The 142,517-nt window shown below is 40.8% G+C and overlaps 3 protein-coding genes across 8 annotated transcripts; 1 reads left to right on the top strand and 2 right to left on the bottom strand.

Moving 5' to 3' along the window:
* Positions 1 to 26,280: 26,280 nt before the first annotated feature.
* ZNF518B (zinc finger protein 518B) lies at positions 26,281 to 78,514 on the top strand. 6 transcript variants are annotated; one of them, XM_014576096.3, is made up of 4 exons: positions 26,281 to 26,476; positions 31,979 to 34,996; positions 36,750 to 36,792; positions 78,213 to 78,514. In XM_014576096.3, the coding sequence occupies exons 2-4, from the start codon at positions 32,192 to 32,194 to the stop codon at positions 78,218 to 78,220; spliced, it is 2,856 nt and encodes a 951-aa protein (XP_014431582.1). In that variant the 5' UTR covers positions 26,281 to 26,476; positions 31,979 to 32,191; the 3' UTR covers positions 78,221 to 78,514. The 6 variants fall into 6 exon arrangements, with proteins under 6 accessions (XP_014431582.1, XP_006128241.1, XP_075786846.1 ...); XM_006128179.4 differs by lacking the exon at positions 78,213 to 78,514 and adding an exon at positions 39,965 to 40,087; XM_075930730.1 differs by having other exon boundaries at positions 26,283 to 26,476; positions 31,979 to 35,358.
* LOC142829499 (cytokine-dependent hematopoietic cell linker-like) lies at positions 39,440 to 60,577 on the bottom strand. Its single transcript, XM_075929178.1, has 7 exons — positions 60,532 to 60,577; positions 56,650 to 56,725; positions 54,232 to 54,272; positions 51,179 to 51,312; positions 46,877 to 46,954; positions 43,403 to 43,558; positions 39,440 to 40,122 (listed from the first exon to the last, which is right to left on the bottom strand). The coding sequence occupies exons 1-7, from the start codon at positions 60,575 to 60,577 to the stop codon at positions 39,988 to 39,990; spliced, it is 666 nt and encodes a 221-aa protein (XP_075785293.1). The 3' UTR covers positions 39,440 to 39,987.
* Positions 63,974 to 132,158, bottom strand: LOC102453085 (cytokine-dependent hematopoietic cell linker). The gene is made up of 11 exons (XM_006128176.3): positions 132,105 to 132,158; positions 88,800 to 88,871; positions 88,095 to 88,144; positions 83,066 to 83,106; positions 81,461 to 81,623; positions 72,212 to 72,315; positions 71,907 to 71,946; positions 69,446 to 69,499; positions 65,923 to 65,951; positions 65,392 to 65,411; positions 63,974 to 64,302 (listed from the first exon to the last, which is right to left on the bottom strand). Exons 1-11 carry the CDS (start codon positions 132,113 to 132,115, stop codon positions 64,170 to 64,172), a joined length of 717 nt encoding a protein of 238 aa, XP_006128238.3. The 5' UTR covers positions 132,116 to 132,158; the 3' UTR covers positions 63,974 to 64,169.
* Positions 132,159 to 142,517: the final 10,359 nt, after the last annotated feature.

Below are 142,517 nucleotides of genomic sequence, written 5' to 3'. Positions count from 1 at the left end.
CGAGAAGCACCAGAGTGCCCAGGGGCAGCTATAGCTCCATGTTGCAGAGTGCTGTGGTGTCCCGAGTGAGGGAACCAGGGTATGCAGAGAGAAAATGCTTTGCTGTCCCTCATTGAGGTAGGCAAGCAAGCAGGGAAACCTGAGAACCGGCTGTCTAGGGGGCGTCCCTTTAAGCACAGGCCTCAGATAGCCTCAGGCAGCAGCCACACAAAGTAACTCCTGACCTGATGCCCTGCCGGACCTGGTTCCGGCCAGTCTTATATGCGATTCAGCATCCACTTAGTATGGACGCGCTATTTCAAAATAGCCAAATGCTATTTTGAAATGCATTTTGTGTGTAGATGCGTTATTTTGAAATAATACTGTAGTGTAGACGTACCCTTAGAGTTTTTTTCTCTCAGACCTCAAAGCTTATAACAATCTCTGACCCTTCTTGTCATAGCTCTCTGGTAATGGTGCCTGGAGATCTTCACAATTTTATCCCTGCTTGAGCAGGGTTTCTTCCCAACTTCTTTAATGAAGGAATCTCTTAGCCTTCCTAGTCCCAGTCAGCAACTGCTCTATCCAGCTTCTGAAGCTTCCTCAACCAGCCAGGCACACAGTACTTCCTCCTCTAGCTCCAGACAGCATCTGAGCTGTCCAAGCCCTGCAATTATTTTACATGAGCCTACTAGGCTCTGATCAATGGCCTCCCTTGCAGCCTTTCTAAGCAGTTGTGAAGACCTAGCTGTACTGCCCTTTTTCTGGGACAGGAGGCCTCAAAGGGCCACCCCATCACAATCTCCATGTTCCTTTTTGATCCAAGAAGTATCTGGAGTAGAGCCCTTGACCTACATAAGAAAGAATCCATAGCTCCCAGTTATAGGGGAGATTCCACTTCTTTTCCAGATCCAGTCCATTGCTTAATTTCATCTGGCCTATGGCAAGTATTACCAAAAATATAGACCTACAGCAGTGGCACCTGTAACTTTTGTAATTGCATTTTTAGTGCATGCAATCTATCATCGTTATTTATTCAAACATGTTGATGGTGCAGTAGGCAGTAGGGTAATGTTTGCATTGGCATAGTAACCAGCAACTAATTTTCAAATCTTATGCATATGGTACAATTGTTATTTCCTCCAAACCGGGCAGCATGTTTGTTCATCTCAATGTTCATTCTTCAGCTACTATACATTGTTACTGTGGGCTGTTTGAAGATAAAAGCAGTGTTCCATTCCTGTATACTTACTTTAAAAATGGCTATTGAAAAAAAAAGGAGTAATGTGTTTTTAATGAAAAATTGACATTTTTGTGGCGGTGGAATGCAAGGCCCTTTTGCCTTTTTGTGCAAAAGCAATTTCTATCATGAAAAAAAATCCAACTTAGAAACACTACCATACAAATCATATAAAATATGAAGAATTTGAAGAACAGATACACGCAGACAAAATTAAAACACTTAAAAAGAATCAGCAAGCAATTTTGCAAGACCAGGAACGGAGATGGCCAATGTTATGCAAGCCGGTTATGTGGCTGCAATTTGCTTTGGAGGGAAGTGGCTGGACTAAGAAGTGCAGAGTGTCACTGAGACCAGGTGGGATCAGGGGAATAGTCAGTTCACTGAAGATCAAACCCTGCCCAGAGTGAGCACTTCCAGAGTGCAATACCCGGGGAAAGAAGTGCTGTAGTCTGGGAGGGACAAGGCTGGAGTACAATGCCCAGCACCTCCCCTCCCACCATGGCTGTTGGGAGAGGCATGTCCTGCCCTGCCTCTTAGCCAACCAGCGCCTGGCAGAAGCAGGGTCTCCTCCCGGACATGAAAGAGTGGTTTGCTGTGCAGGGGGAGGGCCACGTGGAACGTGGCACGACAGCCTTAGAGCAACTGTGACCTGGGCAGCAGTACTCAGGCCAAGCGGGTCCTGGCATTGGAGGAAATGGAAAGGGCAGGTAACACTGGAGGAAGGTGCTCAGAAGCTGGCAAAAGCTAATTCCCTTGGGGTATGTCTACACTAGCTAGTTAGTTCGAGCTAGGTAGGCAAATGAGGGCAACCAGAGTTGCAAATGAAGCCCGGGATTTAAATATCCCAGGCTTCATTTGCATGTTCCCAGGTGCCGCCATTTTAAAATCCCCCATAGTCCGAACTAACTGCCCATGGCTAGACGTGACAGTTTAACGTTAATTCGAACTAACTCCTTAGTTCGAATTAACTGTTACTCCTCATGGAATGAGGAGTAACAATTAATTCGAACTAAGGAGTTAGTTCGTGGAATGAGGAGTAACATTTAATTCTAAGTAAGGAGTTAGTTCGAATTAATGTTTAACTGCCGCGTGTAGCCGCGGGCAGTTAGTTCGGACTAAGGGGGATTTTAAAATGGTGGTGCCCGGGAACATGCAAATGAAGCCCAGGAAATATAAATCCCAGGCTTCAATTGCTACTCCGGTTGCCCTCATTTGCCTACCTCGCTCGAACTAACGAGCTAGTGTAGACATACCCTTGGAGACAAGAAGGAGGTGCCAACACAGTGAGTCCACCTGTTATAGAGATGAAGGAAAAACCTGTGGCTGAGCAACCTCAAGCAGCTGTGTGATTTGGCATTCATGATCAATATTACTCAGTACTCTTCAGAGCTCCATGTCAAATTGCAAGGGCCTAACCAGCTTCTTTCTTCCTTTCTTTCACATGTAAAAACATTCAAAGCTAAGTTAAAGCTGTGGCAAATGCAACTGAAAAAGCGCAACACGATGTATTCTCTAACACTCCAGGGACAAAAATCTGAATTAACAGTAGAATACGCCAGGGAGTGTGTAAATATACTACAGATACATTGCAAGCTATTTCAAGACCTAAAAGTGAAGGAACTGGAATTAAGTATCTTTGCCACATTGTTCAATGTTGAAGTAATCAATGTACCTAAAAACTTTCAACAGGAATTCATAGAACTGCAAAGGAACAGTGAACTTATGGCTAAATACAACCACCTGCTTCTGCTGGAATTCTGCAGATCCTGTAGGTGACAATAAGTTTCCAAATTTGAGGAGACATGCACTGCAGTGAGCAGTTCTTTTCAAAGCTTTCTCTTGCAAAGAACCATTGGTGTGCCAGATTAACGGACATGATTTTGGAAAACCAGCTGTAAGTGGCAACATCTTCAGTGGCAGCAGATTAAACAAGGCTCACCAAGGAAAAGCAGCCTCAGCCATCACACTAAAAAAGTGGGTGAGTTGAACATTGTATCTCTCTCTCAAAAATACCCCCCAAATTAAGTTGCTTTTTACTTGTGTGTGCCCACGATTGATTTTTTTCTGTGAGTCAGTGGCCCATGATAGGAAAAAGGTTCCCTATCTCTGTCATAAGAGATCTTTGTGAAATGAGTCCCTGTAAAGAAATGAGGGACAGAGAGAAATGGAATTGAAGTGAATGGTGTGGTCTGATGTGTTGACTTCTAACATTTGTCCATCTATAGCTATCATTCCTAATATAACACTTCTCCATTTGTAAGCTTTTGTATATACAATGCAGCTTCTAGTCTGCATTTTAATTTGTAATTGACAATGCATGCAGTACTAGCCTTTGAAATATTCTGGAAAACTAGCTTTTTAATTTAGTGACACTTACACACAGACCACATTTGTCACAGAGATTAGTTATATGCAATTTCATATTGAACTTCAAAGTGAAACAAATGTGGCAATTTTGATGCTAACATATACTGTAATTTATAATCTGATTTAGCACATATCTGAATGAAAAATAATGGTAACTGTAGTGGTAAAGCTAACAATATACATTGGGAATTTTACCTCTTTAACTGAGATGCAACCCTAACACAGTGGTTTCCAACCTTTTTAAGCATGAGATCACTTTTTGAATTTAAGTGCAGTCCAGGATCTACCTCAAACCCAAATACCCCTACCTCGCCTCCTTCCCGCCCCTGCTCACCCTATCCTCCCTTCCCCTGCTCACTCACTTTTATCAGGCTGGGATCAGGAATTTGGGATGCAGGAGGGGTTCAGGACTGGGGCCAGATTTCAGAATGCAGGCTCCAGCTGGGCACTGCTTACCACGGGTGGCTTCTGAGTGGTGGTGCAGGGGGCTAAACCAGGCTCACCCCTACCTGGCCCTGCACCACTCCCAAAAGCAGCCAGCAAACTCTCTCCATCCCAGCCCCTCTCTGCTCTGTGGAGATGGGGTACAGGGTGGAGGGAGGGGCACCCTGAGATCAGTACCCCCCTTTCCTCTTCTTCCTATGCCCTGCACAGCAAGCAGGAGGCTCCTACAGGTGGGGTGGGGGGGCAGCTCCAAGGCAGAGGGAAGGAGCAGCACGGCAGTGCTGAGAGAGGCAGCTGAAGTGCCAGCACTTAATAGTCTTCTGGCCAAACCTCTGAGGATCACCTATCAAAGTCTCCAAGATCTACCAGTAGATCCCGCTCTATTGGTTGGTGACCATTGCCCTAACAATATCCAAATGCAAGAAAACACTGTACTTATTGGTATCTGACTGTGAGTTTAAGCAGGGCTGACCAGTTCAGTGTCAGCTTATTGATGTTATAACCTATATGTACAAGGTGTCATGTAAAATACCCACAGAAAGCTAATAACATACTGATCATTAATATTATTATATGATGCACATATGAAGGACAAATTCAAAATGATAAACATGCTGAAAATTATTTTATCAAAGTGTGTTTGCCAGGCAGAGTTAATTACTCCACCCTAGAAAAGGAATATGGTTCAGCCATGAGGCATTTCTAAGGTTTATTCAGAGTTAATGAGAATGCAAATTATGTAGAAGGTAAACAGGTCCATTAATATAGCAGGAAAAAGATCAACACGCATTGTAGCACACACCAACATGTGGGTTCCTTTACCACCAGACACCATGCTGCCTTCCTCATAGTTTGAATGAACCTTATTTTGGGGGATAATCATTAGAAGAATCCATTTCAAAGGTGTACTGAACTATAAAGAGGGGCAGAGAACACAAAAAAAGTCTTTGTTTCTTCACTGAAGAGGGATTAAAAGCAAGTTACAGTTCTTACTGACCATGGCGTCAACAATAAGACAAGTCCATTTGACTCTGAATTATAGTCAGAGTTGTGTATCAACTTATTTACTGGAATATTTGCAACAACAGACCTACAAGATCCTCTATGGAAAGTAGCCGATATTGGTGACAAACAAATGGAGAGATTTTTTTAGAGTTGCACTTGATTCTTATGCAACATCTTCTTTAGTTCAGTGGAAAAATCTGGTATCAAAACTTTTCCTGGCATGGCCAAGACCACCAAATTTAAGTTTAGCAAGGGAGGGGCAATAACGTTATATGATTGTATGCTCAGAACACCTATATGATTTCTTAGCAGTGATGATTGCATAAGAGTGATGGGGTCAGAGAACAGAAACAATGACAGCAAAACAAATGCCTGAAGTAACAGATCATGGAAATGGTTGTCATCTTGAATGTTTTCTTGGTGGACTCTATAGACAAAATGTGGGAGAGGCTGCTGGCTAGTATTATATAAGCACTTGTCTGGTTTTTGCTAGAGCAGTCCATCTAGCAAGATCCAAAGCCAAAGACTATGGCTATGTCTACACTCGCGGCTTCTTGCACGGGTAATATGCAAATGAGGCTAAGCGTGGAATATCGCCGAGCCCCATTTGCATACCTAATGAGCCACCATTTTTTTCAGAAGAGGCTCTTGTGCAAGAAGGAGCATCTACACTGCCCCTTCTTGCACGAGAAAAACCCTCTTGCGCAATGCCGTTACACCTATTACTTTTCAGGAAGAACGGCATTGCGCAAGAGGGTTTTTCTTGTGCAAGAAGGGGCAGTGTAGATGCTCCTTCTTGCGCAAGAGCCTCTTCTGAAAAAAAATGGTGGCTCATTAGGTATGCAAATGGGGATCGGCGATATTCCACCCTTAGCCTCATTTGCATATTACCTGCGCAAGAAGCTGTGAGTGTAGACATAGCCAATAAGTTTTATATAGAGCAGATTAGTAAACTCTGATTATTAAGTAACCAAATATACTCAAATTTGTGTGAAATAGGATTTCTATTTTTCATTGTTATTCCTGTGATGTTCCTCTTGATGATAATTGATTACTAGTTACTATAATTGCTGGCTGTATTTGAGGCAATTGAGCATGCTATATTGAATACTTTATTACCTTTTGTGGAGATGTGGTGACTGTACTATTGGTATTGGTGAGACTTCTGTACTGTGGTCTGTCTACTTCACAGTCAAACTACTGTGGAGCGTTTAATTCATGTGTAGGAAATAATGATTTCTCCTTACCGATGTCACATAATCCCTTGAAAACACTACTGTGCATAGGATGAAATATGCTACTCTATACAATCAAATGCTTTTTTTCTATAGTAATAAAGACTATAATATTAATCTATTTTGATTAAAAAGATTTGATTCTATTAAACAATCTCTAGTTCTGAGTTTTGTTAATTACAGTAGAAAATAAACGTTTGAATCCACTTGTCCAACTCTCAGTATTTTTTATTTTACATTATTTAAAAAAAATTGCTGTCACAGGTTTGCTATCACCAAATGTGTCCTCTTGACTGCAAATGTTCTGGATCATAATTCCCAATCTTGTAACCTGTCTCCCACACCAAGTAGAATGGATACTACTTCTTAAGTCCTATTGGATGACTTTTCCTCAGACTGTCACTTTATTGTCTAATGGCAAAACAAAGCAAGTTCAGCTACATCAAGTAGTTCTTCATCCACTTTTCACACCAAAGTTCCCTTCTTCATTCAAGCCTTGTGCTATAATCAGTCTTCTAAGACTCCCTTGGTCTGTAGCTGCTTCTTTCATCCACCATTCAGGGCTTTTCCCCAAGCATATCAAGTCACTTTCATTCACATTTCACTCATAGACACAGGTGCCCATTCAGGAGTCGATAGCCTTCTTCTCCAGCCCATTCTGTGCATATGATGAAAAATGCCCCACGCTACACAGTCCAGCCCTGCTTACGCTCCCAGAACCAGGGCTTGCAGAGAGATTTCCCCCTTTTCCCACCTTGACTAGCGTCCTTTCCTTCCTTTCATTAGTATCAGGTGTCCCTCATTAAGCCTAACTGGGAGGGCCCTACTCCGTCACAGGGTTTCATTTCCCTTAAAGGAGTTGGTCTCCCTGTGACAACAGGTATTGATAAAGAACATAGTTGTGAATGTGTCTCTGGATTTGGTGTCCTTATCATTCTATATTCATTTTAAGGAAAAGGGTAATTTTAAAACATTTAACATTTAATACATAAGTTCCTTCATAACTTCTTGGTCTAGCCATCTAGTCTAAGGGCATTTCCTTCATTTGCTATTTAATAACGTTTTCTATTTCATGTTCCATACCTTTCTAATAGAATTTCCTTAACCCCCTCCCTCATTTCTTTTATAATTTTAAGTAATTTGGGTGATTGACTAATCAGATTGTGGGTCACTTTAATCTATTTTTACTAGTAAAAAGTTCTTCATAATGTTTTGAATTTTCTTCTATGTCTATATGTTTCATAATTAGTTGACTGCCATGAATAGCTTTTAGTATGATATAGATTTTGATCTTTTTAAATAATATAGCCAACATTTTGTTTAGTTTATTTCCCCACTCAAAACATGTTGATTATTTTTTCAAATAACATTTTCTGCTTCTCATGTGTACAAAATATCAAAATCAGTTTGTTTTGATCTTTTTTCTTCTCATATGCTGAATAGGAAACTACATATCTCTGAATGATTAATTTCATGGTCTTCCAAAGCTGTGACGGATTGAATTTCTGTATGTAGTTTCTAAACATACATTTAATGTTTCCTTTTAATATGAGTTACATTTTTTTATGATGGCAATACACATTATGAAATCTCTGTTGGCTGGTTTGAAGACACGCATTTCTAGCTATACTACCTAATGATGTGGATATCTTTTTAGTAAGTCATACAATTATTTTTTAGATACTTAGTCATACAACTACTGCAAACCTGGTTATGGAGCTCTGTGACTTTGTCCTTACCCACAACTACTTCTTATTCGGAGACAATTTGTATCGTCAAGTCAGTGGCACAGTCATGGGCAACCACATGGCACCACAATATGCCAACGTCTTTATGGCTGACCTTGAACAACATTTCCTCAGCTCTTGCCTCCTAACACCCCTACTTTACTTACGCCACATCAATGACATCTTAATCATATGGTCCCATGGGAAAGAGACCCTTGAAGAATTTCTCAGGGATTTCAACAACTTCCACCCCACCATCAACCTCAGTCTGGACCAGTCCACAAAGGAGATCCACTTCCTTGACACTAGAGTACAATTACATGACAGCCACATTTCCACCACCTTATACTGGAAACCTACCAACCGTTACACTTACCTATATGCCTCCAGCTTCCACCCAAGACACATTTCTGAGGGAGGAGTGGGACATTGGGTTAAAGCAGGGAGGCTGGGGGTGCATGGTTCTGGGGGAGGGGAGAGCCATTGGGTTGGAGTGAGGGAGGACTGGGGTGTCTGGCTCTGGGGAAGGGGTGGGTACATTGGATCCTGGGGGGGTACCTGGCTCTGGGGGGGCATTGGGTTGGGAGTGGGAAGGCTGGGATGTCTGGATCTGGGGGAGGGGTGGGTGCATTGGGTTAGAGCAGAGGAACTGGGTATTAAAATGTCTGGCTTCTTTCCTTTCCTGTAGGTGGTCAGTGAATCTGTTGATTAGATTTGGGGGTTCCAGTCTCTGCTCTGTGAAGACTGTGGGAGCTGGTGCTTGGTGGGGCAGACAAGGGAAAGGAAGGGATTCTGGGAAGCAGGATTCCTGGGTTCCTTTTCTAGCCATGCCACTTCTGCCTTTGGTGTCTTTAACTTCACATCGATTGTACTTGTAGTTCAGTAAATATTGTATTGCCAGTTTTTGTTTGATTTGTTAAAATTGTGATTCCAGAACAAAAAAGTAGTTAATATAATGTTGATATGTGTTTTAGTAGTTAAATTCCTGGACTGTCATTGCTCATTAAAAGTGCTGTCATGTAGATGGAAATTGAGTAAATATTGCATTTTATTAATAACAGCAGAACTGACTTAAATGGGGCCTACGTATTGTGTAGTTTTGCCTTAATTTTTGTATTCATGCCCATCAGTGTGAAAGAAGCTATTTTCATATATTTACATAAATATTTGCACATATATTTGCCTATTTATGCAACCACACTTAAGTTGTGGCCCTCGGCATGTGCTATGGGTATCACTGTGGCCCCCAGGGCTTCCAAAGTTGAGTAGCCCTGGTCTAGATCATCCCTGATAGATGTCTATCCAACCGCTATTAAATATTTCCAGTGATGGAGATTCTACAATCTCCCTAGGCAATTTATTCCAGGGTTTAACCACTCTGACAGTTAGGAAGTTTTTCCTAAGGTCCAACCTAAACTTCCCTTGCTGCAGTTTAAGGCCATTGCTTCTTGTCCTATCATCAGAGTCCAAGGAGAACAATTTTTCTCCCTCCTCCTTGGAACACCCTCTTAGATATTTGAAAACTGCTATCATATCCCCTCTCCATCTTCTTTTCTCTGAACTGAACAAGCCCAATTTTTTTCAATCCCTCATGTTTTCTAGGTCTTTAATCATTTTTAATATAGTCTTTGGTATAATGCTTCTTTTCTAAGCATGTTGCTTAAGGCAGTATGATTAAATCAAGATTTAACAGTTTCCACACTTCCAGGCAATGACATAGTAACTTCTGTAACCAAAAAAAGCCCATAACTAGGCTAGTTGAAAGCTACTTGCCAGTGAATGAAAAGCATTGTGGCTATATATTGAATGGAAGACCATTATACAAATCTAATGCTTCCAGTTTGTAGCAGATATTTTCTTAATTCAGAGACTATAGAAATGGAGCAATTAAACAAGCTCTGTGCTGCTGGCTAGTGTTTCTAGCTTGTCTCTTAAAGATGTCTTTACTGGTTTGCCTCTGCATCAGTAATATATCCAGTATAAGGATGAGATTAAATGAGTTCTTTGAGCTGCAGCTGCATGTGTCTCACAAGCAGCTTCCATAAATAACTCAGCATGCTGATGAAGATAATTATATAGGTCAGTTTTAAATGATTGCTTCTCTGATCATTTGGGGAATGATCCAAAGCCTATTGAGAATCAATGGAAAGACTATGAGCTTTAGTGGGTTTTGAGTCACGTGTTTGGAGCTCTGAATGAAGATTTCATATGAGGGAACTCTCTTATATAAGAAGAGTTTAGTCACAAATCCAATAGCTTATGTTTGATCATCTGACAGTTATACTCAGAACTCTGTGCCTCTATAGATACTGGGTTGAATTTAGTCCTTATAATTTTTGTAGTATAAGGAAATTAAGTATAAGGAAATATATCAATTATAAATAAAATAAACTGTAACAAAAGCGAAGTACACCTGCTGGAGTAGCCAGTAAGGCAAAATGTAGAAATGCATAGCACACAAGTTAGCTATTCTCACTGAGCATGAGGTTTACTACTTGTTGGTGATTTTAAAAAGTACTTTGAAATTCAGTCAGAGGCTGCTTGTAAACAATTTAACAGGCAGTGTTTTCAAACAAATAACAGTGATATATCCTGAGGGTCAAAACTGTATGAGTATTTAGATGCCTAAAATGGAGATAGGTGCTTAGTGAAATTTTTGAAAGTTCTGTTTTCAGCTGGGAATTAGATGGCTAAATGTTTTGAAAATCCCAATGGGTGTCTGAGTCTCTAAATACCTTTACAAATCTAGTCTGGAGAGCTTAGTAGGCAAAACTGATTATAGAGAAAATGCTGTTACAGAGCTCTGATACATGAATCTTTTTTTTCAGGGCAGTCTCTCTGATTTAAAATGATAAAGGCTACAAGGTTTGTGCCTTATCTCTACGTGAAGACCAAACTATGCCCACTGCAGCCTTAAAATTAAGCTTCTAAATCCATATTTGTGAAATACATGAATATGAACTGATTTTCAGAGTTGTTTATCACTGGACATTCTCATTAGAGTCAATTCATGATTTTAATTGAGGGCAAGATTTTTGCAAGAGCATGGTACAGAAGAATGTCGGATTAAAGTAAAGATTGTATCTAAGGTATTTGCTTTAAAAATGAATCTCTTTTTTGCAATGAGTTGTTAGTGTAAGAGTTAATAAGTTGGAAAATAACCAAAAAAACATAATACAGGAAAAATTCAAACAATGAGAGAATTGGAAGGCGGTTTCCTTCATAAAATGGGAGCAGCCAATAAAATTTACAAATAGCTGAAGCAAGGGAAAGTAATTGTTTATGCTGGTCGATGAAATTAAGCAGTTGAAGGAAAAGTGAAATGAACCAATGCTAATTGGGAACATTAATGAAAGGGAAGGGAAATTCAATGGAGAACACTATCAAACAGTGGCATAATTTCAGATGATAGAGTGGAAGCCTCATTGCTACTATCATTTATAGTAGAGTAGTAAATATATGGGACAATATTGTACTGGTAGTAAAAGTATTATTCATGTATCCCAGATGGCCCTGATCCTGCAAAAAAAGAGTCATGCATATGTTAAATTTTATGCATGTTGATTTCAGTGAAACTACACAGTATATAAAATTAAGTGTTTGATCCAGGTCTAAGACTTTCTCAACTCTAATTTCTTTGTTCTTGAACTCTGATTATTAATCAATTTCTCTTTATTATCAGACGGATAATTATAAACTGAATATGGAATACTGTTTTTAACTTGAAAAAAATACTCTCTTGCAACTGACAGGAAACATGTTCTAATCTTGGAATTGCATGATTTGACTAGCAATTTTCCCTATTAGTAGCCTCATTTAAAAAAAATTACTTACTACAACTAAAAATATATCTAAATATGCCTATTGAGACTTGAGATTGCCTTCAAAAAGCCAAATAAGATCACTAGGCATAATTCAAAAGATTAACTGCATCTAAGGTTGCCAGATGGTTTAACCAAAAATACTGAACACTCCTTCCCAAAAGAAACCCACCGGGGAAAAAATTCTGTTTGAAAAAAAAAAAAAGGGGGGGGGGGAGAGTAGTTGTTAAGGGAAAAAAAAAGGGGACCCCAAGAGTTATTAAGCAAAAAAACAAAACAACAACAACAACAACAAAAATGTGGCCCCTTTATTTTGAGTTTTTTTGTCCCTAACAGCCTGCCCATGACCGTCCACCATCTTGTCTTCCTGCTCCGGGCCAGACAGCCCCCCTGCGGAACCAGGTAAGCAATTGGTATTTTCGCCTGCTGTCTCGGAAAACAATCAGAAAATACCGGACATTTTAGGTGTCCGGTAAGTTCTGAAATATTTTACCGGGCAGGAGGTGAAAATACCGGACTGTCCGGGCCAAACACCTGGCAACCCTAACTGTATCCATTATCATCTAGAAACCAGTAAATATTTTGGTTAAACCTAAAAATCCTTTCTATAATTTTATATTCAACATAATCAATCAGGCCTAGGCTCCTCACTTCCATTGAAATCACTGAAGACCAGAGCCTAAATACTTCTGTGGATCTGGGCCCAAGGCTGCCTCTGCTTCTACAACAACTTGAACACATGATTAACTTTGAAATCAGTGGGTTACTCATGTGCACAAAGTTAAGCAAATGTGTGTTTTCAGGAGGAAGGCCTAACAGTTTAGGGTGTCACAAGGAGAAGGAAGAAAACTTGTTCTTCCTGGCCTCTGAGGATAGAACAAGAGCAATAGGCTTAAACTACAGGAAGGGAGGTTTAGGTTTGACATTAGGAAAAAGTTCCTAACTGCCAGGGTAGTCAAACACTGGAATAAATTGCCCAGGGAGGTTGTGGAATCTCCATCTCTGGAGATATTTAAGAGTAGGTTAGATAAATGTCTATCAGGGATGGTCTAGACAGTACTGGGTCCTGCCATGAGGGCAGGGGACTGGACTCAATGATCTCTCAAGGTACCTTCCAGTCCTAGTATTCTATGATTCTATTTAAGGCAGGGGTGGGGAACCTCTGGCCCCAGGGGCTGGATGGGGCTTGCCTGGATCCAGCCCTACCCAGAGACTCAGAATTGGGGAGCCCACGTGGTGCTCCAGCCACCCACCTGCAGAGCTGATGTATACAAAATCTACTAGCCTGCCCCCAGGCCGTGGTCTATGAGGGGAATTTGGGGAGTATCTTTCTCTCAGTCAGGAGTTTTTCATTTTGCTTCTCACTTGTGTGCAGGCCTCCAACTGATTTTCCTGTAGGTCAGAGGCCCCTGACCCAGAAAACGTTCCCCGATTTAAGGTAATGTTAGGAATCTCACCTACCCACATATGCCAATGTCACTATTGCACTACACACATACGCATACACAATCACAACCTTTTCCAGTACAAACCTGTCATCTGGTCCATGCTCCCTATTTTTTCAAAACCAGCATAGACAACTTTGGTTATCACCATCATATACTTTTTCTAAGTATAGATATTCTGACAATGTAGGATTTCCCAGTCTCTGAAATATATTCATATGCTTTAAACATCTATATAGTTTAATAACCTTTTTTGCATCATTTCACACATTCTCAAGGAACAAATTCTACTTTTGCTTAAAAAAAACACCCAAACATATTTGTGGCCTCTTCAAAACACCATTTACTCTTATCTGTATTTTTTAAAAAACTTGCATTTCTCAAAATCAGATTTACATGCTTCAAGAGCTGAATACTTCAGGTCTGAATTAAGGATGCACATTTAATGTACTTTTAAAAAATCACTGCAAACTGTGCAGAACATACGCTGGAAAATACTGGTTTTATTAAGAAGGCTCTCTTACATTAGCTTTCCTTGACATACATAATTCAAAGTAAAGCTGGGTTAAAAAAAATCAGATATATAGTTTGTTTCCTGAAAAATACAATTTTTACTGACCCAAATTTATTTGTAAATTTGATATGAATTTACCAAATAATTTTGGCAAAACAAGCAAAAAAATTAAAAATACAGCTAGGACTTAAGCACAATTCACAAAATGAGAAGGAGGAGCCTCCCTAATAATCTTTACCCCATTGTTTAGGGAACTCACACGAGATGTGGGAGACCCAGGATCCGTTCTGCCTTGTGTCTGCTGTGAAGCAGGGCTTTTAATGGGGAACCTCACACATTGCAAAGAGTACTGTATCCATTACAGTATGGGATACTTGGACATGTACATTGAGGGATGGGAGGAAGGAGGTCTCAATCTTTTCTTGTGAAGATGTTCCACTATGTATACACTGTTATTGACAAAGGGATTTGAACTTGAATCACCTATATTGCCAGAGACCCCTAATCCCTGGGATATTGTTCTCCTCCTCCCTGCTTTCTCTTGTTGAAGCTGTTCCACTTTATACAAAGGTTCTTAAATAGTCATTGGGCCCGAGTGAGCCTCACCATGACACTATAGCCTAGTGGTTAAGCCACTCAGTAGAGAAGGGCAAGTTTCAAGTTCATGTCTTTATTCCAAGATTTATTTAATTATGTACACACGGTGGAATTGCTTCAGCTGGAGATATGGAGAGAGCCACAGCACATTATCTCAGCACCTATTTAACTCTGTTCAGACGTAGTTTTAAACTTATGCATGGCCTGGCTAACTTTTAAAAGAAGTCTGCAGAGAAAAGACTGACAAATAAAAAATAACTGCAGTGTAGAGTCACGGGCACAACTGCAAAGTGAGTGATTTTCATTGACTTAGTTATATAAACTGTGTGTGGCTACTGGCACTGTACCAATAACATCACCAGAAAAGAAAGCATTTTACTTCTGAATTATAGATAAGATACAAATGAACAGCTCCCATTTACTCTCCTTGCTTGTTTCTGTTTCTTTGATTAATAACTTCTAAAAATTGTCTTCTACTCCTGGAATAGGTTTCATGGGGCTGTATTGGTTGGAATACCTATATTTGCATGAATGCTCAGGATACAGATGCTTCAGGGGGTAGCCAAGTTAGTCTGTTACAGAAAAAAAAACAGCAAGCAAATGGTCTGGTAGCACTTTATAGACTAATAAAACATGTAGATGGTATCATGAGCTTTCGTGGGAACAGCCCACTTCTTCAGATGATCGGAGTTATGTCTAGAGGATAAGAAAACTCAAAATAAATAGGAGAAGGGAGGGGGAGGTGAGAGAAAGATTCTTTGTCTCCCACCCCCCTACCTCTATACATAAAGTATCAGGAGAAAGGGTGCTAAACCTGAGTAGATAAAGATTCAAGTCAGTGGATGGATTGCTAAGGCAGGAAGGAACATGACAAGAGAGAGGACTATGACACACACACAGCATTATACATAAACCAATGCCTTATACTTTTACTATCAAGGGGCATAGATCAGTGTTTAAGTCATGCTCCCCATGAGTACCTGGCCTAGGCCAGGAAAGCTAATGATCCAATCAGTGGACCATATTTGGTGAGGAATCCTGGTTGCATGCCACCTGAGGCACATTGCACATATTCTGAGAAGACTAACTATCACTTTCCCATGTATACTCTGCTGGCTCTAAGGGAGCACTACAGAAGTAATATATTGGAATTTTAGTAAAGCAATGGATACTGTGTGTTTCAAGCACTCCCTTGATATATTAAGACATTTGACTTACATAAGCCCACTCTTGGGGTACAGGAAATTGTTAAATAACCATAAACTAGTGGGCAGGTATCAAGTATGGGAATGGCTAGGGTTAAATTTCATTTCAATTAAGGGTGACTGGCAAAGTAGGAAAAAAAATTCTGCACTTTTTTTGCCATCTCTATAACCAATAGAAAAGGTATGAAAGAATTATCAGTCTTTTTAACCTTAAAAAAAAAATCAAGCAATCATGAAGTCTTCTGAAATGTATAAGAATCTGAATGAATTTCAGTCTTATTAAAAATAATTAAATACATTGTTAAAGGGAATATGCAAATATAAGAAAAAAACCCCCCAATTTGTGGCCCTTTTTCTTTGATGAATACAGGATGCTTCCATTGTTTTTTTTCAAAACAATAAAAGTTCACATTACTGAACTGTATTGTTACAACATCCCAAATACCAAGAAAGATAAACATGATCAAGAGAGAAACTATTTTATACACTCTCGACAAGGAGTCCTGTAGCACCTTATAGACTAACAGATGTATTAGAGCATAAGTTTTCGTGGGCAAAGACCCACTTCGTCTCATGCATCTGACGAAGTGGATCTTTGCCCACGAAAGCTTATGCTCCAATACATTTGTTAGTCTAGAAGGTGCTACAGAACTCTTTGTCGCTTTTGCAGATCCAGACTAACCCAGCTACCCCTCTGATACTTTATACAATCTGTTAAAGCTCTGAAGTGTTAGATTTTGTGTTATTTAATTAAAATGTTTCATAGACAGTTGAGAAAAAACATTTGTTAAAGATTCCACAACAATACTCCACTGCTGTGGAACCCTGCCTCTAGCACTGAGCAATTCTGAGCAGCAAATGCATGTAGTAGATAGATGGAATGAGCCAAAGCTATTCCAGACTTTGCAGTATGGGTTGCAGAAGGGAACCAAAACCACAAATCATATCCAGCAGCTATCTTCATCATTTCTTCCTTTCATAAAGTACTTGATCTTGTCAACAATTATTGAAACAAATGGACCTATTGGTTTTCTTCAGGGCTACGTCTACACTGGCCCCTTTTCCGGAAGGGGCATGTAAATTTCACGAGTCGTCGTAGGGAAATCCGCGGGGGATTTAAATATCCCCCGCGGCATTTAAATAAAAATGTCCGCCGCTTTTTTCCGGCTTTTAAAAAAGCCGGAAAAGAGCGTCTAGACTGGCCCCGATCCTCCGGAAAAAGTGCCCTTTTCCGGAAGCTCTTATTCTTACTTTGAAGTAAGAATAAGAGCCTCCGGAAAAGGGCACTTTTTCCGGAGGATCGGGGCCAGTCTAGACGCTCTTTTCCGGCTTTTTTAAAAGCCGGAAAAAAGCGGCGGAAATTTTTATTTAAATGCCGCGGGGGATATTTAAATCCCCCGCGGATTTCCCTACGACGACTCGTGAAATTTACATGCCCCTTCCGGAAAAGGGGCCAGTGTAGACGTAGCCCAGATGTATAAGGTTACTGGCAGATAATAAAGTTTCTGATGTGCAGGACCAATCCCATTAGTAGCAGAAGTAGTAATAGTAGCAGCAGTTAATGTTTACTTAGGTGTTGTTTCAGTAACAAGGTGACTGGAGTAAGTTTTACAACCAGTATTACACTCCGCTTTCCTGAACCTCAGCTTAATTCTTGTAGGGTTTTGAATACAAAACCCTAAATGCAAGTATTAGTAATGGCTTCAAAGAAAGAACATGACGTAATTGTTTAATTTCCAAATGTTGAATACAAAAATAAAAATTGTAAACTTTATTTAAATGCTTTTGAATAACTTTAAACAAAAGCTGTTAAATAGTTTCTCATGTAAACCTCTACCTCTTTGCTGCTGTTACATATGTTTCATTGTAACATTTCAGTATAACATTTAAACATTGGTAATTTAGCACACATCTTCTTTCTCTTTCACTTTCAGAGATTATTTCTCAGTCTCTAGGAGGCTGTCCTTAAAATGAGAGTTTGCCACTTACACGTCTTCAGATCTTGAGAAGAAATGGATCACGTTTTTCTCTTCCAGACACTTCAGTCTTGTCAGAAAAAATAGTTTTTTTCCCCCATTTAGCAGCATCTTGGGTTAATAGCTTATTGGTCTATTGGTGAGATAGGATAGTTGTAGCCCATATCCACAGTGCTACAGGTATTGAACTCAGCATCTAAAAATATCTATTCCCTAGATCTCTGTAAGTCTGTCACTCTCCCAGGCACCATTCTTCCCCCATGAATCCAGATAGTTTTGAAGATTTTCTAATTTATCACCTCATTGAGCTCTGCTGATATTCTGTACTCAAATCTAAAAAAAAAATCTAATTAATAGCTAGGTGTAAATTGTGTATCCAAAGAATGACAAATACATGCTTCTCCTTTAGCTCCAGAAAATAGATCACAGTGGCCTATGTGGACTAAAGTCTACTCTGAAGGTTTCCCTAAAAAGTAAATGCTGATTTGATACCCACCTGTAACTAACATAGTACAGATACTGGGATAAACACTGAAAGATGCAGGTTGAAGAAATATGTCTGCTATCTGCCAGTGAGTTCACTAGGACCATGTCTATACTAGAGACTTTCCACCACTGAAAGATCTCTTGTGTAGCCACTCTATGCCAACAGGAGAGATCTCTTCCGTCAACATAATTAAACGATCCCTAACAAGCAGCAGTAGCAATTTCAGCAGGAGAAGCTCTATCACTGACATAACCCTATGCGCACAACCATTTATGCTGGCAAAAATTAGTTGCTCAAAATGTAAGTTTTGCCAACATAGGTGATACTGTATACATGACATAAAAACCCTCCTATGTAAAAGCACTCTCTTGCTCTGATTGGAATATGCAAGACAGCTTGCTTTTAACAAACATTTTCTGTGTAGCATCAGAATTGTTTCTGAGAATGCTTAGTAATTGCCACAACCTGCTTTTGGACAGTTGAATGATTCTAGTTGGGTTGCACTCTTCTACTCTTTTCTAGTGTGCATAAACACAAAAGATACAAATACAAATTCACTGATCTTTTCTACTACTACTTTTCCTGTCTTTGGACCTAAAAAAATCACATGCTGCAGTACAAAGCATGCAAGTTACATTAACTATTCTGGAAAGAAACCACGGGCGAATTCCTAGCCCCACTGAAGTAAATTGCAAAAATCCCATTTCCTCCACTGGTATGGGTGGGGCAGGATGTCTACTTCTCTTTTGGTAACGTTCCAAGCATAACTTTGATGTTATCAATAAATAAATACAATAAGAGGGAACAAGGAAGAGTTCAAAAGAAAATATAAGTAGTTCAGTTTTCAGTATATTTAATTTTAGAACAACAGTACATCCATGGAAGATATGTAAAAATCAGATAGATTGATGACAGATTTATTTTCCTAAAACAAATCAACTCAGTTTTCATTTTTTAAACAACATTCAGATGTTAGTTAATATAGATGCTAAATTGTTCTAAAAGTGCACGATAATAAACAATTTGTTTCATCATCAGGAATTCCACATATTTAATAAATTAAAAAGGGGAAATATCTGTTATAACTAAACAGTATTCAACACGGATAGCAACAGGAAACTAAACCTTTTAGGACCCTATCAAGCTATTCTACACTGATCAAAGGAAACAATTTGCACGGAATGATTAAAGCTGCTCTCAAAGGACAAGTATCTTCTAACAGAAGTGCCTCAGTCTTAGATCAATGTATAGAGGAGCTTTTTCTGTTTCTCCTTCTTGTTTAATATTCATGTTACAGTATCACACAGAGCCCCCCCAATCAGGGATCAGGCTCCCACTGTATTAGTCTATAACAGAAGTGGGCAATCATTTTTTGCCAGGGGCCACTTCAAAAAATGTCGTAAGTGGCCCCAGGCCACACCAGAAGGGGTAGGTCTGGGATACTTCCAGGTTCTCCACCCCTAGACCATGATCAGGCGAAGCCTTCTCCCACCCTGCCAGGAGCTTGTGGTGCTTTTAAGTGCCGTGCGCTGCTCGCAGAGTAGGGACAAAGCAGAGGAAACTTCACGTAATCCACAGGCCCTTATTAGCCTGGGGGTGGGGGAGCGCGCAAAGCCTTGTCCAGCCCTGTCAGGGGCATCTGGCACTCCAAGCGCTGAGTGCTCCTGGCAGGGTGGAGGAAACTTTGCGTGCTCTCCCCTCCCCCAGGTCCTAAATTGGCCTTAGGGTGGGGGAGCGGCAGGGCCTCCACGGGCCAGATCCACCTGCTTGGTGGGCTGGATTTGGCCTGCGGAGGCCCTTTTGCCGACCCCTGGTCTATAAACTAGGGATGTAATAGTGTAGTTGATTAACCGATAAGCAAAAGCTTATAGGTTAATGCTATAGACTACATGCATTCCTCCTGCCACTTGCCAGTAAACTTTTTAGCAGGCTGGCCAGCAGTCCGGCTCAGTCTTGGCTTGAAACGGGTCTGGGATCTACCCCTGCTGCACCTCTGCATTTAAAGTGTATTAGGCAGCCTGGCTCAGTTCCAGATCGCACTGGTATTATTATTATTATATTATATGTAAGGTTTTTTTTAAATATACATATAATCCAATAAACTGATGGATGACAAAGATTTCTAACAATGCAAATTAAATAGTCGATACAAATTTATGTTTGCACCTAAATACTCATAAAAACTAACTGAAGTATGTTATAATTCCATAATCTAGGCATTTAGGCTATGTCTACACTGGCGGGTTCTTGTGCCAGAAATATGCAAATGAGGCTCAGCGTGGAATATCGCTGAGCTTCATTTGCATACCTAATGAACCACTGTTTTTTGCAGAAGAGGCTCTTGCACCAGAAGGAGCATCTACACTGCCCCTTCTTGTGCAAGAAAAACCTTCTTGCGCAATGCCGTTATTCCTGAAAATAATCAGCATAGCGGCATTGCTCAAGAGGGTTTTTCTTGTGCAAGAAGGGGCAGTGCAGACACTCCTTCTGGTGCAAGAACCTCTTCTGCAAAAAATGGTGGCTCATAGGTATGCAAATGAGGCTCAGCGATATTCCACACAGCCTCATTTGCATATTTCTGGCACAAGAACCCGCCAGTGTAGACATAGCCTTAGTGTCCTTGGAGTAGGACAGCAGATTAAAAAGGATCAAAATCAGAAAAAAATGCTTCTGTTCTGTTTTTAAATAAATTAGTGAGATCCTGGCTATAGGAAGGAAAAGGATTATTTATGCAGAGATACAGTGGTAGTGAATGCTTATCAAGGATTAGAGACACAAGAAAAGGGAAATAAGATTGCTGAATCATGGCCATAGCATAGCTGAAGAAAGAGGACAAACTTAAATAGAAGGAAGGTAGCAATGTCACTGGACTTCTTTCATAGGAGCTCAGGAAAGGGTGAGAGGGGAAATCGGGAGTGCAGATAACAAAGGTGAGGAAAACACTATGTCTAGAATGTGTTGCACAGAAAAGCAACAATAGACTAATAAAGCAATAGGTGAAAGCAAGAAAATGGCTAAGTGTGAAAAGGGCAAGAGACTTATTATGGTGGTGACCCTAGAGACAAGAGTGAAGGGGGACCAGGGAAGGAACAAAGGAGCTGACTGCATCAGACTGATCAATGCAAGTCTTGGAAGGAGCATAGACAATGATGAAGGAGATAGAGGAGAATCACTGTACAAAATCATGGAAATTACTGAAAAGACTATTTTTCTCTCTGGTGGTCAAAATAGGTCCACAGCTGGAGGCCAAAATGGAATTGAGAAACAGGCACTGGGACTGTTTCTACAATACAAGGAAAAGTTGGAAAAAGATACGCAAATTGCAAACTGCAATTTGCGTATCTTTTTCTGCTTTTCTTTCAAAAGAAGCTTTCCCAACATTTGGCTTGTCTACACGGGGCCAAATGTCAGAAAAACACCCTCGTTCAGAACATCCCTTCTCCCCCTCCATCCTTACAGGATCCCAAAGAAATGCATCTGCTTTTCCAAAATTTGTTTTTGGAAAAGCAGACATGTTTCTTGGATGTGGCAGAGCTTTTCCGGTATCCCAGAAAAGCTCTGTAGTCTAGACGTATCCTAGGAGAAAACTGAACGTGATTCCTTCATCTGAAATTTGAAGTCATATAGAGGAATGAGAGAATTAGAGAAAACAAGGCACCACAACCTTACAGGAAAGTGGAACAGAGCTGGATTGGATGCATCTGGAAGGCAGCAAGAAAGACGCAAAATAACCTCCAAATTAGAGTTGGGTGAATAACTGAATATCATTGGGGTAGAGAAAAGAGTGAGACTGATGATAGAGCCTACAAATCAGGGAATACATCCAGTGTGTCATAGAGTTTAAAACCAGAAGGGACCATCAGATCACCTAGTTTGATCTCCGGTGCAATTTCCTACTGCAAAAGCTATTTAATTATTTATACAGCAAACTAAAAGAGTGGCACACCAGAATATCCAAAAGTGCAGTGACTTTTCCATAATACAGGAGACACACATTGACATTTGTTCTCCACAGCTGATAAAGGGGGAGTCTGAACCTGTTTCACATCATGGCAGAATGTCCTTAACCATTGGTCTCTAAAATTTACAAACAGGGCTCCACTTGCAGCTGTTTTGTAATCCCTGCTATTCCACCCCCCAGTAAACATCTTTCAGCAATGCCAAAATGAACTGTTTTATTTTGACATTACTAAAACATTTCAGTTTTCCAGTTCAATCAAAATGAATTGGCAAACGTAGCATGAATTTGTGTATTGTTTGGGGTTGACAAACTGCTTTTTCAGTGAATAAACTGAAAAAAACCCCAACAAACTAAACCAAATAAAAAACAAACACCCAGCTCTACTCCAAACCTTCCATTATAGTGGCCATTTTGATCCCAACATTTCTGAGTTTAGTACTGTTTTGCCTTTGATACAAGCAATTGTCTCGTTAGTTCCACTGTGAGTTAGATGTGCATATCCAGGCAAGAATAGAGCCCAGGGTGAAGATACATGTTTAATAATGGTTTCAGTATCAGATAAGTGACATAAATTATTCCCTTCCTGATGTATGAAATGTTATTTTTTCCATTTGCATGATATCAGATTTATCTAGATTAATTTAATATTTTCATCATTGTTATAACAAAGAGGCTTTAATTAAGTGAACTACTGCTAGCTTGTGCGCCAGACTCTCAACATTTGTTTAAAAACATGTTTAACTCTTCTGGCTGTGAAAAATACCTTGAAATTGTCAACCCAAGTATAAATGCAGTGATGTTTGCAGAGAATTGAAACAATACCCCGACAGGTGTGAACTGCCCCTGCTGACCTGCTTTATGGGCATATCTACACTGACAAACACATACCGCCCCCGTCCTCTCCCCCAAACCATGTCAGCAAATGCCAGAGCCTGGGATCAACTGACTCGTGCTTGGAGGGCTAACGCTACAGTACTAAATATAGCAGTGTTGACTTCCCTGCTCCAGCTGGAGCCTAGGCTCTGAGATACACTTCTGCCATGTCTCAAAGCTCAAGTTCCAAGCCACGTCAAAACATCTATACTATAAGCTCTGTAGCATAAGCCCCACAGTCCTGAGTCAGTTAATCCAGGCTATGAGGCTCACACTGCAAAAGACACAAAGAAAAACTACAAAGACAGAAAAGGAACAAACAAAAAATACAACAGCATCTGTATTCTATGATATAAGCAATGGCAATTCTCATGATGATTATTTATCAACATTATTAACTATTTCACATCAAAGTGATACCAGTGAAACTCCACTTTGAAGTCCCCAGACTCCATTTTGTATCCCTGGTTTCCATTTTGAATCAGCAGGAGTCATTCATTAGATGGAAGCTGCAGGTCACTAATTATATAACTAACAGGAAAACCAAATTGGTGAGGAAAAAATGGTAATCAACGAGTCAGCATGTCAAATAACAACAAGCCTAAACAGAATTGACCATTAGAAGGAGCAGGTAAACAAGTTGAATGATGCCATGCATCTAAAGTTCTGCAGAAGGGTATGAAAGTCAGCTGGTAGTTGAGAGATGGACAGTTCTCATAGAGGGCAGAGACAATGTAGCGAGAAAGAGATGGCTGAGAGTAGAGACCCAAAGAGAGAAATAGGAACATGAGAAGCTGAGAAGAGAGAGAAGACTGAAAGTGTGAAGAGTAGAGAGAGTGTACATTCAGTGCAGTGTAGTCAATGGAATAAGTCTATGATACTCATTTATAGTACTAGCTATAGTATATAAAAATGTTAGTGTACATGTGTATGTTAATATATATGTGCATGTGTGTTAACTGTGAAAAAGAAGTTATATATGAAAGACCTAAACAACATTTAAGAACTGCTGTCAGTGACCTGTGAAGAACTGGCCATCTGACACAGGGCAAAGCCACTTAGCATCATTTCAAGTTATGAGACAATATGGTTTGGGGTGCTCTTTGACTCTTGCAAGGGATTAGTGTTTTAAATTGTTATTGTGCTCAGGATTTATTTGCACCAATAAAGGGGGCCTTGTTTTGGAATACTGCCCGTGTCCAGTCATTAATTGGAGGGCCGTCTATGTCCACTGGGGATAATAGGTCTGAGCTGTTCTATGGGGTTTCTGAAATTGGAACTCTTGGTAAGCCCAAGATATTCCTTAACCAACCTGGAGAGCCATACCTTAGGAGAGCAGATCGGTGAACAGGTGGACTGTTTTGAGGGAAGTCTTGATAAGCCTGGTAGGGGAAAATGGGTAAACTATTCTGGTGGTACCTAAATTATGTTTTGGGGAGTAACAAAAGGAAGTAAGAAAAGTCAACGTGACTCCTCATTTTGGTACCTCCAGTATGTAGCAAGTGGGAAGGCAACACCATTCTCTTCTCTCCTCTCTCTCCTACCTGTACAGTCAAAAAGCCCAGCAAACATCTGAGCCAAAGGGAACTCAGCAGACTCAATGGCTATGTCTACACTTGCAGCTTCTTGCGCGAGTAATATGCAAATGAGGCTAAGCATGGAATATCCCCGAGCCTCATTTGCATACCTAATGAGCCACCATTTTTTCAGAAGAGGCTCTTGCGCAAGAAGGGGCAGTGTAGACGCTCCTTCTTGCACAAGAGCCTCTTCTGAAAAAAATGGTGGCTCATTAGGTATGCAAATGAAGCTCAGCAATATTCCACACTTAGTCTCATTTGTATATTACTCACGCAAGAAGCTGCGAGTGTAGACATAGCCAATGTGTGTATCTCAATCCTGCTGAGGGTAAGCTAAGATCTTTGTTCCCAAGGAAATCAATGGGACCTGAAGGACACGTTGTCCCTCACAAGATACAACTCCTTATGAATTCTAGGCATCATATGGGACTCATTGAACCAAAACAGATATTTGCTAAATTAAATATAACCTAGATCAGGGCATGTGAGCATATATAGTGTCAGAGTGTATTTAAAGGTGAAAATTCTGGAAAAGGACAATAGAACCCAAGCAAAAATTGGCCTAGTTATAAAATAGAGTAAGGAATATACAATTTCATGCATTATCAGAGTTATGTTTTTGCATGAGAAAATGTGTTGCAGTTTTGTAAAAAACCCCATGGTTTTGTATCAGATTTGATTGGGTCCCTTCATATGACATTTATATTTAGTGGAAAATGCCTGAGACTGACATAAGAATAGCTACAAAGAGGTAGCCCTGTTAGTCTGATAGTGGTAAAACAAACAAAAAAAAGCAGTCATGTAGCACTTTAAAGACTAACAAGATGGTTTATTAGGTGATGAGCTTTCATGGGGCAGATCCACTTGATCTGAAGAAGTGGGTCTGCCCTACAAAAGCTCATCACCTAATAAACCATCTTGTTAGTCTTTAAAGTGCTACATGACCTTTTTTTGTTTTGTAAGAATAGCTGTTTTGATATTTTCCAATACTAATGAAAACTGAAAACATTACATCCTGTTATTGAACCGTAATTAAAGGGCAAATCTTTCTCACCCTTTTTACTTAATTGCTGATTCAGCTGTCCATTTTTGCATGTATTCATGGTGCATAACATTGTGCTTTAATACTGCAGAAAATGTCTGTATAGTGTACCATGCTCCCTACATCTTTACCTCCTAAGATGAAGATTTTAAATGCTTATTTTAGAAATAAAGAACAATAAGGAACCTGATGTTTTACAATGATAGTGAAGAACCCAGTACTTTGCAAATGTGTTTTTAATCAACAAAGGGCACATCCAAAGAATCACAGGAAAAATAATCAAACTGGCCCAATACAAGACTGGGCAAGGGGTTGGACTCCGCAACCTCCTGAGGTGTCTTCCAACCCTATAATTCTAATACTGAACTTTCATTTATGAATTTGTACGAGCAATTAACATCCCTCTGATTTTACAGTTGCTGTATTTTGCCAGTTCATACTGTTACTCAAACCCAGTTTTCTGCTACAACGTTCCTTTGTTTAAAGAATTACTTTTACTCCCTGTGGCAGCTAGCGCGAAGCATCTTTTGCAACAGATTTTCCTCCCTGTTGTGCTCCTCAGTATCCAGTAGGCACCTCAGCCTCAAATGCTACCATGTTACGAGGCCATGGGAAAGCAACACTGTAGACTCCCTGCCACAGACTGTTACCAAGCCCACCGCCCGGGCGCAGCGCAGCCGGTAAAACAGCAGACTCGTGAATTGCATCAGACCTCTCCACAGCTCCACGTGGCAGGCTGCGCCTTAGGCTTGGCGAGCGCTCCCAGCCGCCCCTCCCGCCTGGCGGGCGGCTGAGTAGAGCTCTACTCCGGCGCGGGCGGGGCGGCGGCGCTGGCCAATGGGGCGGCGCGGCTGCCGCGGGGAGCTGAGGTCAGTTCCGCCGAGCGCTCGCTGGCTGGCGGCTGCCGCTGCTGCACTCGGCGCAGCCGCCGGGCGTGGAGCCGAGCAGGCGCGCGGGGCGCGAGCGCACCCGCGGAGGGTAAGTACCTGGCAGCGGGGATCGCTGCTGGCAGCCCCGCGGCAGGGAGGCGGCGTGTGAGCTGCTGGCCCAGCTGTGCGTGTTCAGGGTCCGCAACGGCCCCCCCCATTGTAACCCGGGGCCGCCCCTTGACAAGGCCCCACGGGGCCCCCTCTTTGCCCGCCACGTGGGGGAGGCCCTCTCCATCTCGCCCAGCAGCGGGAGCTGGCGCTGCAGCCCCTTGTCCTGCTCTTCCCGCTCCCCCGCTTCCCGGAGCGGTGGGATGGGAGTCCCCCCTCACTGCGCTCCGGGCGGGGGCTGCAGTCTTCTCCCGGGTGGGGAGCGGTAGGGTTTGCAGTGGCCGCACGCCGTGCTGCCCTCCTTAGGTTGGTCGAGGCATTGCCGGGATTTGCCGGTAAAACCTATTCCTCCTACGCTCTTCCTTTTGCAGTTACAGACCGAGAGAAATGTCTCCTTTTCCGGAGGGAGGGATCAGAGACCCTGCTGTGAGCCTGGCAAAGTGCAGGGAGGGAGGAGGCTGTCTGCTGTAGGCCGGCGCAGTAACATTGTTACTGGGCTGCATTTCCTTGGGCGCACGGTCCACTTAACTGCAACTTCTGGCTGTTCAGCTGTTTTGTACGGGGATAGGCTTTTACATGGCACGTCAGCCTTTCCATCCACACTTAACTTTGTTGCCCCAACTGGGTCTTTAGTCCTGGTGTCGAGTAGGAACTTTGGATAGTGGTTTTGCTACTGAATACAGGTTAGCACAAGGTATTAATATACAAACCACCATTAAAATATTGTAGGGGAAGATCTGGAATAGGAAATACTTCATTTAGATAATCTATCTGTAATTTGTTTCAAAAGAAACTTCCCTAAAAATCAGTAAAATAAATATATTTATTCAAAGGATTTAAATACAAATAGTGATGTTTGTTTAATATGCTTTAGAGAATAATTTTGCATTATCTGAAATTTGGATAAACGACTTGCAGTATATTTTCAGTATCCCATGCTGTTACTATCAGTGGGACTACTCATGATAGTCAGATTAGGCACATGCAATTTTCCAAGATCTGGGTCTAAGAAATATATGCTTTTAAAATTGGATACACTTTGTCATTTGGTGCTATGTTTTCTTCAGTGCTGTGCCTTATTACTGTATTCTTATTAGCCCTAAAATTGTAGAATAGTGTAATACTAAACCCTGCTTAACCAAGTTTAGAATATTGAGGGATTATTTTTAATGGATCTAAGCGTATGCAACAGAAAATTATCTAATTTTAAAGGTTAGCAATTGTCCATCTAAGGATAAGTAAGTGTACTTGAGTACTGTTTACAAACATAACTAAAGATGCAGTAATTACGCAATAGGTCTTTTCTGTAGGTTTTCTGTTTTAGTTTGACAGCAGCATTTTATATATAAATAGAGGGCCCCAGTCCTTCACTGAGATATGTGGATAGTTGTCTGTAGTTCTCAGTGCAGATCAGGGCCCTAGAATACCATGTAGTGCATTGCTAATACATACTTGGTTTTCATGGGACAAAATAAATTTGAGTTGTGTGTTAATTTACAGTTTGTTTTTTAACCTAATATTTTGTATAATTCACATTATACGAGATGGCAAATTGTTCTAGATATAATTCAAATGGAGATTTTTTTCTAATATGAGGGCCGGATGTGAAATAATATAATTGTATATGTTCTAATAAAGGCAAGCTTTAAAAATCGGTGCATGGTTTTTGCTTTTTAAAAATATGGTGTATTGATATTTCTACTTATTTTTAAAGAGAGAAGAACTTTGAACTCCACAGACTGTAAGTGTTTCATCTACATGACTAGAAGTTCATTTGGAAACAGAATATCTTTCTGAGAAGAAATAATGGTGTAGAAAGTTCCATTGGTATAATTTGGTGTCTCACTTGGTTTTTAATACCGTATAGGGCTTTTTTTCTTCAATTTATAAATACTTTTTTGACATCTATCGAAGATAGCAGTTAGAACTAAAAACAGTATTCCAGGAGATTTATATTATAACATAACATTTTCAGTATTTTCTTCTATTGCATTTTTATACATTTAAATATTTTGTTTGCTATATTGGCTGTGGCACAGATCCAAAATGATACTTTTGGATTTTATAGTGATACATAGTTTTTTCTGTGCTTGTTTGAGTTGTGCTGCACATTAAAGAAACAGTTTTTGTTACCCTTCCTTAGGGTATCTTTGTTAACAGTTTAAAGAATGTAAGTTACAGTGTGTCCAGTTTTTCTACATATTTTGTCATGCTGGTGCAGAGTAACTTGGCAGTGTGTTGCCTCATGAGCCTGTGTGGGTTTGCACAATTCATAGTCACTGTGTTCTGGAATATTCTCACATCTTAGTAAAACATCTATATTTGTTTTTTTTTCTCACCTATGCTATCCCATGTAATGATAAAATGGAACCCTTCATAGCATAAAAAAAATCTTCTAGCTCAGACATTCAGCACTTGAGCAACCAGTGGTGAAGAAAATAGGGCATGGCATTAAGTCATCAGATTGTTGTTTAATGTCTCCCCCTCCTCCCAATCTGAATGATTAAATTTCTATTCATTCTCTGGATTCTGATACAAATTTAATTTGATCATTGGATTTTTTCATATGTTGCTGTGCAGTACGCCAGTGGGCGTCAAAGATGATGATTTTTTATATGCTTAAATATAGGATTTCTTCTAAATATACGGCCTGATCAGTTAGCAGAGTTCAATAAGGGACTACTATCATGCAAAATATCCCAGTATAGGTTCTGCTGTTTCAAACTTTCTGTTTTTAATCTGGATATCCCAGTTGCATGTTTGATAGCTTAACACTTTCTTAAAATAAGAAACTTGCAAACTTCAAAATCTTTCTTGTGCTCTGCTAAGGCCTGCCTCTTTGATATACATTTGTTCATTATTTCCACGTTTTTTGAAATTTGCCTTACTGATTTTTAATGCATAAGAAGAACATTTGAGTTCTTATTTCTCATTTTTTTGTGATAAAATTATTGGCATCGGAAGCCTTTTGTGTTTTGTATTTGGATGGGTGCAGTTATATTGTGTATGGATGACTGTACACACTTTTAAAAAAAGTTTAGGATTATCAACGAGAACACTTATGTTCATTTCATCCTTCCTTCTGAGATGCAGTTTCCTTAATATCTCAGTTCTTCAACATCAAAACAATTGTGGGAATGAAACACTTAAGTTTTAAGAAAATGTGTTTTAGCTTAATAAAAAGAGCATTATAAACAAGCAAATAAAACTCGGTATCATCATCTTGACCTAAAACACAGCAGTAGGTCTGCCCAAAGGAAATAAAGGATGGAAAGTGGATTGCTCATCTTCAACCTGATGAGACAGAGGTGATACTAGTATGCAAAGAGAAGAACCTGGGTGTGATGAATAGGAATTTTCACTTAGTTCTCTGAGAGCATATACATGCCAATTGTCAGGATGGTCAAAGCATTGTAATCATAAAAATTATGCATAGACGTCCCAATGGCTTAACAATAACCTGACTTTGGCTGCATAGAAGTCTGCCATTACTTCCAGATGTGGATTTAGCTACAGTTATTACCACACGAGACTGGGATTATTACAGTTTGGCTGCATCCATAAATCTGTCAGCAAACTACAGCACATACCAGCTCATCTAAGTGGTATGAACAAATAGAATTACATAACGCAGTCCTAACAATGGCTGCCATTTGATTTTGATAAAAATTGAGATACATCTCCAAACCTTGAATGGACTCAGAACCAAGACATTTTTGAGAATCAATCTCTTTCCATGGCAGTGTTTCCTAAGAACACTAATTGACGGAAGAAGATTCAAGACCATATGAGCTCTCAGCAGTGCATTCACAGGGAAGGTTTCTGGAACCGATTCCTACCAAAGTTCAGACTGACATAAAGACCTACTGTGTAAAAGTGTCCTCTTTCACATGGACATTGCCGTCATGTCACTAAGTAATTCTAGCATTGTGTACTTACCTACCTTTAAGTAAGCAAGGGGGTGGGGGCTGAGAGGGTTGTTCCTGGTGTACATGTTGCTATGCAAAATCATCTAGAAATGTCAGTTCTAGATATGGATTACATAGTGAAATCTACATATATAGAAATGCTTGCACAGGGAAGATGAGAATGGATTTTATATATCACTGCTTGGATAATCATTATACAGAAGGGAGATCTGTATCACTAATCTCTAACTTTTGTGTATGTTTTGAGGACAAAACTTACTATTTGATAACGTCAGTATTTTCACAATCTAGGCAACAGCTGTTGAGGATCAGATTCTGTTTACATGAAACCACAGGAAAATTCCATTGTTCTTTGTTCAAAGAATTTTGAAACTATCAGGCTGTGAAATACATTATGAATAGACTAATAGCTATACACAATGTATTTCACAGAATGATAGTCCCAAAATTCTTTGTTGTCCATCTTCTGTCCCACTCTTTGTTTTTGTGTTTTTTTTCTTACTTGTTTCATCTTGTATATTCAAATTAGCCTGTAATCTTTTTCAAGGCAGGTATCATATGCCTATGAAGTAACGAGCACAGTGAGGATTTGGTCCTAACTGGGGGTCTTTGTGCACCACTGCAGTACAAATAATAAACATTTTTGTGCTTCACATAAATTGGTTTGTCCTGATCAATAATAGGATTGAAAAACTGTAAGCTACATGCTTTTTATGATTATCCAAATTTATTTTGTTCAGAACCATTGGCAATGTCTATAAGAGAACCTTGCTTTAGTGAGTTTGTATATTTCCAAATAGCTTAAAAATGCTCTTGGCATAGATGATCACATGGTAATAGGAATGTGACCGTAATGAACAACAAATACAAAAACTACTGAGAGAGATTTGAATGAGTAAGGGTAGAGAACTTTAGACCTATATCTCCCAGAATGAACAAGACACAGAGGTATATTCTAGTTTACCTGTGATAATTTGGCATTTGCCCTCAAATGACAGATTTCTCTTCTGCTTCAGTAACCTGTACAATTTCATTCATTTTTAAGTTTTTAAAAAAATACCTAAGGAAAAGAAAATATGACAGAATGCTAATTGTGTGAATTTTACATTCTGCAGCTCACAACTGCTGGATGTATGTGTAACCACCACCAGGTGGATTTGAACCTGGGATCTCTGGAGCTGAGTGTAGGAGCCTCTACCCTCTGAGCTAAAAGCCAGCTGGCTCCTAGCCCATGCTATAGAGGTCTCTTGACCTAAACTGTTGCTGTGGTCTAGGTACCACTTGCATTGCTCGGTAACCACACTAGGTGTGTGGGTTATATATGCATCTATGAAATAATAAATTGAGTACACAAAAATGGTTATATATATACAATATAAAAATAATTCAGAAAACAGATTTGCAAGCTGTATTTAAACAATCATCTATTTGTATTATGTCAAATATTTGATTACCGAGTTCCAACAATTTTTTTTCAGTAACTGACCTAGTCTTTCACTTTCATTTTTTTTTAGTGCTGCAAGTTGAGAGAATCCAGTAGAGACCTGAAAATAGAGTTTTATGGATTCAGAAATTGAAGCAACACCTATTAGAAAGATAAAACACTTATTCTCCAGAGAAGTTGCCTGAATGATAGCTAAGCAACATATTTGAGAGACTTTCATTAAGAAAATTTTGTCCATTGCTGATATAGTTGACTAAACAGGCAAAAAGCCACTTGTTTTGAAATGCAGCTAAAGAAAATGAGGGACATCTTACCAAAACTGTATACAAGCCAACTTAATGACATAAATAATTCTTTGACTACATCTCCAAAGCAAACCAATGAGGATAAAGGAAATCAACCAAAAAGGATTGAAGACCAGAATTGTGTCTATCAAGGGACTGAAGGTGAGGATAAGCTGTCATTGGTCCATTGTATAAAGTGCAGAAGTGTGCAAAAACTTCCAGTTCATGCTATACAAAAGGATAGCACGCCCAGGAAGACTGAAGACACAAACTTCATTTGTAGCAGCTGCAATCAAAGTATACTACCGACTTTCCATTTTGTAGCAGACAGTGCCACTTCCATAGATTTAGAAAATCAAGAAAAAACATCTCTAAGTAAAACTCAGAAAACATTTAAGGTAAAAAACTTTCAACCAGACAAATATTACTGTGATAAATGTCGATTTTCAACGAAGGATCCTTTGCAGTATAAAAAGCATGTAGTTCAACATGAGGAGATTAAATTTGTTTGCTCACACTGTAATTATGTATCCTACACCAAAGGAGAATTCCAACGGCATTTGGTGAAACACACTGGAATTTTTCCATATCAGTGTGAATACTGTGATTATGGTGCTGTTAGACATGATTATATAGTAAAGCATACTAGAAGAGTACATGAAACTGTTACTGAGAAGGGACTGTTGAATATGGCTACAAAACAAGAGCAAAATAGATCTTGCATGCGTAAGCAAAGCACTTTGTTTTCCAAAAAGCAGAAGTGTGATCAAAAAGTTCCTCCTCAGAATGAGCCTTCAGATTTATCAAGTACAGCTTGTAGCAGAATCGAAGATGAAATGAGCAAAACAGTTTGCTTGTCAGACAATGTAGAAGGTAGCCTAAGCACAGTATCAGTACAAGATAAAACTCTGGTGGAACCGGATGAAGAAAATATATATGAGAACCGAAATGTTGAAGTTGAAGTTTATTCTCCAGAAAAAGAGCCTGTGCAGCCTGGAATGCCACTAACAGTGATCGCCCCTTCAGAACTTGTAGTTCCTTCTAACTGTTTAGCTCAGTTATTGGAGATCAAAATTGTGAATGGCACGCAACAGTTGGTTCTTAAACTTATTCCTCTGAAAGAAAAAAGTAATAAACCTCTAAACAGTGAGGAAGAGGAACTCAGGAATCAAAGTACAGAACAGACAGACAAAGGGAAAGGAATAACTTCTGTTGCTCAAAGTGAATTAACCACAAAAGCAACTGTAGATAAATTATCAAGTGTTAGTAATATGTTTGCTTCCGATCATATATATGACAAGAACTCTGAATGTCTTAATTCTTCTAGTTCTCATACTTCAGACAGTAACTCAAATGTACCAAGTCAGGATAAGTCAAGAATAAATTGTCCTAAATCCTCAAATAAGGAAAAATACACAAACAATGATTTATGCTATTCTGAAGAGACTCTGGACATGTCCACATGTACATATGCTGCTTCCTCTGAAGATAATAGATCCCAGACTGTTTTGTTGCAGGTGACTCAGGAGAGCAACAGTTCCTCTTCATCTTACCTTGGAGAAAAGGATATAGTGTCTTTAAATGGTGATGACAAAGAAACCCGGAGCCAGATTTCTCTAGAAACACATTTATTTGATACCTGTTTGGTTAAAGAATCTTTTAAAACTTCTCTAGGAGTGCAAGAGTTCTCTTTAAATAAAAGTGGATCTTTAGAGGAAGCAAGCATTGGCTTAAATAAATTAAACAGAGAAAACTCTGATTGTCAAAATAATCATTTAGAAATTTTAGAATTGCAGAATGTAGAAAATAAGGACAGCCTTCCTGAGGGGCCTGTCATTTCATCTGTATTTTCCCTTAGCTCTGGTGCTGAAAACATTCCGGAGGGCATCAAGTGGGATAATACTGCACGCAATAAGAAGTCAACAGCAATGTTATGTAGAAAGATTGCTCAGTTGATGTCCATTGCTGAGTGTAATGTGAAATCTACATTGGCAGGTTCATCTATGCCTGCTAGATGCTGTGCTTCTAGTAAGATGCCTTTGCCTCAGGGAACTTTAGCAAACTATGAAACAAATGTTCCTGCTACTGAATTGGAACAATCTGCATCTTCTCTTCAAACACCGCACAATGGTGGGATTAGTAATGAACTGTGTAATAAACAACAACCAGAATCACTGTCAGCTACAACAAAAACTAAAAGTAGAATGAGTAAAAACACTCACATGGCTACTCCAGTGTTTATTCCAAAAGGGACAGTGTTGAGAGTCTTGAATGTCACTAAGAGTGAGATCCCAAAAGAAACTGGAGATAAGAATGAAATATCAGGTGCTTCAACCTGTTGCAATGAAATGTTTCTACCGCGACCAGTTCCTTTCAGTATTTCTGAGAAACTAAGTGATAATTTACCTATGCCAAATGAGAGTGAACTTTTTGAACAGCCTAAATATCAAAATATATCACTTAGGCAGAGACCAAAAAGAGAAGCTAATGCAAAAAGTAATAGCAAACAAAATTGTGTGCTGCTGCATCAAACAAGTGATGAGCCAAGTAAGCAGAGCAAACTTTCTTCAAAGGATCAACTTGTACCTAAAAATAAGATAAAACAATCAAGTTCTAGGGATTGTTTATTATCTAAGAAGAGAACAAAAATTCACTCAGATACCATTGGCGTTTCCGAGGCGACATCTCTTTTGAAAGCAAGACGTCTTAGGCTTGTACCTTTTAGAACACATCAATTGATAAAATGTCCTCGTCGTAACCAGCCTGTAGTTGTATTAAATCATCCTGATGTTGATTCAGCAGAGGTAATTAATGTAATGAAAATTATCAATAAGTATAAAGGCAATGTTGTGAAAGTAGTTTTATCAGAAAGAACAAGTAGTTTTCTTGGTGTGAAACGGCATAATAAACGGCTTACATTTCAAAACTCGGAAACAAGGCAAACGAAAAAGCAGAATTTGTTAAAAATGAAGCTAAAAAAGACCAATAAAAACAACTACCAAGTAGTGGAAACTTCACCAGCTAAAACATTGCAGTGTATGTTTAAGTGTTGGTTTTGTGGAAGGATATACGTAGACCAGGAAGAATGGATAAGTCATGGACAGAGACATTTGATAGAGGCAACCAAGGGCTGGGATGTTCTCTCTCTTCCTCTAGAGAGCCACAAGTGAGAAACTCTTCAGTTTACTGCTGTTAATGTAAAATGAGTGCTATTCATTTGTTTGGAAAAGGAGATCATAGTAAATATTTTACTGGAGAGTTTTTATTTTTAGCAGGCAGGAGAGTGATAATAGAGATTATAGACTGTATGAGAAGCCAATCTTGAGTGCTCAACAGTACATAGCACTCCAATGCCTGAATTAAGTGTTATGACCACCCCTTGTTTTTTTTGAGGAAAAACTTGGAAATGACTTGCTATGAAAATATTCTAGTATAGTTCTCTTCACTAGGACATTATATGCAGTAATGCAACTTTGCTAGGTCAGTAGGGATTAAAATGTCAAACTATATGACCTGCATGAAATTAATTGAATTCAGTCTGATTATACCGCTACAGTTTAGTTAAAGTTCAGGCATAAGTCTAATGGAGTGTATCTTTGACTCCTCCGTGAACAAAATAATGTGCATCTTAAGTTAGTAGTAATTTAAAAATGCTATATTGGGGGGAGGGAGGCAACCCTAGTACTGAAATATTAAATTCCTATTTTTTGGAACAGAAGTAACTCCATTGACTTCAGTGAGCTACACTAGTGTAAATGAGGAATTGGTGAAATTAGACCCACTATGAGGATTGACAGTGAAAGGTTAATTCTGTGTAGTACATATCAAAGGCTAAGTTGTGTCTTGTGCCACACAGATGTGAGAGGGGGAAGAAGACACAAGTGACTACATACATCTCCTTTATGCTGTGCGAGCAAGCAGGAGCTCGGCTTAGAATTTAGAGTTCGGGGGGTGAGGCCTGGTTCCTTTGCTCCTGGCATGACATGATTCTGATGGATTGTACTCTAATTGAACGAGTTAGGACCTGACCACAGCAATGACTTCTGTAGAGTGCAATGATCAGTGCTGTGTGTAATCTCATTAGAATTGTACACTTTCAGGAGAGAGCCTTTGACCAGGACCTCAGCCAATCTGACACTGTAGTGCTTAGCTAGGAAGAACTAGCTGGAGAAGCAAATTGCTGTTTTGAAAGAGAGAGATTATGCTGTAGACCTCTATGTTGCCAGTACTATCCACATTTTGAGTATAATCTTTTTTTTGACATCCTAAAGTGGAAGAATTTGCATGCTAGAATCTGCATGTGAATACCTCAATTCAGCAAGCTACTTAACAATAATAAGCACAAGCTTAAGCATGTGCATACTTTCATTGATGGATTCCATTTAGTTTAGTAAGATGATTCATGTGCTAAGTGCCTTGCTGAATGAAGGTGACTTTTTAGGGGTAAGGAGGATGGATGACAATGAAGTTTAATAATTGGCCACTGTTTATGTATAGAATTTTCTTGGTTATTTTGTCACAAATTGTAAGCCATTTTTTTTTAAATTTCATTTACAGCAAGTGATGAATGAAGCACATATTTGCAGTCACATTTCTACAGGTAAAAAAAATCAATAATTGGATGCTGGAGATAGTATACCTTTGAACTTTGTATAAATGCCTGTAGATCCTAATTGTTTTTCACTGTTAACACATTTTGTTAAAAAAACAAAACAAAACCAACCCCCCCCCCCCCCCCCCCGAAACCACAAAGAACAAAAACCTACTAGTTTGGAAGTATTTTTTGTTCTTTCTATATGTTAGAAAATTAAATATGGTTTTGATAATGTATGCACTATATCTGAATTGAAATATAAATACTTTGAAACTATAAAGCACATTTTATGACTTAGATCTAATGTACAAAAACAGTTATGTGAAACTTTTCTGTCAGATCATTTTGCAATACAATATTAAAATCTTTGAGGTATTTGGTGCTTTCAGAAATGAGATTCTATATTACTTTGCAATTTTTTTGTATTGTAGTGAAAGGCTAAATTGTTCTACAGAGTAAATTTTGTATTATCTCTGTTTTTTCAGTAATTAAATTACAGTTCTTATTTTATATTGAAACAAGAATTTATATTTTTTTAAATAAGTACAGTAGAGATTTTTTCACTTTGTTCTTTGAAGCCAAACATCATAATCTTGTCTCAGTTTTAAATTGTGAAAATAGGTTTCATTTCTAAATTCTGGCATATCAGATTAAAATAAATACCCTGAAACTAACAACATATGAAAAACCACATCTGGCCAAATTTTCTTCTCATGCACATCAACCCAGCTAGATGTTTGTCCACTTTAGTTCTGCAGAAGCTGTTAAGAAAATACTTTTGAATCTTCTACTTGTCTAAGGTATATATCATTGACAAAATGAATATCTTTAATCAACCTTGTAATGTTAAAAATAGTGCTGCACACAGGGTTATAAACAAATTGTAGATGGGTTTTCTAATGTTTTTGTCTCTGCCTATTTTAGTAAACAAGGAAAAGTCTTTGTATCTAAATTGTTTATCTGTGTGTAATTGTTCTCCCTGCATTAAATTTACAAAATAGAAGTGTTCTTTTAACATGATTCTTTTTTAGTGAATTGAATTGTGTGGTGGCTATAAAAATGTGAAGTAAGATTTCATGCCTTTTTCTCTTGCCAAGGACATCCAAACTCTGTCCAGAAGGGTGTATATCTAATTTTTTTTTGATGTATGTGGTTAGGTTTCCTTCTGGAACTTCAATAGTGTGGCTTGAGTTACTGAGTGTGACCCAGAATCACTCCCCTGCTGAGCTTCGTTTAACAGAGTATGCTCAAGTATGCTTATGGGAATTGAACTGTCTGATAGCTGGTTATGTCTTTCTGATTCTCAGAGTAGAGCTCCACCTTGATGAACCCAGTAGAAATTAGTTATTTGGTCTCTCTAACAATTTTTCCCTGCGTCCTGCCAGACACGATACTGTTTTTTGTTCCTGATTTCTTAAAGGACCCATGACTGATTCTCTTTTCTCGTATATTTTAATCATTTAACCAATCTAGTGGGAAACATGCTTGAGAGAAACACTGATGGTCTGAGGAATAGAAGCAACGTTTGCTCAATACAGTAGAGCTAAATGTAAACTACAGAAACTTTATAAATCTCTAGCAATATTGTTATCTTTCTCTCTTTTTGTGTGTGTGTGTGTGTGTGTGTGTGTGTGTGTGTGTGTGTGTGTGTGTGTGTGTGTGTGAGAATCTGTTCAAAAACTTCCACTAAATGGTTAGAGGTAGGGTCACCAAGTTTGGTATGCAGCTTTATCTTCTAACTTAAAGCAAGGTCAGGGTTTGGTTGTCCCAAGACAACTGGAAGCCCTGGGAAAATGACAGTTTTCCATAACATGCAAAGGGAGGGGCTGCTGTTTGGAGGGATCTGATATGAGAGTGGCCACTGGGGACAGAGAGCCCACAGGTGAGAGCTATCCTGCAGTGTGTCCACTGGGGGCAGCCAGAACACCAAGGGAATGGCCAGCAGGGCTGGTGTTTCTCTATCTTGACTGCCAGCACGCCAGGTAAGTAGCCCCTTACTCCAAACCATTTCCCCTCTCCTGGGTCTTGGCCACAGCGCTGGACAGGGAGGAGAAAAAGGGCCCCGGTGGCTGGGGGAGGGGAGATTTGTGGGAGAGAAAAGAGGCCCCTGGCAGGAGGAGGAGCTTGGGGAGGGGACAGGAGAAAACATCCCTGGAGGCCGGGAGAGGACTGAGGGGGGAGAAAAGGCCCATGCTAGATGGGACACCCGTCCTGAGCCCCTCTTCAATGCCCTACCTCGCCCTCAGCCTCCTGCACACCCTACACCACCAGCCCCCTGCCTTGAAAGACCCCGAGCAGCGCTGGGTAAGTCTGCTAGAATACTATGTACTACATTGTACAAACAGGTTTTTTTTAAAAATGTTTGTGCGTATCTGAAAGGAGCCAGAACATTCTCTATTGCCTCTAATAACTATAAAATCTTCTCAGTACCATTGAATTAATATCTCATGCAAACTTAATTGCATGAGTAATCTTGCCTGCATAAAGGAGTGAAGAATTGGGAATGAAATGCAAGACTGTTTTCAAAGAATGATTGCTGTTAATCATTACTAATAGTAGGACTACTGTCATGGAGACCTAAGGTGTGATCCCAGTGATAGTTGAAATGTTTTGAAAGATTCTAAGTGATTTAATGATGTTTGTTTACCCCCCCTTCCCCCCCCCCCCCCCCCCGGATAGTCTGCACCAATAGTGAAGCTCTTAAATAATAAGTGCCAAGTTAGGTGCAACTTTTCTAATTTAAAATGCAGGATATTTTGTAATGCAATTCTAATATATTACATTGCTTTTGTTTCATGATTTTATTTTGTGTTCCTAGAGATTTTTCAAGAATGAAGAAGTTTTTGTAATAAAAAAAATCACTTCTGAGCAAAACAGGGAAAATATTGCTGAGAAGTTAGCTGCTGTTCATACCTTTTAGTGTAGCTGTACTATGACATTTATTTGCACTTGCAAGAATACCCTTGATTTGAAGTTTTATATTTAGAGGTTACGATTAAATTGTTCTCTTCTGAGCATGATTTAAATTATGTATTTCATAGATGAGAAATCACATTTTATACAAGTTTCCCTAGAATTAGAATTCTTCATTGTGTTCATATTGTACTCAGTCATATTGTACTCAAATGTCTGTACAGATTTTAAATATTAAAGTGTTCTTATTTTCATGTTTATACAGATTGAAATCATTCAGGGTAAGAATCATCTTCTGTTCCATTTGAAAGGATGTCTTAGGTAGCATTTTTCTCTCTGGATTCCAGACTTATCCTTTCCATCAATAAGTGTAATGGGAGCACGTGTATAGAAGTCAATAATTTCTTGCACAGAATCAAACTTCTGTAAAACATTAAACAATTGAACATGTAAATTCTGAAAGTTCTTAATTTCTGAAATGAAGAATCAAAGCAGTGACCCACATATAAGAAATAACTCCCCTCCCTAGCTCTACTCCACATACTACCATCCATTTCATCCCGTTTGTGCTTCCTGTGGACTGTAGTTTTCTATGCTTCATATTATATTGAGACAAAGTATTTTTTGGGGGGGGGGGGAAGAGGAGCAGAGGATTTTAAACTCTTGAAATCAAGCTAAAATCCAGCAAACAGCTGTCTGTGTCTGTGTGTGTGTGTATGTATTTTAAAGTGTGGCATTGCCCATAAGGGATTAAAATAACTTTTAAATGCTGATGTCTCTTAATCTAAAACCTAAAAAAAACAAAACATTCAGGGCAGGCTGCTTGAACTGTTATATAATATGCTTCCTAGTCTTTACTGAAATTCACTTCTTCCAGTGAATATATTGAGCTCCTGGCTTTTTAACAGCATTTTCCTACCAGGTGTTTTGAGGAAAGTAAGATTAAAACATACCTTAAAAAAAAAAAACCTAACCAGTTGGGAATATATTTGTGCGGTCATCTCCCACCCTCATTAACTTTAATGAGATTTGAGAGTGCTTAGTAGCTCCCAGAAGATGCTTAGCTCGTTGTATGATCGGGTCCTCAGGGAGTTCAATTTAATATATAAAATATGCATGTAAACCTGTACAGCTGTGCCTTAATTGCCAGCAAAATGTAGCAACATTTATTTTAAATTTGGTGTATTTTTCTCTTACATGTGTTCATTAAGTTATGGCTTTGTACCAGTCTAAATGTCTGAGGTTTTAGACTAATGCTGTTGGTCACCATGCTGCAGATAGAGAGGTAACTATTTTTTAGGATTAATTCAGACTTCAGTTACTACAGTTTTTCTTTTTCATAAAGAGAGTAAGACCTAAATTTGTCCTTGGCTAGATACTTAAGTCAAGCAGTTAATTTTCAGAAAGCTTCCCAAAGAAAAGTATGGAAAAAAAAGATGATAAAATCTACAATCATTAGCAATCTGTATAGGAAAAATAAAAAAACAGAAAAAAGTAGCTGGATTAAACAAATTAAGTTTAAAAAATAGGAAAAAATTAATCCAGAAGTGGAAGTATGCTGCAGAAAATATTTCCATCTTTAAGTAAGTGAAGATAATACATTGGAGAGAGAGTGGCAAAGTACAGGTCTTGAATACATGGACTGTAGCTATATTTTTCTTTGTCTCCTACATGCAAAGATGAAATTCACCTAATTTTTAAGTGTATTAATCGTTGCTAAATACCTCCTATACTTTTGAAAAGCATTTAAGCAGATAGGGAAATTGCAAACTGCCATTTTACTCTAATTGTTGAAGCCTCATCAATTGTTTACCCTTTGAGACAACCTGAGAAGAGAATAACCGAGAGAGCAGATTTATTCCATCTAACATGCAGAGGCAGCTCTGATGAATGGTACATGGTGCCTGTGATCCTTCACTGTACCTACACCCCTACCCTGTTCAGTGAATCCGTTCTCTAGGTGCTGGTGTGAAAGAAATAAATGCTTCTCTTGGAATTGTCTCTTCTCTGGAGTTTCCCAACACTGCACAGAAACTCTGTTCAGCAGGAGACATTAGCTAATCTCTATTGTTTGATTTCTGTGAAAGTTATTTTCTTACACACACACACACACACACACACACACACACACACACACACACACACACACACACACACACTCACTCATACCGTCAATATTAAAATAATGGAGGATTTAAGCCAGTTCTCGTAGTTGTAGATTTTTCTCAGCTGAAACCAACCAGTATTACAATAAGAACTGAGAGATACAATTAAGATGCTTATTTTTGAAAATAAAACAGCATTGTAATCTGAGTACTTTTGGTGCAGATCTGATGTCTAGGGTGTGAATGTGTCCTTTGGACAAATTAGAACCTACTTACAAATTCTGACTTTTGGGTCCTTCCCATCTGCTGAGATGCAAAGTTGGTGTATCTGCCCTTCTACTATTATCGCATCATTGTAAGACACTTTTCCCCCCTCAAAGTTATTTGCATTTATAAGACCATAAAGATCTCCCCTCATCTCTTCCCCCTCTCCCCCCAAGTGTGAAATGTCTGAAACTTGGCAGCATTCTGTGCCATTGTATGTGTCCTGAACTGTCAGTTTCATTCCATTTATGAGAGAGTTCTGTCTTCTGTTTTGGAGCCTTTTTTATTTTGACTGACTCCATTAAAACAATCTCAGCTGTGCATCTTGTGAATGGCAAGATGTCATTCACCAGCCTCCACTTCGGTGGTGTTGCTTGGAAGAGAGTCATCCAAAAATGTGATGCTCAGTTTATTGATTTCACTTAAATATTCACAAGGAGTGACTGTGCATGGTTTTTTTAAATAAAAGGTTTGGAAACTTAGGCAAAGTCTGGTCACAATGTCAAGTGAAGACCAGTCCCTTCTCCCTTGTGAGAGAGCAGAGGTAATATGCAAGGAGCCCTTCGTGGCAAGAAGTTCCAAGAAGCCGCAACACTTGAAGAGTCAGACAAGCTTGAATGTATCTCCCTCTCTTAGTGAGATGGAAACAGCATCTCTATTTCTCGATCTTACTGTGATTCCAGGAAAAGGTCTAGCAGGCTCAGAGCTGACAAACAGTATTTCAGAGCATGTCACAGTCAATATTAGTAGACTCCAGCAACAACTTGTGGATGAGCCCTTTGAATCTAAGGGATAGAACATCTGTATTCTTGGTGTAGATGGCCCCTTTAACAGCTGAAGTTAACAGCTGGAATCTACACTGTGATTATTAAATTATTCTAACCACCTACTTCCAAATCTAACTCATTGTACCTGAGCTGGGGACCCTCCCTCATTGCTAAACCTGCCTTCACTGAAGGGAATCTGCCTTCAGAACTTAGGAGTGCTGTCAGGGGCATAAATTAAAAAATGGAAAAAATATTCAAAGAAAATTGTGTGTGTCATTTCAAATCTGTATAGGCCAGAACTGTTCTTACTCAGGCAAAATTCCTGCTAGCTTTAAATGGGAATTTGAGCATGTAAAATGAGGCCTTATATTATTCCTGTGACTTAGCAATTGCTTGAAATGCTGACATATTTGAAATTAAGATTTTGAAGTGAAACTTTTAATGAAACACCTAACAAGTTAGTCTTTTTTATTCTAGGTGTTTTATAATTAATTCCCTATAGTATTTAGAGCTGTTAAGGGCAACAGGTAAACAATAAAGTAGAATATCAGATGGTATTTCACTCACATTGTCTCCTCTGAGCCCTGTTCCCAATGCATACTGCTGGCTGTCTTCCAGAAAACGTATTTTAATATTGTATATCTTGTTTCCATAATATATGACTAAAACATATGGTTCATCACTTGAATTTGTTGAACAATCTCTGACCAAGAATGTCTCATCCTGCATGACAAATGTATAACATTAGTTATACCTGTACATTCTAGTAATGTATTCACATAAACAGCCCAGAGGTTTTGAGTAAATTTCACAGGATTATTTAACGTGTGAACTATACAATGAATTACTATAATCAAAATATATTTTGTAACATGCTGTATTTGTTAAAGGGTGTCTTCTGACACTTTAACAGACTTATTAATGAAGTTAAGAGATTTAAGTAATGAATTTCATTTAAATATAATTGTATATACAAAATAGTGAGAAATATAAGGCAATGTATATTGTCCAATAGAATGTTTTAACATGGAAGTACCTTTTTCAGATTATGATGTTGAAAAAATTGATGCTAAAAAGAAAATATTGAATGTGAAGAAAGAAGAGTAAGAAGATAGGAGGTGGTAGGAGTATGATATCAAAGGTATTGTATCTAATAATAAAGTTTTGGTTCATGCACCTCAGCTGCACCTGAATGTACAGTATAGGAAAGGAATGACATGGACTATCTATAATAGAATCCATGACACAGCCACATATTCTGTATGTTATATATAGAACCTCTTAATTTATTTGTAGAAAGATGTACATTTCAAAATTTGAATTTTCACATTGAATTACTGTAGCTGCATTTGTAATATCTTTTAAATGTGCAAATATCTACCAGACTTAATTCTAAAAATAGAATTGCGCAGAAAATTATGTAGGCTCCATTTCTACGTACACAAACTTAACACTGCACACTTGTGTTGCCCTTTTTTGTCAAAAGGACTTCATGTGCATAAATGTGAACAAGTGCTTCAGGGACATTAACAGTTCCAGTGAAGTCAAGAAGGTTGTTCACATACATAAAGTGAATCATAAGCCTAAGCGTTTGCAAAATAATGGCCTCAGATTCTTGGGTTTTCAGGGCAGGAGCACTTCCTTTAGTGATTGATTGGAAAGTGCCTGTAACATTTTGTGTTATACTGTCATATAAATAATAGTAGCACTCTATTAAGAATTCACTCAGTTTTGCATTTAATTAGCCATGGGATTACTCACCCTCACAATAAAAGTGGTCTAGCAGGGAAAATAAAGTGCGTCCTTATTGACAATTACCATTTCACATATTTTATTTCTGGAATAGAGCATTAGTCCTGAGTGTGGATTATTTGCAACTTATTTTATGTGTGCAATATTTTTATACTTCACCAAGTGTAGTGACCACACTGAAAGTATGGTAAGAAAAAATATAAATGTATGTTGCTAAGTAGGTACTTATAGTAAGCCTAGATATCACACAATTTGTTTTGAGATACTGCTTGCTTGATCAATTAAGCTAATACCTTTAATAAAATACTTCAGCAATGCCTTAGTATTTATTAGTCAGACTACATAACAATTATGTGTACCAGGTAACCTGAACTTCATTTTTCCTATTTAAGAAAGGTTATTAATCTTTATGGGTCTTAACCTGCACTTATTGAGGTCAACAGCAAAACTCTCCATGTCCTCTATGGTGCAAGATAAAATGCTTTTTTGGTGTCAAAATTAACCCGAGAGAGAATAAAGAAGTGAAGAAAGAGGGCTCTTTTATTATTGGAGGACATACACTGAAATGGATTTTGAAAATATATCTCTATATTAATGGAAGCTTTCTTTAGCCCTCACCACGAGAACATTAAAAGACAAAACAGGACTCTCTTTTTGTGCTGGAGTCTTAATGTCTTAGGATGAGTATGAGGTGGGATATTTGCAGGTGGCTAAGGGAGTTAGGTGCCCAACCCCTATTTGACTTTCCACTAATAGAAAATCGTGTGTACCTTTCCCTCTCACGACAGCAGGAATAAATACTTTGAATAATGTACTTTTTATATCGAAGACTGAAATATTCCGATAAGTACAATCCACAAATGTAGCTCTTCTTTGCTGAAGTTATCCTTCCCAACAGAAAGAGTAGTTTTGGCTGTGATCCAATTTACAATACTGGAAAGCCATGTTCTGGTGAGATCTCCTGCAGTCTGGTTGTGACTAATGACATGCTTTTGTTATCTGCTTTTCTTTTTCTACCACTCTGCTGTACTCAAACAAAAATCTCTCTTTTTTTGTTTTGTTTTGTTTTGTTTTTGTTTTCCAAGCCTACCATTGTGAGGATGGCCAGTAAGGTTCAGTGCTGTCAAATATACCAGTGTAAAAGCCTTCAGCTCTTCTAGGCTGCTTCATGCTGATTGAAAGTTCTTTGGGGAAAATTGAGCCCTCTGGGGAAACGAGAATGTCTCCCACTTACCTTGGTTTAAAAATGTGAAAAAAATGACCTGAACAATGTTGTAAATTCCTTAATTTGCTTATTTAACAAGAAACCAATCTGCAATATTTAACTATAAATGAGGCTGATTTTAGGATGTTATTTATTTAGCAAGCAATAGCACAGTATTGATTCTGCTGTGATCTAGCATGGTTGGAGAAAGAAAATGTGAAAGAGGATCTTTTATTTGACCAACTTCTGTTGGTGAGAGACAAATTTTAAATATCCTGGGCTTCATTTGCATATTCCCGGGTGCCGCCATTTTTAAATCCCCTTTAGTCCAAACTCCATGCCCACGGCTACACGCAGCACGGAGTAGGTAGTTCAAATTAAAGATCCTAATTCTTGTGGAATGAGGAGTAATGGTAGTTCGAATTAGGATCTTTAATTCGAACTACCTACTCCATGCCGTGGGTACGGAGTTTGGACTAGGGGATTTTAAAATGGCAGCGCCTGGGAACATGCAAATGAAGCCTGGGATATTTAAATCCCGGGTTTCATTTGCAACTCCGCTTGCCCTAATTACCCTACCTAGCTTGAACTAACAAGCTAGTGTAGACGTACCCTCAGAATTAAACCCATTGGCTATATACACTACAAGGTTTTTGTGCAAAAACCCAGGGAGCGTCCACACCTCAAATGCGCTTTTGTGCAAGGAAATCAAGAGTAAAATGGCAGTACAGAGGTGTGTTTTCCTTTTTTCCCCCCTCCTTTTATGAGGCATAACTCCCTTTTGTGCAAGAGTTCTTGCGCAAAAGGGCAAGTGTGGATGCTCCAGAGAGATTTCTTGAACAAGAAACCCCTATGGGAAAAAGCACAGTTGATCTGATGGCATTCTGTGAATGGCCAGCAGAGCTTTCTTGTGCAAGAGTGTCCATGCAGAGTGGATGCTTTTGTGTAAAAGCACATCGCTTTTGCAATGTGGACGTGCTCTTGCGCAAGAAGTTTTTGCACAAAAACTCTTGTGCACAATGCTTCTTGTGCAAGAAGCATGTAGTGTAGACATAGCCATTGCTTTAAAGATTAGTGATACTTACAGTGCTCTTCTGTAGCAAAGCCTCTTCTGCTTTCTGACGATCAAATTCTCTGATATACCAGTCATATTTATTTAAATCCTGAAATGTGAGATGTTATGCTTAGTATATAGAAATGAAGTCATTTGCAGAAGCAAAAGCTAATGAAATAGATACAATTTGCATTTGAAGGACAATTGTATTCACACAAGTGATGATGATAATAATTACCTACTAGTATAATTATATTCAAATAAACCTTTTGTAAAAATCTGTGCTTAAGCAAGGTATGATAAATCCACAATTGGTCTGATTTTCAGAGTTACTGATTGTGACACTGACAAGTCAGATGCCAAAGTCTGCTGTCACAGTTGAGTGCTGACAAATATGTGTCTGGAATTGTTTGGCTCATCTCTGTATTAGTATTGTTAAAATCAGTAGTAAGAATATGTTTAGATCAGTAGTCTCCAACCTTTTAAACCACAAGATCACTTTTTCAATGTAATTGCAATATAAGATCTACCTCAAACCCAAATACCCATTTCCCACTTGCTTCCCTCCCCTTCTTCGAGGGCTTGCACCACCCCTTCTCTGAGGTCTCCCGCTTCTCCCTGCATTCCCCTTCATCCTTCCATCCTCACTCACTTTCAGTAGGCTGAGGTAGGTGGTTAGGGTGCAGGCTCTGGTCTTGGGCCAAGGGGGTCAGGGTGGGGGATTGGGGTCCAGGAGAGGTTTCAGGGTGCAAGCTCTAGGAAGGAGTTAGGGTGCAGGGGGACTCATGTCTGGAGCAGGAGATTGAGTACAGGAGCAGGTTCAGGGATGGGACGGGTACAGGGTACACCATTTAATGGAGATGGCTTCTGGGTGGTGGAGCAGTGGAGTTAAGGCAGGCCTACTACTGCCCTGGTCCTTCACTACTCCTCAGAGCAGCTGGCATGTACAGCAATGGCACCATGTGGTGCCCCTCATCTACAGGCACGGAACCCACAGCTTCTACTGACCATGGTTCCCCATTATCAATCAATGGGAGCTGCAGGAGTGGTGTCTGCAGGCAAGGACAGCATATACAGATCCCCTGCTCTGCCTTTTTCAGTGGCTGCAGGGACATACCAGCCATTTCCAGGAGCAGCAGTTACCACAGGGATAATTACTCCAGCCATGACTGGTTAGGCATTTTAGAACTCACTACTCAAAGAATTACATTTAAGCGTAAGAGAGAAATGAAAATTATGAAATGAAAATTACACAGACCAGTCAAAACCCAAAACTAATACAATTTGAAAGCAGTAAAAGAAGCAAAAACAAGAACCCACATTTGTGGGTTGGGTTGGGTTGGGAGATGAGAGTGAAGGACAGTGTGTGTTTGTGAGTGACAGGAACACACACGTGTGTGTGTGTGTGTGTGTGTGTGTGTGTGTGTGAGAAAGAGAGAGAGAGATTTGCATTGCCAAACTCCATTCCCTTCTCTCTGTATGGAGATATGTGGTACAGGAGTGGGGCCAGGGGAAACACCCTGACATCAGTGCCCCCCCGTTTCCCTCCCACGCCCTGCACAGCAAGCAGGAGGCTCCTGGAGGGTAGGGAGGGGTCAGCTCCAAGGCAGAAAGCAGAAGCAGCAGGACAGTGGGAGGAGTGCAACTGAAGTGCTAACGCTTGATAGTTTCCTGGCCAAACCAGTCAAGATCACCTGTCATAGGCTCCAAGATCTACCGGTAGATCCTGATCTACTGGTTGGTGATCACTGGTTTAGATTATTAAATGCTTGTGAGTTGCTCCATGAATTAATCTCACTTCTTCAATCTGTAACCTATTTTGTAAGGTAATATTTAAGTGGTTGTATTGTGAACCTCTGTTACTATGTAGATCACCAGGCAGAAGAGAAACCAAAGCAAGCGTGAAGTGCTGATCTTCAACAAAAGGGCTATGTCTACATTGGCATGATCTTGCGGAAGAGTTCTTGTGCAAAAACTCTTCCAGAAGAGAGCATTTACACTGGCATGTGCTTTTGCGCAAGAGCATCCATGCCAGTGTGGATGCTCTCTTGCGCAAGAAAGCTCTGATGGCCATTTTAACCATAGGGCTTTCTTGCTCAAGAAATTCATGTTGCCTGTCTACACTGGCCTCTTGTGCAAGAACAGTTGTGCAAGAGGGCTTATTCCTGAGCGGGAGCACCAGAGTTCTTGTGCAAGAAGCACTAATTTCATACATTAGAACTTCAGTGTACTTGTGCAAGAACTCATGGCCAGTGTAGACAGGCAGGAAGTTTTTGCGCAAAGCAGCTGCTTTTGTGCAAGATCGCGTAAATGTAGACACAGCCAAGGTGTTATATCTTGCACAACAGGAAAAATCCATCAACACTTGATGGTCTATTTTGGAATGTTAAAGAGCACAAAGGACTTGCTGTGCCCTCTCCTTCCCTGTGAAGATCTCATGCAAATGGTTTCCTCTCGTCAACTGAGTTTGCAACTCATGAAAAAAAGAGAAAAGGCGATAAAACCCCCTAAGCAGTAACTGTAGCTTTGCACTGCTTAGACTCTGAGGAGAGGGGGCAAGGTTTTTTAGGCATAAGCAAGAGATCCCCAGCTGCTTATCCTGGGTTAGCCCTAAATGACAACACAGAATTGTGGTTCTCAATGGGGCTCTGTGTGCCCTCAACAAGTTTCAGGGGATCTGGGAAACAGGTCTGCCCAGAACCAAAGTCTGAGTCTTGCTGCGCAGGGCCAAAGTTGTAGGCCAAGCTCTGCTGGGCTTACACTGAGGACATGTCTACACTAGTGAGAAGATCAACGCTCTAGAGGTCACTCTTTTAGCATTCAGTTTAGGGAATGATGAGAGCAGCCCCTGCTGGCATCCAGTACTCCTCGTTCTGTGAGGAGTAGGGGAAACTGTGTGCTCCTGTTGGCCTCCTGCTGTGTGGATGCTGCCACAGCTCGGCTTAAGATTCCCTGGAATTGCATACCTTATGTTGACCTGCCTGCTCTAGTGTTGACTAGGCTTGCATAAGTTAAAAAAAATTAGTTTTGAATGTACCTTTCTTTTAGTTTTTTAAATTATACATCTTTGTGTGTTTAACTGTATAGCTATCAAATTAATACAACTTTTAATCTACAAAATATACTGAAAAATCAGTTGTGGCATGGGTGGATCTTGGAATTTTCATAGAATGTTCTGATGACCTCAGAAGGAAAAAGGTTGAAAACTCCTGAAATAGAGCTTGCTTATTATAGAAGTTTCAATTGCCTTTGGAAACTTAGCTATGCAATAAGTTAGTCTTTTATGTTTTCCTGCTGTAATGTTGTAAAAATAACTTATTTTCTTCTGCTATTTAATTGATTTTGATATAGTTTATTATAGGGATGTGAAAGTGTGAACGGTTAACTGAAAAGTCTGGGTTTATTGGTTAACGTTCATGGTTACACGCTAGCTCCTGTCTCATTCCTTGGGAGCCAATGGTAGCAGCACAGGGTGGCATTTATATCAAAGCTAGCTCCCCAGGAGTTGGTGTGTGTCAGGAGCTGGCTTAATAGCCTTCTCCCAGCGTGCACGGGCTCCTGGTAAGCTGGCTGCTGCCCCTCGTTGCTGTATCAGAGGCAGCAGCAGCGGAAACCGGTATGCGCTGGGAGCTGGCTCCCGACATGCACCAGCTGCCACCCTGGGCTGCATGTGTGGTGTGGGTAATCATGTACCCATGATATTTTCAGTAATTAAATGTTTAGCCAATTACCTGCTTTTTAACATCCATAATTTATTATAGGATTGGCTACAAACATTGTTTTTAGTGTGGGTTTGTTACTGGTCTGGGGTAAATGACTCATTCTTTGGGACTGAGAGTAACCTGAATATTGCTGCGATTCTTGGTATAAGCCATCTGTTACAAACGCATTTTTAGTACCTGAGAAGATGCTCTGTGACTCTATATTTAGGCTGTTATAACACTTGAGTTTATACTTGATTATTGCTTGGTGAAATCTAAATATAGAATTCACAATCTATTTGTGGTGTATTCCCCGATTCTTAGCAGTCTGCCCTGAGGTTAATAATCATGCTTGAGTCACTATAAGCAGCATTGCCCTAATCACCCACAGTTTCTTGGGTGCCTAAATATATAGAGTTAGTATACAACTGTTGTGGATACACCAGTGTGTTCACATTCAGAATATACAATGATAATATATTAATGATAATATATTTTTGTGTGTTTGTTACAACCATCAGAAGTGCCACTGTCCATAACTGGGATCCATGGTAATACAAATAATATGTACTATTTCTACTACATATCTTCAGTAAGAAATTGATTCTTTAATGTATCTGAGGGTTGTTTACCTTTTCAAAAGGTTTTGTAGGATGTTGTGTTTGCAGATTTACATATATATGTTGTGATCTACATTCAGAAGGATTCTGCTTTTGTGGAGAGGATGATCCTTCAGTTGATCCATTTTTTATGTTTAGTCTGGATCCTATGAACATAAATTAATGAGAGAGAAACCATGTTATTCTGTACTTTGACAATCAACTAATTTTGCCAGTATATGTGCCTTATTGAAAATACCTTTTAAGCGTACTGTTTATTATTTGCAATGGTTACAACTAAAAATAAAGGGGCCCAATTCTAATCTGTGTTATATGGAAATAACTCCACTGATTTCAGACTCAGGCATTTAATTAATTACTGATTTTTTCCAATGATGCTTTTTTTTTCATTCAAGGTTGATGCACAATAAATATCACTTGCAAATATTAAATGTATATGGCTTGTTTACAGTTTATTTACAACAGAGTCTCTAAGAACTCCATGGTAAAAATATTCAGCAGAAAATATTTATGGTTAGCTCTGTGCTATAAGGGAAACAAAACCTTTCACTGTATTTTATACCATTTAATTTCCATGGATCTATGTTTGTAGGCTTAGCAGTGCCTGGTCTGGGGTACATTAGAGCCACTCACAATCCCACCATTTGGGGATGCCACATATGTCCACCCATTCAGAGGAATCTCTAATTGTTCAAAAGCTCTGTTGCTCTACTAAATGTGGGTCTGCTCAATGAAGTCGATGGACTTTGGCTCAGGCCCTGTAGTCAGAGTTCAGAGAAGTGATATCCACTATTCATCGCTCGGCTGGAGGTGTGGAAAGCAATCATACATATCTACTTTTCTCTACTCAGTCAGCAGCTAATGTGTATATATAATATCAGAGTAAAAGAGGATTATTGGAACTATTTAAAATGTGCCATAAGCATGTCACTTATGTAACAAGATTTTGTTTGTTTTAGAAAAGGTTACAAAAATGGTAATAAGACAGGATATGCAAAATGTGAGTATCTAAATCGTCTATCTTTTCTGTCTGTCACACGGGCCTGCTCTTTTTAGGTAATTGTATTTCATTGTTTTATCTATATGTCTATCTTTTTTTATTGTTCTAACCATATTGCAGGGTATAATAATGAAGATACCCAATCTTGAAAATAAGCTATTTAAAAGAAAAGTAATAGTTTTCAAGTGCTTAGTATTAATGCATCTTTCTGGCACGTATGTACCACATTTCTAGTTTCTAACAGTATTAAATTTATTTTTAAAGACCTTAAACAATGCCCATTGAAATCAGTCAGAAATCTTCTATTGTCTTCACTGGGCGTTGGATCAGTTTCTAAATGAAGGCTCTGAGCCAAATGCTTTAAAGGTCTGGAACTAAGCTTCTAATTTTGTATCTGCAATCAATTTTGTATGTCAAATTCTGGTTATGTCTACACATCTACTTTGTAGCTGCAAATAAAATGCCAAAACTCTGTCATTTGCATCCACAGTTAATTGTAGGTGCAGAAGTAATTGCTGCTTTCTGGGGGAGGAGGGAAAGGCAGCCTTCTAAGCAAGATTTCATATGCTCTACGACAAGTCGGGCATAAAATCAGTGTAAAGTCCGCCGCTTTGTGTGGCACTGTGGTGCAACAGCCTGGAAATGCTGTTGCAGTCATGAGTAATATTTTTTAAAATTGAGATTCTGATTGATTTAAATATAACAATAGAACTAGTATTAAAATATTATTTTCTGAAAACTTTTAGTTTCATTTATTATTTCCCACAAGAAAATTTTGGTTTTTGACCAAAAAATACCTCCCAAAATCCTTGAAAAAAAGTTCTGTGTGACTATGAAGAGACTGCTCTTCACTGATGCAAAATGTGAGTATCTAAATCGTCTGCATTCAGTGCTGGTCATCAGAACCAGAAAGATGCAGACAAAATGAATAGAACTAAACAAACTCTCCTGGGTTTTGGGCCAGCCACACTCTAGACCACTATCCTTCTCATGAATACCCCTCAGGTGACACACCTGACTTTGTGCTACTCATTCAAATGATGCGGCCTCTCTGTTCCCAAGCCATGCTAGCTTGACAGGCACAAATGAGTTTGACCTTTTCCTTTAGAAGCTGGAGAGAGTAGCTGATTAATGACTCAAAACCAGCTTCAAAACAAAACATGATTTGTACTTGGATCCCACAGGTTACAATAAATAAGTTCTGTGTGCACATTTCTCCTTACCTATACTTTAATCTTTCAAATATCTAAAAGGGTGTCACAAGGAGGAAGGAGAAAATTTGTTCCTCTTGGTTTCTGAGGACAGGACAAGGAGTAATGGGCTTAAAGTGCAGCAAGGGAGGTTTAGATTGGACATTAGGAAAAAATTCCTAACTGTCAGGGTGGTCAAATATTGGAATAAATTGCCAAGGGAGGTGGTGGAATCTCCCTCTCTGGAGATATTTAAGAACAGGTTAGATAGACATCTGTCAGGGATGGTGTAGATGGAGCTTGGTCCTGCCTTGAGGGCGGGGGGCTGGACTCGATGACCTCTCAAGGTCCCTTCCAGTCCTATGATTCTATGATTCCCTAAAAGTATCTGTAAATTCCTCTCAGCCCAGCTAATCCATTTGTGACTAGGAGAAGTGGACTGTATTGTTGTCAACAAGCTCTCTCTATCTTTGAGTGTTGCCTTGTATGACTGTCATCTCACTGATGGTCCCTGGACAGCCTCAGTAAGTTTATCTGCATGGCTTCCTTTTGGTAGGCCTGAGCCTAGCCTGGGAAAGAATAAATTATTTTTAACCTACACAGAACTGTGTAAGGGGTATTCCCAAACAAACAGCTTTCCTAATGTTTCCCCAAGGATTCGTATGTCAGTTTTTCCTCTAATAACCCCTTTTGATCTAACTGCATAGCAAGTAACTCATCATAAACAGACACATAGGCACATATTGATCAAAATTAATGCAACTATTTTCCAGTTCATCATAGAAGTGTTTGTGCAGATACATATTGTGACACTAGGACTTATCCATTCCAGTTTTACAGGGAGTTGGTTTTGTGTGGAATCTTAGGATTCTTACCTGAGCCTTGAAAACTTTTAGTACTTGAAATACAAGGAGGGCTAGAAGAAAGTGGTAAATAATGTTAAGTATAAATGCTGAATCTGCTATTAATTATGATAAATGCAAAGAGAAAAATATGAAAAGTGTAAACTCCTTTGAGTTTCATCAGGGATGAATTTGGATCAGAATAACGAAGAGAAGGAAAACGTGGGATGAACGTAGCATGAAAAAAATTCTAGCTTAAGCTCTAATGACCACAGAGGGAAATAGTGTTAAGGGTTGGCTTTTTCCATATCTTTTCTGCACTGTGGCATTCAGAACTGGGGTCGAAGAGGGGATTAAGGGATCAGAAGAGGCAGTGGGGCCAGGGGCAATTGGGAAAGGTGGAGGTCAGGAGAGACCTCAGGAGAGAAGGCAGCAGGGGCCAATGTACCCAAATACAAGTTTGTCCAGGCTGCCATTTTTCCTAAGGTTGACCCTGGCAGGAATGGCCTTAGGAGAGGGTGAAGAGTGTGACCGCTCCTTCTCAGCGTCAAGTAGAGCAGAAGAATTAAGTTTTGTGTCTTGCTTACAACACTCTTGGTGATACATCCCAGAATGATGTTTGCTTTTTTGGTTAAAGTGTTACAGTGTTGACTCATACGTAACTTATGATCCACTTTCTGCAGAACTCTTTTAGGCAGTCATTTCCCATTTTGTATGTGTGCAATTGACTGTTTCTTTCTAAGCGAGTACTTTGCATTTTTTTTTATATTGAATTTCCTCCTATTTACTTCAGACCATTTCTCTAGTTTGTCCCAATCATTTTTAATTTTGATCGTATCCTCCAAAAACCTGGTAACCCCTCCTAGCTTGATATCCTTAAACTTTGCAAGTGTGCTCTCTCTGCCGTTTATTTAAATCACATTTATCTAGACATTGCACAGAACAGGATCCGGGACAATTTCTATGGACTGTCATTCTGTATCTGGTTGACTCAACCACTGAGGATTACCCTCTAGGAATGTTTTTTTAACCAGTTATGTACCCACTTTATATCAGCTCCGTCTAGGTTACATTTCCCTAGTCAGTTTATGAAATGGGGTAAAAAATGTTATTAAAATCAAGATATCATATCTATTACTTGCCTCCCATCAACAAGTCTTGCTACTATGGCAATTAAAGCTATTGCACTGGTTTGACATGATTTGTTTATGACAATTATTGTATGCTATGTAGTAGGGTATGTCTACTCTGCACGGTTATTTTGGGATACACAAGCTGCCCGTTATTTCAAAATATTTTCGAACTAACGGGCTTGCTATTTCGCCATTCCAATAAACCTTACTGCACAAGGGATAAAGGATGGCTCAAAATAGTGTGTTATTTTGAAATTTGGTGCCAAATTTCAAAATAAGCTATTTTGAAAGTACGTATCTTATTTCAAGTTTAGGGTGCTGTATAGATGCACCCTGAGAGACAGAGACAGACTGCTCAAAAATAAATGCCAAAAATAAATTCTGAAGCTTCAGAATTATTTAATAAAAAACAAATTAACCAAAGCAATAAAAATTATACTGTAGGGAACAATCCTGCAGTATAATTGGTAGGCAACAGGGCCTCATGCAAAGTCTGTTTAATTGGATCCTTTCCATTGGGTTTGTATCATATTTTAAATTTTGTAATAATATAGCATCATAGAAATGTAGGACTGGAAGGATTTTGATAGGTCATCTAGATCTGTTCCCTGCACTAAGGCAGAACTAAGTGTTATCTGATCAATGGTTCACTACCTATTTACCATTGTGACCTGCTTTCTATGTGCTATGTGGGCTATATTCACACAAAATATACACTACCTATATGGTCCCAAGGATGTTACATAGGCCTGAGCTGGGTGCTGATTCCATAATCAACTTCGGTAACTTGTTCCAGTGATTAACTATCCTTACAGTAAGGAAGTTTTCTCCCATGTCTAGCCTAAATCTTGCTGGCTACAGTTTAAACCACTTATTAATTGTTTTGTCTTCAGTAGGTAAGAACAGTTTATCATCCTCTTTTCAAAATTTTATGTACTTAAAGACTGTTACCATGTACCACATCACTCTTCTCTTTTCCAGACTAAACAAACCCATATTTTAATCTTTCCTCATAGGCCATGTTTTCAAGTCCTTTAGTCATTTTTGTTGTTTATGAGATTTAGAATGGTGAAAAATTATCACTGACCTCAGGGAGGCAGTGGGGAAACTAGAGGCTATTGGGGAGTAACAGTGAGTGATCTAGAGAAGGCCAATAAAGTGTCTGTTCTTATTATTAAAAATAACAAGGGTACAATTACTAAATGATAGTAGAAAATGAGCACTATCATGGCATTGAACTGTGCAGTCTTCCAGGTGCAGGAGTTTTGACTTCTTCTGAAGCACCCAGTATAAGCCCATGCAATTCCTATATTCCTACCTGGATGCAGGATTATATTTTGATTTTTGCTGCCGTGCTTGGAAAGATGATTCCAATTCCTTCCTGAAATCTGGAACTTAATAAATAAGAACATATTATTCCTTTTTACATGTAAATTGCACAGCACTACAGGCAATCCCCGAGTTACGCGGATCCGACTGATGTCGGATCCGCAGTTACGAACGGGGATTTCTTGCCCCGGAGAACTAGAGCAGCGGGATGCCTGGTCCCGCTGCCCGCCTTCTCCGGGGTGAGAAAAGCTGCTCCCCATCTCCCTGGTCTGCTGGCGGAGCCAGCAGACCAGGGAGACTGGAGCAAAGCGGCGGAGCACCGGGGGCCAGACCCGCGGCAGCTTCCAGATCAGCTGGAAGCAGCGCGGGTCCGGCCGGGTGCTCCGCTGCTCTGCTCAGCGTCTCCCTGGTCTGCAGACCAGGGAGACGCTGAACAAAGCGGCAGAGCACCGGGGGCCGGACCCGCGGCCGCTTCCAGATCAGCTGGAAGCAGCGCGGGTCCGGCCGGGTGCTCCGCTGCTCTGCTCAGCGTCTCCCTGGTCTGCAGATCAGGGAGACGCTGAACAAAGCGGCGGAGCACCCGGGGCCGGACCCGCGCTGCTTTCAGCTGATCTGGAAGCGCCACGGTTCGGCCCGGGTCCTCCGCAGCTTTGCTCCACGTCTCCCTGGTCTGCTGGGGGGGGGGGGGGGGGGGGAAGCAGCTAGTGCCCCCCCAGCAGACCAGGGAGATGTGGAGCAAAGCCGGGGGCCTGTGGTAGAGCAGGTGGGGCACTGCCGGTTGGTCCCGCAGCACTGCTCCTTGGCGCTACTGGACCAACCCGGCAGCACCCCAGCTGCTCTGCCCCAGGCGTCCTGATTCAGCTGCTGATCAGTTTCATCAGGACGCCTGGGGCAGAGCAGATGGGGTGCTGCTGGGTTGGTCCAGTAGCTCCGAGGAGCGGCCGCGCTACTGGACCAAGCCAGCAGCACCCGAGCTGCTCTGCCCCAGGCGTCCCAAAGTCAGCCACTGCTGAAACTGACCAGCGGCTGACTACAGGAAGCCCGAGGCAGAGTTGCTCTGCCCTCGGCTTCCTGGAATCAGCTGCTGATCAGTTTCAGCAGCAGCTGACTTGGAGACGCCTGGTGTTCTTACCTTGAATCTGTATGTAAGTGGAACTGGTGTCCAGATTCAGCGGCTGTTGAAACTGATCAGTTTCAGCAGCGGCTGATGCCAGTTCCGACTTACATACAGTTTCAACTTAAGAACAAACCTGCAGTCCCTATCTTGTACGTAACCCGGGGACTGCCTATAAATGCAAATAAGAATGTACCTAATCACAGTAATAGAAAGCAGGAAATTAATCTATATTCATGTATATTGCAAAGTGATTCTGTAAAAAAGCTAATGGGCCAAAATCAGACATGACATAAATGGGCTAAACTATCGATGTCAGTGGGAATAATTTATGCCAGATTGAATGTCATGTGGTGTATATTCTACAAGATAACATTTGGCCTCACAAGCTTTCCTGATACTGAACATGGAATAATATAAAACTAAAGCAGAATGCTTTCTAGAAGAATGCAAAAGATCCTTCTTTTCCTTTAATAGATGGGTAGAATTAGTCCTCATGTTAATGGGACCAATATTGTTTTCTATTGTAGTCAATGAGAATTAAGCCATTGACCAAAGTGAACACAATCAGGCCCTCAGAAGTCTGGAGCTTGGTCATATCATGGCGAAAATGGCAGGAAATTAATAATGTTACTTTGTTACTTTGACATATTTATGCTTTTTAGGAAGGAATTTCAAAGCATCCTAAATGAGAGGGAATCCAGATAAGTTTTACAGGCAGTCCCCGGGTTACGTACAAGATAGGGACTGTAGGTTTGTTCTTAAGTTGAATCTGTATGTAAGTCGGAACTGGCGTCCAGATTCAGCCGCTGCTGAAACTGACCGCCAGTTCTGACTTACATACAGAATCAACTTAAGAACCCCAAGCGTCCCCAAGTCAGCTGCTGCTGAAACTGATCAGCAGCTGATTCCAGGAAGCCCGGGGCAGAGCAACTCTGCCTGGGGCTTCCTGTAGTCAGCGCTGGTCAGTTTCAGCAGTGGCTAAATCAGGACGCTTGGGGCAGAGCAGCTGGGGTGCTGCTGGGTTGCTCCAGTAGCGCCGCTCCTCGGCACTACTGGACCAACCCAGCAGCACCCCATCTGCTCTGCCCCAGGCGTCCTGATTCAGCCGCTGCTGAAACTGACCAGCAGCGGCAGAATCAGGACCAGAGCAGCTGGGGTGCTCCTGGGTTGGACCAGTAGCGCCCAGAGCGGCGCTGCGGGACCAACCGGCAGCACCCCAGATACTCTGCCACAGGCGTCCGGAGAAAAGCCCAGTCTGCTGGGGGGGGGAGTGCTTAATAGCTGCGCCCCCCCCACCCCAGCAGACCAGGAAGACACGGGCGGCGGACCGAGACGCACCGCGGTCCCGCCGCCTGGGTCCTCCGCGGCTTTGCTCCTAGTCTCCCTGGTCTGCTGGAGACCAGCAGACCAGGGAGACTGGGAGCAAAGCCTCTGAGGACGCCGGCAGCGGGACAGCCGCGGGGCGTCTGGGCTGTCCTGCTGCCGGCTTCCCCCGTGGCTTTGCAAAGTCTCGGGGAAGCTGGCAGTGGAGCAGCCCAGGCGCGCCTGGGGTGCCCCGCTGCCCGAGCCCCCCCGCAGCTTTGCAAAGCCGCGGGGGGGGGGGGGCGGCTCGGGCAGCGAGGCAGCCCAGGTGCGCCGGGACTGCTCCACTGCCGGCTTCCCCGCGGCTTTGCAAAGCCGCGGGGGGGGGGGGGGGGGGGGGCTCGGGCAGCCCAGGTGCCCCTGGGCTGCCCGAGCCCCTCCGCGGCTTTGCTCTGCGTCTTCCTGGTCTGCAGACCAGGGAGACGCAGAGAAAGCCCCAGAGTACACGGGCGGCAGGACCGTGAGGTCCCGCAGTCCGTGTACTCTGGGGCAGCCCTGTTCGTATCTGCGGATCCGATGTGAGTCGGATCCGCGTAAGTCGGGGACTGCCTGTAGTTGCCTAGGCACATCTGCAAATCCTATTATGTACCCTTCTGCATCTTTAGGCATCTAAGGTCATGTCTACACTAGGAAATTATTTAGAAATAACTAAATTCAAAATAATAATTCCGCAAATAACTATTTCAAAATACGCTTATTCCCCTAGGAAAGCAGGAGTACACATTTTGAAATAACCAGCCTGTTATACTGAAATAATGGGCTTGGAAGTGTGGACACTTAGCTTTTTATTTTGAAATAACTCCTTAATGTAGACAAAAGCTAAATGTCTTTGAAAATCTGACCTTTGGCTCCTTCAGAAATCCAAGCCTTACATTTGATTTACATGAGAAATAAGTGTGATACTGGTTTTTATACAGATTTAGCCAGTTCTAGTTTAAATTCCTTGTAAAGATAAGCTTTCCATTGCTTAGTAGGTATTCTAAACATCTCTCTTTTCAGCTGTTGCATACATAAAGACTGGAGTTTAATAGTATACTTCTTTTATGTCTCGTCCCCTCTGAAATTTTGGTCATCATTATTCTAAAAGAAGTAATCAGAATATAAGACCAGACCTTTTTCTTCTGGAGCCCAATACTGAATTAAAAAAAGTGATACCAGTTATATTATCTGAAAATTTGGCCCAAAATACTTTGCTCTTATAGTAAGAATATAAAAACAGGGAATCTGCAATGTACTAAGTACTAACCTCCTCCTTTTCCAGGAGCCTGCATAGAATGAGGAAAACAATAGATAGTGAATATTGAAAGCTTTCAATGAGAATAATATACTATTTTTATATTTGTTTGCTTGTTACCACAGGATAGATATGATTTAGCAAAAGTGATTTAATACCTTGACTTGGGCCAAATATAATACTTGACGAGTCAGATACATGCATGGTGCAACTGCATTGGAGCCACATCAACCATGAATTTGATCCAATGATCCTCTATTAAATGAAGTGATTGTAGGATTTTGCCATTTCTTCAATGAGAGCAAGATCTGGAGCAATATTTCAAATTGACTTAGGTAGGCAGTGATCCAAAGCCCATTGAAATAATGGAAGTCTTCTCACTGACTTCAACAGAGCTGGATTAGACTACACAACCTGAATTTATCCATGTGATGAACTTCGTACTTAGAGATTCATTGATTATAAGGCCATAAAGGACAATTGCAATCATGTAGTGAGTCTGGCCTTTTGCATAACAGAGGCCACAGAACTTCCTGGATTCTTGTTTGAACTAGAGCAGATCTTTTAGAAAAACATATGATCTTGATTTAAACATTGGCAGTGATGGATGTGTGTTTGTGTGTAAACCTGTGTTTATTTTATTTGCTCACCTTCCTGTTGTATATCAGTAGTAGAGGATCGAATAGCAAAATTCTAGACAGGATATTCTCAAGGAATTTTTGTCTTGATTGGAAGTTGAAAATTTCAGCTCTCATACTGAAATTTATATTCATGATTATTTCTAGCCAAATTTCTATATTTAAACATTATAAAAAGTTGATGATTGAACAATCAAGCATTGAAATGACATCATTCTTATCTGATAAGGTTAATAAGGAAGTTTATTTTGCAAATTGGGATAATGGGGAATTCCAAGACTCTGTGGGAGGGGGCAATTTTAGAGTAGAAGTCTGCAAATGCTTCCAGGGCAGTATGAGCTGCAATTGTATCTCATTTTCCCCATGTTAAAAAAGATCATTATTAGACAGGTGTCTAGTTAGTTAGTCATAGGACAACTGAATGTTCTGAAAATGAACAACAAATTATATTTAAAATGTATTTTCTTTATGGAAAAACCATATAAATTGTAAGTTCATAGAAATGTAGCAGCATAATGTAGAAATTACTAAATTTTATAGTTTTTACAGTAAAGAATAATAACTTTTCTATATGGATTTGAACCATCCATAGAATTTTATAGAACTGTAGGTATTATATTTTCTATAAGGTAGTTACAAAAACCTTCCCAACTATAGAAAAGTTTTCATTTGCTATTTATTTTTATAACATGTATTAATGCAATTTTCTATTATTTTCAGTTTTATTAGCCCTGTCTTTTCAGACTTTTGAAATATATGTTGGAAAAAAAGATAAGTTATATATTTTTTTGAAATGTACTGTCAAACCTTCATTGACATTTACAGCAGTTTGCATGTATGAGATGTATTCTTATCTAAGTGCTTGGGAAAGTAGATTATGTGTACAGATCTCATTTAAGTAAGTAACTTTACATTGATGTGTCATTGACAAAGTGGTATGTTGATAATGTATACAAAAATTACTTACTTCATGTAACTCCTTAACAGAGAGGTGTCTAAAAAGAAAGAAATAGATGCAAAACATTTCATTATTGTAATATAACTAAGGGATTGTGCCCCCTGCTCACAATACTTGCCAACCCCCCTGTCTGGGGATAGGCAGCTCCGGCTCTCCTCCCAGCCTTTGAGGAGGGCTGGGGCTGCACCAGGACCAGTCTTTTGCCTCCACCCAGCTGCCAGGGAGGGCTGGGGCCTTGGTCGCATCAGCCTTGGTCTCTCCGCATCCCCAAGCTGCTGGAGAGGGTTGGGGTGGAGGCTGCAGCAGCTACAATTCTCCCCCCAGCCACTGGAGAGGAGAGGGCTGGAACGGGGCTACAGTGTGGCAGCCCCCCTTCTCCACATGGATCCTAGGGAGGGCCAGGGTGGAAGTGGGTGGGCCTTGACTCCTATGGACACAGAGTGACATGATGACTCACTCTATTGTCCTGCAGGGAATTTTTTGTATATATATATATAGAGAGAGAGAGAGAGAGAGAGAAAATTCTGACTATTTGAATAGTTTTATGACATTATCAATCCTCAATTAATAGACCATGGTATAGTGAGTTTATCACTACTTTATAAATTCAGAGGCTGAATTTATAAAGACATACATTTGTTGGAGAAAAAAGTTATGGTTTTCCATAAAACTGTAGCATAACTGGAATTAATCCTGGTAAATGAGAAATGTACATATGAGATGTTTAAATTTTGGAAATATGTATGTGTGTGTGGTGGTGGAAATTTGTATAATTATGAGATTTCTTCTCAATTTTTGTAGTATGTAAAAAAAAAAATCTCAAACTTTGATTACAACTCTAAATGTACGTTCTCTAAAGAATAAAAATCATTTTAAAAATGAAATGCTCAAAGTGGGTGGAATGAACAGTGTAAGGAGGAGAGATACAGAAAATACAAACAGGTATAGCGACGTGGATAATAATCAAGGAGGCCCCAATACAGCAGTGCAGTTAAACCTGATCTTAATTCCCCTTGGCAATGTCCTAGGGAAGTGCTTTGCTGAATAGCGATGGATTTATGCATGAGCTTGTAGTTCAGCCTTTTTGGATCATTGTTCCAGAACTTTAACTGGTGCAAACTGGAATAACTTCAGTGAATGATGTACCAGCTGAAGAGCTGACCTATCATGTAGAGTTGGGAGGAGGAGTGAGTATACAAGATTTCTCATTTGAAGTGCATAAAAATTAATGTCATAGTTGGACTAGGTACAAAAACTGAATTGGTTTCCTGCTCTTCTGCTACTGACGAGTTTGTCTGCTTTTGATTACAAATACATTTTTATAAAAGTAAATTTTACAAAAATACCAAAGTAACTTGGCAGCCTAATCCCATTTTAAAAACAGATTTATAGCCATATTTGTAGAGGTACTTATGGACCTAAATATGCAGATAAGAGCCTTGTAAGATTTTCCAAAGCACCTGGTTCTTAATTCCCATTGCAATCACCTAGACATCTAGGCACCATTTACAAAAAGAGGTAAACATGTTCTTAAGCCCATTTTTGTGAAGTAATGCATTTCAGTATGGTCTTAACTTTAGGCACATGATTAAATTCCATTAATTGTAAGATCAAGTACTATGCTGATGATGGACTATTGGATTGGGGCTGTAGTGACTTTTGTAAAATGAAGTGGCATTCTATGTCGCCTCTAAACTACACTAAAATTGGAAACTTCAGCAAGGATACCAAGAACTAACCGGAACTAGTCTATACACAGTAGGATCCTTAAGGCAAGGACTGTGTCTTTCTTTCTCTGTATTTGCATGCCACTGGGTTCCCAAGTACAATTATTTTTATTTAGAGATGGTTGGAACATTTCCAAATTTCAATGAAAAAATTGGGTCAAATTTTATTAAAAAATCCATCTTTTTTAAGGGCTCTATTTTTAGTGTTAGTATTAGATTAAACTAAACACAAAAAACACAAGCTACTCTTTGGTGTGTGTATGTGTGTGAATGTGTGTGTGTGTGTGTGTGTGTGTGTGTGTGTGTGTGAAAGAGAGAGAGGGGCCGCATTTTCTGTAATACAGTCAGGGTGCCATGTTTCATATTTTGGTCCATTTCAAACTTTCAGAGCTTTCTTACACAATATATCTGAGAGTCAACATTTTTAATTTGGCAAGGTGAACAGAAAATGAAACAAACATACTTGGTAACCATTACCTGATGTTCTTTGCTGACATTGGAAAGGTGTGAGTCTGACTAAATGTATTCCTTGTGTGTGAGAGCTGGCTGCTTACTTCTGGTTCTGGTGGAAGTGGCTGATATTTCTTTGGAAGTGTCTGAAGAGGCCTAAAGTAAAAAAAAATTGAATTTAAAGAAATATTAGGATGTATACAGGGCACAAAGTAGTCTTGTAATTGCAGGTTTCACACTGAGATTTTATTAGGACTAACTCCTCTTATATATTTGGATACCGCTTTGCTCAGTACGGCTCTGATCTTAGTAATGTCCTATAGATGCAACACTACCATTACATGCACAGGACACAATACAGGGCCTAGGACAGTGAGGTCCCACTCCATGATGGATTCTCAACACTACCACAGCACACACAGTAATAAATATACTCACCTTTAAACAGTTTTGAATGATGAAATCACTACCTTTCTACAACTTTAACTTTGAGAGTATATAAATTTGTTGTAGTATTTATTGTATTCCCTTTAATTAAGGAAGATTATGAATACTGCAGAAATACAAATTGTTTGCAAACCTATTTTAATGACATTCACTATATGTGTAGTAAAATTAATTGGGTAGTCCTTGTAAAAGTATATTTTATTTATGAGAGTTGTTAATCTTAGATAAAGATAAAAGGATCAACAAGGGAAAGTAACAAGAGAACAAATTGTTTTATATTAGTGGAGTTCTTATGAAAGTAGGTGACAAAATTCCCACTGAAGTTTCACGAGAGCAGGATTCAGGTTGGTAGTGGGTAAAGCAAATTAATATAAGGAAAATGTTAATCGTCATTAAAACATGATATTGTTACTAGGGGCATCATCCAGCAATTATGGAAGTCAACAGGAATCTTTCTATTGACTTAAGCTGGAGCTGGATCAGATCCCAGGTTTCCTGAGTAGGGGCCTTATACTGCTCATGCTGAAGTCAATGGCAAACATCCCATCAATTTCAATGATGCAGTACTGGGCTCTAGATACAAAGCTTCTATGCTTAATCCTTTGTCTGGCCTGGCACCCAATTTAGGTTTAGAATGTAGGACTGGTCAATGGTACCTGTAAATTCACTTCCAAACATCTTATTGACATGATTAATCAGGGTGGACTTGTAGACTGGTTTATTTATCATGCCTTTATTTAACCAACCCCAAATAAGCTATTTAGGAAATGCATGCAAGTTCTCTTAGAGTACACTTACCTTGGAGGGGGCAAAGGGTGCTGAAAGAGATGAAACATAAAACACATGACTTTTTCTTTATAGGAGGAGGAGGATAAATGAATTATGTTTAGGCTTCATAAGCACCAAACTTCACATTCAGTTCTTTAAGTCTTTATTTCTGCATAACACACGGAAAATATCTAGATACTACAAAAAGCCTGATTTTTTTAAAAAGGTTTTGAAGACAGCTTCTATTTTTTGGAATGCAAATATGTAAACCTGCTGTTAATTACTATGATGTCAGACAGTTCAAGCACATGACTAAATGTTTGCAGGTGTGATTTGCAGATGTAGTTGGATTGACAAAGGCATAATCTACAGGTGCAGCAATCATACTTACAGGTGCAGACATCAAAAAAGCAACATTTTTAGATATAATTATTTGTGGTGCACAAAGTGGTGCCTGCAAAAATTGACTCTACTTTTCAAAATCAAGCACCTAATACTGTGAATGTTTTTTCAATGAAAAATAAAGACTTGAAATAAAATTATTATTGAAATTATCCTTACCTGAGATTCAATTACTTTTTCTTTTTCTCCTAAATATAGAGATGATTAAAATAAATGTCAATGGAGTGCTGCCTATGTACTTAAGAAGCAAGCCTGTAGTTTGTTTGTTCAACACTACAAGCAAGAGAGAGAGGCTAGCCTTGGTCTTTGGACACAGTCCTGAAGTTGTAAAATGAGTTACTTCAGGAACAGCCTTGAAGGCATTTAGAACCTCAAGTATAGTTCCTATGCTTGCTTCAGGAGCTTAATGCTGTTGATGCTACAATATTCCTACTCTTATCAATGGATTGCAAGTTTGAGGCAGTAACGGGGAGGCACAGCACCCAAATGCAAGCTGCAGGTAGTACACAAAGGTTTAAGGGGTGGTTCTTATGCCCTGTCTGGACATAAAGGCAAATTCATAATCTACACAGAAGGCTAGACTGTTCAGTATCCTCTCAGGGTATGTCTACACTTGCTCCCTAGTTCGAGCTAGGGATGCAAATGTAGGCAACCGAAATTGCTAATGAAGCGGGGATTTAAATAATCCCCAGGGAGCCAAATCCTGCCCAATCTCAGTCCTGAAGCCCAATTGACAGCTGGGGTGTCTGGCTGCTGTGCTGTGGCCCTAGCCATCCCAGGTAGCCAGAGTACATAGTTTCTGGAAGGCACTGGCTTCCCTTGCCTCCATTACCCACCACCCATGCTTTCACCTTTGCATTGCACTTTGGGGCCAGAAAAGGATCATAGTGCACACTACTATATGGATTTCAAGCGCACCCTATATTTCCATTCTCAATCCTTAATGCTTATCTCCATATAAGAGACCAGCTATATAGAAGCAAATATAGTCAGGGAATTGCCATGCCAATAATTAGAACTGGGACATCATTTCTTTTTGCTGTGGTCTATGCTAGGGAGTTATTTTGAAATAACCTCCCTTATTTCAAAATAATAAATGGAGTGTCCAAACTTCCAAGCCTGTTATTTCAAAATAGTGAATTGGTTATTTCAAAATCTGTATTCCTGCTTTCCTCGAGGAATAAAGCTTATTTAAAAATAGTTATTTCAAAATAGCATTAGTGTGGATGCTCTGCTGCTGCTATTATTTCAAAATAACTAATTCGAAATAAGAGCTCCTCAGTGTTTCCTGGGGCTCTAACTCGAGGTAGCACGTCCACATTAATGGAGCCTGCCTCGGACTAATTTCAAGGCTTCCCCATAGTGGGGACATACTATTTCGATTTTGTTATTTCTGGAGTTATTACATTGATTTTTAGTTATTTCAAAATAGTTTCCTTGTATAGACATGCCCTTTTTGATTGGGTCCAGACCAATTCTCTTTAGCAACACTCACAAACAGCAGTTTATTACATGTACTAACTAAGGAAAAAACATAGTTAAGAAGAGGAAAAACTTTATTTTTTTGTCATCTCACAATTGTTTCATGAAAGTTGGTGTGACATTGGAACTAAAATTTGATTTAACTACACAAGCATTATATAAAATATTTTTTTCACAAAAAATTGGTGTGAGATTGGGACTAAAATGTGATTTAACTACACAGCTTTTATTTAAAATATTTAGCATTAATATTAGCATTTCGAAACCAGTTCATAGATTATATTTTGGTTATAGTCATGAAGTTGTCTGGCATTCATTTTGTGTGAAGTCAAATCCTGACTTCATTATTACAATGTTTTGCCTGTAATACGGTTTTTGCATTTTCTTCATTCTTTAATCAAGTTTTCTTCAAACATTTAAATAACTGTATTTAAATCAATGTTGCAGTTTTATCTCCTTTTAAAAATAAACATAGCATTGTTCCCCATAAAGCTCCATGAACCAAAATAAGTAAACAAAAATGAAACATAATAGATGTTAACTTATCTTGCAAGCAGTGAACCATAAGTTATTCTGAACTAAAGTAATTATAGGTTAAATATTTAACAGTTGTACAATGAAATTGACAAAATAATGGTGCAAGATTTGTGCAGATAAATCCCTTATGCCATCTTGTGGGCCACTGGTTTAATTGCATCAAGCAGAAATATGAATATCGAGAAGACAGTTTCTATAATTGTGCAGATACTATTGTTAATTAAAAATCATAATGTAGTCCTATATATGTGCCATACGTTTAGAAAGTGCTTTACAAATATGTTTTAAGACACCTGCTCTAATCCTAGTCTGTCCACACTAAGGGTACGTCTACACTAGCCCCCTAGATTGATCTAGGGAGGCTAATGAGGGCGACTGAAATTACAAATCAAGCCTGAGATTTAAATATTCTGCACTTGATTTGCATGTTCCTGGCCAGTCGCCATTTTAGAAACTGACTAGCCTGAAGTAACTGCCCACGTCTACACGTGGCAGTGAAACGGGATTCCGATTTAAAGCCCTAAATCGAATTAGCTCGTAAATCTCTTTGCAGGAGGAATACCAGCTAATTTGAATTAAGGCTTTAAATCGGAATCCCATTTCACTGCCGTGTGTAGATGCAGGCAGTTACTTCAGGCTAGTCAATTTCTAAAAATGGCGACCAGATGGGAACATGCAAATCAAGTGTGGGATATTTAAATCCCAGGCTTGATTTGTAATTTCGGTCGCCCTCATTAGCCTCCCTAGATCGATCTAGGGGGCTAGTGTAGACGTACCCTTTCTTATTTTATGTCATCATCACATATCTCATGGAAGCATTAGCTAAATACTTTTCTTGGCAAATGTGGGTTAACATTTTCAAAATACCTAGGAGACTTAGGAGCCTAAACATAATGGAATTTAGAAGGGATATATTTTCGACACTGTTTAGGTTTCTAAAGATGCAGGTAGGCACTCAGAGATCTTTAAAAAATATTTGCACCCACAAAGCCTGGGCTAGGCTCCTAGTTTCCCTATACAAGGAATACAGAGAACTAGGTGCCTTAGAATGTGATTCACAAAAGCCATCATACTAGGTGGGGAGCTGCCCAAGATAGCCAATGGAGATAATGTCAATAAGAGGGGTATATGCTAAGCCTCCCCTCCCCGAGATATGCATCCAAGTCCAGGTTGTAGGAAGGTGTCTCTCTCTGCTAGAGATCCACAACCGAGAATCCCCCCATTTCAGAGTCAGGAGGTGTAGGTGTTTATCTCCACACAAAATGGGCAGAGGAGAAATCCATCTTATATCTTTCCCATCCATATATGAAATATACTTTTTATGTGCACCAAGGCATATGTGAATGTGCACCACCAGTAGAAACAAAAAACTAGTTGTGGGTGCTCTGCTAATCAGCTGGTTGGCATTTGAATCTCAGTGAGTGGCTGCACAAGCGCCCAGCTTATGGGAAACACTGATGGGGAGTCTGTTCCAAAGCTGAGTGAAGTCAATGGGAGTTTCTCTCTCAACTTCAGTAAGTTTTGGATCAGGTCAATAGACAAGTTCCCTGACATAGCATTCATTTGATTTTCATTTGAGCTACATCAGTATTTGCTCTTAAAGGGTAGTTGATTTGTTTATTTTTCTCTTTTGTAAATTTTATTTTGTACACCTCTGGCTTACTTGTGACTTCAGCAGAAAGTACTTTTGGCTTAGTGCTCCGTTTTATAGCAGGACCTAAAAGAGAGAGAATACATTTTGTTTCAGCATTGATGATTTTTTTTCATTGTGTCTCCACTATTGTCTTAAGCTCAGTCTTTATACTTGTCAAGGCTGTTCCACCAGTGCAACAGATGGGGACCCACAAGAGAGCTTAAAAATACCTTGCCTCTATAGAATTCTGCTTAAAAGTTCCCCAAGGTCACAGATTCCCTCGCCTTAGGAGGTAGCTGCCACCACCAAATGAAAAAACCCTTTCTTTTTGAATCCAGGAAGAGGAGAAAAACTGCAATCTCTGATAGCTGACCTCTCAGTCTTAGGCATACATACACAGATCTTCTATTACCTTCCAGGACTTAAGAAATCAAATCATCATTTTGAAAAAGGTGATTTTATTAACAACAAAAAGATATACTTGGTTGCTAGGTGTTTTAAAGCAACTGAGCCAGGTGTTTTTAAATAATTTAAAAACACAGAGAAAATTACATCCCTAGGGGTATGTCTACACTACCCCGCTAGTTCGAACTAGCAGGGTAATGTATGCATACCGAATGTGCAAATGAAGCCCGGGATTTGAATTTCCCGGGCTTCATTTGCATAAGCCGGCCGGCGCCATTTTTAAATGCCGGCTTGTTCGAACCCCGTGCCGCGCGGCTACACGCGGCACGGGCTAGATAGTTCGGAATGGCTTGCTAGTTCGAACTATCTGTTCGGAACGAGACGTACAGATAGTTCGGAATGGCTTGCTAGTTCGAACTATCTAGCCCGTGCCGCGTGTAGCCGCGCGGCACGGGGTTCGAACAAGCCGGCATTTAAAAATGGCGCCGGCCGGCTTATGCAAATGAAGCCCGGGAAATTCAAATCCTGGGCTTCATTTGCACGTTCGGTATGCATACATTACCCCACTAGTTCGAACTAGCGGGGTACTGTAGACATACCCTGGGATACATCTTAAAGTACAGTGTGTGGTGTGGGGGGAGTACATGGACTTAATATGGATAAGTTTAACCAAACAGCAAAACAAAGAAAATAACCTGATCACATCTAAATAAACATTTCCCTATCTACTCACGATCTGTGCTTTAAGGTCCAGTCCATTTCCATTCCCAGTATTCTTTGTAGGCATTGTAATTCTGCCTGGTTAAATTAATCTCCCCCCCCCAACTTCTGGCTTAAAACTCACACAAAAAACAACAGTAGGCAGGTATATCTTCCAATTCAAATCTCAATACCTTCTCCCATTGGCTCTCCTGGCTCCCTGCCAACATTTCCTAGCTACCTAAGTTTAACCCTTTAGTCACTGAATACTGGGATGTTCAGAAAAGGCCAGCACCCCCCTATTTATCACAATACTTAACAGAGAAAATGATCAAACTAGACTTTATTTTTAGTTCTGAAAGAGCATATTGTAGATAGTGTTTGTGTAATTATCAGCATTTACACAGTTAACAGATTTGTACTTTTAAAAAAAATTAAGGATGATTTAGCTAGAAATATCATTTCATCCTTGAAGAGCTTCAATAAGGTCACAATACTTCATTTGGAAATATTTTTTATTTTAAACAAATTAAATACAAATTTAATACTGTGACAGAGTAAAATTGCAAATTAAAGGCTCTAAGAGCTGGCCATTTCCTTAAATATATGTAAAATGATATAAGTGTCTGGTGATAATTACCTCTTAGGAAAGAAATCATCAGAGGATGCATTTACAAGTGTCTCAGAATTATGAAAATTTGCAATAAGATACAGAAAGTGTTAGTGTTAAACTGAAAGCCATTGAAATTTGTCAAGGATTGCCAGACCATTAGAACCGCTATTATATTCTAAACTGTGGAGATACTCTGATATCATCAGGCAGTAGTGCATGGTAAATATTGACAAATACTTAGTCTTTAATAGCAGCCTCTTCTGGTGACATTACACTTAAAGATCTGTGTATCTAGTAAAATGGATGTTGTTAGCTAGGTAGCCACACAAAGAACCAGATTCTGATCCCACTTGCTCTAGCTGAAATTGGGAGTGACTCCAGTGCACCTGTAATTGCTCAACAGCAGCCCTGCCACTTCTCTCTGTCTCTGAATCACTCTATCTCTCTATAAAATGATATAACAATTCCCCCTTACATTTCTTCTTCATAATTGAAGAGAGAGAATCTGATTTTTACAAAGGGTGGCCTATTCCTGAGGAATGTAGAGCTAAAAGGCATACCATATCCCCTCATGAAAATGATTACTTCAGCATTACTGAGTTGAAGTTGGATTCTCGGTTGTAATAAGGTGAATTTTAAAGTGACTTGATATTTTGAAAAAATATAGTTCTTTTATTTGTTCTTCCTTGATTTATTTTATTCTTTCCCATATTTTCAGAAAGTAAGAAATGGTATTTTTCATAATCTAATTGCAAAACAAGTTTTTTATTGTACCTTTAACATTAGGGACTCTGCTCTCCTCATATCTGCTTTCCTGTAAATAATATAAAATATTTAGCTGTGATATTGGTCAGTAATAATGAATATACAACTGATTAAAGTCTGCTGTTCCTGACACAACAAGATCGCATCTGGCAAGGTGAAGGAAAACCCAGACTAAAATATGGGACTTAACATTGAATCACACTGATTTAAAAATGATGCCCAAGGCTTTAGCTATGCAACTTCCATGGCTTTGTATAGCACTTAGTGGTACAGGAAAAGAGAAGGAAGTATATTTGTGAATGCTCTTTACTTACACCTAAGTCTCGAGGGGAGTGAGAGGACTTTTGCTGGATGGTAACAGAGGATTTAGTGTTTCTAGATATCTGAGTAGTCGCTGAATCTCCTAAATAACGTACATCTGTGAAAAAGGAAAAATACAGAGTACATAAGAGCTGCCATACTGAAATAAACCGTGGACCATGTTGTCCAGTATCCTCTGTCTAAGGGCATGTTTACACTGCACGCTTATTCCGAAATAAGCTATTTTGAAATGTTTATTTTGAAACAGCACATTTACACAACAAATGCCAATCAAAATAGCACTGAGCTATTTTGAAATAGAGCGTCTACACTCATTGGATGCTGATTAGTATTTAAGGCCTCCCAGAAGCACTTCAGGCAGGGCATCAGGACAGCAGTTACTTCCTGGAACTGCTGCCTGAGGCTTGTGCTTAAAGGCACCCCCCCGTACAGTCTTGTCTCAGGCTTTTCTTCTTTGCCTACTTCCTCAAGGGACAGCAAAGCCTTTTCTCTGCCTGCTGTGGATGCCCGTGCAGATACCTCACCTCTCTGGAGCTGGACCTGCTTCCTAACAGTCAACGGCTCTTATTTGTCTTGGTGCACCTCCTGCTGTAGTTTCTGTGGACTGCCTTCCTGGCCCTGCAGGAACAGGACCCCTGCTCCTTGTGGGGCAATTCCTTATCTCTCTCCACAAATTGCTCATACAGATCAACCCTACGTGCCCTCCCCTGCACATCGTGCACTGCCACTTCTAACTGCACACCAGCTCCGACTGGTAGGATTGGATTGTCCTAGAACGGTAGGACAACCAGCAGTGGCTCCAGAATTTCTGTATGTGGAAGAACACCTTTTCTGGAGCTATGTGAGTGGCTCGCCCCTGCCCTCTGGTGATAGAATACCCATATGAGACCTGCCATCCCACTCCAGAAGTGGGTCACCGTCGCTATCTCAAAGCTCGCTATGTTGGATGGCTACTGATCCATTGGGAATCAGTTAGGCATGGGGAGATCAACCGTCAGGACTGTGGTCATGCAGGTATGGTGCTCTCATTCTATTGTCCCAGGAGGTTGGTGAACTGAGCAGCTGGTGTGGGGTTCCCTAAGGATGGTGGTGGTAGCTCCCTCCCAGGGAGTTTTTTCAATCTCACATTCACAAAGCCCTGACAGAGGACGGGGCATGTCGGGGTTGATCCTGGTGTGTGTGTGTGGGGGGGGGGGGGAAGGGAGGTGGGGCTTGGAAGCCTCCCGAGTGCCCTGGCACCCCTGCAATTCTCTGTCGCTATCTACAGGTGGTGAGGGCCATCAACACCATCCTGCTGCGCAGAGTCATCAACCTTGGTGATGTCGACCCCATAATCGCTGGTTTTGCTGGTATGGGCTTCCCCAACTGCGAGGTTGGGGGCTATTGATGGCACCCACATCCACAATTGGTCCCCCGGCCACCAGGAATCTGAGTACATCAATGGGAAGAGGTATTTTTTGATGGTCCTGCAGGCCCTCCTTGACCACCGTGGCCAGTTCACTGACATCTACGTTGGGTGATTGGTGAATTCGCATGACACACATGTCTGTTCCAGAAGCTGCATGCCAGCACCTTTTTCCCCGACTACCATCAGGGTCAGGGACATGGACATACTGGCTCATGAAACCCTACACCGGATGCCAAGGAAAATTTTAATGCCAAGCTCAACAGGTCCTGTATTGTGGTGGAGGGCACCTTCAGGCATCTCAAGGAGTTGTTCTGCTGCTACCTCACTCGGCTGGACTTCGGTAACCAGAATTTTCCCCAGGTGGCAGTGGCATGCCGTGTCTTCCACAACCTTTGTGAAAAGAAAGGGGAGACTTTCCTGCTAGGGTGGAGGGCCAAGGCTGACTGGATCAGCAGGGCCTATGAGCAGCCATGAATGGCTGCTATCTGGCAGGCCCATCAGGGGGCTGTGCAAATCCATGAGGTTCTTAGGGAGAGTTTCTTACAAGACTCCAGTGACACTCTCCCCTGGGAGGGGACCATGAGGGAGAGGGAAGGGGGAGGAGGCTCAGGACTGGGGCTGGGAGTGGTGCCTGCACCTCGTGTGCGGGGCCCTTGGTGACCATGGGCCCTTGGTTCCTTAAATAAATTTTACCTTGTCTTTCCCTATTTTCACTTCTGCTCCTACCTCATTTTCACTGATATTCATTAAATTAAATATCCAATTGCTACTAAACTTTTTGGTGAAAATTGAAACAAGAGTCAGTAAGCCCTTCTGCCATTTCCACAATTTGCATTATTGTTAATAGAATGGTGAAGCATGATTTCCCCTGATAAAAGTCACTCTGGGTACGTCTACACTTGCTCCGTAGTTCGAGCTACGGATGCAAATGTAGATGACCAAAATTGCTAATGAAGCGGGGATTTAAATATCCTGCGCTTCATTAGCGTGATCTCGCCTGTGTGTTACTTCGCTCAACAGCTGCTTCGTACCAGGAAGTGCGCGCCGGGATGTGTTAGTTCGAACCAAAGCCCTTGGTTTGAACTAATGTTACTCTAAGGGGTTTGGTTCAAAGTAACGTGTCCCGGCACGCACTTCCTGGTTCGAATCAGTTGTTGAGCGGAGTAACGCGCTGGCGAGATCATACTAATGAAGCACGGGATATTTAAATCCCTCCTCCATTAGCAATTTCGGTCACCTACATTTGCATCCCTAGCTCGAACTAGGGAGCAAGTGTAGAGGTACCCACAGACTCTTATCTTATAAATCACATTTGCCTGGCAACTCTATTCTTTACTATAATTTCTACCAGTTTTGCTGGTACTTAAGTTAAGTCCACTGGCTAGTAATTGCCAGGGTTGCTTCTGGAGTCCTTTTTAAAAATCAACACTACATAAGCAATTTAATGTTAGTATGCTTTGATAGGTGGGATAGATTCAGGTCAAGCTTTGTCAAGTCTTATATCCATCTATAGCGTACTACAACCTCATCATTCCAAAACATCACTGGTAATGTACTACCTACAACTGTTAAATAGCATGCGTTTGTTAACTACTTCATGATGGTTGCGTGCCTGGGTATATTTAGCAATATGTCTAAGGCATTTCACTGAATTCAGTGGAACAGTCATTTGAAACATCATTGGAGGACATGAGAGGACAGAAAAATGCTGGTTCAGGATCAATACATGATATGCAAATCCTACAGATTTCTCTGCTCATCTTACTCATGCAATTAGTTCCAACCCTGTCCTCCTATGACATTGGCACATGGAGGTGATCCCCTCAGGAATGGATCTGACTCCTCTTTATTGAAAATGGTGTCAGCTATTTCTACAACTCCCCACCCCACTTTCTAGGACTCTACAGTGTAACAATATGGTTTTTCTGCAGTCATATTGGAAGGCCTGTAGCCATAATGGAAGGCCTAAAGCCTTCCTCTGCAGCCAGACTGAAGAGCAGCAGCCATTAGCTGTAAAGCTTGAAGTCATATATTCACATTCCATCTAAATTGCATGAAAATAGTGTCACACCAGGCTGTTAGAAGGAGATCCTGTCCTAATGGCACCCACTGTCACCAGATAAAGAAATAGATATCAAGATAGGTAGAGAAACTTAGTATAACAGCATTTCATCTGGCAAGAAACTGTTGATCAATGGTTGAGGTTGTGGAATCCTCATTCTATGATTATTGCCCTCGCTTTCCTATTGTGTGTGCGTGTGTAATTTCTGCCTGGTTTGTAACTGTTTCTGTCTGCTGTATAATTAATTTTGCTAAGTGTAAATCAACTAAGGTGGGGTATGATTGGTTAGGTAATTATGTTACAGTATGTTATGATTGGTTAGTAAAATTTTGCTAAAATAATTACTTAAAGTATTGGTAAGCAGGACTCAAATTTCACTATATAAACTGGGGTCCAAGAAGGAGACCAGAGGGAAGCATAGAGCTGGAAGAGACCTCACGAGGTCATTGAGTCCAGCCCCCTGCCCAAAGTAGGACCAATCCCAACTAAATCATCCCAGCCAGGGCTTTATCAAGCCAAGTCTTTAAAACCTCTAGGCATAGAGATTCTACCACCTCCCTAGGTAACCCATCCAGTGCTTTACCACCCTTCTGGTGAAATGGTTTTTCCTAATATCCAACCTATCCCCCTCCCCACTGTAATATGAGACCATTGCTCCTTGTTTTACCATCTTTCACAACTGAGGACAGTCTCTCTCCATCCTCTTTGGAACCTTGAGGAATCAGGAAGTTGAAAGCTACTATCAAATCCCCCCTCACTCTTCTCTTCTGCAGACTAAATAAGGCCAAAACCCTCTGTCTCTCCTCATAGGTCATGTACTCCAGTCCACTTATCATTTTGGTTGCCCTCCGATGGACCCTCTCCAATGTGTCCACATCCTTTCTGTAGTGGGGGGCCAGAAGTGGATGCAGAACTCCAGATGTGACTTCACCAGTGCAAAATAAAGGGGAATAATCACTTCTCTAGAGCTGCTGGCAATGCTCCTTCTAATGCACCATTAGCCTTCTTGGCTACAAGGGCACACTGTTGACTCATATCCAGCTTCTCATCAACTGTAATCCCCAGATCCTTTTCTGCAGAACTGCTACTTAGCCAGTTGGTCCCCAGCCTGTAACAATGCTTGGGATTCTTCTGTCCCAAGTGCAGGACTCTGCACTTGTCCTTGTTGCACCTCATCAGATTTCATTTGGCCCAATCCTCTAATCTGTCTAGGTCACACTGGACCCTATCCCTGCCTTCCGACATATTTACCTCTCCCCCTAGCTTAGTGTCATCTGCAAATTTGCTGAGGGTGCAATCCATCCCCTCATCCAGGTCATTAATAAAGATGTTGAACAAAACTGACTGCCAATCTGACATCGAGCTGTTGATCACTACCCTTTGGGCCTGACAATCTAGCCAGCTTTCTATTCATCTTACAGTCCATTTATCTAATACATATTTCCTTAACTTTCTGGCAAGAATATTGTGGGAGACCATATCAAAAGCTTTGCTAAAGTCAAGATATATCACATTCACTGACTTTCCCATGTCCACAGAACCAGTTACCTCATCATAGAAGCTAATTAGATGGGTGAGACATGACTTGCCCTTGGTGAATCCATGTTAACTATTCCTGATCACATTCCCTTCTTCCAAATACTTTAAAATGGATTAGTTGAGGATCCCCTCCATGATTTTTCTGGGGACTGAGGTAAGGGTGACTGGTCTATATTTCCCTGGATTGTTGTTCTTCCCTTTTTTAAAGATGGGCACTACATTTGCCTTTTTCCAATCATCCGGGATCTCTCCCGATCTCCATGAGTTTTCAAAGATAATAGCCAAAGGCTCTGCAATGACATTTGCCAACTCCCTCAGTACCCTCGGATGCATTAAATCCAGACCCATGGATTTGTGTATGTCTAGCTTTTCTGAATAGTTCTTAACCTGTTCTTTCTTCACTGGGGGCTACCCACCTCCTTCCCATACTGCTTTGCCTAGTGCAGTAGTCTGGGAGCTGACCTTGTCTGTGAAGACAGAGGCAAAAAAGCATTGAGTACTTCAGCTTTTCGCACATCATCTGTCACTAGGTTACCTCCCTCATCCAGTAAGAGCCCCACACCCTCTTTGATCACCCTCTTATTGCTAACGTGCCTATAGAAACCTTTCTTGTTACCCTTCTGATCCCTTGCCAGCTGCAATTCCAATTGTGCTTTTGCCTTCCTGATTACTCCCCTGCATTCTCGAGCAATATATTTATACTCCTCCCTAATCATCCATTTCTTGTAAGCTTTCTTTTTGTGTTTAAGCTCACCAAGGATTTTCCCAGTAAACCAATCTGGTCGCCTACCATATTTGCTTTTCTTACTGCGCATTGGGATGGTTTCTTCCTGTGCCTTTTAATAAGGCTTCTTTAAAATACTGCCAGCTCTCCTGGACTCCTTTCCCCTTCATGTTAGCATCCCAGGGATCCTGCTCATCAGTTCTCTGTTTTTCTGAAGTCCAAGGTGTGTATTTTACTGCTCTCGTTTCTTCCTTTTGACAGGATCCTGAACTTGACATCTCATGATCACTGCTTCCCAGGTTGCCACCCACATCTATTTCCCCTATTGGTTCCTCCCTGTTTGTGAGTAGCAGAAAATGGTAAAGAGGAAGGAAAAGAGGAAAGGAAGAAAGGAACAGCAAGAAGACGAAGGAGGGAAGACCTGGAAGAAGAACTCGCATCCAAGACACAGCCTAAGACTAGAGCTGCCAGGACTCCTCTGCATGACCATGACGTGCAACAGCTAGGATTCAGAGAGACAGACTTTGCCTGGCCAACAGGGATGCCTGTCTTTACCAGGATTGGTGAGCATGACACTATGTGCTTAGTATGTGTACTCTGCTTGCTTGGTAATTGTCAATAAATAGAGAATAAGAATATTATTGTGTAAGGCTCTTTCAGTGGCAAAAGATCCTGCAGACCCACAGGAAGTTACAGCCTGAGCCCCAGGAATTGGGAAAGGGTAGGTGTTTAATAGGGTTGCACCTTGAGTCCTAAGAATTGGGTAAAGGTGTGTTTCCCTAAAGTGTGGAAGGGATAAGGAAAATTGTGCGGGTAACAACAAAGGAATTTCCATGGGGCATTATCCAAGTTGGGCGTGGTCAGGGTTGTGAGGGATACACATAATGCCCTTGTGGCTCCCCAAATATTATTGGGGAAAAGTGATAAATTCCCAGACTCTATCGTTCTTGTTGTGAAGCCTCTAAATTAGGGAATTCCCCCTGAAAGTAGGGGTTTCCTGAGCTACATAACAGTGGCCAGCTGAGTCCCTGCAAGCCCAGCTCCACTGCCACAGAGTGAAGTGTGGTGTCTTTCTGGCCCAGAGATGTTACTGTGAGGCTATGTTTACACTGCAGGGTTTTTGTGCAAGAAGCTTTTTGCGGAAGAATTCTTGCACAAAAACTTCTTGGGCAAAACCACATCCACACCGCAAAACTGCATCACAAATGTGATGTGCTTTTGCGTAAGAGCGTCCACACTGCATGGACATTCTTGCGCGAGAAAGCTTTGATGGCCACTCACAGAGCTTTTTCTGATAGGCTCTTTTTGCACAAGAAACCCCTGCAGGGCATCCACACACACGTTTTGCACAGGAGCTGTAGCGCAAAAAGGAGTTATTCCTCATGGGGAAAGGAATAACTCTTATCAGTAAAAGCCCTCTGTCCTGTCGATTTACTGTATTTTTTTTTTTGCACAAAAACGTGTTGTTTTTGTGCAAAAACCTTGTACTGTAGACATAGCCTGAGACAGGGCCGGACTGAGCCATTCCGGCGCCCCAGGCAGACAGTTTAATTGCGCCCTGGGTTGGGGGAGGGCACATGCGCGGCCCCGTCCCCACGCCACCGCGTGGGGGAGGGTGTACGGAGCTGGCGGTGGCAGGAAGCATGTGCCCAGCCTGGCCCGGCCCAGCCCGGCTACTGCTGCTGGCGCACAGCCCGGGGCCGCCTGGGGCGAGCCAAGCCTGGCCGTGCAGGGCTCCGTGGCCGCGGAGGGAAGGGTGCTACTGGCTGGCGCTGTGGGCGTTAATGTGGCCCCCGCCCCAGGCAGCCACTGGAGGGTGGCCTCTGGGAGCTGCTGTAGCCCTCGATCCGGGAGCCGGGTGCATGGCGGATGATGGCAGCGATCAGGGGCACTGAGCGCCCCTTACAACTGCCATTAGGCGCCCCCCATAGGTTGGTGCCCCGGGCAGCTGCCTGGCTAGCCCATGCCTTAATCCGGCCCTGGCCTGAGAAAAAAGCCTCCAAGATAGCCAAAGGCTATCTTGAAAATCCTAAGAGATCTGTGTTTATAGGCCAACTCTTTAGGGAAAAGAGCGCGAGCTCCATCCTATGCCCTATGGGAAGAATTCCCCCATGGTGTCTTTGTCAAGTCCTCCCCACATTCTAACTCAGGATAACAAACTTGACCTATTTTCTTAAAATCCTCTGCAATACAGTAGCAATAAAAGATGGTTAGAAACCTTTCGGTGCCAGACAGTTGTTTTTTGGATATATTCTCCCTAAACTGCTGTCCTTGACAATATCCTCCCACAGCCTATATTCTTGTTTGTTATCATTTATTCAGAGAGTATAACAGGATGCCTTCCCAGAATTTACATTTGATTCTAATTATGCCCTCTGCTGCTTGGGTAAAACATGCCTACATGTTGATACACATCCATGTACACGAGCATGTTTTTCTGAATCAGTTCATTTGCTGAGTCATTAACTTTAAATGTATATTTTAATTGCCTATAAAAGGTTGCAGAATAAGACATGAACACAAAAGTTTATTTCTGAAATGCATTTTCAGGCTCATTTCTGGTAGGTGAAAGCTACAGGTCATAAATGAATAAAAATAGCTGTCCAATTGCTTAACATGCTTTTCTTTGGACCCATCAGTCAAGATTTGCATGGTTTTCCCTAGGCAGTAACTATACTCTAGGGTGCTCTTAGATAAGCACCAGAGGATGCTTACCATAGGGTTCTGAACAGAAATGTCCTCATTGTCAGGCAGTGGGGAAATAAAGTTTTAATTGAGCATTTGAGTGCTGCTATTTCAGGTTTCTAAATAAAGCTTTTTTTAGAACACAGCCTAGTCCATCCCTGAGTTCACACATGCTAAGGAATCTGAGGAAAAATGAGTTCAATAATTTGATTGTGTTCAATCAAAATCCCATTGAAAACAGTGGAAAAACTTTGGTTTCAGTGGGAAATGAATCAGGCCCTTATCTCACACAAACCTCTCTCATTTGCTGTTGTGGATTTTATTTTAGTATTTTTAATTAGATTTAAGATATTTCTGTGTGCGTCTCTCTCTTTTTTGGTGGTGTTAACATCTCTAGATTTTTATTATTAGCGTTGACTATCTTGACCAGTAGGGACAAACTTTCTTTACACCAAATTTGACAGTGGCTTGTTTCAAATAATGCATTACATAGAAGTGCTAAAATAAAATGAAACTTGAATACAACCTCTATAAAACAAATCAGTGGCTTGATTAAAATACAGAATTTCCCTATGAACAACCCATGGGAAATTAAAACAAAATGCCTATTCCTGAAAGGTGCAATAGGTGCCCTTAATATAATGTTACATTTATTGATATGCAAATTGATTATCTTGGAAAATCATACATTTTCTTTCTTTTCTATGTCTTTATTTGGTGGAACACTTGTTCTAAACATTTTTAAAAATAACCAGACTAAGCACAATCTGGTTTCCTCACTTAGCCCAAAGACTCAGTTCTGGTTTAGCACAGAAATAAATTACCTAAATACCCTGATTCTTTTATGGGTTTGGCAGGCGAAATTTTCAAAGAGTGCATGGCCTCCAAGCTGGAAGTCTTTACAGTATCATAGGGATGCTGTTCTTCATCAGATATATAGCACGAATGTTCTGATTCTTCTTCCCTCGTTTTTGCAAAGTCTTTATTCTAGGCAAAATAAAGAAATTCAGGTAATACAGTGCAGAGCTAACTTCAGGGCTGGACAAAGTGAATGCCATTGACTTGAATGATTCTACTGAGTTCTGTGAACAACTGAGTTGGATGGGGTTTGGCCGACTTCTGACATTGCATTCCTGTAAACTGTGAACTGGGAGTTTTGTTCAGCTGTTGAAGGGGTGAAGATGAAAGACTGCACACTGGTGCAGAACAGTTTCTGGCTGTAGTTTAGAATTTAACTTAAATTTGAAAGTTAGTAGGATTCAGACTCCTAACAGGGAGATTTTCAAAGGCAAAAATAGCAGTTAGGAATCTTATTAATCTTACCAATTTTTGTTGAGTACCATTGGTGCCTTGAGAAGTCTCCTCTAGTGCCTAAGTCACTTTGGAAATGGGCAGCTGGTTTCTAAGATACTTAGAGACTTTTGAAAATGTTACACACAGTGTAACTTCACCAGCAAAGCACATTAAAAAAAACCCACCACTGTAATATTTTCAATGTGTCATTTGTGCTAAGCTATTTGGTTATATAACTCATCAAGCTAGAGAATAGAACAAAAATTGTCACAGATGGTATAGCTTAATGGCAGAGCATTTCTAACCTTGGGTTCTGTGAATCTGAACATTACTGATTTATATAATTAACCAGCTCATAACACTGAACATTTTAAAATAATGTCACTTTAAAAGTCCCTTTTGGTTAATAAATATTCAAGTATTTGAGTCCTGAGTGCTTGCATTAGCCAGTCATCTGTGCCCAAGTAAACAAGAAAGGGTGGTGAATATTACTGAATGGTAAAACTGAAATCAGCTTTCAAATTTGAATTAAAGTTTACTGCAATGTTTTTATTTGTCCATTTCTCCTGTTGGCACTACTTGGGTACTCATTATCTAGTTATAGCACATGGTCTTGCAATTATTGTTTTCTCCCAATTTTTATTGACTTCAGAGTGATTTGTCAATCAGAAGTAAAACAGAATCAGGCTGCTGAGAAGTCTGCTCCTGTAACCCAGCTTCAGAAGTTCCTAGCCTAACTGGAAATAACCATTTTCCATGCTGATTTTAATACACAGTTACATACCAGAAAACACATGAGTGTTACATATTTGAAGATTTGATACTGAATGACTGTTCTATATACAATGATGCTGTAGTTCCAACAGAACATAACTATATACAGGAAAATGAATCCTACTCATGGTATTTTCAAAAGCAGTCATTGGACTAATCCTGCTCTCACTGAAGTCAATTTAAAGTTTTCCAGGATTCCAGCAGGAGCAGAGTTACACCAACACCAAGCACTTTTGAAAGTTGCAGTCTACATTTCATGTGCTCAGGCAGAAATGACAGTTTTCATTATAGCAGGTGACAATTTTAAATTTCACTTAAGTGAAAGTAAAACAACATTTTAGAGAGAAAGGAAAAGTACTTACAAAATTATATGTCTTCCCAGGAATATTTCTGCTCTTGTCTTCTAAAAAAAGTGGTAAAAAAGATTACAAGTATTATATATTCTGCATATAAGATTGATATGTTAGGCTGTGTCTAGACTACATGCCTCCGTCGATGGAGGCATGTAGATTAGACAGATAGGCAAAGGGAAATGAAGCGGCTATTTAAATAATCGCCGCTTTATTTAAATTTACATGGCTGCCACGCTGAGCTGACAAACAGCTGATTAGCTGTTTGTCGGCTCAGCGCGCTAGTCTAGATGCTCCCCTGCCGACATCAAAGCCCTTTGTCGGCAGCCCCGTTATTCCTCGTGGGATGAGGTTTACCGGGGCTGCCGACAAAGGTCTTTGATGTCGGCAGGGGAGCGTCCAGACTAGCGTGCTGAGCCGACAAATGAGTGCGGCAGCCATGTAAATTTAAATGAAGCCACGATTATTTTAATCGCCGCTTCATTTCCCTTTTTCGAATACACAAATCTACATGCCTCCGTCGACGGAGGCATGTAGTTTAGACGTACCCTTATTTAGTACATTATTAAAATGAACAGAACTTAGTTACTGTATAATATACAGAAAATATCCACCTAGCTCACATAGGCTACGTCTAGACTACAAGCCTCTTTCGAAAGAGAGTGTCTAGACTACAAGCAGACTTTTTGAAAAAGCGAGCCGCTTTTTCGAAAGAAAGTCTAGATGCTATCTTTCAAAAAAGCACAGTTTGCATTCAATAGTGCCTTTTTTCGAAAGAGTACTTTCAAAAAAAGCCATTATTCCTCGTAGAATGAGGTTTACCACCATCAAAAAAACTGCTGCGTTCTTTCGATTTACTTTTGAAAGAACGCGGCTGCAGTCTAGATGCAGGTAAAGTTTTTTTGAAAAACTACTTTTTCGAAAAACCCTGTAGTCTAGACACACCCATAGTGAAAAATGATGGCTGCCAGGATTAGGTACATTAGTAAGGAAAGGCTCTCATAGACCCTCAAACCCACACTTAATTCATTTGTACAGAGGCTATTAAGGTTAAGATTTTTTTTCAAATGGATGCCTGAAACTGAGTGCCTAAGCAATCCATAAATGACAATATCGTAGGTAGTTTTTTGGTCCCCATCATCACAGCATCTCAGCACCTCACAGAGCTTAGAACATTCTTATACCAGGGATATTTTGGGGAGCTCAAAATTTCTTCCTCTCTCAAATCTGGACAAAAATGTTGAAATCTCAACTGTCCATGAACTTGAAAAAACAAAACAATTTGTTTGGCTCAGGGGCATCAGAAATGTTTCCTTTTGATAATTTTGAAGTATTTCATTTTGTCAACTTTTTTCCTTCATCTTCTTTATACTCTGGCTTAAATTTCTAAAGTAAACATTTCACATCAGAAAAATTGAGTTTTTCTTTTTGAAAATAGCAAGATAAAATGTTTTGACACTTTCAGAACATATATTTTTCAAGTTGGGAATTTCATTAAAAAGTGGTTTCACAACCAGTTTACAAACAAACAAACAAATGGAAAAAATACCAAACCAAACCTTCTCCCCTCCCCCAACCCAGAATTGTTAACATTTTGTTGAAAAATTCCCAACCAGTTCTCCTCACCGTTTTCAGTGTATTTATTTTCACAACACTCTTGTGAAGTAAAGAGGCAGCATAATTCCCATTACTTTGGGCACTGAGCCATAAAGATCCTGACTTGTGCAAGATCACACAGGAAGTCTGGGGAAAAGCAATGAATTAGCATTCCCGAGTCCCTTAACTACTGGAATATCCTTCCTCTCCTATGTGGCTGGATTTTCAAATTTTTGAGCAGCCAGCCCTCCCACAGGAGTCACTGAAAAGGGGCAATATGATCAAAGTAGTAAAAATAATTTTGATTTTTGAATATAGCTTGATACATATGCACACTCTCATTTTAAATGTATTGTGTTATGTACCTCTTTGTGCTCATTCTAGTTAAAACTGACCAAAATATAACATAAAAGAACCCTTTTATGCATAATTTTTCTTCTGTAAGTTAGATGTAGAACATGATCCCAGCAACAAAATATTGCACAGTTTTGTGTGGCCCAGCAGATGGCAATAAATGTTCAGTTGTACGGTATCTGTTATCTCTCTTTATAAGTCATTCACAGGGTAGGGGAAATGGATTGCTGCAAACTATGGGCCTGACTCTCCTCTGACTTACACCAGTTTACTACTATAGCTCCTTTGACCTCATTGCAGTTAGTCCTGATTTACCCCAAAATAAGTTAGAGGTGAACCAGGCTCTACAAACATAATGCTGAAAACAAACCAGTGCTTTAAAGTTTCACTCTTTTGTTTTCTATTTCAAATTATAAAAAATTACTTTCTGTTCATTGAGTTCCAAGTTGAACACCCTCTGCATGACAGGAAATGAGTCATGTAGATCCACATTATTGGCCACATTCTCTAGTATAACCAGCTAGAAATCCAGAAATATAATTTATGCTATCGTGCCGAAAGTGTCCGTCTGCTATGTACATTGGACATTGCTATGTACATTGGACAAACTTCTCAGACTTCTTTGCTTTAGATTAGAATAAAATTCTCAACACCTGATGACCTCCCATGGAGGTTGTGTTCTTTTGAGAAACATTGGTGTAGATCAAGGAGCAATGGAATACCATATTGTACATTAGTACAAAGTATCCAAATTGCCTTTTTACTTTAAATGAGAAAGCAGAGACAATTTTGATTCTGTGGTCACACTAATTAAAATAGAGTTCACAGGGTCTGAATTCACATTCATGGACTTCAACACTGGAGCTATGTCTACACTGGTGGCTTCTTGCGCAAGGGTTCTTGTGCAAGAAAACATCCACACTGCCATGTACGAGCTGTGCTTTTGTGCAAGAGCGCCCATGGCCGTGTGGGTGTTCTCTTGCGCAAGAAAGCTCTGATGGCCATTTTAGCCACAGGGCTTTCTTGCGCAAGAAATTCCTGCCAAGCGTCCACACTGCCCTCTTGCGCAAGAGCTCCTGCGCAAGAGGGCTTACACTTGATAAAGAAGAGCATAGCGCTTGCGCAAGAAGCCCTCTCTTACCACGCTGTACTGTAAATTTCCTTGTGCAAGAGCTGGTGGGCAGTGTGGATGCTCTGCAGATTCTTGCGTAAGAACGGCTGTACTTGCGCAAGAAGCCGCAAGTGTAGACATAGGCAAAAAGGTTTTTGAAAAGCCAATGATTTCATTATGGTTCTAATAGTGATCTCAGACAGATGTTGTGTTTTAATGAGCAGCTCAACTTTCAAAGGCTTAGTCTCTCCAAACCCCTTTAATATACAAAATTGGGCTGCCTTTTTTTAAAGGGGATTGTTCTCTTATGCAGTTTGTAGTTTATCTGGAAATTCCATGAAATTGCCTATCTCATGTATCTGGGCACCTCTTAGGGACTAGGGAAAGGAGCAGGAAAATGCCAATACATGCTAGCTGTACTAAGGTTTTGCTGTGATGTGGCCACATGGCCACTTGGAAGTGAATTGAAAGAGAACACATCTCTGAAACCGCCAGACAGGTTGGTTTTATTTTATCTGAGTTGGTTCTTGAACCATTTCCCCCTCTGATGGCTGGTGCTTGTTGGAAGCATCATCTAGTGGTTAGGGGGAGTCACTTCCTCCCTAATACAGTTGCAGGCTGTTAGAGGAGCCCATGCTCTGTGACATTTACCAAGGTTGGGCTCGCAAGAGCACTTTAAGGCTGCCCTTTCTGGGCTACTTCCTCCCCCTTTTCTGTAGTACAAGCTTTGCAAATCTGCAGCAAATGGTAATGAAAAAAATATACTAATTGCATCTTTAACCTGCCTGAGCTCCTGCTTTCCCCAAAGGGACTACTGCTGATGCAACATCCCACCTTAGGAATTTCCAAGGTAGGCCTTTCTCCCTGCCTCATCAGCTCCCTTTGGAGTTGTCTGGATTCCTTATGGCAGATTATCTACAGGTGCAGCTGAACGAGGCCCTTTAGACCTAATATGCCTTGTAAAATCCTCTATCAAAAAAAAAAAAAAAAAAAAAAAGCCTTATGATGCTATTTTAAAGTAAAAAGTAAGGGGATAGTGGATGTTCACATTTTAGCAAACAGTCCTTTATGTGTGAGTGTGCAAGATGTACATGTTGTACAATAAATGTGGGATACTGGCTTTACATCTAGAGCACGTGTTTGGTTAATCGAGCCTTTAAGCCAGCAAAGCACTTGCACACATTCTTTTCATTAAGTATGCTCCTTTAAAGTCATGGGGTGAAATCTGGGGCTTGTGGATTTCAGTGGGAATTTTCCTCACTGATTACAGTGGAGCCAAAATTTTGCCCATAACTCAATGTGTCTTAAGTGCCTACTTAATGTTAAACAGGTGCAAAAAAGCTTTATGGAATAAGTGCTGGAGAGCACCTTATAATTTGGCTCAAGACCTTAAAAATAGGAAATGTTCACTTTTTTTGTAAATGAAAATGGATTTTTTTTTGCAAACTCCCAATTGTTTTAGAAGTGATCAACCATTTTGATAATTGAGGTCAGATCTGATGATACAGACACCTGTGGCCATGAAACTCAGCAGAGGAACACAGACCCATGCTAGGAGATCTGATTATAGGACTGGAGCCTAAATGGGGCAAGATAGATATACATAAAATGGCACTTTAAAAAAAGCTTTATACAGTCTCATTGTTTTTTAGAAGTAACAAGCCATTTGATTAATAATCCAATGTTTGTTGTTTTAAATCTCCATTTTATATGCATCAGGATAACTTATTCCACGTACTGTAGAACTGTTAAACACAAAATCAGTTTTGTTATGTGCAGGTAGCTTTTGACCTCCTTTATTAGTTGATACCTGAGTTGTGTATATTTCTCACAGTATAGCAACACATCTAGGTTCTGATTCTGGTTTTTTTTTTGCATATCCCAAACTCTTGCCAAGGGTATTAAGTATGATAAAAAGAAAACAGGATGAAAAATATTATTGAGAAGAAACATGGTAGAAATGGTAACACAGTATTTTACCTCTGGGGTTCACCTTCAGTTCACTTGCTGCATTTACGTTTGGACAAGATCTAGAGAAATAAAAGAGAACAAATGCACTTACCTGAATATGAGCAAGTTTATCAAAACCTCATTTCAGAATTAGCATAACAGGATGTGGGAACTGCTAATCATTTAAGTGAAAAACATTTTTGGTAGCTCTGGGAACCACTAAGATATGAGCAGAGAGGATCCATATGCACGGATCTCCACCATCCACTGTTGGAATGATGATTCTGCCTGTCACCATTTGTTCTTCAAATCTCTTTACCTGTCTCAGTAGTTATATGGCTCTGTACTGTGGTATGTGAGCATCTACCAACTGTTAAAAACAGGAATATAGATGTAGCCAGGATTAGGAATAAATTTATGCACACCCCATCACTTAACATCTAAGCAGCTACCCTAAGAAATACTCAGGGCTAGCAAAATGTCAGCTCTAAGCCTTTGGGCTCCAAACTCCCCGCCCTGTACTTAGAGTTGTCCTATATCTTCTGTTCTTTGTATTATCTCTCAGCAGCTGTCAAACAAAAAATGCAGCTGAGTGGTTTCCTGTTTAGTGAGTTTCCTTCAAACCACACTGAATTCATCTGACCTTTAGCTGGCCAATGCTTGAAGCAGCTATACATCAATATTAAAATTCTTATGATTATTTATCAGCACTTTAAAAATAATAAATTCACTTACCTATTGGTTTGCAAAGTTAGCGTCTTGTTTTTCAGAACAGTTGGTTCTTTTGTTTTGATTTTCCTGTTGACTCTGGTTCAGCAGAAAATAATTAGAAAATAGCAATAAATTGGAAACAAGCTGCAATGGGAGCAAAATTAGGCTTATGCACGTTAGAAGTTTTTCAAATCTGGGACATCATATGTATAAATGAATGACATTTCTTCCACTCAGGTCATTTCCCACTCCCCCATATTGGGAGAATTTGGTTTGCTGCTTTTCATTTTGAACAATTTAGAACCGAATTGTTCCCTGTGCAAAAAGACGGGGGGCAGGGGAGACTCCTGAGTGACAGAAAACTCTGAATTCCAACTCCTGGAAGCATCATTCCATTAGGCACTAGGCATTCCATTAGGCATCTTGTGGAAAGGAAAGGGAATTAAGCTACCAAAACCTATGGCTTCCCAGTCACAAACTCCATGCCAGAATCTGTGACTGGAAAGCAGATGATAGCTCACCCAAAATTGCCCTGTTCTGTTCATTCCCTCTAAAGCAGCTGGCACTGGCCACTATCAAAAGACAGGATACGGGGCAAGATGGACCATTAGTCTCACATGATATGGCTGTTCTTCTTGACAGAGGGACACTTGCTGAACAGTAGGGCATACACATGAAGCTCCTGCCCTCTTAACTGCCTTCCCGGCTCTGCTGTCCTGCTGTGCTCTGTCCACTTGCACTTTCTCCTGAGACCCCAGTAGAGTGAGGTTTCTTCTAGAAGGCAGGGAAACCCAGGTAAAATATTACTGACCTATGACTCAAACCTGCACCCTCATAACAAGCTTGAAGTTACGTATTTGCAGGACAAGTGTCTTACAACTAGTGCACTACATAAACCCCATAGATTTCAAGAGGGCAGTTTTCTGATGAGCTGTTTCCCTTGCTCATTTTCTGGCTTGCTCACACCTGAACTACAGAGTCCAACAACGTAGCTTTTCTATATAAGGTTTTGCTATGGTCTCTGATTCATGTTACAGAAACATTGCTCCCTCCTTTTGGATGATAGAGTTTTCCATACCATTTAGCACCCATTCACCTTTGCTGCAGAAGGAAGTGTGTGGCCTTTAGCTTAACGGTAGCATTTTCCAGCCTTTGCCATCTCACTAGCTAACACATATTCTGAAATCTTAATTTTGTATCTATGAGAGTGCCCTTCATTGACACAAAGTACCATGACACCCATTTGAATTCATGATTCAAGTTACATTATTTATGGCCATCAAAGATATTAAGGAGGAGGAAATGTAGGGTAGCATTAATTTTAAGTGTCCGTTGACTAATGTTTAATTGCTGACAAAATGCAATGAAACACCTACAGAAATGCATTTGACATTTACACTAATGCCAGTTGAATTCAGCATGATGGATTCTGCTATAATAGATGATGATTAATTCATGATGAAATGGATACATAAAAGTTTCTGTTCTAAAATCTGAAATTTGCCAAGAATCATGATACTAAGGGTCATATTCTGGCACACTTATATAAATCCAAAAGTATCTCATTTCACACTGTTCCACTGACTTCAATGGCATTATACTGAGTATACAATGCAATTTACCCTGAGTGAGGTTATTAGAATATGGTTCTAAGCAATAATAGGAACAATGCACAGCCTAAAAAGAGTTAAAGAGATTCATATTCATTTTCTGACCTTTCTCCCAGCTCCTCAGTCTCTATAAATTTGTTTTGCATGTGAACAGTGACTCGAAGGAAAACTGGTATTATCCCACTCAATATTTTCACATCCAACTGCAGCACTTTAAATGAGTCTAGTACTGCACATTTTTTTCATTAGCTTGCTAATTTCCACTGATAATGCAACAATCATTCCTGTCATTAATCTTTATTCTCAAGAGATTGTACATATCACAGTCTGGCCCAAAATGTTCACAAGCACTTTTGGGTTGGTTTACCATTATTATTAAGATTTATAGTACAGAAGGAACAAAGGGATGCAATCACAGACCAAGGCCCCAGTGTGTTGAGCATAAACCTTTAAAAAAGTAATTGCTGTCCAAGGAGTTTACAATCTAAATAAATGATAGGAGAAAACAGACAGGATGAGCACAAGGTAACATGACACAGAAGTAGGTTAGCAAGAAAGGAGTGGAACATGGAAGATATTCAGGTTGTGGGGACTGGTGCATTAGGTAGTTACACGTCCCCCAAAATCAATGGGATTAATCATGGGATGAGAATTATTCATCTGAGTAATGCCTGCAGAATTAAGTCACTTGACAGAAACACTGTCTTGAAACAAACACTGGGACATTATTTCTCCAGGAAGAAGTCTGTTTCAAACTTCACAGCTGAACAACGGTGCTAGATGGCATCAGAGGATCCTGTTTCATATCTCAGTGCCACTTATCCCACTCCTTAACTCAAAATTATGTTCAGCACAAGTATTTACCAGGACAATCATTAACTAATTTCACTATTAAGGGACTAATAAAATAATTAGCTTACTTCCTGAACTGTGGTTAAAAATGTTACGGATGATGCACGCAGCAGAGTGATTAAAAGTTGAACGGTCTTAGAAATCACAAGGTCATTTTTGTTATACTGTGGTTTAGCAAGCATTGTGTTGCTCGTTTCCTTTTCTGATCATATCTTTTTTTCTCAGACACCATAGCTTAGTACTAGCATTCTGGTCAGCAGAAGCATCAGTCACAGGTTTTATGGCCCTGATCAAGCTAACCTGAAATCAGTGGAGCTGAAACCAATGGGACATATTTAAAATTAATCATAGGTAAAACTCTCAAACGCACTTAAATCTCTCTTTCAAAAGTGAGATAGGCTGAACCAGAGCTAAAATTCCCTTTCCCCATGTACATCAGTAATAGGATGCTCAGTGGGAAGAATACACAGAAGACAACATTTTATTTGATGTTGTGAGTAGCAGAGAACACTGAATAAAACTAATGCACAGGTAAACAATAAAATTGCAAATGGTTCCACATGGGCAGATTCCAGCACCCATACAAAACCATGTTTTGTTTTTAACAAAGGGAGCGTTAGTATCAAGACTGATAAACATTAGCAAATTATCTCCTTTTTTAAAATGTGTCTTTAAAAAAAAAAACAAATAAACCAAATACACATTTGGAACAGCTTCTCTCATTAGCACTTACTTAGCAGATTTATGTAACTGATCCTTGGTAAAAATATTTAAATGGTAATTAGTATGTATTTATTTAAATTGTCAGTACTCTACAATAGAAGTGTGTTGGGGTACGTCTACTCTGAGAAAATAACAACAAATATGCTGCTCGGCTGACCCAGGTTCACCCATCTACAGGACTAAATTAGCAGTGTAAAGTGGACATTTGGGCTTTGGCTAGAGCCTGGAATCCAAAACTGACCCCCTCCCCAACACATTATTGTTTAACTGCAGATCAAGCCCAAATGTTTACACTGCTCTTTTTAACCCCACAACACAAGCTCGAGTCAGTTGACATAGAGTTGAGCATCTCTTATTACAGCATAGATGTACCCTGGATGTCCTTGACAACATTTTAAAAGGACTCACATAAATAAACAAACTCATCAGTTATCCCAAAATCAAATCAAATAACCCCACAGGAACATAAATATAACAAAAATCAGTCACCATATTGGTTAAATGAAGATTTCAGAAGTGCCAAATAGGGATATTTCCTTAGAATTTTTCCTGAGAGTACTCTGGTGCTGATTAGCATTGACCAGCTGCAAAAATGCAAGCACTATTTTACATGCAAAATACAAAAGATTGGAAGAAATTATAGCTGCTTCTATCACGGAAACAAATCCTCTGTATGTGGTATGAATTCTGCTCCTCTAGTCCTCTGACAATGCAGGTATTCAAAACTGACAATTAAGATACAAACTACATACATATAACTCATATAACTATTATAACCTAAACTTCTGATTTGGAATTGCTGTAGTAAATCCAAGTCTGGCTATTTGGTAATGGATGAAAGAGATTAAGAAAAATCACTATGATTGAAAAAAACACAGAAGTATGACAAGGCCTATTTCAAACATCAAGCATTTTGTCATTATGTAGGGGAGAGAAATATTTTTACTCAGACTTTCTTCTTATTTCTGATAAATGGTTACTGAAACTAGCTCCTATAACCTTCTGCTACTGCTAACCACAGATTATATTATGTTTATTTTTCTGAAAGTGATACAGTGGTGCACTTTGAATTTCTTGGAAGGAATTTGGCAGTGTAAAGAAGGGTTAGCTTCCCTTTGAGACTTCTGTCAGCCCAGATCAAACTTTTTCAGCCAGCAAGGAAGTATTTCTGGCCTGGTGAAGCCAGGCTGTGTACTCTAACCTAGATACATGCAGAATATTGCACAACTTCCTCAGAGAAAGCAGTAGGTGTGATTGAACCTCAGTAGGTGTTCAAGTAGACATTGCATGCTCTGTCATGCCTTTCAGAGAAGCAGTCTGTGCTCTCTCCAGAAGCACCAGGCTGGGTTTGCCTCCTCCTGGCCCAGGCCCATTTGCATAAGATTCAATACACACTGTGAAGGGCGGTGCCAAATTTCTCCATTAATTTTATGCGCTCTACTGGTTTATGCTTAGTAACCTGTCTCACACCCTCAGTCCAAGCCTATGGCTCCCAGAAACCTACACAAATGTACTCAAATATTTGGCATTGTTATTATCAGCAAAATTTGAAGCAGTGGCTTGCTGACTGAACACTTTTTGTGAGGACTAGTGTGTATCTTAGGACCTGAAAATAGCATGTACTGTAGGACCTAAGTAGATACAACTTGGAAAAAAATGCAGGTTGCTAGTTTGTGTAGTTATTACTCCTAGAACTGTGTTTGTGCCACATGTTTTCTTACCTACATTAGTGGTTCTGTTATAGGCACAGCATAGAGAAAGGCGCTCAGGAGAAATATAAATATTATCTGTGATACAAACACTGTCTCTGGAGTGGATCTCTGCTAAACTCACTCTAAGTCATGGATTCTGCAGAAGGATCAGCAGAGGCACATACATACTTTGCAGGTTTTCTGCCCAACTAGCTAGAAGCAAAATATTTGTTTCTGTGTAAGAGAGGGAGCATTAGGAAGGGAATGTGGCTTGTAGATACAACCACAATTAAAAACTGTGGAACAAATTTAGCTCTGCCCACACCTCTGACATCAATGGGAATTGCCTAGTTTCTGTGGCAGGACTGAATTTTATCCAATATTGTTGTTATCCCATTGACCTGATTATAATATCGTTAACACATGTACTCACCATTAGAGTGCTCTCTCATCCAGGGTATGTCTACATTGCCACCCTAGTTTGAACTAGGGTGGCTAATGTAGGCATTCGAAGTTGCAAATGAAGCCCGGGATTTAAATATCCCGGGTTTTATTTGCATCTTTCCGGGCGCCACCATTTTTAAATCCCCGTTAGTGCGGACTCCGTTCCCGTGGCTACAAGCGGCATGGAGTAGGCAGTTCGAATTAGGCTCTCTAATTCGAACTACAGGTCCATGATCTCCGCACTAGTCCAGGAGGGTGCCCACGGTCTCCAGCCTCTGGCTGGCTCCTGGGAGCTGGGCAACTGGGCGGGGGACCACTGGCTGGCTCTGGCTGCCTGGCTCATTGTGCGGCCACTTGATCAGGGGCAGTGACTGCTGGCAGGCCTGGCTCTGGCACGTGTACTGTGGCCAGTCTATCCCTTTAATGGCTCTGGGGCTGGGGGAGAGGAGAGGAGTTTTCCTGAGTGGCCACCAGGGGAAACAGGGAAGGGCTGGAGGCCTCCTATTTCAAAATATGCATCTACACAGCACTTATTTCGAATTTAGTGTTATTCCTCGTAGAATGCAGTTTACCAAATTCGAAATAAGCTCTCTGCTATTTTGAATTTATTTCAAAATAGCTGTTTGTCTGTATAGACGCTATTAAAGTTAATTTGAAATAACGGCTGTTATTTCGAATTAACTATGATGTGTAGACATACCCTAAGGTTTTAGTGAGAGGAAAAAAATGACTACATTCATAAAGGCAAATGGTAAAGGGGATGCAAAGTAACCTGAGCCAACCCAAGATAGTACCAGACTGATTTACTAATTTGAGAAAATAACTGATTTTTAGGGAAATACAATTGATTTAATATAGTTGATTCAGTAAAGACTTTGACACGATACCACATAATTAAATTAGAGGCGATGTAGATCAGCACTATAAAGTGGGTAAGACTTTAGGGCAAGGAGTGTAGACAACAGAAACGAAAACTATTGAAGTGGAGGGAGATATACTAGTGAAGTTCCTCAAGGATCAGTCTTGGACAAATCTTATTTAATAGACCTGGGTTCAAAAAAGTAGTATGAAATTTGCTGATACTATTTGGGAAGAACTATAAATACAAAGGAGAATCAGAACATTAGACAGGAAAATGGGGATGAGCTTGAAGAAGGGAATCACAGAAATGAGATGAAATTTAATAGTGCAAAGTGCACTATCATACACTTAGGATCTAATACAGCTGGTTCCCGAGTTGCGAACGTGATCTGTGCTTACGAACAGTGCAGTCGCGTGTAACTTTATGGGGTCCAACTTATGAACAAACCAAGTTATGACCAATTGCTTGATCTGTAACCGGTTCGTAAGTCGGGAAGAGGCTGTAATAAGAATTTCTGCTACAAGCTGGGAGTTCATTAGCTGGAAGTGACAAAGGAGGAGAAAGATGTGGGCATGTTGATCTGTCATGAGACAATGAGAGAGAAAGAAAGAGAGAGAGATTAATAACTTTTTACAAGCACTGCTAAGATCTCACTTGGAATACTGGGTGTCATTCTGGTCATCCACACTTAAGAGAGATGAATTTAAACTGGAACAGGCGCAGAGAAGATGGATGATCAGGGGAATGAAGGGCTGACCTTATGAGAAGAGACTAAAAGAGCATGACTTATTTAGTCTAACAAAAAGAAGACTGATCTAGGCTATGATTGATCACTATAAATACATTGGGACAGGGGGGTAAATACCAGAGAGGGTGAAGAGTTATTTAAGCTAAAGGAGAATGCTGGCACAAGAACAAATAGGTATAAACTGACCATGAACAAATTCAAGCTGGAAATTGGAAGAAGGTTTCTAACTATCAAAGGAATGAGGTGCTTGAAACAGCCTCCCAACCAGAGGCAAACAATTTAATTAGTTGACAGACAAATAGACACATTTTTGAGTGCAGTTGTATAACAGGGATGTTTGTGATGGGGAAGGAGTGCTCAGCAGCCACGGATTCACTTCTGGTTCATGTCATGTGTTTCTAAAGCTTATGCTTCAGCACTTCAGCCAGCTACTATCAGGGGTCATCATAGAATCCTAGAGCTGGAAGAAACCTCAGGAGGTCATTAAGTCCAGCCCCCTGCCCAAGGCAGGACCAATCCCAACTAAATGAACCCAGCCAGGGCTTTGTCAAGCCAAGACTTAAAAACCTCTAGGGATGGAGATTCCACCACCTCCCTAGGTAACCCATTCCAGTTCTTCACCACCCTCCTAGTGAAATAATTTTTCCTAGTATCCAACCGAGATCTCCCCCACTGTAACTTGAGATGATTACTCCTTGTTCTGCAATCCATCACTATTGAGAACAGCCTCTCTCCATCCTCTCTGAAACCTCCCTTCAGGAATTTGAAGGCTGCTATCAAATCCCCCCTCACTCTTCTGTTCTGCAGCTAAACAAACCCAAATCCCTCAACCTTTCTTCATAGGTCATGTGCTCCAGCCCCCTAATCATTTTGGTCATCCTCCACTGGACTCTCTTCAGTGCATCCACATCCTTTCTATTGTGGGGGCCCCGGAACTGGACACAATACTCCAGAGGTGGCCTCACCAAAGCTGAAGAAAGGGAATAATCAATTCTCTAGTTTTGCTGGTAATGCTCCTCCTAATGCAACCTAATATGCAATTAGCCTTTTTGACTACAAGTGCACACTGTTGACTCATATCCAGCTGCTCATCCACTGTAATGCCCAGGTTCTTTTCTGCAGAACTACTACTTAGCCATTCAGTCCCCAGCCTGTAACAATGCTTAGAATCATAGAATCATAGAATCATAGAATAATAGGACTGGAAGGGACCTCAAGAGGTCATCGAGTCCAGCCCCCCGCCCTCAAGGCAGGATCAAGCTCCGTCTACACCATCCCTGACAGATGTCTATCTAACCTGTTCTTAAATATCTCCAGACAGGGAGATTCCACCACCTCCCTTGGCAATTTATTCCAATATTTGACCACCCTGACAGTTAGGAATTTTTTCCTAATGTCCAATCTAAACTTCCCCTGCTGCACTTTAAGCCCATTACTCCTTGTCCTGTCCTCAGAAACCAAGAGGAACAAATTTTCGCCTTCCTCCTTGTGACACCCTTTTAGATATTTGAAAACCGCTATCATGTCCCCCCTTAATCTTCTTTTTTCCAAACTAAACAAGCCCAGTTCATGAAGCCTGGCTTCATAGGTCATGTTCTCTAAACCTTTAATCATTCTTGTCGCTCTTCTCTGTACCCTTTCCAATTTCTCCACATCTTTCTTGAAATGTGGCGCCCAGAACTGGACACAGTACTCCAGCTGAGGCCTAACTAGTGCAGAATAGAGCGGCAGAATGACTTCACGAGTTTTGCTTACAACACACCTGTTGATACAACCTAGAATCATATTTGCTTTTTTTGCAACAGCATCACACTGTTGACTCATATTCAACTTGTGGTCCACTATGACCCCTAGATCCCTTTCCGCCATGCTCCTTCCTAGACAGTCGCTTCCCATCTTGTATGTATGGAACTGATTGTTCCTTCCTAAGTGGAGCACTTTGCATTTCTCTTTATTAAACCTCATCTTGTTTACCTCTGACCATTTCTCTAACTTGCTAAGGTCATTTTGAATTATGTCTCTATCCTCCAAAGAAGTCGCAACCCCACCCAGTTTGGTATCATCTGCAAACTTAATAAGAGTACTCTCTATCCCAATATCTACATCATTGATGAAGATATTGAATAGTACGGGTCCCAAAACAGACCCTTGAGGAACTCCACTTGTTATCCCTTTCCAGCAGGATTTAGAACCGTTAACAACAACTCTCTGACTACGGTTATCCAGCCAATTATGCACCCACCTTATCGTGGCCCTATCTAAGTTATATTTGCCTAGTTTATCAATAAGAATATCATGCGAGACCGTATCAAATGCCTTACTAAAGTCTAGGTATATGACATCCACCGCTTCTCCCTTATCCACAAGGCTCGTTATCTTTTCAAAGAAAGCTATCAGATTAGTTTGGCATGACTTGTTCTTCACAAACCCATGCTGGCTATTCCCTATCACTTTATTACTTTCCAAGTGTTTGCATACTATTTCCTTAATTACCTGCTCCATTATCTTCCCTGGGACAGACGTTAAACTGACCGGTCTATAATTTCCTGGGTTGTTCTTATTCCCCTTTTTATATATTCCGTCCCAAGTGCTCAACCCTTGTCCTTGTTGAACCTCATCAGATTTCTTTTGGCCCAATTCTCTAATCTGTCCAGGTCACTCTGGACTCTATCTCTGCCCTCCAGCATATCTACCTCTTTCCCTAGTTTAGTGTCATCTGCAAACTTGCTGAGGATACAATCCATTCCCTCGTCCAGGTCATTAATAAAGATGTTGAACAAAACCAGCCCTAGTATCGAACCTTGGGGCACTCAGCTAGAAACCGACCACCAACCTGAAATCGAGCTGTTGATCACTACCCGTTGGGCCCAACAGTCTAGCCAGCTTTCTGTCCATCTTACAGTCCATTTATCCAATCCATACTTCCTTAACTTGCTCAAAAGCTTTGCTAACGTCAAGGTATATCACATTCACTGACTTCCCCATGTCCACAGAGCCAGTTACCTCATCATAGAAGCTAATCAGATTGGCCAGGCATGACTTGCCCTTGGTGAATCCATGTTGACTATTCCTGATCACTTCCCCCTCTTCCAAGTGCTTCAAAATGGATTCCTTGAAGATCCCCTCCATGATTTTTCCATTGCCTGAGGTGAAGCTGAATGGTCTATAATTCCCTGGATTGTCCTTCTTCCCTTTTTAAAAGATGGGTACTACATTTGCTTTTTTCCAATCATATGGGATCTCTCCCGATCCCCAGGAGTTTTCAAAGATAATGGCCAAAGGCCATATCTTTACCACATATTCTGGTTAGGTTTTTCTAATCTCCTTCCACTGAAGCATCAGGGATGGCTAGAGGTGGAGCTGGGACATTGGGCAGGGGAGCTACATCATTCAAGTGGCATTGTATATTCTCATATGCTTATTTTTCTGATTCTTGCTCATGTCTCAGGGTTTAACTGATCTGTGAGATTAGGAAGGGATTTTCTCAAATCAGATTGGCAGTGATCTGTTTATTTCATCATCCTTCAGTGTGTGGATGCAGTTCATTTGCCAGAATCATCTGGGTCTTTCTCTCTTACTCATTTCCCTGCCATTAGTGTGAGACAGGGTATCTGTACACCTTAAGCCCTCCTATTCACTGCCTGTGTCTAGTTCCCTCTGGTTTCCTTGCTCTTATTTCAGTTGTTGGGTTAGCATGCAGGTGTTGGTGGTCTGTCTTCTACATCCAGTTAACAAGATGCTCTATAACTCTCTCCTACATCTCTCCCATTCCACTGAATATCCAGCTCTATTTCAAATGTACCACCACAGCTGGGCTCAGTTTCTAATTAAGCCCCATTACAGTCAGGTGATGTCAGTAATTAGTTCTTATGTTCTCAATTCATTGATGGGGTTAAAGGATAGCTGCTAAGTCATGGGTAAGACTGAGGCCACTAGACTTGGAAGGATGGCTTAAGGTATGCAACTTTATTTACAAGTTTGATTCCTATCACAGAGGTATGAATAAAGACATTGGCTGGCTAGTACACTACCATCCACATCCTAATGACTTAGCCAACTAAATAATGGGTACTTAGAGAAGGTGCAAATTGCTCTTATCAGCTTTTTGTAACTTGAACAGTGTAATTCATATCGACACTACATGCTTATTTTGAAATAGGATATTCTGGAATAGTTATTCCAAAATGTCTTATTTCAAAATAGCACATCTGCACTTCAGGGAAACCTCAAAATTAATCTGAGGCAGGCTTCCCTAATGTGAATCTCGATTTAGAGCTGCAGGAGGCACTAGGGAGGAATAACTAAGAATGGCCCTGGGGAGGGGCTATTTCAAAATAGCAGCAGTGGAACATCTACACACACCTTATTTTAAAATGGCTATTTTGGAATGCTCATATTCCTTGTAGAATGAGGTTTACAGATTTTGGAATAAGCCATCCATTATTTCGAAATAATGGAATGGCTGTGTAGACATTGTTATTTCGAAATAATGCTAGTTATCTCGAAATAATGGTGCGGTGCAGACACACCCTAAGACAGAACAGGCCAAAGGAAACTAGAGAGGGAAAAAAACCCAGACAGTCACCAGGCAGTGTCCTGGGGGTTGTTATACCCTTATGCTTAACATCAACAGCTCAAAGAAAAATAATACTGTACTGCAGGGAAAGGTATCCAGCAACTTTATTTTTCATTCTGTATCTGTGTTCGTAGGTAGATGTAAACGCCTGAGCTAAGCATGATTACTGTATCTGTGAAGGCCATCGCAGGAATCTTTGAACACCAAATTAGAGCCAAGCATAGTAATAATTTGAGTAAAAAAAACCTCTTAAACATTCTTTCTAAAAACAATTCTTCCCCCATCATGTATTTTTCCCCTTTTGTTTTAATGTTCAAAAATACATTTCAGTTTTCGTTTCTATTTTTAGTACTTCAGTTTTTACAGAATGTCTAAAATCTCTGAAAAAAATTCCAGAAAACCCAACACTTACAACTACCCTGAGATGAAAAGACTATTTATTGATTCATATGAATGTATTTTGGTAAAATTAAAACACATAAGTTCACAAATTCTTGCACAGAGAGAACATTATACAGAGAGGTGAGTAGTAGAATAGCAGTTACTACAGATGCAGGGCTGGAATGTAATAATCTGCTAATTACTTGCAAATTTCACATGGGGCTTTTGCATTGCAATATAATATCCATACATTTCTTTTTGAAATCTAAGAATGTAAGAAAATTCTCATTTTGAGGAGAGGAAGAGACTTTGTTATGTGTTGAAGTATCTATACATTGCATTTATAAATACATGCACATGTAAAGATCTTGTCATTTAGGGTAGAATCTTGAAACATAGATGCCCATATTTTAGGGGGGAGGGATAGCTCAGTGGTTGGAGCATTGCCCCCCCCCCCCCAAACCTAGGTTTGTGAATTCAATCCCTGTGGAGGCTGTTTAGGGATTTGGGGTAAAAATTTGTCAAGGATGATACTTGGTCCTGCTGCAAAGGCAGGGGACTAGACTTGATGACCTTTCAACATCCCTTCCAGTTCTAGGAGATAGGCAATCTCCATTAATTTAATTTTAGCACTTCAATTAACTTTGGGGCCCAGAAGCTGCCAAGTTGAAAATGCTGGTGTTTGTCTAAGAATTACTGTGGATGGCATCATAGTAATAGCTGAGTACCTCCCAACTGTTAAAATAATACTAACAATACCAGTCTCTTTCACTCTCCATCCCATTACTTGTAGAAGTATGAAAAACGAGGAGTCCTGTGGCACCTTATAGACTAACAGATTGATTAGAGCATAAGCTTTCGTGGGAAAAGACCCACTTCGTCAGATCCTTTCAGTGGGTGTTTGCCCACGAAAGCTTATGCTCCAATAAATCTGTTAGTCTATAAGGTGCCACAGGACTTCTCGTTGTTTATGCAGATTCAGACTAACAAGGCTACCCCTCTGATACTTGTCACCGTGTAAGTTTGAAAAGTTAGCAGACTTCTGATATGTCGGTTGTCAGTCTATGGGTACTTTTTAATTTAGCTTTCTTGAGTACCAGACCAGTGAATCTGTGGCAGCACAAAATAACCTCTGATTACCCACGGTTCTACTAGACTGGAATGTCTTTTCCTAAAGCACACACTGCCATGGTTTCACAGCTCCAGTGCCTGATCTAGGGTCTATTAAAGCTAGCTTGAGTACGCTTACATAAGCTGAAATTGCACCTCATGATTGCAGTGTAGTTAGACCTTATGTGAAGAGCTTATTGAGGGAAAGTTAAAATCAAAGAGTCTTGCATTTTGGTATGAAAGTGATGAAGTTGTTCCTATCTCTTGAGGGAATGAATCCCACAGGCTAGATCTAGCCTCTATGACTCCACTTAGCCCCAGAACCACAGGCCAAAAATGGCCAATTCTGAAGGCAACTGAACACTACAAAAGTTCACAGGGAATCAGCACAACTGATTATCTCAAGTGCATCTGTGATTGGTATACGTGGGATGTTCATGGTGTTAAATAGATTTGTCAAATCTTACTTTTATCTGTACAATACTGTGGTCTAGGATTAGTTAACAGTGGGCTAGGAAACAAAACTGGTTAGGAACTGGCTGGCTCCATACCAGCAAGTCACTTTCTTGTGGTTGATCTCTGTGTGTTTCTTTGTTTTTGCAATTACATCTAGCATACAGCAACACTGGCATTTTCCAGACTGCTAGCCAAACAATTGTTCAGAGAGCATAGGAAGTATATACTACAATGTTTAGTAGGCACATAGGAGATAGACTGGTTGGAGGGATGGCCTAGTAGTTTAACTACACATGCCTGCAACTCAGGCTATGTCTACACAGCAGAGCTTTTCTGGGATATTGGAGGTAACCCAGAAAACTTCTGCTGTGTCTAAGGAACAGTTTCTGATAAAGCGAATGTGTTCTTCTGGCATCCCTGCATTTCTCATTGTATGGGTATGTCTACACTACATTCCTCTTTCAAGAGAGGAATGCAAATGCAGCTGAGCAAAATTGCAAATGAAATGCGGATTTGAATTTCCCACACTTCATTTACATAATCGCGTCAGGGCACTATTTTGAAATAACCACATCTAGACTGCTTTTCTTTTTTCGAAATAGGGTATTTCAAAAGAAAACCCTTATTTCGAAATTACCCTTACTCTGAAGTTTAAGGGTAATTTCAAAAGAAGGGTTTTCTTTCAAAATAACTGTGTCTAGACTGCATTTCTTTTTTTGAAATAGGATATTTTGAAATAGCACCCAGATGCAATTATGCAAATGAAGCATTGGAAATTCAAATCCTTGATTCATTTGCAATTTCGCTCAGCTGCATTTGCATTCCTCTCTCAAAAGAGGAATGCAGTGTAGACATAGCCTCTGAGGAATAAGGAATGCTCCAAAAGAGGAGGTTTTTCTGAAATTTGGCCCCATGTAGATGGGCCAAATTTCAGAAAAGACTCTTCCAAAAAAAAGTGGAAAAAGGTACGCAAATTGCGGTTGGCAATTTGCATATCTTTTTCTGATTTAACTCTGCAGACTAGACATAGCCTCAGTCAGAGTCCCCTCAGCCTCCTAGAAGCATTCTGTTCACATCTAATATGCCCAGAATCTTAACCCAAGTTTTGGCAGAATCAATCACTCTCTCATGCTATAATTACATCGTCTGTCTGCCATGGTCATTCCTAATTTAAGGGATGATCTGAAGCCTACTGAGGTCATCAGACGACTCCCATTGGCTTCAGTGGGCTTTGGAGAAGGTTCCTAGTTGCTGCAGAATACCAAGATTTCTCTTATGCTGCAGTGTTTCACAACAGTGGTTCAAAACACTATAGCTTGCAATAGAATCATTACACTAGAACTATTACTGCAGAATACTGTAATATATATTATAAGGATATGATAATTGCAATTAGGCAGTTAAGCATTATATGCCACATTAAGGACAAAAACATTAATAACAAAGATGAAAATATCTAAATAGCAACATTATTTTTTATCTAAGTGAAACAGAAGGCATAGCACTGCATACATGGGACTAAACCCTGACTTGTCATATAGGAGTAAGGGATGTGGAAAATCTATATCTAAGTAGGTTAGAAATATGCGAAAAGAGAAACAAATACTTGGACAGACAGCCCAGTGATCAAATGCAGAACAATAAAAAAATGGTCAGAGTTCGATTCATGCAAATAAATGTGAATCTGTTAGTTTTACAAGTGAAGCTTTGAAGGTCTCACCTAATAATATGCCCCGATCTAAAAGAAGGCCTTTCGACTGCCTTTTCTTCTTTAACAGAACAGGGGGGAGAGTCGGCATGTGGATATAATGGGCAGACATATTTTTTCCTCTTGATCAGCAATCCAGAGAAGCTAGGCAATGGGCACCATATTCTGGGTCCTAATTTATGTTCCTCTTGCAACTTATACATGATCACTTTTTCAAATGAGATGTTTTCTTTTATCTACACCATCCAGGTTCATGCTGATGGCTTCACATTTGTATTCATGTGCATCAGTAAAACAATTTTTCCTGTCAGAATGCCAATGATAACTGAAGAGATTCCCCCCCCCCCCCTTTTCTGACAGCAATGGAAGCCTAGAAATAGAATTGTAGAGGCACAGGGCTGCCAAGAGCCTCATACATTTCTCTGATGATGATGTCACTGAATGTAGTTTTTAGACAGTCATATTTTTGAAACACAGCTTCAGCACAGAGCCTACACTTCCCTGCTGATTTCTGGGTTGTAATAAAATGCAAGGACAGGATTATTTTTGGAAGGCAGATCCTGCTCCGAGTGCGTGGCAACACAGCACAAGAGAGAGGCAAACATTGGTACTTGGAACATACTTGTGGAAAGGAAGGGGAGAAGACGAGATTATAACTCTTTTAAAATTCTTTAAATTGAATCCAATGAAAGTACCAAGAGAAATGGCAAATCCTCAGCTGGTGTGAGCTAAAAAAGCTTCACTGACTTTAATGGACCTGTACCAATCCACACACATTGATGATCTGTCCCATTTTTCATATAATTAATTTGCATTAAAAACTGATTGTTAAAAAAGTAATCTGGACAATAGCCAGGGATTGCTGAACCACGGAGAGCCCCACTCACCAGCTGCGCTGTCCAGCGATCTGCGCATGCACAGATCGTTCTGTGCATGTGCAGATCGCCTGAACCCGGCTCTTCCGGCTTGCAATCAACTCGCCATGGGCGAGTAGATTGCATTATTTGTCGAGCCCTGACAATAGCTATAGCCCAAACCTTACTATAGCCTTTGAGCACCTTGCATTCGTTAATGTATTTGTCCTCACAACACCAGTATCACCCCTATTTTATAAAATGGGGACCTAAGGCATGGAGCAGAGATGGGGAACTTTTTTTGGGGCAGGAACCTCTGACCCACTGAAAAATCAGTCAAGGGCCACACACAAAAAACTCTCACTGACATGACTCCTGACTCAGAAGGAGTAAGACATTCCCCACATTCCCCTTGCGCACCCGAGCCTAGGGGGGGCCCAGCCTAGCAGATTTTGTGTGCTCCAGCCCCATGGTGGGGCAGTGGGGGTGGGAGCTAAAGCACTTTCCAATGTAAGGAGGGGCCCTGAGCTTTGAGGGCTGGATTCAGGCAAGCCAGGGGCCACATTGAGCCCCGGGGCCTGAGGTTCCACACCCCTGGTATAGGGAGACACTTTGTCTTATAAGTTGGGGCAATGAGTTTCAGAGCCCAGGTCTACAGCTGGTCTTATGCTGCCTGTGCTAGAAACACCAGCATAGCCATTCTGGCTCAGACTGGAGCTTGACTCTAAAGCCCAGGGACAACAGAGGGCTTAAAGATGAAGCCAAAATGTTTGCCCTACTGTTTTTAGAACTGCGAGTGCAAACCCTGAGAGTCAGAGTCTGTTGACCCAGCTCTGGGACTTGCTTTTAAAATGCAGTGTAGATGTGCCTTTAATGACCCACTGGAGGTCACACAGGGAATTCCTGAGTCCCAGGAAAGTGCCCATAATCATTGGATCAACCTTTCCCTTCAATGAGATAATTTGAGTGAGGAAAAATAAGAGTGGGAGTGAAAGAAGCTACATTTGCTTTTATTGGGAGTTTTTGCATGATCAGCAGAGGTACCTCTACATGTCAAATGGGAAATACTATCTCCAAACCTTCCCTGCTGATTTTGGAAACAGTGTGAACTATGTGAAGTTCTGCACAAGCTGAGACCAGTGTCTCCTTCCATGCTAACGAAGGTATCCCGCTACCAGGGAGGTCCATATAATGTTGGGTGTAATAAAGAGTTAGGGGTTTTAAAGACTTAGTATTTTCAAGCATCAAATACAACTCTTAGGGTGCATCCATATTGCAGGGCTTAACTTGAAATAAGCTATGCAAATTGAGCTACGTCAATTGCGTAGCTTATTTCAAAATAGCATATTTCGAAATAGGGAGCGTCTACACAGCACTTGAAATGGAGCACTCTTCCTCCGACTTTCCTTACTCCTCGTATAATGAGGGTCACAAAAGTCAGTGTAAGAAGTCCTCCATCTTGACAGTATTTTGACACTATTTTGAAATAACTGCCTGCTGTGTAGACATGGACTCAATTATTATGGAATAATGCTAGTTATTTTAAAATAGTGTTGCAGTGTAGTGGTACCCTTAGAAAAAAGTTCCATAAGCTCCATGTTTCATACTAAAAAGCTCACTGTGATCCTTAGTGGCTCTCCATATCTGTTGAAGCTAGGTGGGAGCATAACTCCCCAAAACATCTCCCCTCCTGAGGGACCTGAACCGAAGTCCATTGAAGACAATGAAACGGCTCCCACTGACTTGATCCAGAGCCTGTTCAGGCCCTCAAATCCTTCATTTATAAACTAGCTATTTCTACGCTGTCTAGCCAAGGCCTTTGTAAAGCTAGAGTATGCTGCCATTTCCTTATGACTGCTTACTTATAGTTAGATCCTTTTATGGGTTCCAAAGTTTTATACAATATATCAGTGAGGGTGGAGGGAAGGGGAAAAATGCACTTGTTCTCCATATTACCTAGTACTGATGATTGTATTTTGTGTCTTGATTCACTCGAGTGATTAATTCCATAGTGTGACCTCTTTATATTTTATCACATTTTGTACTTGTAGATTCTCCATGCAATGAAACAAAAATTAGAATAACACTAAGATGGTTAGATAAAGCTTTTTAACAGGTTTTATGCCCCCCCTTTGGGGTCCTATATTTTACTTTATATATATTTGTGTTTTTAAAAAATTTTGTAAGCCGCCTCAAATATTTTAAATAAAGAGGCAGGATAAAAATATTTTAAATAAATAAATAAATAGATAGATAAAATCAATAAATGCATATTTAAATTTAAAAGATCAAGAGCTGATGCTTGTTGTAGCTTTCCTCACCAGAGCTAGAAATCTTACTGAAGTCAATGGTGGTTGTTGAATGCTCAGCACTGTTTAAAATCATGCCATTTACTTAAGTGTTTTTTAATATGGATAGGGGGCCCAGATTACAAAGGGACATAGGGGCCTAAAAGAAAAGCCCCCACAGGCAGGGGTCTGTGTGTAATCCTCAAAACAGGTGGAAATAGGTGTTCTCCCCTCCTAGCCTCCTTGAAGGGCACGTCTACACAGCAGCATTATTTCAAAATAACTCATGTTATTTTGTAATATCAGAGTGAGCATCTACACAGCAAGCCCATTATTTTGATATAATTTTGAAATAACAGACTTCTTACTCTGACTTCTGTAACCCTCATTTTATGAGGAGTAAGGGAAGTCTAAGAATGTTCTTCCTTCAACTTCCTGCAGTGTAGACAGCGCCAAAAGCGGAGTTAAGGTACTTCAACTTCAGCTACGCAATTAACGTAGCTGAGGTTGCATATCCTAATTTGACTTTAGCCACAGTGTAGACGTACCTTTAGAGGGCTTGTTCTAGTATGTGTGCTCTGAACATTCCTTATTCCATACTTAACAATTGGGAGTAGGGATAAGGTAATTTTTTAAAGCCCAGAGCACTCACCTGGACTGCTATGCTCAAATGAATGCCATAACTACTAAGCTATAGAATGTCGAGTGAGCTTTTTGGTCCAATGCATGTTCAATTACCCTTAAAAATGACATGCTTTCCACTAGAGAGCTTGAGATATTCTGATGTGAATTTCCTTCAGTTTCTGTTTTTGAAAGCTTTTCCATTTTGTATAAATAATTAAATATGCATTGGACCAGAGAGAATGTGTGAGAGAGAATAACTATATAGTCTAGTGATCAGAGTGCTGACCTAAGACATAGGAAACCCCTGTTCAAACTCCTTCTCCTTAGCAGGTGAATTGAACCAGAATCTTTAGCAACTGGCTAAAGGTTATAAGGGAGGTATCTTCCTCAGCATCTACTATTGGTTAGCTAAGGCAGCTCCCAAGTGATGATGGTTGCTTTTATGGATCTCGTTTTTAGCCACCTGGCTCTCCTCAAGCATTATTTATTGAGCTTAGGTACCTAACTAGGGCTTCTGAATTTAAAGTTAGGCACTGCAGCATCAAAGCCTGTTTGTGGATCTGGGCTGAGAAGCCTACCTTTAGGGACCTGAGGTTTTTTTCTCTAAATTTTAGTATAAATGTTTAGGGTCCAAAGGGTGCAGTCAAGAAAGGTGTGTGAGCATGCATGCATGTGTGCATGTATATCCAATATACGAGCTGAGAATCTGCCCTTTTAAATTTGTGTCACTCCATTGACCTTAATGGATCTCTGGCAGTTTACAGCAGCAGAGGTTCTGTCACTCAGGTTGTAGAGAAAAACATTATGGAACTATATTTTCACCATTCTTTGCAAGTGGCTGCAAATGTCACACTAGCGTGTACAGGCAGTCCCTGGGTTATGTACAAGATAGGGACTGTAGGTTTGTTCTTAAGTTGAATCTGTATGTAAGTCGGAACTGGCATCCAGATTCAGCCACTGCTGAAACTGATCAGTTTCAACAGCGGCTGAATCTGGACGCCAGTTCTGACTTACATACAGATTCAACTTAAGAACCCCAGGCATCCCCAAGTCAGCTGCTGCTGAAACTGATCAGCGGCTGATTTCAGGAAGCCCGGGGCAGGGCTGAAACTGACCAGCAGTGGCTGAATCAGGACGCCTGAGGCAGAGCAGCTGGGGTGCTGCCGGGTTGGTCCAGTAGCGCCCAGAGCGGCGCTACGGGACCAACCGGCAGCGCCCCAGCTGCTGTACCACAGACGTCCGGAGCAAAGCCGCGGAGCACGGGGGCAGCGGGAAAGCCCAGGCACGCCGTGGCTGTCCTGCTGCCCTCGGGCTCCGCGGCTTTGCTCTGCTTTGCTCCCCCTCTCCCTGGTCTGCAGACCAGGGAGACGGGGAGCAAAGCAGAGCAAAGCCAGGGAGCACGCGGGCAGTGGACAGCCCAGACGTGTCTGGGCTGTCCGCTGCCCGTGTGTTCCACCGCTTTGCTCCCCGTCCCCCTGGTCTGCTGGAGACCAGGGAGATGGCCCCGTTTGTAACTGCGGATCCGACTTAAGTCGGATCCGCGTAACTCGGGGACTGCCTGTATATCAGTTACACCATACAGAGAGTTAGATCAAAATGGATGTCAGATGGGGAAAACAGCCTGTCAATCAGCATTGAAAGCACACGTCAGCCATGTCAAAGTTAAATGAACCTAATGCTTCAGTGTTGGAACATCATCATTTCCCCCTCCTCCAATATTCATCCACTTCCGGGAAAGCCCTGGCAAATGAGTCATGGTGATTGTTTATATTAAAACTTTCAAAATTAACCAAAAATTGGACATATTTTAAATAATAACGTGGAGTGGCTATATTCTCTTGGGCTTCTGCTGCCATTCATAAGCCACTTGAGCTAACTTCACATTCTTAATTGAGCCGCTCAAATTAATTACAGTATATTTACTCCATAGTTCTCTATTATGGCACAAGATACAGTAAGAAAGAGGGTAAGCCGATAATGCTCCCAAAGAGATTATTTTGCCCTTGTGAAAAGGACTGACAGCTTGTAGATGAAATGTTTTATTGCATCATGAAATCAGAGAGACTCTTGAATGTCTGTCAAATGGAGCAACTTAACTGACAGCAATTCCAAGCAACAAAACATAATGTTGGAAACAGATAACTGGTAAGAAGGGCTATTGCTGTGCCACAGGAGACAAGGGGAGGAAATAGGAAATGGAAGGCTAAGTATGAAAGAACAGATTCATAGCGAGTTTGAAACTGTCTTCAGTGCTTCCTTGACAGTAAGTAATAAAATAAAAATAGTCTGCAATAAAGTCCATTTACTGAGAACTGAAGGATGGGCAGGGATCCTGTTGAAAAAGGGGAGTATGGGGTGCGTGTGAAAAATCAGAAAATATTTCATTAAAATAAGACTTTTAAAAAAATCACAAATGTCATTTTTAATAGACTCGGGCCATTTTTGATACAAGCTTTTTCTTTTAAATAAAAAATTGACCAAGTACAGTTCCTAAATAAGAAGGGACTCTTAAGTGTGGAGACATATAATTGGAGAAGAGAAAGCTATCACTGAAGTCCAAGAGAAAATAAAAATAAAATAAACACTTTCTTTGTTTTAAAGGTAAGTCTTGCCTTTCATTCTGTGTCCTAGGGATCCCTGAAAATAACATATCCAGAGCAAGTCTTTCCTGTTTCTTGTGGCTTGCACACTGCATCCTGATCAAATCTAGAGCAAAGGTCACTCAGGTCATGCTTGTTCATCGCTTCTATTTTTTACAGTGTTTCTTACCACTATTTGTCATCTGAACAAGTGGGCTGTACCGACGGAAGCTCATAATATTATTTATATATTTTTGTTAGTCTCTAAGGGTATGTCTAGACTACATGCCTCTGGCGACAGAGGCATGTAGATTAGGCTACCCGGCATAGGAAAATGAAGTGGCGATTTATATAATCGCCACTTCATTTAAATTAAAATAGCTGCTGTGCTGAGCCAACAAACAGCTGATCGGCTTAGTGCGGCAGCCATTTTAATTGAAATGAAGTGACAATTATTTAAAACGCCGCTTCATTTTCCTATGCCAGGTAGCCTAATCTACATGCCTCTGTTGCCAGAGGCATGTAGTCTAGACATACCCTATGGGTATGTCTACACTAGCTCATTAATTCGAGCTAGGTAGGCAAATCAGGCAACCGGAGTTTCAAATGAAGCCTGGGATTTTTTCTGTATGTTCCCGTCCAGCCACCATTTTTAAATCCTCCTTAGTTCGAATGAACTGCTAGATGCGGCAGTTTAAAGTTAATCCGAACTAAGTCCTCAGTTTGAATTAACTGTTACACCTCATTCCACGAGGAATAACAGTTAATCCGAACTAAGGACTTAGTTTGGATTAACTTTAAACTGCCGTGTGTAGCCGCAGACAGTTTGTTCAAACTAAGGGGGATTTAAAAATGGTGGCCAGACGGGAACATGCAAATAAAGCCCGGGATAGTTCAATCCCGGGCTTCATTTGCAACTCCGGTTGCCTGATTTGCCTACCTAGCTTCAATTAATGAGCTAGTATAGACATACCCTAAGGTGCTACAGAACCTAGGGACATAAGTGACTAATCGACTAGTTCTGTGTCAGAGGCAGCAAAGGAGTGGGGAAGCAGGAGCTGGTGCCGGGGAACTGGCTAAAAAGTTGGTTCCCCCCAACATGGTCTCCACAGGGGGTGGGCAAGGAAGGTAAAGGCACAGTAGGGGATCCAGCACAAGCAGGAACTGAGCAGTCCTGGCTCGTGCTGGGTCCTAGACGCTGCACCTCTGCTTTTTAAATGTAGTATGAGCCACCAGGCTGTCCTGGCTTTTGGCTCTTATTACATTTAAAAAGCAGAGGCACAAGTTCTGGGACAGAGCTGCACCAAACCCCCTTATCGACTAATCAAGTAGTCAATGGAAATTCTATTGACTACTCTATTAGCTTATTAACAACTATTTAACATCCATAACAGGACCATTGTTGTTTTTAAAGTTTTCTACTATGTCACCTTAAGTTGTCCCTGAGTGCAATGCCTCTGTAAGCAGCTGTTGGCATGGACTCCATTACACGCTTTTCCTTCAACTACTGGGAGTGGCTGAAAGACACCATCTTGGCCCAACATTCCCCTCCAATTAACAAACTGTAATATGGAAGGTATCTCCGGTCCAAGGTTAGGAAAATACTGCTACATCTCAGATAGCCCTGTTTGCTAAGTGATCATAAGTGCTGACTTCTTTTAGTGACCACAGTACTGAGCACATAGTGGTAGATAACATGCTCCCTAAACATTACAGTGGTTCTAACTAACTGTGCTAGGGAGTTTACAAGTATATTAAGACTATGCCTACAATAGAGCACTTACTGTGGCACAGATGTACCAATGTAGCACCACTGTACATTCTGTCATGTAGCCATTCTTGGGCAACAGAAGAGAGCTCTTGTTGGCTTAATTAAACCACCCCCAATGAGTGGTGTAGCTATGTCAGAAGCGGGGAGGGTGCTATCCCACCGACACTTATGCCAGTGCTTGGAAGGGAGGTGATGGTGGAATAGTCATACCTCTGAGCAACATCATTTATACTGACACCTTGTATAAATGTAAATGCTTTTTTAAAAAGTGTGATGTATTAATTCCCTTAAAATAGTTTTAAAGGTAGCTGTATTTACCACCCAAAACTTGCTTCTAAAATCGCATATGAAAGTTGTAAGTGGTTTCTAATTGATTCAAATATGCACCTTTCTGTAACTGATGTAAAATGGAAGTCTCAGGATCCTAAAATCTCCAATGTGTGCTGAAGCTTGTATTTCCAATTCCAATCTCCAGTCCCAAATGTGGCATCTCTGCCTTTGAAGTACTCACCACAGGGGTGAAAATCCTCTCCGCAGACAGAGAAGCCTGCTGTTTTAAAACACAGGCTCTAAATCTACCAGTAGCTTAGCTGAAAGTCGACTTAAAGCCCATTTTCTCAATCCTGAGAATTACCCCTGTATGTACTTCAAAGATGGGTGATGCTGAAGCACCTTGAGAACATGCTTGATCTCACACCAGTGGGAAATCAGGAGATTTAAAACCCAGGTTATAAAACTGTTCATAGCTAGGTGATAACTAGAATTAAAGATTGTGGCCTAATTCTCAGCTCCTTTCTCCAATCAAAACTACCTTTAATTTAATCTGTTATAAATATTTCATCCATCACCATAGTGTGCAAGTGCAGACTCTCATTCATTGTGGCTACTTCTAGACTAGCATGATTTTCCGCAAATGCTTTTAACGGAAAAGTTTTTCCATTAAAAGTATTTGCAGAAAAGAGCGTCTAGATTGGCATGGACGCTTTTTCGCAAAAGCACTTTTTGCAGAAAAGCATCCATGCCAATCTTGATGTGGTTTTGCGCAGGAAAGCCCCGATTGCCATTTTCGCCATTGGGGCTTTTTTGTGCAAAACAGTCCTGAGCTGTCTATACTGGCCCTCTTATGCAAATACATTTGCGCAAGAGGGCTTTTTCCTGAATGGGAGCATCATAGTATTTGCGGAAGAACATTGACAGTCTTCCATCAGATCGTCAGTGTTCTTGCACAAATTCAAGCAGCCAGTGTAGACAGCTGGAAAGTTTTTCCGCAAAAACAACTGCTTTTGCAGAAAAACTTGCCACTCTGGACGCAGACTGTGAGTTTTGCCTGACAAGAAGTGAGAATAGTTCAGGATCAGGGCCTGCATTTTCAAACATCAGGGCTCTCTCTTCTAAGAGGCCCCACCTGTGAGTACTTCAAAAGAAGCCACAGCTGGGGCTGATGCTGAAACAGAAAGTGCTTGTTTTGTCTGACACTAGAGGTTTTAGGCTTCTACTATTTCAAGGGCTCTTTGTTCATTTGTAATGCATTTTCACAAGTAATATTTGTTGGGTGTTGCAGGGACACTGGAAAGATATTGGCTACAAATTCTGAGCTATGTCCCTGTTTTCCCTTGGTCAACTTCATTACAAAATGGAACAGAAAAAAAAAGAAGCAAAATGTGCAGTTGTGGGAACTGTGTATCGACCCTATTTCTACGCGAATGCCATAATGCTGAAAGGTAAATTGCAAAGGTTGGATGGTCTCTTTGATCTCTCTATTGATGTAGAAGAGAAGTCTAAATTTTTTTTAATGTTTTGTTTTTCAATTTTATGTTAGAAATATCAAGAATTGCAGGTACTGCCTTCAATCTTTGTGCTGGAGGACTGCCTCTGACAATGTTTAAAGGGACATCGACAATATCTTTGGTAGAGCGTGGGCAGGAATATTGAATTTTATGCAGTTTAGGCCCTGATTATAAAAGTTATTAAAGCATGGCACCATTCAGCATTGCAAGACCTAAGTGACTGAAAAGCTTAATTCTCATTTTCAAAGCTGACTTAAGTGCTTAAATCTGATTTTATTTATTTATTTATTTATTTAGTTAATAACTAGATGTGGCCCTAGGTTTACACTTAAGAATGGTCATTCTGAGTCAGACCAATGGGGAATCTAACTCGCTATCCTGTCTGTGACTCAGAGGGAGTGAACTTAAGGTATGGTACTTCCGACAATGTAGCTATGCCAACATGGTGAAAGTAATTGATCACTGGAATAATTTACCAAGGGTTGTGTTGGATTCTCCATCATTAACAACTTTTATACCAAGATTGGTTGTTTTTCTAAAAACTATGCTCTAGGAATTATGTTGACGTCTATTGCCTGTGTTACAGAGGAAGTCAGACTAGATTATCACAACAATCCCTTCTAGCTTTGGAATCTAGGAACTGAAACTCCAGTACAGACACTGTTAGGTCAATGGAATGCTTCTCCCATTGACCCAGCTACTGTTGCTTAGAGAGGTGGATTTCCTACAACAACTAAAAAATCCCCTTCTGTCCCTGTAGGAAGCGTCTGTATTAGGGTAGTGTAACTGCAGCACCAGACCTGTGTCACTGTAGTCACCATAGTGCAGACATGGCCTTAGACTCCTAAGTCATTTGGGGGCATAGTTTTGAGAGTATTTAGGCACCTAGTGGGATTTAAAAAAGCATCTATATGGCTAATCCTCACTCAAATCAGTGAGGGTTAGGCCTTGCCTTTGAAAATCCTACTAGGTGCCTATGTAGCTTAGTTCCCAGTTCTACAACTGGCTGCTGGGCATAGAGTCCCACTGATTTGACTGGAGTTTTGCAACACTCTGCCTACAATCTGTTTCATTCAGAGATGGAGACTTAACAATCCCCTCCCACATAACTGAGTATTAGGGAAGATGTAACTTGGGTTTCAGCCTTGTGAGATGACCCATTCCAATCCTTCAAATATTGCACAAGTCCGACATACAGAGAGTGGCCAGAACCTGACCGTTCTAACATGAAACTCAAACAGAAAAAGAAAAAAAAAACCCCTATGTGCATGTTTTTAATGGGGGTCTAATAATCAGTCGAAGGCACAAAGGAGTTTTTATTATTTGTTTCTATTTTTTTGCTTTTATTTACCTCTTTAAGGGAGATGAGTCAGATGAGAGTTATATCTTTTATTGGACCAACTTCTGTTGGTGACAGAGAGAAACTTTCAAGCTACTGAGAGCTCTCTTCAGGCCTGGGAAAAGTACTTTGAGGGCTTGTCTACACGTCCACTTTACTGCTCTATAAATTTCTCATTCAGAGGTGTGAAAAAACACCCTTTCTTGAGCTCAGCGAGTTACAGCACCGTAAAACACCAGTGTAAACAAGCTCCCAGCACTGCTAGCTACTCCCCTTGTGGAGGTGGTTTACCTGTAGTGGTGGGAGAGCTGTCTCCCAGTGCTGGTGCCATGCACACTTTGCAGCATTAAAGCGCTGCTGGGGTTGTGCTTTACACTTAGTAGTGCAGACATAGCCTGAGCATCACAGTTAAATACAAGATCAAACAGTCAGCTCATTTACCATAAGTATTTAGCACATATTCTAATGGACAATTCAAGAGGAAGTGCGGGGGGTGGAGGGGAGGGAAGGGAGAAGGAGGGTTGCCTTAGTGGGATCTAGATTATTGTAAACCATAAATTTAGTGTCTTTATTAAAACCATGATTTTAGTATTCCAGCAAAATTATACACTTAAGTTCCCAGACTCAACTTGTGAAAGTGTACAGGATGAGGGCAGATATAGACTAACCACTCTGTGAAAAGTATTTTCACCCACAAGTGATGTGTGGTCTTCTATATCTTTTTCTGTGCGAATTCATGTCAGAACATAATTTTACTGGAGCATTTAGTGTAATGCATGAGGTATGCCACATATTGTGATCAGCATGTGTAGGAGACATGGATCTTAAAAGCTGTGTTGTGGTGGGTGTCTATTATTGTAGCAGTGGAGATATGTTTGCAGGTTTTGCCTGTGATGTTCTGGCAGGGTCTGGTGCCACTTTGGGTAGTCCTGGTCTCTGGTGGGGGGTGGAGTTGTTTGAAGCTCAGAAGAGGGGAGATGGAAGATTATCAAAGACAAAAGGAGCAGCCACACACTCATTGAAAGTCAGTTTGAATTTGGTGCCTAACTCCCATTTGTGCCTCTTGAGATCTTTGCCTTAAATATTATCACAACGATGAAGTTTTCTTTAACTTCCATACTATCATGTGAGTAAAATCAAACAGGAAAACTATTGCTTGATCAAAGAAGCTAATTCTCAATAGACTGTGGTCAGATCCACTTTAGACAGAATAGCTCAAAGGGTTTTATTACTCTAATTGCACATGGGTGTGACAAGAAAGACCCATCAGTTATCTAGTTTTGCACTATTTCACCACTTATCCTGCTCCTGCATACATTGGATAACTTTATGCACATGAGCAATTTTCAAGGGAGTACTCTGTTGAGTAAAGTTACCTGCATAGTTAATAATTGCCAGGGTGGGATCTACAGTATTTCATGTAACAATCACTGAATTTCTCTAGTAATAAAAACTGGCATCTGTGTGCATAATTGCCCACATTAATATTTGGGTGCAGAAATATTCAGAAAAGGGATTTTTTTTTTACTGAAACACAAATTTAAAAAAAAATACAAAGTGTAGGATCAGCCAGAGAACTAGTTAAACAGAACTGAAATTTTATCGAATGCACACAGACTGATAGCTCCCTAGTGTGTACACCTCGTAACTAGTCTTGGGAGAATTAGATTTTTTTAATCAATAAATGTTGATTTCACAGTACATGCACATACCGTCAAAAATATTTCCATCGATGATCAAATAACCAATAGACAAAGTAAGAAAAATGTTTCTTGAGATCTTGATTTAAGGATATTTACTTTGTATATTTTGACAGGTGATGTTCACAATTCGTGTTTTAATGGTTCTAAAGTTTTAACTTTTCAAATCTTAGTGTCAACTGACACTACTTGTGAGATTATGGAGATATCGGACTACTGTGAACATTGAATATAAAGATAGATAAAATGCTTAACCATAATTTTGAAAAAATGTTACAACTTAAATTGACAAACAAAAAAACCCCATTAGAATTAAACATAAATATTACTCATGGAAACTACTTAAAGAAGAAAAAAAGAATTTTGCCAAACCTAGCTATACTCTAGCATAGGTCTGGAAGACTTTTTATAACTTCATGACATCACATTCTCCCCTCCCTGTGCCTCTAGTTACTGTGACCTGAGCTGATCTCACTGTCTAGAGTAGAGATTTTATTTCTGCAACTGCTCAGAAAATGACTATTTTCTATCCTTTTGATTAAACTTGGATTATACCATGAGAATAGGGATTATTTCTGTCCCCCACATAGACTCTCCACAAGCAGTATCAGTAGTAAAGAGTGTCACTTTTCAGACCGAATTGACCAGTAAACGGCTATCATTAATCATTTTCTCATGTACTACAGAATTCAATGAAAATTCAGAGGTACCTCCTGGCATCCATGTTTCTGCTAGTTTATTATTTTAGTGTTTTTGTGTGCATGTGTGCACACACAAACATGCACATGCAATCTATGGGACATCTGATATGAATTTTGCTGTGTGTCCTTGTACCATTTTAATTTTCAAGTGCTAAGCAAAAATTAAAATAAAAATGTGCAAGTTTACATTAATAAATAACAAAAATTACACAATGCAAATGTTGTAGGAAGAGTAATTCATTCAAATTAAATAGAAACTAACTTGAAACAGACGCTGAAAATCAAATCCATTTGCATGGAATCTTTGGTTAAGAAATTCAATAGGCTTGTGAACTTTTAGTCCATGTTTACAAAACTATGAGAGGCACTAGTCCCACTATAGAACAAATGATTGCAATCTTGACTGACATAGTGTAGTTTGGATCAGATAATTCCAAAGCAGAGTGGGGGTGACTTTTTATTTTACTTTTGATTATTTCTTTCCTCCTGGAAAAATGTTCTACCCCTCTCACTTAAGATTCAGACAATTTGCCAAATTTGGGTCAATTTTGCTAAATGATGTCAGGTGGGTAATAGAAATGTTAAGAGTAAAAAGGTTTCATTTTGACTTTCATTTAGAAACATTTTGTTTAAACTTTTAAATTCTACATGGTATTTTAATACTAAATTTTACCTTTATTTAAGTAAATTTAAATACATAATGGGCAAAATCTCCCAAAACAGATGAATTAAAATGAAAAACTTAGTGTGAAATAAATTTTTTCCCATAACTTGCATAAATTTTGGTTAACGTGAAACAATTTTTTTCCAATTTCTTAAATTTGACAACAATTTGCAAAACATGTGTTATGGCTCATCAAATTGGACTATTTTTTAATTTAATTTTCTGTTTGGCACCTGACCAGAAAGCTCTACTATTTCCTCAGTTCTGCTCCAAAACAAAAAGCATCATCTGATACGGCTTGAACTAAAAACAGAGTTCCCTAACTGGAGCAGTTACAGGTTCACTTTCTCTATGCATCACAGTAACATGCCTACCAGTGGGCTGCACAGATAATGAACAGAGACAACCCTGTCCTGAAAGATTTTACTTCCTTCATTGCCCCAATTAATACCAGAGCAACCAGGATCCATTCATTTAATAAGTGGGAGTTTGGTGATTCCTGGGTAGGAAGAGATGGGTAAACTCAAATCTGAAGTTTAACTCAAATCTTTAAGCAAATTAGCAGAAGCTTGATTGCTGTTGCTACCAACTGCTGTAAATCAAATTCAGTGTGTGAATCCATGTCCACACATGCAGTATCAGAGTAGGTTTTGTGTAGAGATGTGTCAAGGCTCCTTTATACTTCCAGAGGGGCCTGAAAGGGCCTCAGTTAAAAGAATTAGGCCCTACACCAGTGTTTCTCAAAAGGTCAGTGGATCGACTCTGAGAAACCTGCTAACAGGCAGCTCTGGTTTGTTTATTTACTGACTCTGCAGCCACGGAGCCTTGCAGCTTCCATTGGCTCTGGTTCACTGTTTGCAGCCAAGGAGAGCTGCGGGAAGTGGCGTGGGCTGGGGCTGCTGTTTCCCGCAGCTCCACTTGGCTGTGTAGTCCCTGTACTAAAGGTGCCTCTGCTTATTTTCTCGGAAGATCCTGAGTGCTGCAATCCAGCCTTGCAGACTACAATTCCCATGAGCGCTTGGGAAAAACAGGAGGGAATGACTCTTGTGTGGGAGATCTGAGTCTCTCCATGTGCATGAGAAGAAAGGCCTAGCAGTCTGGGACTCTGCTCTTGGATTTTAGAACAGAAGGGGAGCCAGGCTGCTTTGGAGGAGTTTGATCCAGTCCAGGGGCTGTTAGAGTGCAGCTACAGACTGGGACTAGATGCCTTTGGAACTGGGATCTAGCAGGCTGCTTCTGATTGCCCTAGAGGGGAGGCCCTTTGGCTGTACTTGTGGCTAGAAGCTACTCTGCATCCAGCACACAGAAGGAGACTGAGAGTCACTGGGTGTCTTTGGAGAAATGTTACCTGGGACAGACCTCAGAGATACAGACTAACTCTGGGTTCAAGAGAGGCAGAAAGGCCAACCCAGTGAACCAAAGCTGCTGCATAGCTGGGACCCACATACACCCTGCCTACGGAGAATCTCCATTACAGCTGAAGTTCTTCAAGCACGCTCACGCAAGCAAGAGTCTGGGACTCTGAGTCCAGGGGTGTGCACACTGGGGTGGTATAAATATTGGCAGCTAGATGATTCCTTTTACTTCTGTGTACTTTAATTGATGTTATTCACTGTTACTTTGTTAAAGCCTGTTTCTTTAAGTTAAGTAAAGGTTGTTCATTCTAATGCAATCTGTTAGATGTGTATATATATTATTTATGATTTTTAATTGTTGTTCTGGAGTTAGATCCAGTTTATTGCTGGAATAAGTTTATTCCTGGAGGCTTCCAAGGCACACCAGTGTGTATAGGGCCAGCCTTAAGCTTTTGAATGTTTTTCAGTATATTCTGTGTACCCATAGAATATACTGAAAAACATTCAAAAGCTTAAGGCAGCATTTATGGGCTCACAGTAGCAGAAGTTTTTCTTTCTAACACAGTAACAGTATGCGTAATGGTAGGCTTGTCTATGTGTCTGTAATGCTCCCACTCTATTGATGCACCAGGGGAGAAGGAAAGTCCCAGGCTTCATGGGAAGTATGAACAGAGGGCTGAAGGGAAAAGTGGGAGAAGGAAGCAAAGGGAGGGGAAGATACACAGGGAGTGTTTGATTTTATTAAAAGTGGAAGACCAGTTATTTTCAGTCTTGGGGGACTTCCTCATTTTAGTATTCAGGGCTCACTGAGTCCCATTCCTTAGTGAGGGTTATGAATGAAAATAAATGCATTGCTTTTGGGGCATCTTGTTATTTTACCAAACTGACAAGTGAATATTTAGAACTACAGTTCTGGACAGTTTCTCCTTGCTGAGTCCTGATGCAGACTGAGGTGGTTTAACCTGTGAATACAAATAAATTGAGCTAAGAGTGCACACAGAAAATGGGCAAGGGATCACTCAGGACACTGAATGGTCAGTGACTTTGATACTTGATCATAAACTGCAGGCTTAGAGATGCAATACTGATATGAGTGAGGTAGTGTGAGGCTAAGTTTGGCGGGCTCGGTCTGTAATCACTAATCACTGTGACTAGAACAGCAGACTCTCTCTACAGTAGAAATAGAGAGGGGCCAGCTTGTTAGGGATCTGCCTGGTCTTTGGCAAGATTCAAGAACAAACACGAAAATAAAACTACCCATGTGCCACTGAAAATAATGAACTTCTAAAATAGCAATGGGCAATCTATGCTAGTGAGTGGCCCTCCTTCATCTCGGTGGGCTGCAAGGTTGTTGTAACCAAGACAATCTCTCAGGATAGGGTACTTTTACTAGCTGCAGTTGCATTCTAAGAATTTGTGGGGTGTGCCGATTGAACTGTAGCAGCATTTTGATGGGATGCAGAGAGAGTGCACAGTAATCAACACACACCATGCCCTTGCTTCATGTGCATTTCCCTTTAGTAATACCGATAGGGAAAAAACTCTGTAGATGGAAACCAGAGGAATCTGACAACCCTGCATTGAGTAATGGTAAACAAAAAGGCTCCTGGCCACACACTGAACCTCAGTGGGCCGCATATGGCCCAGATGCTGTAGGCTGCCCACCACTGTTCTAAAAAGTAGCATAAAAGCCAAGAGGATGGCATTGAAATCATGGCCCTATTGAAATTGATGGGAGTGTTGTCAATGGTCACAAGGAGGCCAGGATTTCTCCCAATATCTTTTGACAGGGCTAGAGAAGACTCCAAGACAGGGCTGGGCAAAATACGACTCAGAGGCCAGATATGGCCCACCAAGTCACTGGATCTGGCTCATAGACTACCCTGCCAGGGCCCTCTGGCACGCAGCTTCCATGGTTTAAAACAGAGTCCCTGAGGCTCTTTGCTCTGCAGGGAGGGGGAGAATTTGTGCAATCTCCCCATCCCCAGCCCAATCCTCTGCTCCTATTGGCCAGAAACAACCTGCTAATAAGAACTGACCTCAGTCAATCGCTCAGCTTCTATTGGCTGGAAACAGCCAGCCAATCAGAGCTGAGAGATTGGTCTGAGAGACTGGGGCAATGCAAGCCTCTGCCCCTATCTGAAGTTGAGAGCCACGTGGAGGCAGCAGCCTGTATTTCAAGCAGGCTGGGGCTGCAGACTGCTGGCCAGGAGACACTTAGGTAAACTCCTCCCAACCAGCACCTGCCTCTGGCACCCTAACCTCTCCTGTACCCCAGCTCCTCCCTCAGGCCACCATCCAAATCCTATGTACCCCCTACCCCAGGTAACAACTCCCTCCCAGACCCTTTTCCAACTACCCCACCCCCCCAGGCCAGAATCCTCTCCTTCAGCCAGGTCACAATCCCCTTCTCCACTCAAACACCCTCTCAGACCCCACACTGTCTCTTGCATCCCAGTTCCTTACCCTGTGTACCCTTTTGCACCCAACCTCCAATCTAGACCCTGCAACCCCTCCATGGAAAAGTACGGCCCTTGACCACTTTCTGAAACCTTGGAGTGGCTCCCCACCAAAAATTATTGCCTACCCCTGCTCCAGGGGTCTCTTGCATCTTGTCACCTCTACTTGAATAAATGAATAAACAAAAATAGCAGAGGAAAGAAAGAGGGCTCCAAACTACTTTACTGTCTGTGGTTTCAAGTGAAGAGATTTTTCCCTCTGGCATTGAGCAAGACAATGTGGGTATGGTAATATCCTTTATTGGTCAGAGATGCAAGCTTTTGAGTAACACAGAGCTCTTCTTTAGGTCTCTGTTCAGGACTAGAAGTGCCACAGCAAAATGCAAGATGGAGCAGATTGTTTAACATAAGTATAAAGGAGGAGTCTGGTGGCACCTTAGAGACTAATAGATTTATTAGGACATGGATGTGGAAGTTATAGAGTCAGGGTTATAAATATATTGTGTTAATGAAGTTAATCAAGTCAGGTTTGAAGTGGTTCATTCACATTTGGTGTTTAGATGTAAATATCAAAAGAGGGGAAATTGTCTTTGTTGTGTGTTTAGCCAGTTAAGATCCTTATCCTAATATAATCAATTTAAGATTGAATAAGGATTTTAATTGGCTAACTCACTACAAAGGCAATGTCCCCTCTTTTGATAATCATATCTCCACAGCTGCGAATGAGCCACTTCCGCCCTGACTTGATTAGCTTCATTAACAAAATATATGAAGTAGGTTTTATCCACAAAAGCTTATGACCTAATAAATCTGTTTTGTTTCTGAGGCTAGGTCTATACTGCAATGTTAAATCGAAAACAGAAAAGCAATTTGCCGTATGCAAATTGCATATCTTTTTCTGATTTACTTTTGAAAGAGGCTTTTCTGAAATTTGGGGTGTCTACACAGTGCCAGATTTTGGAAAAAAGTGCCCTTTTGACACATCCTTTATGCCTCATAGAACGAGGTAAAAGGGATGGAAAAAGAGTGCGTCCACTTTATCGAATTTTGTTTAGAAAAAGCGGACACATTCCTTGGACATGGCATTTCTTTTCCGGGATACCTCTGGTATCCCGGAAAAGCAATGCAGTCTAGACGCAGCCTAAGTTGCTACAGGAATCCTTACTGTTTTTGCAGCTACGGACTAACAGAGTTTCACCTCTGAGACTTTAGTCTAAGTAGGGGGAGGGATAGCTCAGTGGTTTGAGCATTGACCTGCTAAATCTAGGGTTGAGAGTTCAATCCTTATAAGGGCCATTTAGGGATCTGGGGCAAATTTGTCAGGGATGGTACTTGGTCCTGCTGTGAGGGCAGGGGACTGGACTTGATGACCTCTCAAGGTCCCTTCCAGCTCTATGAGATGGTATATCTCCATATATTAGTTAACACATATTGTAAGGGTGAGTGGTCCACTAACACTTCTGCAACCACAGGACAAAAAAAAGTGTGTTAGTGGGTGACAGATTGTTTCATAATAAACCACAAATCCAGTAGCTTTGGGGGGTAGCTAAGTTAGTCTGTAAAGGATCAACAACGACAAATGGTCTGGTAGCACTTTATGGACTAACAAAACATGTAAATGGTATCATGAGCTCTCATGGGCACAGCCAAGGATGTGGGCTGTGACAACTAAAGCTATTTCTCATATTTCCAGATTATCTGCTAATTTTAGTTGTTCTAATTAAGCCACCTCCGTTAATGAGAAGTGTACTTAGGACTGCTGAAAACCAGGTCCAGGGGTGTCAGATGAGAAACAGAGACTGTTTATAATATTTTTTTAAAGTTAACTGGTGCTTAGTTCAGATTTTATACATAAACATATATATAAACATAAAGCAGTGAATCAGAGACCAGGGAGTTTTGCGAACAGGGGAAGCAAACAGGGAGTTTTGAGAGGGAGTTTTTCAGGTAAAGGAGGAGCAAATACGGGATCTTTGAGGTTAAGTGGCTGGCTGTAGTATGTGTTTGGGGGTTACTTGCTGTGTGCTGAGCTTGTGTTTATCTGTTTGTTTTGTTTGTTTGTTTGAAGGAGCGTGTGTTGTGGCCAGCAGCTGGAAGCTGTGAGTTTGTAAAGGTTTGATATCTAGAAGCCTCTGTTAATTGGCTGAATTTTAGTCAGAGGGCAGGGCTTTATAAAGCAGTGAGTCAGCGACAAGGGAGCTTTGCGAAACCAGGGCAGCAAACAGGGTGTTTTGAGAGGGAGTTTGGAAGGGGAGTGGGAAGAGGCCAAGATACACTTGCCATTTTTTACAGTTTAGTTTAAAGGTTTTAATCAAAACATTCTGATTGAACTAGAAACCCTTTCAATAACCTAGGTAGCTGTAGGAGAGAATGCAGGCAGAAGCCCAGCAGCAGAGGGCTATCCTGTTTATTGCACTCAGTGTAGCATGTATGATTACCTGCCCTATGGGCCGGTGGTGTGTGTGTGCATTCGATGCAAGGGGCTCCTGGTCCTCAGAGACCGGGTACAGGCTTTGGAGGCCAGGGTGGCTGAACTGGAGGAGGCAGAGACATATGTAGATGAGGCTTTCTAGGACACTGTAGAATTGTCCAACCTCCGGTCAGACAGCCCCTGTGCTGTTAAGGAGGATGAAAGACTCAGGGAAGGGGAGCAGTCAATGGGAGCAGAGAGAAACCTTCTCATAGTTGGGACTCTCCTTCCAGATGTTGGGGTATCCTCTCGCACTGAGGTTACCTCTCCGGGAGAGGGAAATCCAGTCAATAGGAAAAGGCAGCTGTTAGTAATGGGAGATTCGATCATTAGAAATGTAGATAGCTTAGTTTGCGATGACCGGGTGAACCGTATGGTGACTTGCCTGCCTGGTGCGAAGGTTGCGGGTCTCTTGAGGCATCTAGATAGACTTATGTGTAGTGCTGGGGAGGAGCTAGTGGCCACGATGCATGTAGGTACCAATGACATAAGGAAGGGTAGCAGAGATGTCCTGGAGGCCAAATTTAGGCTGCTAGGAAAGAGACTGAAATCCAGGACCTCTATGGTGGAATTCTCAGAAATGCTTCCAGTTCCACGCGCAGGCCAGGTAGGCAGGCAGAGCTTCAGTCTCAATGTGTGGAGGAGACAATGGTGTAGGGAGGAGGGGTTTAAGATTTATAAGGAATTGGGGAAACTTTTGGGATAGGGGGAGCTTATTCAGGAAGGATGGGCTCCACCTAAACCAGAGTGGATCCAGACTGTTGGCACTTAACATTAAAAAGGTCACAGAGCACTTTTTAAACTAAGAGATGGGGGAAAGTTGATTGGTGCAGAGGAGCACGTGGATTAGACAGAGATGTCTCTTAGATGAGAATCTATTGATAGAGATTCTCTAGGTTGTAGTCAGGAGGAAAGGATGGAAGCGGATAAAGTATTGACCAGATCAGATGAAAAACATTCACATAAAGAATCTGATACATCAGAAAAGGGCAGACAAATAAACAGTGACAAGTTTTTAAAGTGCTTGTACACATATGCCAGAAGACTAAAAAATAAAATGGGTGAACTAGAGTGCCTTGCGTTAAAGGAGGATACTGATATAATAGGCATCACAGAAACCTGGTGGAGCGAGGACAATCAATGGGACACAATCATTCCAGGGTACAAAATATATCAGAAGGATAGAACAGGTCATGCGGTTGGGGGAGTAACATTATATGTGCTAGAAAATTTAGAATCAAATGAAGTAAAAATCTTAAATGAATCAACATGTTCCACAGAATCGCTATGGATAGTAATTCCCTGCTCTAATAAGAATATAACAGTAGGGATCTATTATCGACTATCTGACCAAGTCAGTAGCAGTGACTATGAAATGCTAAGAGAGTTTAGAGAGGCTATCAAAATAAAGAATTCAATAATAGTGGGGGATTTCAACTATCCCCATATTGATTGGGTACGTCACCTCAGGACAAGATGCAGAGACAAAATTTCTTGATACCTTAAACAACTGCTTTTTGGAGCAGCTAGTACAGGAACCCACAAGGGGAGAGGCAATTCTTGATTTAGTCCTGAGTGGCGTGCAGGATCTGGTCCAAGAAGTAACTATAGCAGAACCGCTTGGAAATAGTGACCATAATATAATAACATTTAACATTCCTGTTGTGGGAAGAATACCTCAGTGGCCCAACACTGTGGCATTTAATTTCAAAATGGGGAACTATTCAAAAGTGAGGAGGTTAGTTAAACAGAAATTAAAAGGTACATTGGCTAAAATAAAATCCCTGCAAGCTGCATGGATACTTTTCAAAGACACCATAATAGAGGCCCAACTTAATTGTATACCCCAAATTAAAAAACATAGTAGAAGAAGTAAAAAATAGCCACTGTGGCCTAACAACCACATAAAAGAAGCAGTGAGAGATAAAAAGGCATCTTTTAAAAAGTGGAAGTCAAATCCTAGTGAGGTAAATAGAAAGGAGCATGAACACTGCCAAATTAAGTGTAAAAATGTAATAAGAAAAGCCAGAAAGGAGTTTGAAGAACAGCTATCAAAAAACTCAAAAGGTAATAATAAAATGTTTTTTAAGTACATCAGAAGCAGGAAGCCTGCTAAACAACCATTGGGGCCCCTGGATGATCGAGATACAAAAGGAGCACTTAAAGACGATAAAGTCATTGTGGAGAAACTAAATGAATTCTTTGCTTCAGTCTTCACGGCTGAGGATGTTAGGGAGATTCCCAAACCTGACCCATCCTTTGTAGGTGACAAATCTGAGGACTTGTCACAGTTTGAAGTGTCTTTAGAGGAGGTTTTGGATTAATTGATAAACTTAACAGTAATAAGTCACTAGGACCAGATGGCATTCACCCAAGAGTTCTGAAAACTCAAATGTGAAATTGTGGAACTATTAACTATGGTTTGTAACCTAACCTTTAAATCAGCTTCTGTACCCAATGACTGGAAGATAGCTAATGTAACGCCAATATTTAAAAAGGGCTCTAGAGGTGATCCCAGCAATTACAGAAGTATAACGTCAGTACCGGGCAAATTAGTTGAAACAATAGTAAAGAATAAAATTGTCAGACACATAGAAGAACATAATTTGTTGGGCAAAAGTCAGCATGGTTTCTGTAAAGGGATATCACGTCTTACTAATCTATTAGAGTTCTTTTGAAGGGGTCAACAAACATATGGGCTGTGTCTAGACTTGGCAAGATTTTGCGCAAATACTTTTAACGGAAAAGTTTTTCCATTAAAAGTATTTGCACAAGAGAGCATTTACACTGGCACAGATGCTTTTGTGCAAAAGACATCTTTTGCGCAAAAGCATCTGTGCCAGTGTAGACGCTCTCTTGCACAAGAAAGCTCTGATGGCCATTTTAGCCATCGAGCTTTCTTGCGCAAGAAATTAACTCGGATGTCTACACTGGCCCTCTTACGCAAGAGTACTTGCGCACGAGGGCTTATCCCTGAGCGGGAGCATCAGAGTATTTGTGCAAGAAGCACTGATTTTGTACAGTACAAAGTCAGTGTTCTTGTTCAAATACTCGCGGCCAGTGTAGACAGGCAGCAAAATCTTGCCAGTCTAGATGCAGCCATGGAGAAGGGGGATCCAGTAGATATAGTGTACTTAGATTTCCAGAAAACCTTTGACAAGGTCCCTCACCAAAGGCTCTTACGTAAATTAAGATGTCATGGGATAAGAGGGAAGATCCTTTCATGGACTGAGAACTGGTTAAAAGACAGGAAACAAAGGGTAGGAATAAATGGTAAATTTTTAGAATGGAGAGGGGTAACTAGAGGTGTTCCCCAGTGGTCAGTCCTTGGACCAATCCTATTCAATATATTCATAAATGATCTGGAGAAAGGGGTAAACAGTGAGGTGGCAAAGTTTGCAGACGATACTAATCTGCTCAAGGTAGTTAAGACCAAAGCAGACTGTGAAGAACTTCAAAAAGATCTCACCAAACTAAGTGACGGGGCAACAAAATGACAAATGAAATTTAATGTGGATAAATGTAAAGTAATGCACATTGGAAAAATAACCCCAACTACACATATTATATAAGGGGGGATAATTTGGCTACAACTAATCAGGAAAGAGATCTTGGAGTCATCGTGGATAGTTCTCTGAAGACGTCTATGCAGTGTGCAGCGGCAGTCAAAAACGCAAACAGGATGTTAGGAATCATTAAAAAAGGGATAGAAAATAAGACAGAGAATATCTTATTGCCCTTATATAAATCCATGCTACGCCCCATCTTGAATACTGCGTACAGATGTGGTCTCCTCATCTCAAAAAAAATATACTGGCATTAGAAAAGGTTCAGAGAAGGGCAACTAAAATGATTAGGGGTTTGGAATGGGTCCCATATGAGGAGAGATTAAAGAAACTAGGACTATTCAGCTTGGAAAAGAGGAGACTAAGGGGGGATATGATAGAGGTATATAACATTATGAGTGATGTAGAGAAAGTGAATAAGGAAAAAATATTTACTTGTTCCCATAATATAAGAACTAAGGGCCACCAAATAAAACTAATGGGCAGCAGGTTTAAAACAAATAAAAGGAAGTTGTTCTTCACACAGTGCATAGTCAATCTGTGGAACTCCTTGCCTGAGGAGGTTGTGAAGGCTAGGACTATAACAGGGTTTAAAAAAGAACTAGATAAATTCATGGAGGTTAAGTCCATTTATGGCTGTTAGCCATTATGGGTAAGGAATGGTGTCCCTAGCCTCTGTTTGTCAGAGGGTGAAGATGGATGGCAGGAGAGAGATCGCTTGATCATTACCTGTTCAGTTCACTCCCTCTGGGACACCTGGCATTGGTTACTGATGACAGACAGGGTACTGAGCTGGATGGACCTTTGGACTGACCTAGTATGGCCGTTCTTATGTTCTTATATACTTACATAATGTGAACCAGTGCGTTGTTGGTGCTCCTAATGCATAATAAAAATTATCTCTAAGAATGTTTAACCATCATTCCCAAATTAAAAATGGGTGCAAGAGGCTTTTTGGATCCGTAGATTAGCACTTGGGAGACTTGATTTCTGTCTCTGGCTCTGCCACTGATGTACTCTATGACTTCGGGCAAATCATTCTTGTCTCTGACTTTCATTCTTTGTTTATCTTGTATATTTAGATAGTAATCTGTTTAGGAAAGATTGTAGGAAAGATGTATGTGCGCAATGCCTTGCATAATGGCTCATGACCTTGGTTGGGGCCTCTACACGCTACCATAATACAAATAAACACTATTACTAACAAATATTCAGTCCAAAATCTTTTTTCTAAGCAGAAACATCCCTTAATTATAAACTTTTATCATGTCAAATTTCAGTTGCTTTTAGCTAACGTATTATTTGTTTAAAGTGTTCAGATTATAGCTGTCTTCCTCTTTGTGTCATGCTCATCACCATGGTACCTGAGTACCTGATAAGAATTATATAAAGTCAACAATTCAACACCACTATTCAACATCACAGAGTGGCACAATAAGACCAGGAAATCTGCTGGATAAATAGAAGGAATTACAGGCAGTCCCCGACTTACGTGGATCCGACTTACGTCGGATCCCTAGATACGAACGGGGTCAGGCAACTCCCGCACATGCGCAGCAGCATTCCCGGGGCTCGCTCACCTGGGTCCTAGGATCCTCCTCCTCCTCGGGCCGGCTCCGACTGGGGTCCCGCAGAGCTGCCGGGCAGAGGAAAAGTGCCTCCCCACGCCCGCTGCCAGCAACAGGCTGCCCCCTCCCCTGAGCAACAGGCTGCCGAACAGACAAAAGCAGCCTCTCTGCCCCTCCTCCCCTCTATACATGCGGGCTCCCGGAGCGCAGCAGCGTCCCCGGGGCTCGCTCACCTGGGTCCTAGAATCCACCTCCTCCTCCTCTTCGGCCGGATCCAACTGGCCTCTGCCTGCAGCAGCTGGCCACAGGGACAGGGATCCCGCAGAGCTGCCGGGCAGAGGAAAAGTGCCTCCCCACGCCCGCTGCCCCCCCCCCGCGGCCTCGCATCCTGCACGCCTCCCCCTTCCCCCCGTGCCAGCAACAGGCTGCCCCCTCCCCTGAGCAACAGGCTGCCGAACAGCAGACAAAAGCAGCCTCTCCGCCCCTCCTCCCCCTATACATGCTGGGCTCCCTGGGCAAACAAAGACTCCACCAAAACAAACAAAGTGCTGGCCTCATTGTGTTAGCAAAAAAAGGACCCTCCTCCTAGAACCCTGGGTGGTGTGTGGAAATAAAGCTATTAGCTCAAAGCATGGTGCAGAGCTGTTTGGTATTTGATGAGTTACTCCTTTAGTCCTGAGTTTGTCACAGGGACAGAAATAGATGTGAAATCTTCTGAACAGGGGAACAGACAGCAAAACAAACATTAGAGGGGAGTTAACCTTTCCCTATGGTATCCAAAACTAAAAAAAATGTTTGGCTAGAGTTTCCCCTACAATATGTACCAGTTCCGACTTACATACAAATTCAACTTAAGAACAAACCTACAGTCCCTATCTTGTACGTAACCCGGGGACTGCCTGTATATGAACAACACCTTTTTCTGAGAAGGTGCAAGTTTTGTCATCAATAGCAATGGACACTAGTTCAGGCCAAAAATATTTCATATAATTAGCATTTCATGCATTGTGTGTAGTGGTTTAGAAATCCTATGGCAAACTTTACTTTGGTCTTGAGAGGCCAGTAGCCATCCACTCAGTAAATAAAAGCTGGGGTGGTTGTAAAGAGAATTTCTTGCTCACAAAGAGCCCCCCGCTGAAGTGAATGAGAGCTTGGGGGTGAACAGGGAATGTAGGACCACCCAGAGTGCTAAATCTTTAGAGGAGATTTTACTTTTTAAAAAGTTCATCAGGGAATAAAGCTCACCAAAAAAATGCAACATCCCAACAACAACATAATGAGACACAATTAATTACCTCACAAGCTTTGGCTACCAAAACAACCCATTTCTTCCAGAAAAGGGTAGTAGTGAGACTGATATACAACCACCTTATCATCTTGCATGTGGAATAAAGACAACACAAAGATTAGGATGAGAGATTTCAGGGGCAGGAAGAATGGAATGGAGGGTATATATTTCTGGAGGAGGCAGAGAGAAAGTAGCAGTGACTGCAAGAGCAATCCAGGCCAGACTCACTCCATCCATTTCCCACTTGATTGGCTCTAGGTCTCCAGTGACCTCCAGTCCCCGAATCATGTGAGAGTGGAGAGTTACCCTCCACATGCCCAAGTGGTAGGCAGTGTGAAAGCAGCAGTGGACAGATAAGTAAGCTTTTCTTTTAAGTGTTTTTCCTGCAAATACTTCTCCCTTACACACACTTCATCTCCTATAGATGGAACACTCTTCCTCAGATAATCCATGAAGATGTTGCTTTCTATGTCAATTACCACCAAAAAGAGTCAAAAATATTTATGATTTATACATCTTATTTCATTTTTATTTAAAAAATTCTTGTCACATGTGCCTTTGTTGAATAGTCATATAATCTTGCTGCTGTCACCACAACTTCTCCCTTCCTCCAACTATACTCTACTGCTTTGTGTCCTTAAGGTTTAGTCCTGTAAACCATGCTCTCCTGAGGACATTTAGGACATGTCTACACAGCAGCGTTATTTCAGAATAACATCAATTATTCCAAAATAAGGTAGTGCATGTGTATACAGCAAGCCCGTTATTTCAAAATTAATTCAAAATACCAAGCTTCTCACTCCGACTTCTGTAAACCTTGTTGCATGTGGAGTAAGGCAAGTCAGGAGAAGAGTGCTCTGATTTGAAATAAGTGCTGTGTAGATGTGCCTAAAGTCAAAATAAGCTATTTCGACTTAAGCTACGCAGTTGATGTAGCTGATGTAGCTCATGTTGCGTGGCTTATTTTGAGTTTAGCCCTGCTATGTAGACATGCCTTTACTCAAGAGCTTAAGGGTTTGCAGGAAGGGAGCCTTTGATTGCAGGCTCTGCTTGGGAGATTCCATATCTCCTTCCTTCTACAGTAACAATACTGTGAAATAACTAATGAATGCAATGATAATGGCAAGATGATAAATGTCATATTACAGTACTTACTCTCTATTCATGATTCTTGGCACACGGTTAATACGAAATCTTCAGGTCAGCCTGCAAAGAGAGAGTCAGGTGTGAACATGAGAAAACGATTTATTTAGGTCTTTAAAAATAACATTCTAGCTGACCTGTTACTATTGCATATTGCTTCAGCTCAACCAAGGCACCAATCCAACAGGTCTCTTGTGAGCAGAAGTCCCATTGAGTTCAGTATAAGCAAGGGCTGCAGCATTGGACCCTAAATGATGCTAGAATAAAGCTTTTCATTAAACTAGACAAGGACTTAATTAAAAATGCTATTTTTAAAACAGAACGGATTGTTTTGTTTTTCAGTGAGCATCTGTTTCTGGAGTGTTTTGATTATTACTGTGGGGAGCAGCAGGTGGACAATGAGGGCCATGTTTTCAAAGATGGCCTTAATAAGTTTTCCATTTGTGCTTTTGCAGCTTAGTGCCACAGCACTAGCATTGCCATCTGTGTGCACACATGATGGGGATCACATGTACGATTCCTCATGAGTCCACGTGGATTTATGGTAAGGGTAGAGGATGTGTAAATCTTATCAAATGTGTCTGAAGTTTAAAAGTATCTTTCAAAATTGCAGAGAGATAAATGCTCCTAAAGAACATGTGCAGATAGGTTCATGTGTCTATGTAGTTGCTCATTCATAAAGGGGAGACTCCTTTTTTATTTTTGAACATTTGGCTCAAAATCCTTGCTGTTTTTTGGTTGTTAAACATGCTGATTCTAAAAACCACTTGCAGTTTGACTGACAATTTTCAATTGCCTTTATGTTGCTGGTTCAGTGTAGGTTTGCATCCCTCTCATCCTTCCTGGTTCCCTGATATTTCCTCATGGATGCGTCACTATTCCCTTAATCTATACATAGTGAAACAACGAACTTCTAAACTTTCCATTTCACCGTCTGTCAGCTTCACAACCTGGTATCGTCTGTGACTCCATTTTTCTTTCTCTTCATGGCTTTTGTCAAACTGTTGCTTCTCTCTCTGTAACATTCTAAAGCTCATTTTATCTCTTTTGCAACTATCTCAAAACTAGGTCACACCACAATTCTCTCACACACACTCAGTTTAAATTAATTTCTTCTTCAAACAAATCAGCAGTGAACTCATGAAATAACCTTTACCTGCCGCTCTGAGCATGCCAACAGGCTCCTCTACCTTTCAACAATAACTTTAAGGCTCTGAAGAGCTCTTCCCTTACCAGTTCTCATCTCCAGGTCTGCACTACACTCTGTCCTCCTCCACTCATCTCCTTCATGGTTTTCTTTACTTTTCTCTATGATGGATTGAAGATTGTGTTGAAATTGCAAGCATTTGGTTTCCTGATCTTACTGGCATGTTAAGCAGCTTTGGGTATGTCTACACTATGGAGGTTTTTTTTTTGGAAAAATGGCAATTTTTCCGAAAAACTTCAATTACGTCCACACTGCAATTGCATTCATTTGAAAGAAAATCAAAAGAACAGAAGGGTTTTTCCAACACTGGTAAGCTTCTTACTTTGAGGAAGAAGCCTTTTCCCGAAAGAGCTCTTCACAAGAAGAAGAAAGAGGAAAAAGCACAGGTGCCCTGGTGGCCATTCTGCCCATAGCAATCACAGCTTACATGTGAGATAGCATCCATTCAGTCTGGATGCTTTTTCAATGCACTTTGGCAGTCTGGATGCTCTCTTCCAGAAAAGCTTCTTCTGAAAGAAGCCTGCAGTCTAGACATAGCCTTCGTAAGGGGGTATGCAGAGTCATTCTGGAAAAAAGCCTATGGTAAGGTGGAGTGGGTTTTGCCTCTTGTGTTAGGCAGGAGCCTGTTTTGTGTCTCTGTTTTGGGAGTTCTTACATGTTATCATTCTGAATTCTAAGAAGCAGTGTTATGTTAAAACTTTTCACGGAGAGTATTTGTTTATATCTTACTTCTCTGTATGTATGTCATGAACATAATTTTGTCCTAATGCCTAGAATGATATTCCTCTTCCTATTGCAAAGCATCCCCATTCTCTTCAAATTCCCTCCTCAAGGCACATTTGTTTTCTATCCTAGACTTTCACTCTCTATGTAACATGAGACAGTTTACTTTTTGGATTATGACCACCAGGAATGAAGCCTGGCAGCTGTGCCTGCACAGTGATCAGCTAGCCAAGGAGCACAACTGAGCTGTAACAGGGTGGCCCAATTGGCCAAGAAAGTCAGCAAGCTGGCTCTGTGTGTGCATATGATGGGACTCTGGCTGCTCAGTGCACACATCTATACATATAATCTTCCCAGGGCCTGGCCTGCCCAGTCTGCTCCAGCCCTGCTTTCCTACTGGCTTCCACACCAACCATTACACCTGACTACCTGTATCCCTGGCTGTCACAATGATAAGGCCACTGACTTACCTACGTGGATGGATGGCGGTATTTGCTATTGCTATTTAGCAGAAAAGGAGTTTCATTTCCCATTGCAATGTTCCCTCTACTATGTTCTATCTACGTGTGGATTTTTTCCATGCACATGTGGAATAAATTTTACATGTACTGAGGTGTGTGCCAATGTACACCACCAGTACACTCAAAAAAACCTAGCTATAGGCACTCTACTAATCAGTTGGGCAGTATTTGAATCTCTCCTGAGCGCACGTACTCAGATTACAGGAAACACTGCCTATGTGCATGCTAGTTTTTAATCTTTGTTTTAATGCCTTTGAAACTGATTGGATGAATAATCTTAAATTACAGAAGAGGCCTGAGGTAAACATTTTAAACAGCTCATTTTGCTAATTTTATCCTTTATTCTTTGCTGAGGAAATCACTCTCTTGCCATTCCAGTACACAGCAGAGCCAAATCCTTAACTAGTCCTTATTCAGACAAACTCTTGGTGAACTCACTAAAAAAGTCTTCCCAAGGCCAGACTGAAGAATTGATTCCTCATTTGCAGGCCCAGCCAAAGGGTTTGCCGGCCCAAGGCAGGACACTGGGAGTGGGTATGTCTACACTACCCCGCTAATTCGAACTAGCGGGGTAATGTAGGCATACCGCACTTGCAAATGAAGCCTGGGATTTGAATTTCCCGGGCTTCATTTGCAGAAGCCAGGCGCTGCCATTTTTAAATTTCCGGCTAGTTCGAACCCCGTACCGCGCGGCTACACGCGGCACGGAGTAGCTAGTTCAGATTAGGCTTCCTAATTCAAACTAGCTGTACGCCTCATTCCACGAGGAGTACAGCTAGTTCGGATTAGAAGCCTAATCTGAACTAGCTACTCCGTGCCGCGTGTAGCCGCGTGGCACGGGGTTCAAACTAGCCGGGATTTAAAAATGGCGGCGCCCGGCTTTGCAAATGAAGCCCGGGAAATTCAAATCCCAGGCTTCATTTGCAAGTGCGGTATGCCTACATTACCCTCCTAGTTCGAATTAGGAGGGTAGTGTAGACATACCCAGTGGGGCCCCAAGCCTGGCCAGTTGATGGTGAATACTCAGCAGCACGGGGCCCTGAGAGTGCAGGGACCAACACATTTGTCTTGCTTCTCTTGCCCTAGGGCTAGGCCCGGAGGTTCCCAGACCTGGCACCTCTGGGCAAGCCTGGCCAAGGAGTTTGCGGGGCCCAAGGCGGCATGTTGTGGTTGGCTGCACTGCGTGGCCGGGAGGCTCCCAGCAGGGCAGAGAGCGATCAGCTAGGCGGGTGGGTACCAGGTAGCGCAGGGCCCTAAAGATGCGGGACCCAAGGCAACCGCCTTGCTCACCTTGCCCAAAGGCTAGGCCTGCTCAGTTGTCTTCAAATAACTAACTTGAATCATGAGCCCATGGTAACAAACTAAAATAATATATCAAAGCAGCCAGGCTATGAATTAGAGATCAAAAGGCAGAGCCAATGGGTAGAATTTTATATGGACCCGTGCTGCTTCATTGCCTGGCATATACATTGTGTGTGTGTGTGTGTGTGTATAGTTACATTTTAATGGAAGGAGTTTGGAGTTGTAGTGAGGAGTATTAGATGTCTGACACAGAAAATCAATCACGGGCCATGGCTTGACTTAAGGTACATGTTATCTCACTTTTATATCTTATATAGACAAGTTCTACAGGTTGGACCTCCTTGGTCTGGCACCCTCAGGACTTGCCCTGCCCTGGTTGAGGGATTTTGCCAGACCAGGGAAGGTCATTTCTGTGTCCACCCCTATCACTGGCCCCCCTCCAGCCATGGTCTCGTTGCCAGCCTCCCAGCTGGCTTCCCCCCTGAAGCCAGCCCCTCTGCATGCAGGGCTACCAAATTCTCCTCTCACTAATTCACCGCAATATGTGAGAGGAGATTTTGGTAGCCCTGCTGCCTGCATGCTCAGCCCCACTGCTGGGTTTCATCTCTGTGGGGCAGTCCCACTTCTGGAGTCCAGTTGCACCACCAGGCGACAAACCCCACTTGGCCTTCAGCCTCACTGGGCAGCCTTGCTGCGCCCCGGCCTCACCAGGCAGCTTTGCTGGGTGGTAGTGGGGCTGCTGGGCTTTTTGCTGTGCCTCTGGGTAGCCCTACTCCCAGGTTCCTGACCCCGCCACCAGGCAGCCCAGCAGTCAGACTCTGGCCCCACGGGGCAGCCGTGCTGCCCTCCAGTCCCTCTGGGAATTTGAGCTACTTAGCAGTAGTGGGGCTGCTGGGCTCCGGGTAGTGCTGCCTGACGGCCTTGTTGCCTCCCGGTCTTGTGGGGCAGTTTTGCTGCTTAGCTCCAGCCCTGCTGCCTCCCGTACTTGACCTCTGGAGTGTCAGCACCAGCCCTACTGCTGGACTCCTAGCCATGAGCTCTCTACAAGGACTCTGGTCTTGGGACATCCTTGGTCCTCCTGGACCAAGGGTATTGCCGGACCAGAGAAATCTGGTTAAAAGAGGTTCAACCTGTACCATATGTTACAGATTGTAGTAGGTAGATTACTTTTTAGATAGTGGGAAAATATATTTTACCAATTGCCATAGGGTTTACAAATTTCTTCTCATAACAGAAAATAGTTACCTACAGGAGACACAAGCTGTAGAACTTATTTTTCTGATTGAAATGAACCCAGTCTGTTTCTAATTTGTTTGTGGTATAATTAGTACATTGCTCAATTTATTTTAGTATCATTCATTTGATATCCCACTTGCTAGCAATGCAACCAGAAGCAACATATTAACAATATGAATATATTAGTATGTAACTAATAGGAGCCTCCCACCAGCATTTTTAAGTAAAGCCATGTTATTGATTTAGTAAAATCCTTATGTAGGCTAACTCAATTTAACTTTACAATACAGTCCTCTTTTTGCTTTGCAAATAAATATAATTTAGCAATCAAACAACATTCAGAGAACTCAACAAAAAGGTCTAATACTTCAACTGTTTGGAAGTGGTTATATTGATTTTCAAGTTGGAGAAGGGACTGAAAGATTTTAAAATGCTGGAGCTTGGAGGGTTTTGGCTGCAGGGGCTGCAGCTGTCTTGCGTATGGTAGACTAAACACAGCCAGCATTTACACACCTATAATCTTTTCGCCTCCAGTAGCATGAGAAGTTTCATAAATCATTCCCATGTTTAAAACTCCTGTTTGGAGTAGAAGTCTGTTCAAAAGCAAAAGAGTTTAGGCAGAAGCAAGAGCTATTCATGCAGGTTTACCTTAAGATGTGTGTGTGATCTGAGGCTGCAAAGCACTGCGATGCTGTTTCCTATGAAGCAAATTCTGTGCACCATTGCTAGGCGCTTTACAGAGCTGAATGGGTTTCAATGTTTTTTCTTCAGTATAAGCAATACTAAGAAATCTCTTTGGAGAATGTTGTCTGATTTCCTGTAAAGTGCTGCCACAGGCCCAGCCACCAATCAGCAGTATGAGCTTTGACCAGTGAATACCCATTATTTCCCTTTTCTGAGTCTCTCTTGAATGAAGAGAAAAATAAGCACTGCTCTTACCTCTTTTGTGCTATGTTTAACAATTCTACCTCAGAATCTGCTGTTCAAAGAGCGTTACAAGTCTTAGTATGAAAGGATGAACTTCTTTTGCCAGATATTTCTTTCAGTTTAAAAAAACCCCAATATTATCCCTGAACTTCAGCTTTCCCCCCCACCCTGCTTTGCCTGATCAAAGGGTTTATAGAAATGTTTTAAGATGCGGCTAGATATTGTAATCACTTTGTTTTCAAAAGAAATGGATATGTTGGGGGGGTGATTAATAATTCTGCTCTCAAGTGACATGGGACCTCAACAGATTTTTGTAGCAATATGTGAGAGGAGAATTGGGCTGAATGTTCTTAACTAGGAAATATTTTGCGTTTATCTTTGCAGATGCTTTAAAACCAAAATAGGAGGGGGAAACAGTTATTGTTTCTACCTAGAGCTGGTTTGGAGGAAAAATTTCCAAATAAAATTTGGACTTTTTTTTTGGGGGGGGGGGGGAATTAATCGTGAGAGTCCATGGCCACAGTACGACATGGAAGATATGCAGTCTAGCTTGGAAACCCACTACATTGCCTTCTCTAATATAAATAACAGCAACAGGCATAGCAATAAACAAACAAAACCCTACCAAGACAAAACTCTCCACATGCCTCTGTGGGGAGAATGAGAGAACAGATAACGTATGATAGATTGTGTAGTCTTATTATGGGAAGGCAGTCAGATACTGTACTAAAATCTACATCAAGTAGAATAGAGGAGAATGGCGGTACATGACACTTTGACTGCATTTCTAAATTGAAATATTTATGGTTTTGGCCAACAAACCTGAAGTTTTTGGTTTTGGGATAGTCATTTCTTTTATGAAAAAAATCAAAATTGTCTTTGGTTAGCAGACACTTTGCAAAAATTAATTTAACAAAACCATAATTGTCAGGCAGCTCAGTGTATGGCTCTCTCAAACAGGTGCTTTATGGTATTTTGGGTAAATAGTTGAAAGTCGTATTACACATAGAAAATCATGCTTGTCTCAACAGAATGGTAATTACATACACACAGACACAAAACCTTTAAAATAAAAATTGAGGCCTGAAGCAAAGTTCATTGAAGTTTGTGGGAGTTTTGTCATTAACTTCAATGGGTGTTAGTTAGGTGTCCAAAGCATAAAGACTGTACAGGTTGTACCTCCTAAATCCGGAACTCTTTGGTCTAGCAGCATCCATGTTCTGGCAGGACCAAGAATGTTGCTGGGCAAGAGAGCCTCGCCCCCCAGGAGTGCAAGTTAGTCAGGAGTCTAGTGGCAGGAAGCCCCATCATTGGGATCAGTGAGCCCAGTCTCCAGGGAACCCTGGCCAGATGGGGCAGCAGCAGGGCAGCCAGAGAGCTCCGTCCCTGGGAAGTCGCAGCTGGGCATGGCAGCAGCAGGGCAGCCATGGAGCCCAGTCCATGAGGAGTTTGGCTGAGTGGGGAAGACACGGCACCATGACAGCTGGGGAGCTTAGTTCCCAGAGAGCTCCAGCCAACTGCCCCAAGCCCTTTAGCAGCGGGGCTAGAGCCCAGTGAAAATGGGGCTGGAGCAGAGCCAGCCAGAAGGAGGAGCAGTGTCCTCGGAGGCCAGTGGCAGGGACCTCTCCTGGTCCAGCAAATTTCCTCCATTGGGATGGGTCAAGTCCTGAATGAGCTGGACCAGGAAGGTCCAACTTGTACTTTCTTCCTTGCAAGTAAATAGATACACTTGAACCGCTTTAATCTGGCAACCCTGGGAAACAGGGTATGCCAGATAATTTTTTTTTGCCAGGCCAGGGAGGGCACTATGGCTTTTGAGCATGAGGGAGATGGGGGGCAGACATGGCTTTGTGTCCCACGGTACATCCAGGCACTGCCTCCACTGCTATGGGAGTAGTGGGGAAAAGCTTCAGAGAAGCACATTACTGCACTCCCATTTCCCTAGCTAGGAAGGAAGAGAAGAGGCAGTGCACAGAGCAGCTTCCTCCTCTGCCTGCCAGGGTCCATACCAGGGGTGTTCCTGGATTAGGGACACTCAGAGTATGGAGGTTCATTTCTACTGATTTTCTTCTTCCTTTTCTCCATTCTCCTCCTTTGTCCCACCTTGTTATCCTACTCATGGGAAGCTGTGGAAATGCTAACATAAAGAGATGGGACTCAAATTTGTTCCAAAAGTTGCCAGATGTGTGGGCATTCAAACATTTTGCAGAAAAGGGTTCCATAGCAGTGAGGTTGCTGCTGAGAAGTCGTATGTACTTGTGATCAGCTCTGGTTTTCCTGAAGGAGGCAATTGTTGTGCTAGGTCAAATTCCTGGAGAGGGTGATGGTTTCTGAGATAGTGACACAGCTCAATTCTGAACTATTATTCAAGTTGTTTACTTTCCCTCCTTGGCTTGTGTAAAGTTTGCACATTTCAGCCCACGTGCTTTGAATATTAAGATTAGGACCTTCAATTGGATCTTGCATTGGACTAAGGGGCCAGTGAAGTGAGAAATGCTAAGTGATTACCCTTGTTAGTGAAATGGCAAGGTCCTGCATCTTGTACGATCTTCGGAGAAGTGAAAAAACAGATTGACAGAGCCAAAAACGTACCCAGACATGAACTACTTCAAGACAGGCCAAAAAGTGAAAACAACAGAATTCCACTTGTCATCACCTACAGTCCACAACTTAAATCCTTCCAAAGCATTATCAACAATCTACAACCTATCCTGGAAAATGACCCCTCACTTTCAGAAGCCTTGGGGGAAAAGACAATCCTCGTTTACAGACAATTCCCTAACCTCAAACAAATTCTTTCCAATAACCATGCAACACACCTCCATTATAATCATCTAGCACCGGTGCCTGCAGTCAGCACCAATGCCAGCTTTGCCCACACATCTACACAAGTGATTTCATCACTGGACCAAAACACATTGGCCACCAAATCAGAGGCTCATTTAACTGCACATCCACTAATGTGATCTATGCCATCAAATGCCCCCAATGGCTTACTGCCATGTATATTGGTCAAACTGGACAGTCTCTACAGGAAAGAATTAATGGACACAAAATCAAATATCTGAAAAGGCAATATACAAAAACCTGTTGGAGAACTCTTTAATCTACCTGGACACTCATTAATGGATCTCCAAGTCACCGTTTTGTTTCAGGCCAATTCCACAAGCCAAATACAGAGAAGGATTGGAACTTAACTTCATTTACAAGTTTAATTCTTATGCAAATAGTATGAACAAGGACATTGGCTAGCTTGCACACTATCTTCCACATCCTAATGACTTAACCAACCAACTAAACAATGGAGGCGCTAATTGTTTTTATAACTATTTGAACCATCTACTCACTGTCTCTTTTATTTTTTTTCCTTTTCCCTCCCTCCTTTTTTCTCTTCTCCCATCCCCTTTCCTTATTTATTCTTGGATCTGGATTTCTAATACTCCAGTCATCTGACGTGGGTTGTGCCCACGAAAGCTCATGATACCATCTACATGTTTTGCTAGTCCTTAAGGTGCTACTAGTCTATTTGTTGTTTTTTAAGTTTTTCCTGTTAGGGTACGTCTAGACTACAAGCCTCTTTCGAAAGAGGCTTTTTCACAAGAATCTTTCAAAAAAAGCCTCTTTTGAAAGAGAGCATCTAGACTGCAACCACTTCTTTTGAAAAAGCGAGCCGCTTTTTCGAAAGAGAGCTCCCAGGCAGTCTGGATGCTCTCTTTCGAAAAAGTCCTGTTTGCATTCAAGAACATCTTTTTTCGAAAAAGCACGTTCGAAAAAAGGCGTTCTTCCTCATAAAATGAGGTTTACTGCAGTCGATATAATTTAGAAAGAATGTGGTGGCAGTCTAGATGCAGGGGAAGCTTTTTTGCAAAAAGGCCATTTTTTTTCGAAAAAACAAAACAAAACAAAAAACACCCTGAAGTCTTGACACACCCCTATAGACTAACTCGGCTACCCCCTATAGCATCCTCAGACAGGTATAAAGCGTTCCTGTCATTTATTCTTGAGGTGATGCCCTTGGGGCCATATCTGAATTAAAATTGAAGAGATGAAGCCTCCTGCCTTGCCAAAGATGGTTGTATTTTTGGCTACTAGAACCATTTGATGATCCAAAAGCAATAAAGAGCCTAGAGGGTCCCAAGACCGTGATCAGATAATAGATGCCTTTGAATGAAAATGATGTGGTATGGAACATTTTTTCAAAACAGTTGTCCTACTTTCCAACATTATCTCCATCTTGCCTAAATGTAGTTTCAGCTAGCTGCTGATTTCAGTGGGGCACTGAGAAAGCTGTGAAACAGTGCTCTCTCTGTTCAGTGAGAAGGTGGTGTAGAGCTGGGCATTTGCTGAGTATAGCATTTGAGACTAGTAGACGTCTAGTAGAAATGTTGACAAGGAGGGGGAATCCTTGATGGACTCCACAAAAGAGTGCTCCTGTGGCAGAAAAAGCATTAATTCCTCTGTGACTTTCTGAGAGGAAGTGTTAGAATCACCTACGTCAGTCTGTCTACT

Source organism: Pelodiscus sinensis, chromosome 5 (genome assembly GCF_049634645.1).
Source record: "Pelodiscus sinensis isolate JC-2024 chromosome 5, ASM4963464v1, whole genome shotgun sequence".
NCBI classification, from domain to species: domain Eukaryota; kingdom Metazoa; phylum Chordata; order Testudines; family Trionychidae; genus Pelodiscus; species Pelodiscus sinensis.
The sequence above is the reverse complement of the archived record's forward strand: the minus strand, read 5'-3'. Positions and strand labels throughout refer to the sequence as shown.

Coding starts and splice junctions, on each gene's coding strand:
- ZNF518B (XM_075930730.1), top strand. CDS start 32,192: ATGCAGCTAAAGAAAATGAGGGACATCTTACCAAAACTGTATACAAGC.
- LOC142829499 (XM_075929178.1), bottom strand. CDS start 60,577: ATGCATGTATCTGACTCGTCAAGTATTATATTTGGCCCAAGTCAAG. Junction 54,273..56,649: donor AAATATAATCCTGCATCCAG/GTAGGAATATAG, acceptor ACTTTCTTCTAG/CCCTCCTTGTATTTCAAGTA. Junction 40,123..43,402: donor CAGGGCTCAGAGGAGACAAT/GTGAGTGAAATA, acceptor AATGTTTTACAG/AAGTTTGATTCTGTGCAAGA.
- LOC102453085 (XM_006128176.3), bottom strand. Junction 71,947..72,211: donor ACTCCCCTCGAGACTTAGGT/GTAAGTAAAGAG, acceptor TATTATTTACAG/GAAAGCAGATATGAGGAGAG. Junction 65,412..65,922: donor AAAAAGTAATTGAATCTCAG/GTAAGGATAATT, acceptor CATCTCTTTCAG/CACCCTTTGCCCCCTCCAAG.